General features: G+C 45.7%; 1 protein-coding gene across 1 annotated transcript; it reads left to right on the top strand.

Annotated features, from left to right (window-relative positions):
• The first annotated feature begins 39,646 nt into the window (after positions 1-39,646).
• Positions 39,647-117,929, top strand: COL6A1 (collagen type VI alpha 1 chain). The gene is made up of 35 exons (XM_075317427.1): positions 39,647-39,925; positions 50,849-50,978; positions 51,099-51,299; positions 52,906-53,065; positions 53,147-53,269; positions 55,830-55,850; positions 55,947-55,967; positions 56,062-56,106; positions 56,185-56,238; positions 62,994-63,038; positions 63,143-63,169; positions 63,857-63,883; positions 64,838-64,882; positions 66,525-66,578; positions 68,674-68,736; positions 68,823-68,885; positions 70,797-70,850; positions 70,940-70,975; positions 76,806-76,868; positions 84,036-84,098; positions 98,193-98,255; positions 101,689-101,751; positions 104,393-104,443; positions 104,661-104,696; positions 104,799-104,861; positions 105,878-105,943; positions 106,094-106,129; positions 106,486-106,522; positions 108,687-108,695; positions 109,064-109,197; positions 111,458-111,567; positions 111,778-111,961; positions 114,142-114,316; positions 114,412-114,441; positions 114,628-117,929. The coding sequence occupies exons 1-35, from the start codon at positions 39,748-39,750 to the stop codon at positions 115,236-115,238; spliced, it is 3,141 nt and encodes a 1,046-aa protein (XP_075173542.1). The 5' UTR covers positions 39,647-39,747; the 3' UTR covers positions 115,239-117,929.
• Positions 117,930-144,179: the final 26,250 nt, after the last annotated feature.

The raw sequence follows: 144,179 nt of genomic DNA on the forward strand, positions 1-144,179 counted from the left end.
TATATTGGCTACAATTAATTAGATAGTGATGCTGTTTGTAAGAAATGTGCACATGAGGATTAAATTATTCACTCTTTGGGAGCATGTTTATACTCTTTGGCTGTTTGAGAGGTTTATTTATACATTGCTGCATTTTTAGTCAGGATATTACACTCACTGGTTTATGCCATTGGATATGTACTAACCAAAATGGATTAGACAAAAGCAGTGCTGTTTATAAGAGATGTTTGTACACTGATTAATGAAGATGAGATGATTGATTGTATACACATGTAGACTATAAATACCTCTCACAGATATACTGCTGGTAACTGGTTTGCTTGAAAAAGGCTGTTTCTAGCTGAAACATTGCATGTGTGAATCAAGAATGTTTTCCTTAGAAGTGCTGCCTCTACTTCCGATTTTAATACTCAAGGAACCCAAGATTTAGTTCTTGAGCTTTCACCATTTACTCCTATATTACCCAGCGGTGCTGCTTTCTGTTACTGTATGGTTTCAATGTAGGATGTTTTGATATTTCAATGTCCATATATATGATATTTTAGTGTTCCCTTTATTTGTTTGAGAAGTATATTTAAAGGGGTTCTCTGAGAAACGTGATAAAATAAAATACTTTTAAATATTAAACATTCTTCTAAATACCTTTATTTAGAAAAAAGGTATGCTTTATCTAGTGCAGTCTGTCAGAATTTTAAGCCCTTAATGACATAGGACGTATATTTAGGTCATAAGTGATATCCCTGCCTTTGATGCGGGTTCAGATGCTGAGTCCGATTCTTTCCTTGCACATGATGGTTGATTTAATCAGCCCATTTTGTGCGTCTAACAGCCGCACGTAGATTGGAGAACCGCCCGTGACTGTTAACCAGTTAAATTTCACTGTCAATCTCTGGCAGCGGGATTTAATATGCGCTGGCGGGAAGTATGACATTCATTGCTCCCATAGGCGCGCATGTGACATGATGGTGGGACGCCGATAACTTGTCATGATAGTCAGGGAACAGCTGATGACCCCTGTGTCTGTCATTACATTCCTCCTGTGAATACCGGCTGTGAGCTGGCATTGATAGGAGATCATGATTTCTGATTACATGCCACTCTCCGCAAGGAGATCCCAGTCTTAGCCTCTCGTCTAGTGTAGTGCATGCGTCACTGCACTCCTTACTCCCCTCCCTGCAAGGACACGCTCTCATTCACTGTCGCGGCTCTCATTACACTGCCCGGCTTCCCCACGGCCCTCCATGTGGATGCTCCTCTTGGTTCCTGGGTCCTGTGCACACATGCCGCTACCCTCCTCTTAAAGGGCCAGTGTGTCATTCCCAGGAAGCCTATCGCTCAGAGACACTGGGCACTTCAGTCACTCTCCTACAAGGGAAGTTGCCTGATCAACGAGATTAGTTATTTAGTGGTTCCGTGCCCTAGACAGTTGGTTGTCGGGTCCCCTTGTCTGCTGTGCTTTCCATGCCAGTGTACAGTTTCCTTGCCAGCTCCCTGTACCCTTGTGTCCTTTCATCCCAGGCCATGCTATCTCTCTCATGTGACCCAGAGAACTTTGTCATTCTAGTGACTGTGCCTGTCCACCCAGACCATGTCATCTGCCTCTTCTGTGCCTGTGGACTCTGCCATATTAGTGACTTGCTCCGTTCTCCCCGGCTGTGCCGTGTGCCTCAGCTGTCCAAGTCCTTGCAACAGAAGTGCTACATCCACCTCATAATTGGCGCTTAATCAAGCCCCTCCCACTAAAGGGCAAGCCCTGGCCCCCCATGTGGTCCAGTCCACTTTTCCTCACCAAAGTACCATCTCTATCGGTAAGAATTGTCATGTCCCACGATTTGGGAATTATTCAGTGTTGTCATTGCTGTGTATTGTTATTCTGTTGCTAGGTAGAAGCTTTGCCTTTCCTTGTATTTTTCTCTACTTTCTCCCTGTAGCTCTGTGATGTCAGTGTCGCGGGCGACGGGGCGCTGTGCTCACCACGCTCGGGTCCAGCGCTGCTGCTGCTGCTCAGTGGCTTGAGCGGTGGGCCGGATCCGGGGACTCGAGCGGCGGTCCTCGCCCGTGAGTGAAAGGGGGGTAGTTCGGTTTGGGGATTTGGTCCGTGACGCCACCCAGGGGTTGTGGTGAGGTTGGGCACCACCGCTGCTATTGACGGGGATCCTGGGAGCGATGGTAGGGAGCAGCTGGGATGTTTCTCTCCCCTACATGGGTAGGGGGTTGGTGGTCCCGGGGCCCGGTGAGGTGTCGGGGAGGCAGGGTTGGCAAGGTGCAGGGTCGCTTGCACTGCGCAGCGCGGTGCCGGATGGCACGGTAGTACTCACTCAGCCACAAATGGATGCAAAGTCTCTAGTAAACCAAACGGCTGGATGGACGGGTCCCGCAGCTGGCTGCTGTGGTTTCTCCCGGACGGTTGGTGGTGGCTGCCTTTCCCTGCACCTTTGTGTATGTTCGGTCCCGATGGCTTCCCACCGGTAACCCGCTCCGCAGCGTGTATATGTGCCGGAGGAGCCCTTTTGCCCGCAGGCTCTGGCTCTTGGAACTCAGGCTGTGGCGGTAGCTGTATTTCCTTTTGCTGGTTGGACGGTTGCCTTCAATCGGGTCTTGGCTGTTAGGAAACCCCTGGGGTTCTGGTCACTGACGGATTTGACCTATTTAACGGCGACTCCAAGCCTGGTCGGGGTCCGCAGGCCCTGCCGGTTTGTGCTGGCTTCACTTCACTGCCCGGTTCGGTACCGGCGGGCCACCGCCCGTCCCCGGTCCTACGGTTCCACGTTGATCTGCCTCTCCTGCAGACGGCCACCACCGTCTGCCAACCTTGCTCTCAGTGCCCGGGCCACGTACCCGGACACAGTCAGTTTGCTCCTCTACTACCACTTTACTCCACACTCTTCCACTTCCCTAACTGATCTGCTTTCCTTTTCCCACCTCCAGGACTGTGAACTCCTCAGTGGGTGGGGCCAACCGCCTGGCTCCACCCCACCTGGTGTGGACATCAGCCCCTGGAGGGAGGCAACAAGGATTTTGTGTCTGGCTGATGTGCCTATCTCGGGGTGGGGGTGCATGTTGTAGTACCTGTGACGACCTGGCTAGTCCAGGGCGCCACATCAGCATTCCCCGCCCTTCTTCTCCATATAGTATTTCGTACCAGCCATCTTATGTACATGTTGTATGCTCTCCGGAGAAGAATTACTAATTTTACCAGCCCTATTATCATCAATACAAGATTTTCAGTTCAAAACATTCATCTTTTCCTGCAGTCTTCTTGCAATGAGATTGTGGCCGAGTTAAACTATCTGAGGAACCGATATGAACGTGAGTACATATCAATACGAATAGCCCAGAAAGAAACAGCTAGTTCATACACCATCACGTACTACATATCCGTGACTCAGAATAAGCGTTACGCCAAATAAGATCTCATACATTGCACTGACGAGGGGCAATACCCTGAAACATGGTGTCTGCAAATTGAGATTCTGGTTTAGCTTATAACTTAAGTCATATGGCAAAGGGTTGATATTGACTTTTAGGATTGCTACTTCCAATAGGTGGCACTAGAGTTTAGGTTCTCTTCCTCTCTGAAGAGACAATTGTCACACTTTTGATCAAAGTTGTTAATGAAGTATCTAACATAGTAATACTGGAATTCATATACTCATTAATCGTAGATTGCAGAGGCATAGAGTTCATATAAAGGTTTGTATATCGGCTATGTCAGACATGTATCTGCACATGAAATTAATGCTACGGGAGAGCTTGTCTTGTCTCATGTTTCCTAGCGTATTATAATCCCCTGCCATCCTAAACATATGATCTAGTATTTTTACTTAATTGATCATTTGTCAATTGCCTTACCCTCCAACAGAAATATCATGATGACATTAACCCTATGTAAATGCATATATCCTGCAGTAACCCTTAAATCTCCTGTTACAAAGGGAGGAGGCAAAGTGGCACTTACCCAATGGGCAATAAAATAGAGATGCAAAATGACAAATGGGTGAAGGAATTGTCCTCTGGAAATTGTGCCCTGCTTTGCAAAAGCAACAATATTCATTAGAAATGAGCAGATCGATTCATGGGACTCCAGTCCAGTGTCCAGTTTAGTGGTACCCAGTGGCTAAATGGGAGGTGCGCAAAAATCTCTAACTAGCAGATGTCCTTGGCTCGGCATTTGATCAGTCAGGGCTGTTGCAACATCATCTATGCATGTCATGCCAGCCCTGGCTAATCAAAAGCCGCTATGGGGATGCAGGAAGGTAAGAGATTTGCATGCCTCCCATCTAGTCGCTGGGTACTACGGAACTGGACACTGGACTGGAGTCCCGTGAACTGATCCTCTCATCTCTACTACTCACCTATTCTTTTCCCTGATAATTCAGTGATGCTCCCATTTTTGTATACATGCAACAGGCAAATCACGGATGCAGTAGGTACTATACTTGTGGCAACATGAATCCCATCACTGAGCATTGATCCCAGTAGTATTTCATGTGACCTTGCTCATTTTGACCCGATTGTAAAGTAAGTACTGAACACGTCCCCAATTTTCTAAGTAAAGAAATCAAACCATAGATGTCCATAAATTTAGTGATATGTAATAATGAGAAAGTACATAGGCAAAAAGTATTGAACACGCTTACTGAAATGTATTTATTATGTTGTACAAAAGCCTTTATAGTGATGACAGCTTCAAGAAGCCTCCTGTAAGGAGAAACTAGTTGCCTGCATTGCTCATGTGTGATTTTGGCCCATTCTTCCACACAAACTCTTCAAATCCTGAAAGTCCCATGGGCTCCTTCTATGAACTCTGAGCTTTAGCTCTTTCCATAACTTTTCTATTGGGTTCAGCTCTGGTGATTGGCTGGGCCATTCTAGTAGCTTTATTTTCTTTCTCTGAAACCAATTGAGAGTTTCCTTGGCTTTGTGTTTGGGATCATTGTCTTGCTGAAGTGTTCACCCTTGTATCATTTTCATCATTCTCGTAAATGGCAGCAGATTTTTAGCAGGAATGTCTCAGTACATTTGGCTATTCATCCTTCCTTCAATTATTTGAAGTTTGCTAGTGCTGTATACTGAAAAACAGCCCCACACCATGATGTTCCCACCTCCAGAGAAGGAAGACACAGTGGTGACTCAACTATATTTATTATTACACAAACTGGGATGGGGATAATACAGGGAATTATTATCACAAGAAAAATTGATCACAGTCTCTCCAGATTACACATGCAATTGACCGGACAGTTGTTTATACAGATTCAGTTTAGCTGGCTCCAGAAAGAACACTACACTACTAAGCAATTATTAACCCACATCGACTACTATGAAGAGAGTATGTATGTCAGGGCCACAATCTATAGTGCCAACAATATTATACTCTAAAGGCCGCTTTACACGCTACGATTCATCTGAAGATATGTCGCTGGGGTCGAGGAATTTGTGACGCACATCCGGGCTCGTTAGTGACGTCGTTGCGTGTGACACCTACGAGCGAGCACTAACGATCCAAAAAGCGGCACAAATCGTTGATTGTTGACACGTCGTTCATTTTCAAAATATCGTTGCTCATTTTGGACGCAGGTTGTTCGTCATTCCTGAGGCAGCACACATCGCTACGTGTGACACCCTGGGAACGACAAACACAACATTCCTGCATCCTCCGGCAGCGAGGTGGGAGTGACGTTAATGCGGCTGGTCTCTGCCCCTCCGCTTCTATTGGAGGCCTGCTGTGTAACGTCGCTGTGACGCCGCACGAACCTCCCCCTTAAACAAGAGATTGTTCGCTGGTCGTTAGGAAGGTATGTTGGTGTGACGTGTACCAGCGATATTGTTCGCGACGGGCAGCGATTTGCCCGTGACGCACGCACGATGGGGGCGGGTGCGATCGCTAACGACATCGCTAGCGATGTCGCAGCGTGTAAAGCGGCCTTAAGTCTCTCTGGACAAAAGTCACTAATTTGTATAACAGATCAAATCTGAGACACTATCATATAAGTCCCTGCATTAAGTACCACACCGCCGAGCAGAAAGCAACAGCCCAGCGCACTTGGGTCACCAGATGGCTATCTTGAAAGGCGACGTCTGCAGCTTGACCATGTAGTCCGGACTGGGGTTCTTGACAGGCGTTGTTTGTGGCTTGACCTCGCGGGCTGGACTCAGGGTCTTGACAGGCGATGTCGGAGGCTTGACCTCGTGGAATGGGCTCAGGAAAATATTCTGGCACACTACCTGACATGGATTGCTTAGGAGTAGTGACCGGGCCACTTGACTCTTCAGCGATCCCGATCAAACACACAGAATCCCGCACACAGCACCCCGGTACCTTTGAAACCGATTCAGACTTTTACATTCCAGGTCCGACATCACTACTAATGGTCCATAATTAAGTAGCAATTATACACGGAAACATGAGTCCTACAAATAATGATATTTGTAACGATTTGTAAGGGAAACCTGTTATCTTAATGTTATGTAATGTTTGATTATGGTAATATCATCTTTTTTATAGCTTTACTTATGAGTTTACTCCAGACCTTGAGGGAATGAGTGCAAAAAGAAGGTTAAAAAAAGGAGGGAAAAGAAAACCGTCTCCTCAATATTCAAAGCCAAGATATACAATCACACACTTACTTTCCATAGACACCTCCCAACCAAACTGCAAAAGTCATTAAAGACTAAACTTCTGTGCAGAGTTATTTTTGTAACTGTGGCTAAAGAAAGATCAACCTGTGACGGTGATGGTATAACGGTTCTTACCAGCAGAATATCTCACCAACTTGTGGAAGGAAAAGAAAGATGCTGTCATTTTGTGCAGTAATCACATAAAGGGGCACAAACAAGACCCTATAGAAGTGAATGATGATAGCCCATTTGTGAAAAATGTTTTCCGCCTACCTAACATCACTATAATTCATGTACCAAGTCTGTTCTGAGCATATATGCATTTTATTGAACTGTGCCCTTCTAACTTAAAAAGTAACGTCCTCACAGCTAATAATTCCTCAGCAGAAAGATAACCCCCCCTCTATCATTAGACAGGAGGACATCTTTATTGCTTCATCATGTATACAGCATTCTGAATGCTCAGCATTTAATTAGCTTTATCTTTCTAATTTATGGGGTTTCCTAATGGTCGGCGCCTGTGATTTCTTGGAAACAAGAAGTAAAAAATCATGCATAAAATATGCAGAAAACAAAAACACTAGTGTAGGAAGAAATATGTCTAGTAGTAAGAATGCTGGCAACATATTGTCATAAGAGGGCGATAAGATTTTAGCGAAAATTTCGACTACAAACTAAAACTCGAATTCACATGTCACGGGGTGTCACGGGGTATTTAATGATGGGACAGGGTCCCTAAGCTGGCCCTCAGACTACAGTCCCTGCACTGTCCCTTATCTCAGAGGTAGGTTTGATGGTAGCCAGGCCAAAGCCCCCAGCGTGACCCTAACTCCTGTCCAAGCCCTTATATTACTCCCCCTCTCCCACACCCTCGGGGCGAGCCGGTAAACACAAAGACAGAAGCCCACAAAGTGACAAAGACAAGGGAGAACCGAAACTCATACACACAGCACTCAAAACACACAGGGAGACAATATGTCTACTGGGAAACAATGGAAAAGGGTGGAAGTAACGCACAACAGAGGAACGCTCACGCCACTCAGAAGCACAACACAGATCACCATAAATAAGAAAATCACCAAGACTGAGATCACTGGAGTGAAAGCGGAAGCTGTCATTGGCACATAAAGGAAGGAGGCCAGACTTTAAATAGGGAGGAGACAGCTGCACGAGGCAATTAGCAACCTGAGCTCTTGGACCTGATCATTAGTCTGCAGGAATTAACTCCTGCAGAGCTGAAGACCAGTGAACCTGAAGCAGCCGACGCCCGGCTCAGGCTGAGCAATACAGAAGCCTCAGGTTGCTTGTCAGACTCTGTGGTGTGAACAGAGTCTGACAATGATGTGCCAACAGGTGTGTGCAAAGCCGAACATTGCATGATATCACGTCACCGTATTATGACTCTATACTACCTCCAAGTTCTAAAAACCTGTAATACGGTACCCATAAAAATCTATAGGACTCTATTTTATTTTTCAAGCTCAAAATAGAAAATACAATATTTTTTCTGTTGCATTTCATATGACTCTTACAGATAAAATGTTGCTAGTAAAGCAAAGTTTGTGGTTAGGAAAGACTGTGTCATTGATTGGTGTTTGAGGGTACTGGGACCTGCTGCAATCGGCAGCTGGGAAGTGGTTATGAAGAAAGAACAAGTCCTGGCTGCCGGCCTGCAAGTAAGTGCCCCACACCACAAGTCCCAGCAACCCTTCCCCTGTGTTGGCGAGGCACTGTCAGTGCAAAGAAGTGACCCAGGGCTGCGCTGCAGCCAGACGGCAGTATCTGCCACAGCTGCTGCCGCACCCCACCGCCCATCTGACCGCCAAGGTTGGAACCGAAATGTGCGCAGAACAACCCATCCTTTACAGAATATATAAAGAGGGAGTATGCCACAGTACATGTGGACAGTTTTACCAGATGTAACGAATTTTATAATACCAGGATAAAACAATAAGAAAGCCCATTCTTTATAGACTAGGAACAGCTTGTGTTCTAGGCATCCTGCATGAAAAATCATCCTGTATAGAACACCAAAAAGTAGAAAGATTCAGAATGACTGTTTTTTGATGGCATAGTCATAAACTGGCAGAAAAAAAAATAAATCTAGGCCATTTCAGCAAATTCCCCTCACAATATTCATTTAGTGGTAAATGGTATAGTGAGCAGTAACTTTTTCCTTTTTTTTTTTGTATTCCAGTTTATATGTCGCGGGCGGGGAGGAGGGTGTCGGCACACTACACTCACCCCTTCTGCTCGGGTCCAGCAGCTGCTCAGTGGTGGCTCGAGCTGTGGGCCGGATCCCGGGGTTTCTCGAGCGACACTCCTCGCCCGTGAGTGAAAGGGGATTGTGGTTGGGTGTGGGGGATTGTTATAGTTCGTGACGCCACCCACGGTTGTGGTGATTTCACCACCGCTGCTCAATTCGGGGGTCCCGGGGATGGTGATGCGGAGCAGCCAGGTGTTGTGTTGTCCCTCCGTGGGTAGGGGTTGGTGATCCCGGGGCCCGGTGGTGGAGAAGGAGGTGCGGGGCCTGGTGGGCGCAGGGACGCGGGGGCAGCGCTGTGCCTTGCGGCACTGTGGTACTCACTCAGCCTGAGACATGGACACAGTTTGTACGGTAAACCAAACGGCTGGTAGGACGGTCCCACAGACGGCTGCACCTCCACTCCCGGTAGGTGACGGTGATGTCCCTCTTCCTTGCACCTATGTTTGACTGGTGGTAGCGGTGGATTCCCTCCGGTTACCCGCTCCCCGACTGCAATCTGGGCCGGAGGAGCTCTACACTTTGCCCGCAGGCGCTGGCCCTGAGAAACTGGTGCCGTGGCGGTGGCGGTGTCTCTCTGCTTCAGGTTGGGCTGTTGCCTTCAATCGGGACTTGGTTGTTGGGGGATCTACGTCCCCTTCACTGACGGATTCGGCAAATTTGGCGACTCCTAGCCTTGCCGGGGTCCGAGAGGCCCCTGCCCTGGTGCTGACTGTCCTTCGGAACACTGCTCCAGACCACCGGGCACACAGCCAACGGGGTCCTTCCAGGAACTTCCAAACGGTCCCCCTCCAGACAGTCACCGCCGTCGCTGACCTTGCTGATCTGGCCCTACACAAAGCTGGACCCTTCAGGCTTGCCTTCCTTCTTGTCACCTCACTTACTTTTCTCCTCTTTTCACTTTTCTACTTTCACTGCTTGTTGACTCTCACTTTAGCGCCTCACACTTGCCCTGCCTGGGCTTTCTGCCTGGTTTCTCCCGCCTCCAGAGCTGTGACCTCCTTGGTGGGCGGAGCCAACCGCCTGGCCCACCCCCTGGTGTGAATCATCAGCCTCTGGAGGAAGGCAACAAGGATTTCTGGTTAGCATTGATGTGCCTACCTGGAGTGTGGGGTGTGGTGGTGTTGTGACCTGTGACCCCTGGCTTGCCCAGGGCGACACATTCCCCCTTAGCAAAATGCAGACCGTCCGCGGGCTGCCGTCCTACACCGGTTTTATTTTTCTGAAAAAGGGGGTAACAAGGTTAAGCAAACATGAATAACATTTTTAATAACTCTTCCCAAAACGGGAGGCACATTTACTTTTAACGTTGCAACGGTTTACGGCTACGGTTTCCGCTCTCTCCCACCCAAGCAACCTGGCCCTGATGCTGCCCCTAAAGCCCAGGCAGCACCCCTTGACCCACAGTCCAGCACAAGTTACCCGAGCGGGATCTGTCCTTCCCTTCAGAGAGTAGCCACCGGTTCCTTTGGTGGCTGGGCCCCAGCCTGCTCTACTCAGGGCCCTCCCTCCAACCTGCCTCTCCGGAGGCGGCATTGCGGAAAACGGTAACGGTAAACAACATATTTACAATCCACTTAACGTTTGTGGTTGCCCTGCAAGTTCACGGGCTTGTCCATCGATAGTCCTCCATGCAAAACTTTAAACGGTCCCCACGGGGACAACGGTGCCGGCTCCTGCCGGTTCAATCACAAGCAAATCAGGTGAAACTTCGGTAATTTTCATTTTCCTTATCATTCTTTCCAAAACTTTTAAACAAACAACAACTAACAACCACTCCTGCACTTTACGGACCCCTTTTACTCATAGAACGGTCTCCCTGTACCTAAGCGGGGGTCTACCTAGGTTGGAACGGGTGGACCTTCGGGGCCCAGTGTCAGTGTTGCTAGACAGTGGAGTAGAGGGAACAATCGGTTCCTCCTCCCTGCTATAGTGTGGAGCAGGCGGAGGTGTAGGGGGACTGGGTACAGGTTCGTCCCTGGGCACTGGCACTGGTTCTGGTTCACGATTAACCGCTTCCACTACTTCTTCATCCACGGGTTGTGGGATCAGTATCACTGGAAGTATCACCGCGCCGTTCTGTGTAGGCCAGTTTGCTGGGAAGTCACCCATCACAGTGTGGATTACCTCTGCCACCTTTTCCACTGGTGGAAGAACCGGTACTTCAGCCTCTGCTTTCAACGCTGGGGGGGCATTTTTTTAGATGGTCCCGAGAAACGGTGGCCAGGGTGCCCCCTTGGTCACGACTGATCTGGTAGGTCTTCCCATCGTCCCACTCTGTGGGTTGTACGACGTAAGGGACTTGCTCCCACTGGTCATCCAGTTTGTGGGCTTTTCTCTTCCGTTTCAGCACCACATCTCCTGGCTGGAAAGGACCTGCGGGCGCCTTCTGATTGAACCGGTGCTCTTGCTGTTCTCGACTCCGACTGAGGTTTTTCTCCACATACTCCTGGATTTGCCGGTACTGGGCCCTCCTCCGACTTTCCCACTCTGCCGTTGAAGGGAGTGCTTCCGGGGCCTCCAACCCCATCTCCAGATCCACCGGCAGGCGGCCAGGACGAGCCCTCATCAGATACGCTGGGGTGCACTTCGTTGAGCTGGACGGGATATTATTGTACATGTCGACCAAGTCGGTTAACTTTTCTGGCCACATGTTCCGTTCTTCCAGCGGTAGTGTCTTGAGGAGCCCCAGGACCAAGTGGTTCATTTTCTCGCACATGCCGTTGGTTTGGGCGTGGTACGGAGTGGTCCGGATCTTCTTGCAGCCGTACAACTGGCAGAATTCGTGAAACACTTCTGCTTCAAAAGCCGGGCCTTGGTCAGTCAGCACCTTCTCGGGGTACCCATGGGGTCGGCAAAAATAGGCCTGGAACGCTCGAGCAGCGGTTCGACCAGTCAGGTCCTTAACGGGGACTACCACCATAAATCTTGAGTAGTGGTCTACCATGGTCAATGCGTAGGTGTACCCACTTCGGCTAGGGGTGAGTTTGACATGGTCTAGGGCGACCAGCTCCAGCGGCTGATGGGTGACTATGGGGTGTAACGGTGCCCTCTGGCTATTCTCGTCCTTTCTTCTCAGCGTACAAGGACCGCACTCTCGGCACCAGGCTTCCACCGATTCACGCATCCCACTCCAATAGAACCGCTCCCTCAACAGCATCTCCAGTTTCTTCCACCAGAAGTGGCCAGCACCATCATGGTATGCCTGTATGACAGTAGCGACATCAGCTTGAGGAACGATTAACTGGCATATTTTCTCATGGGTCTTCGGGTTGATCAGCTCACGGTACAGCCTCCCTTGGTGTAGGTAAAGCCGTTTCCGTTCTTTCCACAAGCGTTGGGCTTCGGCTGGAGCGGCAGGGTCTATTCCCATAGCACCTTGTTCCACCAGGGTCTTGACAAGGCGGACAGCCGGCGCTTGGTCCTGGGCGTCTTGCCACTCTTGACTGGGCCGCGGGTCCAGATCCACCCTTTGCTGACATACTTGTACCCTCTCAGTAGGCGGCTGGTGAAACGCAGGCAACTCAATCTCCTCGAGGTCGTCATCCTCGCACCCCTCCTCTGACAAATGGGGCATCCGGGAGAGTGCATCTGCATTGATGTTGACACGACCAGCTCGGTACTTTATGGTGAAATCATAGTTGGCTAACCGGGCTACCCACCGCTGCTCCAGCGCGCCCAACTTGGCCGTGTTCAGGTGAGTCAGCGGATTGTTGTCCGTGAATGCGGTGAATTTTGCTGCCGCCAAATAGTGACGGAACCGCTCCGTGATAGCCCACACCAACGCCAGTAGCTCGAGCTTGAAGGAGCTATAGTTCTCAGGGTTCCTTTCGGTCGGCCGGAGTTTTCGGCTGGCGTAGGCAATCACCTTCTCCTTTCCCTCCTGGACCTGGGATAGGACCGCTCCTAGCCCCACGTTACTGGCGTCCGTGTGGAGGATGAATGGGCGCCCATAGTCAGGGTACGCCAGGACCTCTTCTCCGGTCAGGGCCGCCTTCAACTGGCAAAAGGACTCCTCATGCTTGTCCTCCCACGACAGTGGGGCTCCGATGGGTCTACCACCTTTGGTCTGTCCCACGAGGAGATCTTGCATGGGGGCAGCCATCTTCGTGTACCCCTTTATAAAGCGCCGATAGTACCCCACCAGACCCAGAAACTGCCTTACCTCCCTCACTGTAGTTGGTCTCGGCCAGCTTTGGATGGCAGTGATCTTCTCAGGGTCGGGGGCGACACCATCCGCACTCACCACATGCCCTAAATACTGCACCCTGGGTTTCAGCAGGTGGCATTTTGAGGGCTTCAACTTCATCCCGTACTTGGCAAGGGACGCGAACACCTCGGCCAGGTGCTCCAGATGGGCTTCATACGTCTGGGAATAAACAATCACATCATCCAAATACAGCAGGACGGTCTCGAAGTTTAAATGTCCCAGACAGCACTCCATCAACCGTTGGAAGGTCCCAGGGGCATTGCACAGCCCAAACGGCATGCTATTGAATTCGCAGAGCCCCATCGGGGTGGTGAAGGCGGTCTTCTCCCGGTCCTCTGGAGCCACGGCCACTTGCCAGTACCCGCTGGTGAGGTCAAGGGTCGAGAAGTAGTTTGCAGTCCTCAGTGCGGCCAAAGACTCTTCAATACGCGGTAATGGATAGGCATCTTTATGGGTTATCTGGTTGATCTTCCGGTAGTCCACACACATCCGCATGGTACCATCCTTCTTCTTGACCAGTACCAACGGAGCGGCCCAGGGACTACAGCTGTCCCGAATAACCCCCGCCTCCTTCATATTCCTCAACATATCCTTGGCACACTGGTAATGTGCAGGGGGAATAGGTCTGTACCTCTCTTTGACAGGGGGATGTTCACCTGTGGGAATGTGGTGTTGGACCCCCTTGATCTGCCCGAAGTCTAGGGGGTGCTTACTGAAAACCTGTTCGTACTCCTGCACCACCCTGTGTACCCCTGCCCTGTGATGTGTAGGGGTATCATCAGTGCCTACATGTAGCTGTTGGTGCCACTCTCTTATGTCCCCCTGGGGTGGGGGAGTGTTGGTGGCAGGTTGGAGTGTGGATGGACTGGCTTCATGGATAGTGTGAGGGTCCAGGGTAAGCAGCTTGGCAATGGTGGCATACCGGGGAAGCCTGACTTCTTCCTCCCCACAGTTCAACACTCTCACAGGCACTCTCCCTTTCTTCACATCCACCACCCCTCGGGCGGCCATTACAGTGGGCCAGTGCTCAGAAGGCATGGGCTCCATCATCGCGGGGTAGTCACGCCCCTGAGGCCCTACTGCTGCCCTACACCAGATCATCATCTCACTCCTAGGGGGCACAGTCAATGGAGCAACATCCATCACTCTCACTCCACCAATCTCCCCTCCTGTTGAGCTTACATGCTGGCGGTACATCAGGGCACGGATTTCACGCTGCACAGCCCTCTGCCGGCTCCCCGCCGCTGTGGCGGCCAGCTGTTGCAATAGGGTCAACACATCAGCCATGCAGTGTTCCATCACATTGGTTCCCAGCACTATCTTCGGGTTATGATCACTGGGTTCATTCATGATCACAATCATACCCTGGTGTTGTAGTTCAGCTTGCCCCACTGTCATAGCCACTTGTTTATACCCCACCTGGGTCAATGGAAGTCCATTAGCGGCTATCAACGTTATGCTATTGTCTGGGGGCGCCAGCTCGTCTACGGCCCAATACCGCTGGTACAACTTGTACGGTATAGTAGTTACCTGTGATCCAGTGTCCAAGAGAGCCATCACTGGTATGCCGTCCACAGCCACGGGGATGATAAGGCGGGCCCCGATATATCGGTCTCGCCAGTCCGGGGGGCCACGATGTTCTACTCCTGAGGATTGGCCCGGGGCCCCAGGGGTTGCTCGTTTAACGGGCACTGTCGGTAGTAATGGCCCGGCTTACGGCACTTGTAGCAGATTGGAGGTCTGCTCCGCGGGTTGTTAGCACTTCTCTGCTGCATCCAGGGAACATCTTTGGGACTGTCAGCAAGCTGTATCTGCGCTGGAGGCTGAGATCTGGTCAAAGGTTGCAGTGCAGCAAGGATTTTGGCAAGGTCTCCGTCCATGCGACGGACCTGGGCTGCCAACTCTTCGACTGTGCTGCTTGGGGCTGCAGGCATTACAGAGGTTGGTTTGGCTGAGGCTGCCACAACAGGAGCTGTCTCGACGGGCCACGGGACGGGTTCCAGAACTTCAGCAGCTGGGGGCTGGAGTGCTTTGATAGCCCGCTCTTTTAACACAGCAAAGTCCACATCAGGGTGTTCCAGGGCCCACAGCCGGAGTTGTTTACGATCCTCAGGGGACCTCATCCCCTGCGCAAATTGCTCCACCAACATCTTGTTGCTATCCGCCTCATTAATAGAGTTCACCCGCTTCAGCGTGCGGAGGGCGGTCTGCAGACGTAGAGCATAGTCCCGAATGCTATCCCCGGCTCGTTGCCGGCACTGGTAAAACTGCATCCTCAGCTCAGCTTCAGTCCGGGTCTCGAAGGCAGTCTGTAGCTTCTCAAAGATGGTGGCTACAGAGAGCCGGTCCCCCTCGGCCCAGGTCTCCGCTTCCTGCTCCGCCGCACCGGTTAGCTGGCCTAGCACTATCGCCGCTCGTTGCTTATCAGTCAGGGGGTACAGCTCCAGCAACGGGTTAAGCTTTTTTCGGAAGGCCTATAGGGCATCCGGTTTCCCATCATACTGCGGTAGCCAGGCAGCTCCGGGCGCATAGGGCAAGGAGAACGGCATGACCTGAGCGAGCGCGGGGGCCGCGGCACCTCCCGCCGGTACAACCGGGACTTGGGCAGGCCCATTCCCATCCGCGGGTGCCGCTGCGGCTGCGACCACCGCTCCTCCAGCGGCTCCGTCGGGCGCAGACATCTTGTTTTCGTCCCCCTTAGCTCTTTCCGGCCCCTCCTCTCTCGGGGCGGGGTTTTGGCCTTCGCGCCTCTACTGCTCGAGAAGACGCTCGAGCGGGAACTCTTCCCGCCAAAGATGGCGGCTTCTGAAATTTTTCTGCCGGATACCTCCGGCAGTAACAAGGCGCACCTCTACCAGACGGCAGAGCGGTAAGATCCTGTTCGTGACGCCAAGTTGTCGCGGGCGGGGAGGAGGGTGTCGGCACACTACGCTCACCCCTTCTGCTCGGGTCCGGCAGCTGCTCAGTGGTGGCTCGAGCTGTGGGCCGGATCCCAGGGTTTCTCGAGCGACACTCCTCGCCCGTGAGTGAAAGGGGATTGTGGTTGGGTGTGGGGGATTGTTATAGTTCGTGACGCCACCCACGGTTGTGGTGATTTCACCACCGCTGCTCAATTCGGGGGTCCCGGGGATGGTGATGCGGAGCAGCCAGGTGTTGTGTTGTCCCTCCGTGGGTAGGGGTTGGTGATCCCGGGGCCCGGTGGTGGAGAAGGAGGTGCGGGGCCTGGTGGGCGCAGGGACGCGGGGGCAGCGCTGTGCCTTGCGGCACTGTGGTACTCACTCAGCCTGAGACATGGACACAGTTTGTACGGTAAACCAAACGGCTGGTAGGACGGTCCCACAGACTGCTGCACCTGCACTCCCGGTAGGTGACGGTGATGTCCCTCTTCCTTGCACCTATGTTTGACTGATGGTAGTGGTGGATTCCCTCCGGTTACCCGCTCCCCGACTGCAATCTGGGCCGGAGGAGCTCTACACTTTGCCCGCAGGCGCTGGCCCTGAGAAACTGGTGCCGTGGCGGTGGCGGTGTCTCTGCTTCAGGTTGGGCTGTTGCCTTCAATCGGGACTTGGTTGTTGGGGGATCTACGTCCCCTTCACTGACGGATTCGGCAAATTTGGCGACTCCTAGCCTTGCCGGGGTCCGAGAGGCCCCTGCCCTGGTGCTGACTGTCCTTCGGAACACTGCTCCAGACCACCGGGCACACAGCCAACGGGGTCCTTCCAGGAACTTCCAAACGGTCCCCATCCAGACAGTCACCGCCGTCGCTGACCTTGCTGATCTGGCCCTACACAAAGCTGGACCCTTCAGGCTTGCCTTCCTTCTTGTCACCTCACTTACTTTTCTCCTCTTTTCACTTTTCTACTTTCACTGCTTGTTGACTCTCACTTTAGCTCCTCACACTTGCCCTGCCTGGGCTTTCTGCCTGGTTTCTCCCGCCTCCAGAGCTGTGACCTCCTTGGTGGGCGGAGCCAACCGCCTGGCCCACCCCCTGGTGTGAATCATCAGCCTCTGGAGGAAGGCAACAAGGATTTCTGGTTAGCATTGATGTGCCTACCTGGAGTGTGGGGTGTGGTGGTGTTGTGACCTGTGACCCCTGGCTTGCCCAGGGCGACACATTCCCCCTTAGCAAAATGCAGACCGTCCGCGGGCTGCCGTCCTACACCGGTTTTATTTTTCTGAAAAAGGGGGTAACAAGGTTAAGCAAACATGAATAACATTTTTAATAACTCTTCCCAAAACGGGAGGCACATTTACTTTTAACGTTGCAACGGTTTACGGCTACGGTTTCCGCTCTCTCCCACCCAAGCAACCTGGCCCTGATGCTGCCCCTAAAGCCCAGGCAGCACCCCTTGACCCACAGTCCAGCACAAGTTACCCGAGCGGGATCTGTCCTTCCCTCCAGAGAGTAGCCACCGGTTCCTTTGGTGGCTGGGCCCCAGCCTGCTCTACTCAGGGCCCTCCCTCCAACCTGCCTCTCCGGAGGCGGCATTGCGGAAAACGGTAACGGTAAACAACATATTTACAATCCACTTAACGTTTGTGGTTGCCCTGCAGGTTCACGGGCTTGTCCATCGATAGTCCTCCATGCAAAACTTTAAACGGTCCCCACGGGGACAACGGTGCCGGCTCCTGCCGGTTCAATCACAAGCAAATCAGGTGAAACTTCGGTAATTTTCATTTTCCTTATCATTCTTTCCAAAACTTTTAAACAAACAACAACTAACAACCACTCCTGCACTTTACGGACCCCTTTTACTCATAGAACGGTCTCCCTGTACCTAAGCGGGGGTCTACCTAGGTTGGAACGGGTGGACCTTCGGGGCCCAGTGTCAGTGTTGCTAGACAGTGGGGTAGAGGGAACAATCGGTTCCTCCTCCCTGCTATAGTGTGGAGCAGGCGGAGGTGTAGGGGGACTGGGTACAGGTTCGTCCCTGGGCACTGGCACTGGTTCTGGTTCACGATTAACCGCTTCCACTACTTCTTCATCCACGGGTTGTGGGATCAGTATCACTGGAAGTATCACCGCGCCGTTCTGTGTAGGCCAGTTTGCTGGGAAGTCACCCATCACAGTGTGGATTACCTCTGCCGCCTTTTCCACTGGTGGAAGAACCGGTACTTCAGCCTCTGCTTTCAACGCTGGGGGGCATTTTTTTAGATGGTCCCGAGAAACGGTGGCCAGGGTGCCCCCTTGGTCACGACTGATCTGGTAGGTCTTCCCATCGTCCCACTCTGTGGGTTGTACGACGTAAGGGACTTGCTCCCACTGGTCATCAAGTTTGTGGGCTTTTCTCTTCCGTTTCAGCACCACATCTCCTGGCTGGAAAGGACCTGCGGGCGCCTTCTGATTGAACCGGTGCTCTTGCTGTTCTCGACTCCGACTGAGGTTTTTCTCCACATACTCCTGGATTTGCCGGTACTGGGCCCTCCTCCGACTTTCCCACTCTGCCGTTGAAGGGAGTACTTCCAGGGCCTCCAACCCCATCTCCAGATCCACCGGCAGGCGGCCAGGACGAGCCCTCATCAGATACGCTGGGGTGCACTTCGTTGAGCTGGACGGGATATTATTGTACATGTCGACCAAGTCGGTTAACTTTTCTGGCCACATGTTCCGTTCTTCCAGCGGTAGTGTCTTGAGGAGCCCCAGGACCAAGTGGTTCATTTTCTCGCACATGCCGTTGGTTTGGGCGTGGTACGGAGTGGTCCGGATCTTCTTGCAGCCGTACAACTGGCAGAATTCGTGAAACACTTCTGCTTCAAAAGCCGGGCCTTGGTCAGTCAGCACCTTCTCGGGGTACCCATGGGGTCGGCAAAAATAGGCCTGGAACGCTCGAGCAGCGGTTCGACCAGTCAGGTCCTTAACGGGGACTACCACCATAAATCTTGAGTAGTGGTCTACCATGGTCAATGCGTAGGTGTATCCACTTCGGCTAGGGGTGAGTTTGACATGGTCTAGGGCGACCAGCTCCAGCGGCTGATGGGTGACTATGGGGTGTAACGGTGCCCTCTGGCTATTCTCGTCCTTTCTTCTCAGCGTACAAGGACCGCACTCTCGGCACCAGGCTTCCACCGATTCACGCATCCCACTCCAATAGAACCGCTCCCTCAACAGCATCTCCAGTTTCTTCCACCCGAAGTGGCCAGCACCATCATGGTATGCCTGTAGGACAGTAGCGACATCAGCTTGAGGAACGATTAACTGGCATATTTTCTCATGGGTCTTCGGGTTGATCAGCTCACGGTACAGCCTCCCTTGGTGTAGGTAAAGCCGTTTCCGTTCTTTCCACAAGCGTTGGGCTTGGGCTGGAGCGGCAGGGTCTATTCCCATAGCACCTTGTTCCACCAGGGTCTTGACAAGGCGGACAGCCGGCGCTTGGTCCTGGGCGTCTTGCCACTCTTGACTGGGCCGCGGGTCCAGATCCACCCTTTGCTGACATACTTGTACCCTCTCAGTAGGCGGCTGGTGAAACGCAGGCAACTCAATCTCCTCGAGGTCGTCATCCTCGCACCCCTCCTCTGACAAATGGGGCATCCGGGAGAGTGCATCTGCATTGATGTTGACACGACCAGCTCGGTACTTTATGGTGAAATCATAGTTGGCTAACCGGGCTACCCACCGCTGCTCCAGCGCGCCCAACTTGGCCGTGTTCAGGTGAGTCAGCGGATTGTTGTCCGTGAATGCGGTGAATTTTGCTGCCGCCAAATAGTGACGGAACCGCTCCGTGATAGCCCACACCAACGCCAGTAGCTCGAGCTTGAAGGAGCTATAGTTCTCAGGGTTCCTTTCGGTCGGCCGGAGTTTTCGGCTGGCGTAGGCAATCACCTTCTCCTTTCCCTCCTGGACCTGGGATAGGACCGCTCCTAGCCCCACGTTACTGGCGTCCGTGTGGAGGATGAATGGGCGCCCATAGTCAGGGTACGCCAGGACCTCTTCTCCGGTCAGGGCCGCCTTCAACTGGCAAAAGGACTCCTCATGCTTGTCCTCCCACGACAGTGGGGCTCCGATGGGTCTACCACCTTTGGTCTGTCCCACGAGGAGATCTTGCATGGGGGCAGCCATCTTCGTGTACCCCTTTATAAAGCGCCGATAGTACCCCACCAGACCCAGAAACTGCCTTACCTCCCTCACTGTAGTTAGTCTCGGCCAGCTTTGGATGGCAGTGATCTTCTCAGGGTCGGGGGCGACACCATCCGCACTCACCACATGCCCTAAATACTGCACCCTGGGTTTCAGCAGGTGGCATTTTGAGGGCTTCAACTTCATCCCGTACTTGGCAAGGGACGCGAACACCTCGGCCAGGTGCTCCAGATGGGCTTCATACGTCTGGGAATAAACAATCACATCATCCAAATACAGCAGGACGGTCTCGAAGTTTAAATGTCCCAGACAGCACTCCATCAACCGTTGGAAGGTCCCAGGGGCATTGCACAGCCCAAACGGCATGCTATTGAATTCGCAGAGCCCCATCGGGGTGGTGAAGGCGGTCTTCTCCCGGTCCTCTGGAGCCACGGCCACTTGCCAGTACCCGCTGGTGAGGTCAAGGGTCGAGAAGTAGTTTGCAGTCCTCAGTGCGGCCAAAGACTCTTCAATACGCGGTAATGGATAGGCATCTTTATGGGTTATCTGGTTGATCTTCCGGTAGTCCACACACATCCGCATGGTACCATCCTTCTTCTTGACCAGTACCAATGGAGCGGCCCAGGGACTACAGCTGTCCTGAATAACCCCCGCCTCCTTCATATTCCTCAACATATCCTTGGCACACTGGTAATGTGCAGGGGGAATAGGTCTGTACCTCTCTTTGACAGGGGGATGTTCACCTGTGGGAATGTGGTGTTGGACCCCCTTGATCTGCCCGAAGTCTAGGGGGTGCTTATTGAAAACCTGTTCGTACTCCTGCACCACCCTGTGTACCCCTGCCCTGTGATGTGTAGGGGTATCATCAGTGCCTACATGTAGCTGTTGGTGCCACTCTCTTATGTCCCCCTGGGGTGGGGGAGTGTTGGTGGCAGGTTGGAGTGTGGATGGACTGGCTTCATGGATAGTGTGAGGGTCCAGGGTAAGCAGCTTGGCAATGGTGGCATACCGGGGAAGCCTGACTTCTTCCTCCCCACAGTTCAACACTCTCACAGGCACTCTCCCTTTCTTCACATCCACCACCCCTCGGGCGGCCATTACAGTGGGCCAGTGCTCGGAAGGCATGGGCTCCATCATCGCGGGGTAGTCACGCCCCTGAGGCCCTACTGCTGCCCTACACCAGATCATCATCTCACTCCTAGGGGGCACAGTCAATGGAGCAACATCCATCACTCTCACTCCACCAATCTCCCCTCCTGTTGAGCTTACATGCTGGCGGTACATCAGGGCACGGATTTCACGCTGCACAGCCCTCTGCCGGCTCCCCGCCGCTGTGGCGGCCAGCTGTTGCAATAGGGTCAACACATCAGCCATGCAGTGTTCCATCACATTGGTTCCCAGCACTATCTTCGGGTTATGATCACTGGGTTCATTCATGATCACAATCATACCCTGGTGTTGTAGTTCAGCTTGCCCCACTGTCATAGCCACTTGTTTATACCCCACCTGGGTCAATGGAAGTCCATTAGCGGCTATCAACGTTATGCTATTGTCTGGGGGCGCCAGCTCGTCTACGGCCCAATACCGCTGGTACAACTTGTACGGTATAGTAGTTACCTGTGATCCAGTGTCCAAGAGAGCCATCACTGGTATGCCGTCCACAGCCACGGGGATGATAGGGCGGGCCCCGATATATCGGTCTCGCCAGTCCGGGGGGCCACGATGTTCTACTCCTGAGGATTGGCCCGGGGCCCCAGGGGTTGCTCGTTTAACGGGCACTGTCGGTAGTAATGGCCCGGCTTACGGCACTTGTAGCAGATTGGAGGTCTGCTCCGCGGGTTGTTAGCACTTCTCTGCTGCATCCAGGGAACATCTTCGGGACTGTCAGCAAGCTGTATCTGCGCTGGAGGCTGAGATCTGGTCAAAGGTTGCAGTGCAGCAAGGATTTTGGCAAGGTCTCCGTCCATGCGACGGACCTGGGCTGCCAACTCTTCGACTGTGCTGCTTGGGGCTGCAGGCATTACAGAGGTTGGTTTGGGTGAGGCTGCCACAACAGGAGCTGTCTCGAAGGGCCACGGGACGGGTTCCAGAACTTCAGCAGCTGGGGGCTGGAGTGCTTTGATAGCCCGCTCTTTTAACACAGCAAAGTCCACATCAGGGTGTTCCAGGGCCCACAGCCGGAGTTGTTTACGATCCTCAGGGGACCTCATCCCCTGCGCAAATTGCTCCACCAACATCTTGTTGCTATTCGCCTCATTAATAGAGTTCACCCGCTTCAGCGTGCGGAGGGCGGTCTGCAGACGTAGAGCATAGTCCCGAATGCTATCCCCGTCTCGTTGCCGGCACTGGTAAAACTGCATCCTCAGCTCAGCTTCAGTCCGGGTCTCGAAGGCAGTCTGTAGCTTCTCAAAGATGGTGGCTACAGAGAGCCGGTCCCCCTCGGCCCAGGTCTCCGCTTCCTGCTCCGCCGCACCGGTTAGCTGGCCTAGCACTATCGCCGCTCGTTGCTTATCAGTCAGGGGGTACAGCTCCAGCAACGGGTTAAGCTTTTTTCGGAAGGCCTGTAGGGCATCCGGTTTCCCATCATACTGCGGTAGCCAGGCAGCTCCGGGCGCATAGGGCAAGGAGAACGGCATGACCTGAGCGAGCGCGGGGGCCGCGGCACCTCCCGCCGGTACAACCGGGACTTGGGCAGGCCCATTCCCATCCGCGGGTGCCGCTGCGGCTGCGACCACCGCTCCTCCAGCAGCTCCGTCGGGCGCAGACATCTTGTTTTCGTCCCCCTTAGCTCTTTCCGGCCCCTCCTCTCTCGGGGCGGGGTTTTGGCCTTCGCGCCTCTACTGCTCGAGAAGACGCTCGAGCGGGAACTCTTCGCGCCAAAGATGGCGGCTTCTGAAATTTTTCTGCCGGATACCTCCGGCGGTAACAAGGCGCACCTCTACCAGACGGCAGAGCGGTAAGATCCTGTTCGTGACGCCAAGTTGTCGCGGGCGGGGAGGAGGGTGTCGGCACACTACGCTCACCCCTTCTGCTCGGGTCCAGCAGCTGCTCAGTGGTGGCTCGAGCTGTGGGCCGGATCCCAGGGTTTCTCGAGCGACACTCCTCGCCCGTGAGTGAAAGGGGATTGTGGTTGGGTGTGGGGGATTGTTATAGTTCGTGACGCCACCCACGGTTGTGGTGATTTCACCACCGCTGCTCAATTCGGGGGTCCCGGGGATGGTGATGCGGAGCAGCCAGGTGTTGTGTTGTCCCTCCGTGGGTAGGGGTTGGTGATCCCGGGGCCCGGTGGTGGAGAAGGAGGTGCGGGGCCTGGTGGGCGCAGGGACGCGGGGGCAGCGCTGTGCCTTGCGGCACTGTGGTACTCACTCAGCCTGAGACATGGACACAGTTTGTACGGTAAACCAAACGGCTGGTAGGACGGTCCCACAGATGGCTGCACCTGCACTCCCGGTAGGTGACGGTGATGTCCCTCTTCCTTGCACCTATGTTTGACTGGTGGTAGTGGTGGATTCCCTCCGGTTACCCGCTCCCCGACTGCAATCTGGGCCGGAGGAGCTCTACACTTTGCCCGCAGGCGCTGGCCCTGAGAAACTGGTGCCGTGGCGGTGGCGGTGTCTCTGCTTCAGGTTGGGCTGTTGCCTTCAATCGGGACTTGGTTGTTGGGGGATCTACGTCCCCTTCACTGACGGATTCGGCAAATTTGGCGACTCCTAGCCTTGCCGGGGTCCGAGAGGCCCCTGCCCTGGTGCTGACTGTCCTTCGGAACACTGCTCCAGACCACCGGGCACACAGCCAACGGGGTCCTTACAGGAACTTCCAAACGGTCCCCCTCCAGACAGTCACCGCCGTCGCTGACCTTGCTGATCTGGCCCTACACAAAGCTGGACCCTTCAGGCTTGCCTTCCTTCTTGTCACCTCACTTGCTTTTCTCCTCTTTTCACTTTTCTACTTTCACTGCTTGTTGACTCTCACTTTAGCGCCTCACACTTGCCCTGCCTGGGCTTTCTGCCTGGTTTCTCCCGCCTCCAGAGCTGTGACCTCCTTGGTGGGCGGAGCCAACCGCCTGGCCCACCCCCTGGTGTGAATCATCAGCCTCTGGAGGAAGGCAACAAGGATTTCTGGTTAGCATTGATGTGCCTACCTGGAGTGTGGGGTGTGGTGGTGTAGTGACCTGTGACCCCTGGCTTGCCCAGGGCGACACATATACGTTGGCACTGAAGAAATAAAAAGTGAATAAAGAGACAATGGCAGAAGGTGACATGGGGAAAAACAAAAATTGAGTCCAGTTATTCTATCGATGTGTTGTAGTGACGGAAAGATTCCCTAATGCAGAGGCCGGGTGTGTCAGGTCATGTATCACACTGGTAAATGGTTTCCCTCCTAACTCCATCTTTGCAACACACTCTGCAGATCTTTTGGGGGTCGGCCATTTTTGGTTGTAGGTGGACGACTTCGGATCATGTGCAGTGGGCCTCTGAAGCTGGGACACATAGATCCGGTGTTATAAAAGCTCAGTACAGATGGATACAAAGATACAGGGACTGTTAAGGCCACTTTAAACGCAGCGACATCGCTATCTATGTCACTGCCGATCGCACCCGCCCCCGTCGTTTGTGCGTCACGAGCAATTCGCTGCCCGTGGCGTACAAAATCGCTTACACCCGTCACCCATACTTACCTTCCTAGCGACGTCTATGTGGCCGGCAAACTGCCTCTTTTCTAAGAAGGCGGTTCGTGCGGTGTCACACGGCAGGGGGACAATAGAAACGGAGGGGCGGAGACCAGCTATAGGAAAGTTACGCCCACCTCGTTGCCGGAGGACGCAGGTATGGTGTTGTTTGTCGTTCCTGGGGTGTGACACGTAGCGATGTGTGCTGCCTTAGGAACGACTAACAACCTGCGTCCAAAATCAGTAACGATATTTAGGAAAGGAACGACGTGTCAACAATCAACGATTAGGTGAGCAGGGGCGTAAAAACTGCGGTAGCAGAGGTCGCCACTGCGACCGGGCCCACAGGGTTATAGGGGCCCGGCAGCCACTCTACAGAGCCGGCTGCCGTGTTTAGTGCCGCTGTGTAGTGGCCGACAATGCGACCGTCAGGGGGCCGGCCTGTGAGTCAGGGGAGCCCAGTGTCAGTAGAGGGGCCCCTGACCTGGAGAGGTCCACCCGCCGTTTCTCAGCTGCAGCAGAGCCGGAGTGCTCCAGTCCTGACCTGCACAGCAGACGGAATAATCCATCCTGCAGGACCTGCAAAGATGTCACGCCCATGTGACTGTGTGGGAGGAGACACAGGATGGCAGCAGAAAGCAAGAGATACTGAATCCTGAAAGAGATTTGGACACATGATGACTGGTAATAAGAAAAGAGGGGATATGAGGGGGAGAGGGGCTGCAGGGTGAGTGGCATATGAGGGCTGCAGACTGTGACAGAAGGATGTGAAGTGGTGCAGAGTGTTTGAGAGGGGTAAGTTGGGGTACAGGCAGGGTGAGATATGTGGGCAGGGTGTGTGAGATATGGAGGTGCAGTGTGTGTGATATGGGGGTGCAGGCTGTATAGGGAGCAGGGTATGTTACATATGGGGGTGTAGTGTGCGATATGGGGGTGCAGGCTATATGGGGAGCAGGGTGTGTGTGTGACATATTGGGGTGTAGTGTGTGTGATCTGGGGGGTGCAGGCTGTATGGCTGTATGGGAAGCAGGGTGTGTGAGATATGGGGGGTGCAGGTTGTATGGGGAGCAGGGTGTGTGAGATATGGGGGTGTAGTGTGTGTGATATGGGGGTGCAGGTGTACCGCCCAGAGAGGGGCCCGGTGCTTCTCCGCTGCTCGGGCCGAGCCGCTTGAGGTCCGGGCTCGGGTTGTCGGTGGCACGAGCGCCTCCGGACCGGGGGCCACGTCGCTCTGTTAAGGGGAGAAGGCGGTAGGGTAGTGGTGGTGTGGGACGAGGCATGGAGTGACGCGTTGTCGTCTAACGGGTCGTGACGCCACCCATGGGTCGTGGTGACGGGATGCACCACCGCTGCGGCTGGAGTGAAGGTGGGCTCATCCGGGATCGGTGTTGCGGCTGCAGCTTAGATGTTAGCCCCTCCGTGGGTAGGGGCAGTGTGCCCCGGGGCCCGGTGGTGGGGGACCGATGGCAACGGTGTTGTTGTCGGGGTGCAGGGTGCCATGCTGCGGTGCAGTGTCGTGCCCGGATGGCACTGGTGTACTCACGATTAATTCACACTCAGAGTCACTGGTAAACCAAAGTTCGGGTATGGTCGGGTCCCGCAGCCGGCTGCTTGTGTCCCCTGTGAGGTTGATGGTGGCCCCTTTCCCTTGCACCTCTTGTTGTGGTTTTTCGACTCCTCTGCCTGGACAGTGGTAGCCCGCTCCCCGGCGTTGAGCTGCCGGAGGAGCCCTCAGTTGCCCGCAGGCACTGGCCCGTCGGGTGTTTGGCCCTTTGTGGTGGCACTCACCCGGTATCGGTGGGCTTTTGCCTTCTTTGGGTGTGGATGAACCCGTGAGGTCCAGCCAGCAATCAGTCAATTTGCCTATACTCAGTGGCTTCTAAGCTAGGACGGGGTCTGAGTACCGGGTTTCTGGTGCCCCGGTACACGGTTGACTCCCCGGTTCAGGGCCGGCGGGATCCAACCCTGGCCTGGTCCCTATGGTTCCGCCGGTTGCTGTACCGGTAGTCCTGCAGACGGCCACCACCGTCTGCCTGCCTGACGTTTCAAGGGTCCCAAACTCCTACCCGGGTCCCTGACAGCTCTGCAACTCCACTCCTCTCACTGTCACATTCTACAACTCAACTTAAACTGTTTGTATTTCCTGCCTCAGGCCAGTAGTCTCCTCGGTGGACGTGTCTTTCTGCCTGACTCCGCCCACCTGGTGTGCCCTACTGGCCCTGAGGGAAGCATCAGGTCTCCCATTCGGGTGACTGGTGTGTCCTCACAGGGGGTGGGTGTGTGTGTGTAATGTGGTAGGTGTTATTACCTGTGACCCCTGAGGTCTTGGGCGTCACACAGGCTGTATGGGGAGCAGGGTGTGTGACATATGGGGGGTGTAGTGTGTGTGATCTCGGGGGTGCAGGCTGTATGGGGAGCAGGGTGTGTGAGATATGGGGGTGTAGTGTGTGTGATATGGGGGTGCAGGCTGTATGGGGAGCAGGGTATGTGATATATGGGGGTGTAGTGTGTGTGATATGGGGGTGCAGGCTATATGGGGAGCAGGTTGTGTGACATATGGGGGTGTAGTGTGTGTGATCTGGGGGTGCAGGTTGTATGGGGAGCAGGGTGTGTGACATATGGGGGTGTAGTGTGTGTGATATGGGGGTGCAGGCTGTATGGGGAGCAGGGTGTGTGACATATGGGGGTGTAGTGTGTGTGATATGGGGATGCAGGCTGTATGGGGAGCAGGGTATGTGACATATGGGGGTGTAGTGTGTGTGATATGGGGGTGCAGGCTATATGGGGAGCAGCGTGTGTGACATATGGGGGTGTAGTGTGTGTGATCTGGGGGGTGCAGGTTGTATGGGGAGCAGGGTGTGTGAGTTATGGGGGTGTAGTGTGTGTGATATGGGGGTGCAGGCTGTATGGGGAGCAGGGTGTGTGACATATGGGGGTGTAGTGTGTGTGATCTGGGGGGTGCAGGCTGTATGGGAGCAGGGTGTGTGACATATGGGGGCAGGGGCGTAACTACCGCGGTCGCAGCGGTCGGAAGGAGAAGAGAGGTACTTGTTTTTTTATTTTGCTGGTTGCATGAGACATGGAGGCCTGGAAGGGCCTGGCTGCATGATACATGGAGGCCTGGGGGTGCTGACTCCATGATACATGGAGGTCTATGGGACTGTATAATAAACATGAAGGACACCTTATACATGGACTAGGGGTGCATTATACATGGAGGAGTATGGCGCTGCATAATACAAAATGAAGGACACCTTATACATGGAATATAGGGGTGCATTATACATGGAGGAGTATGGGGCTGCATAATACAATATGATGATTTATGGCTCTGCATTATAATACATATAGGACTATGGGGGCTACATTATAATATATGGAGGAATATGAAGGCTACCTTATACATGGACTATGGGTGTGCATTATAAAAAATGGAGGACTATGTGGTGCAGTATAATATATGGAGAACTATGGGGTGAATAATAATACATGGAGAACTTTGGGGAAATGCATTGTAATACATGGAGAACTATGGGGGTGCATTATAATATATGACGGGTTATGTGGGACCCTTTATATTATACGGAAGGCTATGTGGAGGCCATTATAGTATTTGGAGATCTATATACAAGGGGGGACAAAGATACAAGTATGGGATGGTAATGTTTTGTGCCGAGGGAAAAAGGCTCTTTCCCTCAGCACCCAGCTTTCCCATGCTCTGCTGTACATCTCTCAGCACCCAGCTTTCCCATGCTCTGATATGGGAAAGCTGGGTGCTGAGGGAAAGATGTATAGCAGAGCATGGGGAAGCTGATTGCTGATAGAGGGATTTCAGATCATGGGAAACCTGGGTGCAGAGGGTAAAAGCCAAGTGTCAGCATCATAATCCCATACCCAGAGTGTCAGTGTCATTATCCCACACCCTAAGGGCGGCTTTGCACACTACGACATCGCAGGTGCGATGTCGGTGGGATCAAATCGAAAGTGGCGCACATCCGGCATCACTTGCGATGTCGTAGTGTGTAAATCCTAGATGATACGATAAACGAGCGCAAAAGCGTCGTTATCGTATCATCGTTGCAAGCTCTGACTTTTCCATAATTTTGCTGCAGCGATGGTACGATGCTTTTCCTCGTTCCTGTGGCAGCACACATCACTGTGTGTTACGCCGCAGGAGCGAGGAACTTCACCTTACCTGCCGCCGGCGGCTCTAGGGAAGGAAGGAAATGGGCGGGATGTTTACATCCTGCTCATCTCCGCCCCTCCGTCGCTATTGGCCGCCTGCCGTGTGACGTCGCTATGACGCCGCACGACCCATCCCCTTAGGAAGGAGGCAGGTCGCCGGCCAGAGCGACGGTCGCAGGGCAGGTGAGTGCATGTGAAGCTGGAGTAGCGATAATTTTCGCTACGCCAGCTATCACACGATATCGTACCTGCGACGGGGGCGGGGACTATCGCGTGCGACATCGCAACATCGGCTTGCGATGTCGCAACGTGCAAAGCCCGCCTAACTGTCGGTGTACGTAGAGGGGGGCCCCGGACCAAATTTGGCACCAGGGCCCATCAAACTCTAGTTATGCCAGTGTAGGTAAGTATTTTGCATCGTTAGAATTTTTTAGATTTTTTCTTCAATCCTTTTGGATGGCAGATTCTGTTTCCATATTAAGAGAACACCACTGAGAATTAAAGTTGTTATGCTGGGAAAAGGGATTGGAACACACATTAGTATTGACAAAGGAAACCTGAGCATAATCTATGTTGGAAGGAAAATTTGGTTCTGGATAGTACGAAGTTTAAAAACGTATTTGTCCTCTGTGCAGTGGTTAAGATAAAGCGGTCTTCTTCAATATGAACAAAGTTCCAAAGGAAATGGATAAAGGGGCAACATATCGGGAATATCTCCACCCTGTGAGCTGAAAGCACTGATGGATTTCAATTTCAAATGTCATCAAAACATTATAAAAAGGTGCCCGAACCTTCAACCCCATTTACATTTTATATTTCTATTATCAGACCAATTAGGATCTTTTTGAGTTACTCATGGAATTTACAGATTTACATTATGGCTAATAGCAAACAGAATCCCGTAGAAAGAGACTGAGGTCTATGCAATAACTTGAAACTTGGGGACCCTGATGCAACATATGTAACAGGGCACCCAACTATAAAAGGTCTTTTATAGTATTAGACTTCTCATACAGACCTCTTTTGGGCCCTCTTGGGTTTCATGATCCAACTGCAACCCCTGATCCTACTAAAGTTATGCCCCTGGCTATACCCCTACCCATTGGTGAACACAGACAGAAGAGGGCCCCTGTGGAAGGACAGTATATGGGCCCTTTGCAGCCCAAGAGCTCATGAAAATGCACAGTTCCACCTGATTTGGAGGTAGCAATAGGCCCCCTTACCACTTGGGCCCCTGTGTGGCCACATAGGTTGCACCAATGATATGTCCGCCTCTGGCCCTACCAATGCCATGTATTTGATTTATACTGTGTGATGCTAGTCCCTACTTACGGGTAGTAAAAACGTTAGACTAGTCAGGAAAGCCGGGGTCTGGTAACAGGAGGACACATATGGACACAGGGAGTACACAGAGGCGTAGTTAGTTCACGATCCAAGGGTTAGAATTCCGGGAAAGCATGTAATATATTCAGGGAGAAAACAGAGACGTGGTCAGGTAACGGTCTGAGGTCAAAAGACAGGACGTCACGACAGGAACAGGGAGCGGGCAGAGAGGAGTCAAACAACAGTCCGGGGTCAGGAAACAAAGATCAGAGCACAGGCAGGAACAGAGGCCAACAGCACAACAACAGAACCAGAAAGTACGACTAGCAAAGTTCTGGGGGAGCATGCTGACTAAAGAAGCAGAGCAATTACCAGGAAGATGGAACAGCTGAACAATCAGCACCTCCCAGAACCAGCATGGAAGCCTACACTGTCAATCAGCCTGCCAGCTCAGTAGCTTCGGAAAACACAGCAGAGCATCTCTTAATGTGCAAGATGCTCTGCACATAAGAATCGTGACATACAGTCAATTTGGGCAGGCAAGTTCCCTTTAAACTAAGAGTCTCTTCTTATCTTTTTCTAATTATGAATATGACATCACTCCAGATCTAGTGAGACTGTACAGAGAACATATTGTCTATGCTAAGATCCTTGACCTGATCCGATGTGTCTGTGGGTTGACAAGATGAAACTGTTAGTACTCAAGGTTCTTTCCTTAGACTTGCAGACAACCCCGCATTTATGAAACTGGGCCAGCAAAAAAAGGAGAGCATCCCCTATTTCCGGAATTAACAGATGTGAAAATAAATCATCCTATTTCTCGTAAATCATTATCTACATATCGTGCACTCGGTGATCTGTTATGTCAGTGACCGAGTGCGCTGTAATCAATTAATGTAAGAACATAACGAGCCTTGGAGAGCATCAAAGTGGAATGGCAAATTCATTCATCTCTGGATAAAATCTCTTGTAATCAGACACACAATTAGTGAGCATCATTGCATTCGAAGATTTCCCTAAATCGGTGGGATAATCCGCTTCACATGGACCTGATCGGACTTGTTGGCAGGGCAGCAAAGCAGATTGATCCCATGTCTGATCTCCATCTACTGCGTCATTTTCTTTTCAGGACATCAGTATAATATTTCTCTTTTTTTTGTATATTTCGTGCAGATGTTTTGTGGTCGATGCTTCTGGGATCCAGATGCTGGCGCCCAACATCCCCTCCCTATCAGTGTATCACCAGAGTCCTTTACCCCAGTGTCCAGCACCAGAATTCCTGCTCTCGCTCATCTCTCCCATCCCATTCTCCTGTATTCTGTCATCTGCCCCTTTCACCCCCTCCTCTTTTTATGAGCGGTGGCCAAACGTATCCCACGGCCTCACTTATTAAAGAAATATTGTAAGCAGATGTGCACAGTAACAGTAAGAAAGGAGTATGCACCCTTTAAATGCCACGTTAAGTTCTAAATTCCGCTATTTCTTGGTAAAGTTCCGTTTCACAAAAAAGTTGTATGCCTGAGAAATTTGAGCAGTATATATGTTTATTCCTTTGTGATTTGCAAACAGCTGCTACAGTTTAACAGTGGATGGGGAGAGGAAAGATATACATGGCATGGGTGTGTAAACTATGTCCTGCCAAATACTGGAAAGAGTAGGCTGTACAGTAAAGGGGGGAGGAAGGATTGTAAAGTGTGGAGGAGGGTGGTATTATACAGTATATAAAGGATAATGGAGGTTTATTGTCTTATATAGTGGAGAGAGAACTTTTGAAAGTGATGTAATATTAGACTTGAACACCAGGTGGCGCTGTGGTTCTGTCTCATTCTAGGACCCATTAGGTAAATGTGCAGATTTGGCCCAGATGTGTTTGGCAGCTATAAAGCATGTGTCTCTGATCATTCCCAGATGCGGTATTACAGCCTTATATGGCGAGGGATTGACTGCAGACATTGCCTGTGTCAGTTGCTCGTTCTTGGAGTTATTGCAGCAGTTGAGTCTTCAAAGAAAAAATGCAGAGGATTCTGTTCATAAGTTCCATAAGAACAAAGGAAAACGTGTCCCTCGGGGCACAATGCAAATTATATATATACACACACATGATATAGTTTGCTAGGTGTCTGAACAAAACCAAATCTGTGGCGATTGTGGATTCTGTGCTGCATATGTGAACTGACGGAGCTTATGAAGATGGATATAAAACACAATATTATTACAATGGGGGCTTTTACCACCATTCACGTCACTTGTGTAAGCTGTGCCTTGCATGGTCCTCCTCTAACTGCATGATTCAATGGTCACAGTTGTTTCAACAAACTCTGCATAAATCAATAGCAAAAAGGAATATAAATAACGTTGTAATATATGTTATCAGAGTGGGCGGCATGGTGGATCAGTGGTTAGCAGTGTATGGTGGCTCAGTGGTTAGTACTGCAGTTTTGCAGCGCTGGGGTCCTGGGTTCGAATCCCACCAAGGACACCATCTGCAAGGAGTTTGTATGTTCTCCCCATGTTGGCGTGGGTTTCCTCCGGGTTCTCCGGTTTCCTCCCAAACTCCAAAGAGATCTTGTAGACTGTGAGCACTCGCGGGCAGGGACCTCTCTCCTCCTGTACCTGTCTGTGCCTTGTATGGTTTATGAATATTGTACTTGTCCCTATTATGTATACCCCTTTCACATGTAAAGCGCCATCGAATTGATGGCGCTATAATAATACAGATAGGGAATTTAGATTGTGAGTCCCAATAGGGACAGTGTTCCTGATGTATGTAAAGCGCTGCGGGATATGTTAGCGCTATACAAAAATAAAGATTTTTTTTTAATTTTAAATCTGCTGTTTTCTCCACTTATGAGCCACGTCTTCCCCTCTCCCCCCTGCCTCCTGAGCTCCCTATACAATCTAAAAAGTAGCTCATATACGTCTTGGGAAAAGTAAAACAGACTGGAAGCTCACCGACGTATCAAATAAATGAAAACCTATAGAGAAAAAAGGAGGGATAAGAACAGAGGGACAGGGAGAGGCACTGACAAAGGGAAAGAAACACAGATCTGTGCTGCAGCTTCTATTAGAGAATTTGTCTTATTCCAGAGCTGGATTCACATCTACACTGCTCAGGATTGTGATATATTTCCTCCATGTGGCTGTATGTGCGCTACACAGAAAAGATCAAGAGTAGAGATGAGCAAACCTGAAAAGTGAAGTACAGTGTTCGTACCAAACAGGGACTTTATAAAAAAAAACTGAATTTGGAGTTCACATGCGAACCACTCGGTTCAGCACCGTTATACTCGGGTACACTTGGTGCTAAGCTCAATGTGAGCCGCCTGCAGTGTTTGAACGCCCCGCACTGGGGGTAAAAAGAACATTATCAGATATAGTGTGTTAAAAAAAAGGGTAGAAACCTGACCACCCTTCCCTGGAAGTGATCAATTTATGGTATGTGGACGGAGACTCAAACGGTCCAATCAGTGGCTTCCATTGGTGTTGAGGTCAAGTCCGGGCCCAGAACCAAACTTTACCTAAGTCCGGCTGAACCAACCAAACTGAATTTCAACACATCTCTAATCAAGTATCCCTCATGCCTGACAGTATATGGGAGACACCAGTCTCCATCCACTAGCTCAGAGACAAGTGGAAATTAGAACTAGAGTCTGCAATGTGGGAAATAATGGAAAATGCAGGCTACCAGTCATATATTTCTGGAAATGGTATAATTCCTCATAAACACACATATGACAACCGATTCCGAAAAGCTAACCGAAATGACCGGACTCTGAAGTAGGACAGCGGACAGTTTTCAGCTACATTTGATTTCTCAGAGTATACACAATACCTTCTGAACTCCAAATGGCATTGATCTGAGTTATAGCTTTAGGCCGGTGTCACACTTGCAAGTGCCTCGTGTGTATCTCGCGCGAGTCTTGTGGTGCATCACCCGTCATGGACTCACACTCTCCGGACAGGAGCGTCTCAGCTGGCTATAGATGCATGCAACCGACCCGCTCCTGTGAGGAGAGTGTGAGTCCGTGACGGGTGATGCAACTCGAGACTCGCGCGAGATACACGCGAGGCACTCGCAAGTGTGACACCGGCCTTAGTGCGAAATTTCCAGCAGGGTCCCTCTCCTACCATGTGCTTTTTATAATACTTATGTTTAGTTATGTGTCAAAGGGGCCATTGGTTCGCGTTAGGCTCCACGACAGTGGTGCATCGTTGCTCCAAAGAAATGACCTCCATAGCTTTATAACACCTCTGTAGTATTATAGATCTCTTACCAAGCTACTGCCAGATACTTTCCTATTATAACTCAGGGTAAAGGCCATCATATTGCCCTTCAATTGACAATGTGAGAAAGTGAATTTCCTATAATATAAATATTTTGGAGGGGTTAAGGAAATAGTTATGAGGTCTACACCTGTCCCTAAACAAGGCGAAGCTTTAATGACATAATTAGAATATTCTGTAACCAGAATAAGGAGTAATGTGCTTGTGCTTATACGTGTAGGTCTTATATAAGCTGTGGAGATTACCTATCAATGAATAAAATTGGAAATAATCAGATTTATTACACTTATCACTCAGGACATATGTGTACAGGTTTACCCACCTATGGTACGTGCCCTTGATCAGTGTTTGTAGCGTTTTGGTTGTAGCGTGTTTTCGCTTTATCTAAAACGCGTTGTACAATACAAGCACAATGGATGAGATTTCTAGAAATCCCGTGCCCACTGGTCATGTATGGCCCACAAAACTGACCTGTGGTGTGGCTTTCCAAGCCGCAAGCACGTCAATTCTTTGCTGTGGAGTCACAAGAATTATCTGTAGGGAGAACAGAAGTGAAAGACCACAGCGCACCGAACCCTGATCGTGGGTACGGGCCGCTGCGGTCTCATGCATTCTCCTGCGGCGGAGACTCGCAGGTCCGGACCTGCCGTGTCCAGGTCCTGATCGTGTGTACGTACCCTAAGGATGTTGTCACACAATCTTCTCTTGTGTATTTCCCACCCCAGTTGCATCTTTGTATTTTAATACATATATTGATCCTCACGTTCAATTTGGAAGGAAAACCATTCTTATTATGGAAAACACCAATTGGTGAAACCTCATCCAGAAAAGACCATATTTCCTATAAGTCTTACCAGTCAGTCCCTTTTTGGGATACAAGAATAGAAATGCATAATATTAAACACTTGCGTAATATATTTATTCAATATTCATCTATGTATGTATCTATTTATTTACTAATAAACGACTTTATGTGTCTCCATGTGTATGTGCTCAGTGGTAAAATGTATTCAGCTTATATTCAGGCAGTGTACAGGTATAAGCATCAGCTACCAGTGTACTAACCAGAGGCACATGCTTAGAATTTGGGATCCATAAACAGCATTTCGTTGCTGATTTTTAATTTAGCTGGCATCATCATCAAGCTGGCATCGGAGGTTCTATTATTTGTATTCAGCTTCTATATTTAGGGAATACATTAATACCAATTACAATTTTCAGGAATAAAATGTTGTTTATTTGAGCTGTAAACAATATAAAAATATACAAGTCATAAAAATAATGAAAATAAAAATAACAAGGTCCATCTGCACGAGCCACAAATATCATAAAAGTAAGAAACTGGAAAGATGTGAAGAGAAGTTTCTTTATATTCTTTATTTCTGTAAAATTCATGTTTCAGATTTGGACTGAATCCTTCTTCGATTAATCATCAAATAATTGTGCTTATAAATATTGAAGGAATCCGTCCAAATATTCTAATCCAAACTGCATAAATGAAGAATATACAGAGGCTCCATCCCGCTGACGTCCACAGATTACACCTCTTATCCCACATTTTATTTTTAAGCTTATAAAAAAGCAACTTTATTCCCTAGTTTAGTGATTAAATTAAGGTACTTTACACGCTGCGATATCGATATCGCCAGCGAGCGTACCCGCACCCGTCGGTTGTGCGTCACGGGCAAATCGCTGCCCGTGGCGCACAACATCGCTAACACCCGTCACACATACTTACCTGCCTAGCAAAGTCGCTGTGACCGGTAAACCGCCTCCTTTCTAAGGGGGCGGTTCGTTCGGCGTCACAGCGGCATCACTAAGCGGCTGCCCAATAGCAGAGGAGGGGCGGAGATGAGCGGCCGGAACATGCCACCCACCTCCTTCCTTCCTCATTGCCGGTAGACGCAGGTAAGGAGATGTAAGTTGTTCCTGCGATGTCACACATAGCGATGTGTGACGCCACAGGAACGACGAACAACCAGCGGCATGCACCACCAAGGATATTATGAAAAGGAGCGGCGTGTCAACGATTTTTGGCGTTTTTGCGATCGTTGATCGTCGCTCCTTGGTGTCACACGCTGTGATGTCACTAACAGCGCTGGATGTGCGTCCCTAACGACGTGACCCCGACGATATATCGTTAGCGATGTCACAGCGTGTAAAGCACCCTTTAGTCTCAACATCAATAGTGGTAACATTTGCAAAGTGCTTGTGAAAACAAACAACTTTGCAATTTGTCAGTTCCCTCCTAGAATACTGTGTACAGTTCTGGGCCCGCCAATTCAAGAAATACATTGATATATTGGAGCAAGTCCAGAGAAGAACAACCAAGATGGTAGAAGGTCTGCAAACCATGTCCTATGAAGAACGGCTAAAAGAACTAGGGATGTTTAGTTTGAAAAAGAGAAGGCTGAGAGGAGACTTAATAGCGGTCTACAAATATCTGAAAGGTAGTGACAGTGCAGAGGGAACTACCCTATTCTCATTAGCACAAGGAAGTACAAGAAGCAATGGGATGAAACTTAAAGGAAGGAGTTTCAGATTAGACATTAGGAAAACTTTCTGATAGTGAGGGCAGTCAGGGAGTGGAACAGGTGATCATGGGAGGAGGTGAGCTCTCCATCAATGGAAATCTTCAAGCGGAAACTGGATAAACATATAGCTGGGATGATTTAGGAAAGCCTGCACTCGCAGGGGGTTGGACCCGATGGCCCTTGAGGTCCCTTCCAACTCTACCATTCTATGATTCTATGAAAAACTCCTTTCTGTTCTCAGTTTTTAATTTTGTTTAATCTTTATTGCCTGGGTTACCAGTCACCCCTGCAGTAGTGTCCAAGCATGTGCAGTGTTTACAAGCCCTTTTTAAATGAAGCTTGTAAGCGCTGAGCTAACATTTTCCAGATCTCTGAAGCGAATTTTCCGCCAGCTTTAGTACCCCTGCGCTGCCCCTGTGGTGCAAGGCAAATTTGCCTCTGTCTGCTTGCATCATTAGAAAGCGCACAGTTTGTCCCAGTGCTGTAATTATGCCGCTGGGCTGAAATGCCATTCATCAAATATGCTCAACCCCATGACAAATAAAAGTCTATGAGGCAGAGGACGGTGTACACCTGAAGCTAAAATGAGAAGCTTTTACTGATGAGTGAGCACTAACATGCTCGAGTGCTTGGGCCTCGTAAGAGCAGGTCGGATACACGGACAGACTAGACTTGATTACCCAACCTAATGGAAATCAATGAGAAACTCGAGCATTTTTCCTGAAGACTCCTTCTGGAGAAATGGTCAAATTTACCATTGACTTAAATTATTACTCGATAATTGATTTGAGCCCGTCCGAGCATCCGACCTGCTCATTATGATGACCGAGCACTCAAGCATCTTAGTGCTCACTCATTACTAGTAATCATTGTCTTAGGAGAACTTGCAGCAGAATGTCTGTGTCTGCCTCTAGTTTCTCCCTCCTCCTCCTCCACTCTCTATAGAACTTTATAAGAACCAACTGTCATCTCCTACCTCAGTAATAGAAAAGTCAGTATTTTATGGAAGACCAATTTTGCCTGTAAATTGAGATTATCGAGAATTGAAAATCAGTTCAGGAGGTGAAAGAAGACTTCTCTAGAAAGATACATACAGAAGTTTCTTATTTTTATAGAAAACAAGGGAGGTTACAATTAAAACTCACTGCTCTTGGGGACTTTACAAAATTACAGGTAGAATTTTTATGATTGTGATGAAGTGTTTTGTATTGATGTCACATTTTTGTAATAAAATTGTATTCTTAGTATTATAGGAGTTTTGAGTCTGTGGACAGACTTTACAAAATTGCTATTGGGCAGTGTATGGTCCACTAAATGGGAGGAGAATGCAACCTAACGCAGGACCTGTGACAAAGCTCGGACTGGCCCACAGGTCGGCCGGTGAATTTCCCGGTGGGCCCTTGTGCAGCAGTTGGTCACCCACTACTTTATACGAGTAGTAGTTGGCACAATACACTGTGTACCAACAATGGCAGCATCTCATGATTTATTTATACAAATATACAATTTGTTATATGGTAAATTTGTGAATGCAGATAATGTAAAGCCCGCTTTACACGCTGCAATATATCTTACGATGTGATGGCGGGGTCACGTCGTAAGTGACGCACATCCGGCATCGTAAGGTACATTGTAGTGTGTAACAGCTACGTGCGATTGAAAGGTAAAACGTTCATCGCACGCACGTCGTTCATTCCTCATGGATTGAACGTCAGGTTGTTCATCGTACCCGGGGTAGCATACATCGCAGCGTGTGACACCCCGGGAACGATGAACAGATCTTACCTGCGTCCTGCGGCTCCCGGCCGGTAATGTGGAAGGAAGGAGATGGGCGGGATGTTTACGTCCCGCTCAGCTCAGCCCCTCCGCTTCTATTGGCCGGCTGCTGCGTGACGTCGATGTGACGCCAAACGTCCCTCCCACTCCAGGAAGTGGACGTTCGCCGCCCACATCGAGGTCGTATGGACGGGTAAGTATGTGTGATGGGGGTTAATCGTTTGTGTGGCACATTCAACAAAATTGAACGTGCCGCACATACGATGGGGGCGTTGCAAATCGCATACGATATCGTATGCGAAATTGCAACGTGTAAAGCAGGCTTAACACAATTTCTATATTGTTATAATACACTTTAGTGTTTTAGCGCACAATGTTTATAATACTCATACTAAAGATAATGCAGCATTCATCATTTTGTTACACTGTGTCATTTCATGATTATTATTTTGCTGCTTACAAAACAAATCAAACAAGGTAATAGTCTCCTAATATCTTCCTCTGCTAGATACTGTGTTCCCCATAATTTCCCCTAAAATGCTCTACTCCTCTCGGCACGAGCAGCCCCATCTGTGCGCAGAGATGTACTGTACATTCCCCAATGTCACAATGAAATCTTGCCAGACTGACCCTCCTTTCCACAAGGACCATCCTTTCTCAATGTTCCTCCCTCCCTGTGAAAGCCTGCACTGCCCCTCTCTGAGTATTGTGTGTGAGCTCTGGTTCCCAGCAGCCAAGCACTCAGCAACTTTGTCAGGCTCCAGCTGAACTTCCAGCTCCCCTCCTGCCTGGGATCCAGGGGGCACCATGAAGATGCTGAGGGGAGACCTCCCTCTGACCCTGCTGCACCTTTACCTTCTCCTAGGAGGTGGCACAGCTCAGCAGGGCCAGGGCCAGATCCCCATTAAGGAGCCATCCCAGCCTGGCACTGGACCTGGTACTGAGATCTTCTTCCCCCCACCAGACAGAAAATCTTCCTATCAAGGTAACATTAGATGTTTGGCTTCTGCCTATTCTTCATCATCCAGACTCCTATCATTATCATGGTGTCCCTTTCTTATCACCACCAAATGCGGAGCTGAAATTTTGCGGGAATGGGAATTGTAGGCTAGTGGTATTTGCTGGAAATGATAGTAATAGGAAAGTTTGTTATATTTACTAGTTTTATTTTTTAACTTTATTTTATCAGATATTTAGACTAAATGTTCATTTGTTTTATTTTTTGTTATAATATTATATAAATAATAATATTAATAATAATAATAATTTGTAATCACAACCTTATAAGAATCTGGAATATTTGGTGGCAACAAATTACCTACCGGAATTCCCTGCTTATAGATATCTATAGATCGTGGAGAGGTAACATATCCACCCACATCTGTACGGCTGCGTTTTTGGAGAGAAAAAAAAAAAAGATATTTTGGGCGGAGCAATTAAAACGGAGGCTTTGCCAGAAAAGTGGGAGGAGACCCCCCAAAAAAAATCACAGTGGGGCAAATAGTAGCCAATGGCTATGCAGAAATATAAACTATATCTTGTACATAGGTATCCTGGTAAAAACTAACAAAAAACAGTAGCATAATATATTAAGCAAGAGGAATACTGGAATAAGTTGGCTATTTTAGCTTTTTCTTGCACTTTCCATGGATGTGGATGTAGAGTGGAATTTACTAAATATTTTGTGAACTTTATATAATGTCATGTAGTTTTATATGTAGCTTACCTTGAATACTGATAGTATGGACTAAAGGACTAAATGAGATTTGTGGCAGAATTCATATTTAAATATATATATATATATATATATATATGTATATATATATTACATATATATATATATATATATATATATATACATATATATATATATATACACATACTCTATATATATATATATATATATATATATATATATATGTATATATATATATATATATATATATATATATATATATATATTTTGGGTCACTTTGCATTTGCATTTTCAGCCCTTTATGTTGCAACCTATTACTATAAATATTAAAAAAATAATTTAGTTATATTTACATATATAATGCTTAACAGGCATATTTTCCCCATAAGAACCAGAATATATTTAGAATCATTAGTTATAACTTTTTTTTACTTTATGTTCAACATAGCCGTATGGGATTTTTTTTTACAAAACAAGACCTTTTAATTTATGTGGATTTCTTGGGTGTCTCCTTGATTTTATACCTTGGCTATTGACCCGATGACTCAAGAAGTAGAAGATATTGCTATGCTGGTGTTAGGCTTGTGGAGCACAATCTGTAATTTACGCTTCATTAAGAACAGGTAGACTATTTTAGATCATAGCCAATCAGCTGCCGTGCTCCGATAATGTGATATGCTGCCATCTAGTGGCTGCACGTCACACATTTTTTTTCGTACCATGAGGAGAAGCTTGCTGCTGGCAAGTGATACTGCTCTCCTGCATTTCTCTGACCCCTAATTGTGTGTAGGTTAGGACCCTCTAATTATATTAATATATATTTGTGTGCAAAAAGTCCTCAATGTTGGGAGTATACAGCCCTCAATGTTGTGAGTATACAGCCCTCAATGTTGTCAGTATACAGTCCTCAATGTTGTGAGTATACAGTCCTCAATGTTGAAATTGCAACACCAGGAAAAAAAAATTGCGGCATTATGGAAATCGCAGGATGGATAGACATGGTAATTATATGCAAATTATGAAAAAAATGGAAATAGTGTTTTCAAAACATGTCAATCTATTGAGTATGTGCCACATAAAGAAATTCACACATTTACAGCCTTGGCTGCTATCACTTAGGTTGTTAATGGTTGTCTACGGAATGTTCTGCCATGCTGAAGGCACTTGGCCTCTAAACCATCAAGATCCGCTGCTGGCAGCTCCTTTTGCAATTACTGACTAATGCTAATGCCTTCCCTGATGTAGTTCATCGGAGATGCTGCAGGCCATGGTAGCATGTTTAGGCCACACGAGCAACATGTGGCCTGGAAGTGTCTTGGCGCTCAATACTGAATATATTGAGATATTTTGAAAATGTTGATTCAATTTTGTCATCATTTGCATATCATTAACATGCCTATTTGTTCCATGAGTTCCAGAATTCTACAACTTTCCTTCCTTGGTGTTGCAATTTCAATGTTGAGGAATGTATGTGATGTATGTGTACTCACATATTTACAATAGTACATATGTGCATCCATTTATGTGGTTTGTGACTTAAAGGGGTTGTCCACTACTTGGGCAACCACTTCTCTTCCCCCTTGTTTCCCCCAGAAAAATAAATAAGCCTATACTCACCTGTGTGTCCGCGGTTCTAGCAATGTCTGAAGTTTAACGAGGCCCACTTGACATTGTTATGACACTCGAACCCCGCGACCAATCAGCACCGGCTTCCTTCTCCCCACCTTCGGACCCTTGAGCAGGAAGTCTGGTGCTGATTGGTCACGGGACTCGTGTTATAACACTGTCATGTGGGCCCTGGGAATGCGATTGCTGCAACTGCGGCCGCACCAGAGGTGAGTATAGGCTTATTTATTTTTACGGGGAGCAAATAAGGGGAGTTAGTAGGGGTTGTCCAAGCAGTGGACATCCCTTTTAAACACATGTATGTAACAAGTGGGAAATGAATGCCTGTCTTATAGGTAGGGCACATGCCCTAATCCTCTAGGGCTTCGACCACCCAGGGGAACAATTGGGTTCGCCACCAAAGCTTCTTCCTTTAGACTCACGAACAAAGTTGATGTAATCAATTATGAATTTATTATAAATGATGTGTTTCATGGATGTCAATCTCACCTGAACCAATATGGTTCACCAGGATATTTTTTTATATTTGATTTATTTGGGCCTGCTCTGTCTGTAGCGGCAAAGCAGACATAGTTTAGCCACCCCCTTAAACCATGCCCCTTTAAAGAAACCACACCCCTTAAAGACCGCACCCATTTGGTTTAGAACGTTGAGTATCATCGTGTGTAGAGCTCTCCCAGTTTGACATTTCTGCTTTGTGTAGGTGCTAAGGGTCAAGTGATCTTACACTATATTAGGAAACTGTATATATAACACAGTCTTAGTACAATTTCCTGCAGTCGCACTGGAGATCTGTCCGCAGGATAGGTCCTGCTTTTACCAACAGTTTGTCCTTGAAATGAATTTGAAATTTTATAAAATCATTGGCTTGTCACCCTATACCACGGTGTCACCCTATACCACGGTGTTATTGGAATAGGCCACTGGCATAGTACAGAGAACCTAAACTAGCAGGAATGAAAACTAGGCCTTCATAGATGGTTGAGAAAATACTAGATTACTAGGAATGGCCAACGGGTGATAAGTGATGTCTATTAAGTCTTTGTATATTGCAATTGTTATTTTTCCACATTGTCTTCTATACATTTAACAGTCATGGTGATCTAACAAATATATCATTTCATTGTTTAGTTTCAGTCCATTATGATCCAGTGATAATTTTAAGACCATTAGTCAAAACATTAAGATATTTCTAACTAGTTAGTGGTATCGTATCCAAACCATCCTGTGATCCACTGACATAGTGCCCAGTTTCTAACTAAGTAGCAATACTTTGTGGAGGCGGCATTGGCCCAGTTGGTTTTGATAACATGATTATATTGATTTCTAGGATTGCTGCTTCCAATAGGTGGGGCTAGAGTTCTTGCCAGTCTGTTTTAGTAATTCAGTATGAATCCAGAATAAGGCTGAATTCACGAGTCCAGTAATCATCTGATAGAACGGATCTTGCAGAAATCCATTGGCATGTTGTTTTATAATTGATGGCTGCCGGATTCGTTTTTTTTTTAGCTTTGGAGTCTATGGAGAATGGAGAATGGATCCGTTAACGGATCGCCATTTAGTCATCCATTATTCTTGCATTTGTAATGGATCCGTTTTTTCTTATAGGATCTGTTTCAAATAGAAAATAAATAGTAATCTGTTAACGGATTTGTCCGCCATAGACTCACATGTTAAAAAACGGATCCCGCAGAAATCATTTTGCCAACAGATCTCTATAGGGTCCATTCTAACGGATGATTACACGACATATGAACTCAGCCTACGAGATCACCCATAGTGATTTAGAAGGTTATGCTTAAAAGGAACCTGTCACCAGATTTGGCGACTATAAGCTGCGGCCTCCACCAGTGATCTCTTATATACTACATTCCAGAATACTCTATATAAGAGCCTTGGCTGCTGTGTATAACATAAAAACAACTTTTATAATACTTACCTGCATGGCGGTCCAGTCGGATGGGTGTCGCTGTTCTCTGGTCCGGCGCCTCCTCTCTGCAGCGAACGCTGTCCTCCTACACAGCCTAGTGTGGATGACTTGTTCTATGGCATCCACAGAGGCCGGCATTGCGGTCTGGTGCTCTTTGATCTGCTCAGCAGATCAAGTTCTGTAATGCGCAGGTGCTAGGAACGGCTAAAGACTGCCCGGGCATGCGCATTACACTACTTTGGCAGGGTAGATCAAAGTGTGCCTGCGCAGGATCTCAATGCTGGCCTGCTTGGATGACATAAGACGCATCATCCACATGGGCCTCAGAAGAAGGACGGAGATCGCAGCAGAGAGGAGACGCCGGACCGGACAGCAGCAACACCAATCGGACCAGACCGCCCCCTAGGTGAGTATTATAAAAGTGTTTTTACATCCTACAGATTGGCCTGGGCTCTTATATACAGTATTGTGGAATGCTGCATATAGGGGCTCAATGGTGGTGGCCACAGCTTATAGGGGACAAATCTGGTGACAGGTTCACTTTAATTACAAGTGACTTTCTAGCTGGGTCAGGTTATCCAGTTGTTCAGTAGCCATCCATGATTACTTAGTAGCCATCCAGTAAGTTCCAGTTGCTTTAATCATTATATTCAGGATTTACACTTAGTATCATTGGCACAGGAGTATAACATTCAGCTCCGTGCCATGCAGTCAGCCTTTATAAACATTTGTGAAAGAATGGTTCATTTTAAAGAGATAATTGAATTAGATAATTGTACTGTAATAGGATTCCACCTTTACAAAAAGTCAGTTTGTTAAAAATTACCTGTGCATGGTATTATTAAAAAGGTCACGTAATAAAGCGCACCAATAACCAGGATTTTCCTACATAACCTAAAGCCAGTGCTATACTGGCACTATCATGCTGATTCTATACATACCTCTAGTCATGAGATCGGATGTATAGGTTTTGAAACACAAGCAAGTTAAGTTTGTAAAATTAACAGTTCTTGGATTGGCAGCAGGTGCCAAGCAGCTAATAGCTGGGGTGGATATTCATAGTGATTCTCGCCCCCTGCCTGTCCATCCTCCCACTATCTATTATTTATGCTAATTTCATTAAAGAAAGTTGTGACTATAAATCATGGTGGCTAAAAGGACCAGTGTTGATGTCATACCCATGTGACTAGAAGGGGTGAGTCCTCAGCCAACACAAAAATAATGTTGCTTCCTGGTATCAGCTATGTTGGCTGAGGCCCCGCCCTTTCTGGTCACATGGGTAGGACATCAGCACAGGTCCTTTTAGCCACCATGATTTAGCTACAACCATTAGTAAAACACTTCTATAATGAAATTACCATACATAATAGTGGGAGGTTGCACAGGCAGGGGGGTGGGAATCACTATCAAACCCCACCCCAGCTATCAGCAGCTGCAATCAAAAAGCTGTTGATTTTACAAACTTTACTTGCTTGTGTTTCAAAACCTATATATCCGAGCTGACCACTACAGGTATGTATAGAATCAGCCTGATAGTGCCAGTATAGCACTGGATTTAGGTTATATAGGAAAATCCTGGTGACTGGTGCGCTTTAAGGAACCACTGCAACTAAGTCTTCAAGTGGCTGACAATGTAAAGTTGCAGAGAGTTACTGAGTGCTGAGGTGCATAGCGTATCACCAGCTAAACATGTGGGCTCATTTGTTTCACATGAAAGAAATTGTGGATGCATATTGAATTTCTTACCCAAATATGATCAAATATTTCAAATTTTGGAAGACTCAACTGTAGAGTGACACTTCTCCATTTGTCTTCTGATGGATGAGGCGAATGCCAGAAGAACATTTCCTGCCTAGTGGCATTGTGCCAGCTGTAAACTGCGCTGTATGAGGGATAATAATATTAATTTGTTTTTGAGGGTCGGTCTATACATTTTAGTTAAGTGAAATCTTCGAGGGAATCTGTCACCCCCTTTGACCAATACATGTAATAGGATGTTGAACGTAGTCTTACCTGTATGTCTCATAGTAGATGCCTTGTACCACAAATATTACTTTAGATCGCTATATGCAAATTAGCCTACCAGGCTACTGGGCGTTGTGCTTCAGCTACTGGGCGGTTACTTCCCAGTATGAAATCCCTACCTCCCTGCTTCATTATCCTTCCTGTCACCTCCTCTCAGCGTCACAGTCACAGCTGCTAGGAAGTCGGGAGGACTTAGAACAGCGCACTGATAACTGAAGTGGATCTGACTCACCAGCGCATGCGCAGTAGATGCAATGGGGGGTGAATGGACACAGGCTGAAGAACACTCTACTGTGCACACATGTGATTTGACATCTGTGATGCTGAGAGGAGGTAACAGGAAGGATAATGCAGCACGGAGGTGGGAATTTCATACAGGGAAGCAACCGCCCAGTAGCCAAAGCTCAACGCCCAGTAGCCTGGTAGGCTAATTTGCATATAGCGGTCTAAATTATTATTTGTGGAACAAGGCATCTACTATGAGGCATACAGGTAAGACTGCTTTCAACATCCTATTACCTGTATGCCCATAGTAATAGCTTAAAACGGTCAAAGGGGGTGACAGATTCCCATTATTGCTTCAGCATACAAGATATTTTGGACAACTGTAACTTCCAACTTTTTGGGAACAATTTTGAACAGACCTTTCCTGTTCCAGTATTACTGTGCCCAGTGCTCAAAGCAGGGCCCATAAAGACATGGATAGCTGACTTTTTATGGAAGAACTTGAGTGGCTGCACAGAGCCTCGATGTCAACCCCATCAAACACTTTTGAGATGTTTTACAATCTGAAATTACGAGATGAGCCCTTTTATCCAACAACAGTGTATGATCTCACAAAATCTCTTCAGGATGAATGGGCAAAAACTGTAAACAGTCAAACTCCGAAAACATATAGCCTTCCCAGGAGAGTGGAAGCTGTTATAGCAGCAACTCCATATCCTTGCCTATGGATTTAGTTTGGGAAGTCATAAAATCTCCTGTAGGTTTAATGTGTAGAAGTCCCAAAACATTTGTCATATAAAGTGTATAGTCTGTCTACCTCCTGACCTAGTTGACCAAGTCTAAAGGCCACTTTACACACTGCGAGATCGCTAACGTACGTAATTGCCCCCATCGTTTGTGCGTCACGGGCAAATCACTGCCCGTGGCACACAAAATCGCGCGGACCCGTCACACTACTTACCTGCCTAGCGACGTCGCTGTGACCAGCGAACCACCTCCTTTCTAAGGGGGCGGTTCGTTCGGCGTCACAGCAACGTCACTAAGAGGCCACCCAATCAAAGAGGAGGGGTGGAGATGAGCGGGACGAACATCCCGCCCACCTCCTTCCTTCCTCATTGCCGGCGGCCGCAGGTAAGGAGAGGTTCCTCATTCCTGCGGTGTCACCCATAGCGATGTGTGCTGCCGCAGGAATGAGGAACAACATTGTACCTACAGTAGCAGCAACGATAACTGGGAATAGGGGGGATGTCACCGATTAGCGATTTTGCGACGATTCAAAATCGCTCATAGGAGTCACACGAAACGACATCGCTAATGCGGCCGGATGTGCGTCACAAATTCCGTGACCCCAGCGACATCTTTAGCGATGTCATAGCGTGTAAAGCGGCCTTTAGAGACATTTTTACCATTAGAGTTTTAGGATGTACATTATAAGGCCAAAGTGTAAAATCAGCTACCTGGGTTGTGGATAAAACATGAGACACAAATGACTAATTTGATAACTTTTCAAAAAATGTTATCTTGCTAAAAAAGTAAGTATAAGTTTGGTTTTAAAGAGAATCTGACACCAAGTTTTTACTAACCCATAAGAGAGAACCATTATGTAGGGGCAGTGACCCTGATTTCAGAGATGTGTCTCTTATTGGGTTGCTTGCTGCAGAATTGGTAAAATCATTGTTTTATCTGCTGCAGATGCACCAGTTGTTCTCTGAATGCTGAGCTCTGCATAGCACTCAATGTCTGTTATAGGCTAAAAAGTGAGCATTAATCACATCCCGACATAGTCCACACTCCCTCGGCTACACAACACACTGCCACCACTCATCAAACACACGGGGTGATGAGTCCCCAAAATATACTGTCTGACAGTCAAAAGGGCCTCACAATCTCTTTAAGACTATGAATTCTTTAGGGAATATAATTATCAAACTTATTATAGTTTTAAGCTTTAATATAAAAAATAAAGTGATTACAATAAAAGGTATAAAAAAAAAATAAAGTAACACACAAATATGCAAAACAGTTCTAAAATGAAAAGGGAGAAATAACAGAAATGCCTAAGCATTCAGTGTAAAGTTATCTTCTGTTTTCTTGAGGGAAGGAGAAATGAATTATATGAATCACAATCGGCACAGGACGAATCCCAGATTTGAACCCCGGCCTATTCTGTCACCCAACTATTTATACACCTAGTCCTAGGTTCATGTTTCCAGGACGGCCTAGATTATAACTTTACAACTGCTGGCATGTGACTGGCCTATGGACCAATTTAGGGGCACAAAGCTTGTCTTTTAAATATTTTTTGTCTACAAACACCCCCTTCCATATAGTACCGTAATTTGGGAATATTCATCCTGGCTACAATAACTAACTTAGTTCCTGCAATAGGAGTATACAGAGATTATGGACGTTGTGTAGTTATGTGGACGCAGATTTAAATAGTTATTTTACTGATTTTATAATTTATATTTATGCTATAATTTATAGTTATGTTATCATTTCCCTTATACCCCACTCTCACACCACTGATTGGCATCTTTTTGTGTACACTATGCATAGGCAGAAAGCTGGCAATCAAGGTGGGGCTGTGGTTTGACTACCTGGCAGCAGGTTTACTAATCCTCTAATGATCATCTCCCACTGGTTTTATAAAAATTACGCTAATCAGCCCAGTAAGTGATACATTGCTAAAATCAGGGTCACTATATTATGCTGCTCAGATTAGGTGGCAAAAACATGTTAACAGATTTTTTTTATTTTATGTTTTTTGTCATAAATTAGTGGTACAGAAGAAAATAATAACATTTTGTAATATGTCTTATTACAGAAATCTTCTTTTTCCTTGAGGATTGATCTGTCATACTCAACATTCTCATCACAAGGGACAAATATGTCTTTAGTGAATACATATTTTCTATTAATGATATAAGAGATGACAGTTGGTGCTCATAAGGTTCTATGTAGAACTGTATCTGTTATTTCAGGAGAACTTGCAGCAGAATGTCAGTGTTTGCCTCTAGCTCCCTCCTCATTCCCTCTCCAAAGAAAGCACCAGCTGTCATCTCCTATCTCCTTAATGGGAAAGGTTGAATTGAGATTGAATGATCAGTCCAGGAGGAGAAAGAAGCATATTTCTCTGATAAGATAGCGTACAAAGTTGCTTATTTTCATGTGTACTATTGATTTATGAATTAAGAATGAAAATGACGGTTACTCTTTAAGAAGTTTCAGATACTTTAACATTTTTAACCAATGTTAACCAATTGTTAAAGGGAACCTGTCACCAGATTTGGCTCCTATAAGCTGCGGCCACCACCAGTGGGCTCTTATATACAGCATTCTAGAATACTGTATATAAGAGCACAGCCTCTCTGTATAATGTAAAAAACACTTTTATAATACATAGGGGGCGGTCCGGTCCAATGGGCGTCTCTGCTCTCCGGTACAGCGCCTCCTCTCTGTGGCGATCTCCTTCTACCCAGCTCACTGTGGATGACTTGTCCTACATCATCCACACAGGCCAGCGCTGAGATCTTGCGCAGGCGCACTTTGATCTGTACAGCTGAGGGCAGATCAAAGTACTGTAATGCGTAGGCACGAGGAATGGTTAAAAACCACTGGCGCATGCGCACTACTATACATTGATCTGCCCTGAGTAGGGCAGATCAAAATGCACCTGAGAAGGACCACAATGATGGAGAGTGTAGATGATGTAGGACGCGTCATGCACACGGCCCTCAAAAGAAGGAGGACGGAGATCGTTGCAGAATAGGAGGCACCGAACTAGAGAGCAGCGGCACCCATCGGACTGGAGCGCAGCCACACTCATCAGACTGGAGCCCAGCCACACCCATCAGACATGAGAGTCACCACACCCATCGGACCGGACCGCCCCACAGGTGAGTATTATAAAGTGATTTTTATGTTCTACACAGCGGCCTGGGCTCTTATATACAGCATGCTAGAATGCTGTATATAAGAGCCCATTGGTGGTGGCCACAGCTTATAGTCGCCAAACCTGGTGACAGGTTCCCTTTAACCAATGTCAAGTTAAGTGGGATATCCCAGTGCCATGTTATCTGAGTCAATGTAAGCTTTGGTAGATCTGTATGTTGCCATTGATGTATCTGTAGTAGATTGCAGTTGAACCGAGGCTTAGAACCCAAAACCTTCATTTGATCTGTATAAGAACATCATTTTTTTTTTAAAGATCTGCAATATTTGGGGGTCCTGTTGAAGATTTGGGACCCACAAATTTCAATTTACACCACCATATTTTGTCACCATAAAATCCTTTAAAGGGCAGATCATGGTACAGTCATTGCTTAGTTGATTTTATTTCTCATGCAGTATCCTGTGTACCAAAATATGGTTGTAATGCTTGTATCCATTTATCTGATTTTCAGATTGTCCTGTGGATATTTTCTTTGTGCTGGACACATCCGAGAGTGTTGCTCTTCGCGTGAAACCATTCAAGACTCTTGTGACCCAAGTCAAAGAGTTTACCAAAACGTTTATAGATAAACTGACTACAAGGTGAATTTCTATTTATTCATATGATTATTTTCACCCTAAACTATCAAAAAAATGGACAAATTTATGAAGAAAGCTTAGGTCTGTGTTCACATTTGGCTCTAAACGTCTTTCTCATTTTAGGTATTATCGATGCGATCGCAACCTTGAATGGAACGCAGGAGCTCTGCACTACAGCGATGAAGTCATCCTGATTAGCCCTCTGCTCAGTCTAGCCAAAGATCGTGATACCTTAAAGACTAGGGTTGATAAGGTTGAGTACATCGGAAAAGGTACTCACACGGACTGTGCCATCAAAAGAGGCATTGAAGAGCTCTTGATTGGGTTTGTATAATATTCGATCATATTTTATACTAATGCCGGTGTCCCACGGTACGATCTATCGAGCGATCGCACCCGCCCCCGTCGTTTGTGCGTCACGGGCAATTAGTTGCCCATGGCGCACAAAGTCGTTAACCCCCGTCACACGTACTTACCTCCCGGACGACCTCGCTGTGGGCGGCGAACATCCTCTTCCTGAAGGGGGAGGGACGTTCGGCGTCACAGCAACGACACACAGCTGCCGGCTAATAGTAGCGGAGGGGCGGAGATGATCGGGACGTAACATCCCGCCTACCTCCTTCCTTCCGCATTGCCGGCGGGACACAGGTAAGCTGTGTAGTCGTTCCCAGGGTGTTACACGGAGCGATGTGTGCTGCCTCGGGAACGATGAACCGGAGCACAGAAGGAGGACCGACATTTTGAAAAAGAACGACGTGTCAACCAGCAACGATAAAGTGAGTATTTTTGCTCGTTCAGTCGTTCGGAGGTGTCACACGGTACGACATCTCTAACGATGCCGGATGTGCGCCACAAATTCCGTGACCCCGCTGACATATTGCACGATATATCGTACCGTGTGACGCCGGCATAACGCTAAAAGTCTATGGCACTGACTCATCATTTGGGTCTTTTATCAAGTCAATTTTCCATTCTTGTCTTGTTTTATCCTTTGTCGTTTTTTTCCCGCCAAATTCTTCCAAATTGCACAGACAGTTCACCAATTTTGTGCAAAGTATAAAATGTTTTTTATTTTTGTCTTTAACCTTTTTTGAGACTTTTACAGCACAAAAAGTCTCACCTTTTGCAAAATCTGGTAAAAGTTGGGTCCAAGTTTCTGGTGTATATGAAATTACCTAAGGGAGGGAACTGGAGTATATTTGCAACAAATTGTGCGACTTTTCAAAAAGCCACCAATCAGGAATCGGGCAATAATATCTAGAAATCCTAATCCCTGTCCAGAGTGGAAAACTAAAATAAAAAACAGTCAAACCCATAAAATAGACTTAAAAAAGACACAAGTGGAAAGACTATGATAATGGCGCAAATAAAAAAAGGCAGAAAACACAAAACAAATTGATGAAGAAAGCAGAAATGCATTAGTGAATTGGGCTGTAAATCTTCTACATTGTGTCTATCTGTATCTGGAGCATTCGCATTCTGGAGTATCTCAGCAGAGACCCCGACTTACTCACCGCCCCGGCCGCTTCGCGTCCTCTCCCGCACTTCTCCAACCATCCATATGTGCTGCTGCCTCCTTCCCCTCTCGGGCCCTGTACATGCTGCACAGGGTTCCTGAGAGAGCACGTAAGACATGTGGGCACAGCAGCCCTTCTCTTAAATGGCCGGCGGGCCATTTCCAGGAAATGCCTCTCGAGAGGCACTGTTCAGGCACCCTCCCATTAGGGAAGGTGCCTACGAAACACCTTCAGTTAGTATACCAGTCAGCTAGTTGTCAGGCCCTCTTGTCCCTGTGTCCGTCCCATCCCTGTCCGTACCGATCTGTCTATCTATCTATCTATCTGTCTAGCTATCTATCTATCTGTCTCTTCTGCATGTTTATTCTAATGTTAATCTATCTATTCCCATGCAACTTGACTTCATCATACAGAGGATCTCACCAGAGGGAGAACAAATATCTAGTTGTGGTGACCGATGGGCATCCTTTGGAAGGATACAAGGAGCCATGTGGTGGCCTGGAAGATGCCGCGAATGAAGCTAAGCACCTTGGAGTCAAGGTCTTCTCTGTTGCCATCTCACCAAACCACCTGGTAGGATGAAGACTTATACACACTTTTATATTTCCCAATGTGCCTCTCGGCTTCTAATATTTTCTCTTTTCACGTGTGCAGGAGTCACGTCTCAGTGTCATAGCCTCTGATCAAAGCTACAGGAGGAACTTCACAGCCACTAGTGCTGCGGGTCTGTCTGCCCTGGAATTAGAATACACTATTGATTCTATCATCGACACCATTGTAAGTATGTACAAAGAACTCATGCTGTATTTTGTGTAACAGAAATTAAGAGAACACACATGATAGAAAATCAGTCTCAGATCCATTTTGCATTGTTGTTGCATGTTTCCTAACTACAAAACATTCTTTTACTTATGAGCCATTCTGGCTAACAGATATGGGCAATAGCAAATCGATTGACTTTTATAGGGCTTGTTGACATTCCAATATTTGTGATGCAATTGAAAATATGAATAAGTCTGACACCATGGAGAAAATATTTCCTAGTATTGTAAGTAAAGGCCCCGTTACACGAGACGATATATCGGGCGAGCTCATGAGTGACGTGACATGCCCAGTTTGTAGTAACGATATGCCGAGATCGCACGTAGGTCGTTTATTAGCGGTCAAACATAACAATCTCACATGCGATGCTAAATCGTTCAGCGATATATCGTTTGACCAAGGCGGTCATGTGAATGTTGTTCGTTGTTGGGAGGGTGTCAAACGTATGTGTATGTTTTATGTCGGCTGAATTCCAAACGACGAACATTTTTTTAAAAATGAACGTGTCAACAATCCACGATTTTCATCCGATTTGCGATCGTTCAGAGTCGCTCATAGGTGTCACACGCAATGACGTCGCTAACGATGCCGGATGTGCATCACGGAATCCGTGACCCTGACGACATATCGCCCGATATATCGTCTTGTGTAACGGGGCCTTAATACTCATTCAATAGATAGGAGATAGTATACTGATCGCTGGTCGTCTGACCACTGAGGCCTAGAGCGATCTGGAGAACAGAACTGTTGAACTTGAGAACCCTTGAGCTGAATGGAGTGGAGGTCCGCATGCTTAACCTTGGCTCCATTCATTGCTATGGAACTAATGGAAATAGTCAGGCACAAAAATCAGCTTTCTCCAACAATAGCAAAGACAAGAAATGGAGCAAAGGTCAACTCTGTGATAGGGTCTCAATCATCAGATCTCCAGAGATCCCAAGACAAGAGCTCTACAACCCTGTCGTGATTTGAACAGAGGTGCGCATGCTCAACCTTTGGCTCCATTCATTGCTCTGGAACTGAGTGAAATAGCCCGACACATTACTCAACTTTGTCCTGCAATACCATAGACAATGAATTGAGCAGAGGTTAAGCATACAAAACTGTACTCTGTGCAAGACAAGGTTCTACATAGCCCCTTTTCTGGATTGTTAGGAGTCTCAGCTGTTGGACCCCCAGAGATCCCAAGAACAGAGCTCTACAACCCTTTCGTGATTGGAACAAAAGGTGCTCATGCTCGACCTCGGCTTTATTCATTGTTATGAAACTGATGGAAATAGCCAGGGACAAAACTACGCTTTCTCCAACGATACTATAGACAATGAATAGAGCACAAGTCAAACATGCAAAACTCTACTCTGTGCAAAACAGTGATCTACAGAGCCCCTTTTTCTGGATCGTTGGGCATCTCAGCCATCAGATCAAAGGTGCTTATTCTCAAAGTTTGACTCCATTGATTGTTTATTGGACTGATGCAAATAGCTTTCTATAACAGAGAACAATTGTAGAAAAAGGGTTTCTATACCGCGCCAATGATCACAACTCTGGAAGTCGGATTGATGTGGCTTTATTGTAGCATAGGTCTACGCGTTTCAGGAGCTCTGCTCCCTTCCTCAGGACCATAGAAACAACATCAAATCATGAACAGTGATTTGATGTTGTTTCTATGGTCCTGAGGAAGGGAGCAGAGCTCCTGAAACGCGTAGACCTATGCTACAATAAAGCCACATAAATCCGACTTCCAGAGTTGTGATCATTGGCGCGGTATAGAAACCCTTTTTCTACAATTGTTCTCTGTTATCAGCCGCTTCGGGTTGCCGCTGCCTGGATCCATTTGTAAATGCGAGTACAGTAGTTGTGACTGTCACAACTACAGTTGGTGAGTATAATTGCTCCCCTTGCCTATTGCCCTGTGCCTATAAGGGTAAGACCCTATTGCGCTTTATTCTCCACAGCTTTTCCTCTCGTAAATAGCTTTCTATGACAGTCCCATAGACAGTGAATGGAGCGGAAGTAAAGCATGTGCACCTCTGCTGATACAAGACAAGGCTCTAAAGAAGTTCTTTCTTTGGATCTCTAGGGATCTCAGTAATCGTACCTCCAGCATTCAACAAGTTACCCCTTATCCATAGGGTTGTCCCTCAATGGAAATTGATCACCTATCCACTGCATAAGATTTGGGATAAATGTCTGATTCCTTACTTTATTCATTGCATTCATGCAGAGATGAGGAACATGTGGTTCTGATCTCATGTCTACTGATCAGCAAAGGTCTCCAGCAGTCAGACATTTTCTGTATCAACTGCCTTATATTGTTTGCCGTATGGGAGACATTCTTTAGTATAATTTGTATCTTACATTTCACTTTTTTACACTGGACTTACTTTTTACTGTATATAAAAGTGTTTGTGATACTGATTCTTCAGACTGTGATACGACGTGACTGTGTGACGCTATGACCCCAGGCTTGTGATAGTGTTTCCGGATTATAACTGTTCCATTTGTTTTGTTTCAGAAAGCTAATGGCGAACATGGGGTAAGTCGTCCAAATGCATAAATGCTGTGCATGCACAATTCATTAGTATACAATGCTGTATTGTCACTAATAATCCCATTCTTCTTATTCTTGCAGTGCTGCTCCTATGAGTGTCAGGTAAGGGGTCTTTGAGGTGGGGGCTATAGACACGATCTTGCCAAAACAGTTCATTCTATGAAGTCTTAACTATTTTATTCTTCTTTCTACTTAGCCTCCCCGTGGACAACAAGGTCCCCATGGTCCCCCTGGTTTTGAGGTGAGGGCTATTGTAAGGTGAGTAAAATACTTATAAATTCATAGTAAAATCTTGCTAACATATTTCATGTAACCATAGGGAGAAACTGGTAAAACTGGACTTCCAGGAGATCGTGGACCTCCAGGAGACCCTGTAAGTTATCATTTATTCTGCTAAATTTCTTTAATAAGGGATGTATTGCCATATTACACCAGATATGTAAATGCACATATATGATCTATTAAAACATATTGAACAAAAAAGCACATACAAGTGTGACAGCATGAGAACAAACACTTACTGAACAGTAAAGAATGATGTCATCTTTTCAAATTTAAATATAAATCTGTTCACATTCCTGAGTTGATTTATTTCTGGAATATATCATATTAGTGGTTGTGACTAATTTTCTCTAATACAGCAAGCTTTATTTATCTGCAGTTATATTATTCTCTCTTCTTGCAGCCGCCTCTAGAGGGCGCTGTGGAGTTCAGTGTGTACTGATTTCAATGTAAAGCATTATGCACTTGGATGTGGCTACAGACGCAATTTTGTCATTCACTTCTATATCTACAGAGGTGATTTTAGGTTGTGTGTATGAAAGAAAAAGGATGCTCCAGCTGCTGTAACCATACAAGAAGAAATAAATCCGTGCATAATATAAGGCTTAAAGGGAACATTTACATTTTTTTTAGTTATTAATAGTTCTCCTGATATAGCCATGTCTCTTACCTCATGTGCAGGGTATTGCAGTTGCTTAGGTATCTATGGTTACGACCACAAGCAACTAACTGGTCATAACCATGGATACTTAAGGTCTTGCCACGCCTGCACATGAGGTAAGTGACAACTTACCAGGAGAACTGTACTTCATTTCTTGGTGGAAGTATTTTTTAATACTCTTATTATTACACCTACTACATATTGGGATGGGAATACCCCTTTAAAAGTGCTGGATTCTTTACTGTTATGCTTTTGAGGACCTGTCACCAAATTTTTAACGTTGAACAGGACACATGGTGTAATAGTGGCTTCTGAGCGGAATGAGATAACTTTGTTTTAAGTGCAAGTGGGTGTTATTAGATAGTTTTTCCTGGGGTGTGGACAGTGGGGTAGCAACTGCTTTTGCCGCCCAGGGCAGTTGTCAAATTTGCCGCCCCCCCTCCGTTGGCCATCGATAATCCAGAATATATATAACTTGGGTATCTTGGGTATTAGGTGAAGGATGCAGGGGGGCAGCGGCTGATGGGGAGAGCGGTGGTGGATGCTGGATGCTGGGGGGCAGCGGCTGATGGGGAGAGCGGTGGCGGATGCAGGGAGAGCAGCAAATGGGGGAGGGCGGTGACAGATCGGAGGCAGTAGCGGTGGTGGATCGGGGCGGTGACTACTGCTGCTGAGGTGGCGGCGCGGCTGAAAGAGGGCAGTGGTGGATCGGGGGCTGATCGGGGGCAGCAGTGGATCGGGGCACTTACCAAATATCACTTGCAGGGATCACTCTCCTCAGCTTTCACGGATGAAGTGAAGCTGAGGAGAGCGATCACCTACAGGTCACCGGCCCCAGATCCAAGGTGATTGGAGAGATCGGTCACAAGACCGATCTCTCCAATCAGAGCTGGGGGCTGGTGAAACAGAGTTCACCCAGCTCCAGCCAATGATTAGTGCTATAGCTGCACTAATCATGGCTGGATTTCAATGTTTCAGCCATTTTCAATGGCTGAAATATCACAGTGGCTTTGATTGGCTGAGTGGCGTTCGTCAGCCAATCACAGCCTCCGTAGGTCCGCGGGGAGACACCACTCCTCCTGAGGTCAGGCAGAGGTCCCCTCCTTCCCGAATCTAAGGTTTTTGCACACCGATCGCAGCCACCGAGTCTCCGGGACCGTGATTTCGCCATGACGTACTGGGTACGTCATGGGTCGTTAAGAAACAGGTCACCATGACGTACCCAGCATGTCATGGGTCGTTAAGAGGTTAATCAACAATTATTATTTCTTCTATGTTTTTCTATTTTTTATTTTTTACCCCCAAAATGCCGCCCCCCTGAAACGTGCCGCCTTGGGCGGACCGCCGCCTCCGCCCCCCCTTTGCTACGCCACTGGGTGTGGACCTCTTCTCGCGGTATGTGCCGCTATCTGATAACTGATACACTTAACAAAAGATAACTCATTAGGTTCCAAATACTTTCATTGCTAATATCTCCACAACAGAGAAGCGAAATTAAAAAAACAACAAAAAAATCTTTTATTTTGCTTTGCAGCCATTATTACATGTCCAGTTTAACATGAAATTTTGGTTAAAGGCCCTCTTTAAAAATATCTAAGAGTTACAAAATGCAAATTAGATAAGAAAAGACCGTGCTTATGATACAGTTTTTCTAATGAAAAAATAAAGATTGGAAGTTACAAATCCGCTGCGGATTTTTACCCTTTTTTTGAAATTTTAGCTATTTTTATTAAAACTTTAAATGTAACTTCTATTTTAATTATTATTTCATGATAATAAGAAACTTTGTAATATATCTTATGCGAGAAACCTTATTCTTTCTCCTCTGGATGGATCATTTGTTCTCAAAAGCCTCAATTCACAGATAAAATCCATATTCAGCGAATACAGATTCTTATATTACTGAGATAGGAGAGGACTGTTGGTGCTCATAAGGTTCTATGTAGAAGGGAGGAATATGTCAGACTAGGTACAGGGTAGTACCAAGTGAACGGTGAAAGAGAAGGGAAACCCTGTGTCTAGGGAAAGGGAAGATGGTGACCCCTGACAAAACCTATTGCTGGCCCCGGGGGTCCCTCACCACCTTAGATACCGCATCTATGTGCCGAACTGGATACCTGACTCTAGGTATCACTAGTGCTGGGCCTTAAATAGGGAATGGGTGGGATGAGCTCTTCATCAACCCCACTAAACACTATAGAAGACACAAGGAGGACACATGTGGGAAAAGCATGAACTACTTAATCACAAATGACTCAGGTAGACGTTCAGCAGAGTTTTCAGCACTGATACTACAGAGGAGTACAAGCCACCTGCTTGCAACCAAGGCTTGAATGAACTGAAAAATATCACCAGCACCAGTCCAAGGAAAGAAGGAAGGGGAATTTAAGCACCAAGAGAATACTGATGATCAGCAGCTGGGTGGAAGGCGAGCTCCTGCTGGGTCCAAAAGAGAGAGAAATTAATCCAGCGGGAAAGCTACCTATACCAATGAATACTGACATCAGGAACAATGGAAAGTCAAAGAGCATTCTGCACAGCCAAATGCTGTGACCTTCTATGGCCAGAAGCCCCATGACTGTCTGTCACACATGACACACCCATGACAGGATAAAGGGATAGGAAGGGCTAGAGACAGAGCTCTTCCCCCTCTGGTCCAGATATAATCTTATCAGCACTAACTGTCATCTCAGTAATGGGAAGGTTTTTACTGAATACAGATTGTACACAGGAATTGAGAATTGTGAAAATGACTGATCAGTCCTGTTGTAGAAGGAAACAGATATCCGTAATAAGATATCTTACAAAGTTGCTTATTTTCATGTGTTGTACTATTTATGTAATAAAAATTAAAATGGCGGTTACACTTTAATGGTAGCTATACACTTTCTGTTGTCCTCTGGAATGAGAGATCCATTGATTGATTGTACATAGTAATCTAAAGCATTACAGCCTGTTACTCTGGAAGGCAGTCTAATAGTCATTACTGGGATAGATGAAGAGGCAAAGTGGCAGGAAGATTTTGGATCTAGAAACAAACACAAAAATTCTGCTGCAAGTTCACTTGCTGCAAGTTTACCTGAAAGAACAGTTACACTTTAAATCGATAGCAAATAAAAGTTAAAATGTAACTGTCATTTCAGGAGAACTTGCAGTAGAGTGTCTGCTTCTAGTTCCTTCCCTCTGTAGAATCTTATAAGCACTAACTGTCATCTCCTATCTTCACTGAATAAAGATTTTTCAGATTTAACTATGAATTGAGAGTGAAAGATTTGTCCAGGAGGAGAAAGAAGCAAAATTATATGATGAGATATAGTAATGTACATTAGATATTACTGGGATAGATGAAGAGGAAAAGGGGTAGGAAGGTTAGGAGCTAAAAACAGACACAAAAATTCTGCTGCAAGTTCCCTTACTGCAAGTTCACCTGAAACAACAGTTACACTTTAAATCGATAGCAAAAAAAAGTTAAAATGTAACTGTCATTTCAGGAGAACTTGCAGTCGAGTGTCTGTTTCTAGTTCCTCTCCTCTGTAGAATCTTATAAGCAAAAACTCTCATCTCTTATCTTTACTGAACAAAGATTTTTCAGATTTAACTATGTATTTAGAGTGAAAGATCAGTTCAAGAGGAGAAAGAAGCAAAATTATATGATGAGATATAATACTGTACATTAGACAATGTAGCATGATTTGAAGTTTGTTCCAGCCACTATATTTTTTGCATTTAATTTTGTTTTTACCTATATTTGCTTTGTTAGCTATTAACTTGCATTGATAGATTTGTGATATAGTTTAGAGCAATTTACGTTGTAAAGTTAAAAAGACTCGTAAAGGAATCCCTCTTTGCCTGTATATTCAGTGCAATGGAACATACTATTAGGGGGAACTATGGCATTAGATTATTTATTCCTTGAGCTTTTTATCTTGGCCGTCTGCCAATGGTTTATAAGAAAGTGCTCTCCGCTTCTTGTAAACGTTCCATCTTGTAAACCGTCCACTATACTTCGGTTTTTGTTTGTGTAAGTTGCTTCTACAAGCATTAATACATATTTCACCGCTTTTACAAACACAGAACACTCCCGCAATAAATTCAAGATACCGTATGCTCTTACTACTTCTCCAATAGTTCCTCGTTTTTATAAGCATATGGTTATATTCACACATCCATTTTTTTCTTTACTGTAAAGTGTAATGGAATCCATTTCTTTAATGGTTTCAAATTTCCATACTATCAAACTCAGTGCATAACTTAAGCCTGCTTTACACGTTGCAATTTCGCATACGATATCGTATGCGATTTGCAACGCCCCCATCGTATGTGTGGCACGTTCAATTTGTTGAACGTGCCGCACACACGATTAACCCCCGTCACACGTACTTTCCTTCCATATGACCTCGATGTGGGCGGCGAACATCCACTTCCTGGAGTGGGAGGGACATTCGGCGTCACAGCGACGTCACGAAGCAGCCAGCCAATAGAAGCGGAGGGGCAGAGATGAGCGGGACGTAAACATCCCGCCCACCTCTTTCCTTCCGCATAGCTGGCCGGGAGCCGCAGGACATAGGTAAGATCTGTTCATCGTTCCCGGGGTGTCACACACTTCGATGTGCGCTACCCCGGGTACGATGAACAATCTGACATGCAATTCGTCAGGATTCAACGACGTGTATGCGATGAACGTTTTAACGTTCAATCGCAATCGCACGTACCTGTCACACACTGCAATGTACCTTACAATGCCGGATGTGCGTCACTTACGACGTGACCCCGCCGACACATTGTAAGATATATTGCAGCGTGTAAAGCAGGCTTTAGTCTCATCTTTTTTTTAAGGATCAAACTCAGCCATTCAAATGTATAGGGAGCCAATAAAGATGGATAAAAAAAGGAAGACCCTTTTTCCATCTGTTTTTAACTGATTAAGTGGAAGTGGAATAAAGTTCCTGCAGTCTACATGCTTCAGTTTTTAGAAATGGATGAGAAAAGAACAAATAAAAAGAAAGATTAGATCCCGTGATCCCAACGTATTGTTACCCCTCTCTAAATCACTTGTAAGGCCACATCTGGAATATGGGATCCAGTTTTGGGCTCCACATTTTACAAAGGACATTCAGAAGTTAGAGTCAGTTCAAAGGGGGGCAACTAGACTACTACAAGGAATGGAAGGCCTCCCATATGATGACAGGTTGAAAAAGTTAGATGTGTTTAGCTTAGAAAAAAAGACGTCTCAGAGGAGATCTCATTTCTATGTATAAATACATGTGTGGCCAATATAAAGGACTGGCACATGACTTATTTCTTCCAAAGACAATAACTAAGGACCAGGGGGCACTCACTGTGAGTGGAAGAAAAGCGATTCCGACAGCTAAATAGGAAAGGGTTCTTTACAGTTAGAGCAGTCAGACTGTGGAATGCCCTACCACAAGAGGTAGTAATGGCAGATACTATAACAGCTTTTAAAAAAAGGGCTGGATGATTTCCTCAGTACACACAACATTGTTGGTTATAAATGACTTAAGGACAACTGTATAATTGGTGGAGGAAGGTTGAACTAGATGGACCTAGGTCTTTTCTCAACCTATGTAGCTCAGTTATAAAAAAAAATAAAAAAAGGAAGCAACGTGAGAAAAACAGTCCATTTTTTGACAAATGTAAAATTGGAAATGGATTTGTCAATGCAGAATTACATGATCACAAAAGTTCAGGGACCCTGGAGAATTTGCCCACATGTGGATATTTTATTGGTAACCTTTAAAATTGATGGGTTACTTCAATTTTAATATATGTACAATTATCAATTAAATGATATTTTTACTTAGTATATGCATTACTTATTTGAGGTCATTTTCTCTACATACTTGACGTCTAAATTCATAGTTTTCAGGTTGAAAGAAGAGACAAGTCTATCAAGTACAAGCTATGTAGATTCAGAGAAGGCAAAAAGCCCACTGGGCAGATGCTAATTGCCCCATATTAGGGGGGGGAATTCCCTAACGATTTCACATACGGCCTTCAGACCCTTGCCTCAACATCCCAACACAGAATCTAGTACCCAATACCCAGACTTATGCTCCACTTATGGAAATTTACTTACCAGTCACTCAGTTTTCAATCTAATATACATTTTGGCACTGTGACCTTCAGTTTTCCATTTGTACATTCCTAATGTCTTACTTTTGCAGGGCCGTCCTGGTGACATTGGACCTGTAGGATACCAGGGAATGAAGGTAAGGTTGATGACATTTATCGTAAATGGATGTTACCCAATATCACTTTTTTTTTATCATACTGAGCTTTATCTTCTATTGTCTTCTCTTCTTTTCTACAATAGGGAGACCAAGGCACTAAGGGAGAAAAGGTAAGTAGGCATGCTAAAAATCGGGCCCCTTCAGATGTGAACAAAGGAAAAAAACATATCAGCTCACCCCGAGAAGCTATACGAAGTTGCCTTCATGGATCAAATGAGGGCAGGTGCGCGGATCCATGTGTCTGGCATCCACAGTGTGAAGGTATAGGAAGGCACCGAAACGCGTCAGTGGTCATCTCATTTTAACCACACAATAAGGACAAGAGTTTTATTCAAGCCTGGTGCTGGACTTCGCCTTCCTATACCCTTTCAGATGCCTCTTGACACCACCACACTCTTGCCCATATACCATTTTCATAAATGTGGTATCTTTTTTTGTCTTATTTGCAAACACTCTAGAACCCGTGGCAATAAAATCTCTTAGTAGGGTCTTAACACCTCGTTAATATATGATGAGACCAGCCTAAAATCTGTCCCAAGACCCTGGCGCCTAGGGAACCCAAACAGTTCCATATTAAAAGAACAATACTATTACAGACCCATGATAGTGCGGGCACGGTTGGAAAATCTGCATTGGGGCCCACGACCTTCAAGTTACGCCACTATGTGCATCCTTGTTGTATTGAGAACCATTGCACAATGGTGACGGCCAGCTTAGGGGCTTAATAATTCCCTTCCCTTCTGTATTCAATTATATTACAAGCTGTTTTGCTACAAGTCTTTGATTTTCTGTTGCAGGGCGGAAGAGGATCAAAGGGGGCAAAAGTAAGTATTTTGCAGTTTTAAAGCAATCTGGTAAAGAAAATTCTTATTAGTCTATTATTTATATCACATTTTTCATTATCGTCCATAACTGGATATCTGTATTCTTAATCAACATAAACCATAATTATTGCCTTATCTATAATCACAAATGACATCAGACTCCTATTTTTGCTGTTTACTGGGAACGATGAAGCTGTTTCCTTTATGGAAACTCATGAAACATCTTCCTGAAGATTACAGCCCAGCATATGGCTATGTCTAAGACAGAGAATCTGCCCGATAACTGCAAATAGTTTGTGTTATTGAGCCTTGGCTAAGCCTATCTATGTATGATCCGTGCTAGAACTACCATATATTTACTCTCTACAATAGCAATTGCCCTTGTTGTATTTTAGCTGTGACATAATAACGTACACATATTACATTTGTACTAACTCTATTTTACTTAGACTCCCTTTTTATATAAATGTCTGCAGTTATTCTTTGTTACTGCAGATTGATGAATTTTGGCAGTGTGCAATGTCCACACTGTCAGGATTCTGCTCTGCTGAATACTCGAGTTTTTGTCATGTCACTGTAAGATTGCGATTCCTTTGGTCACTCCCTTGAAATTATTAGATTGTGCATTTAGTGTACGGATAGCCCACTTTTATGTATATGGGGTTGATTATATTAATAGTGATAGTCTATTGGGGACACACTATATATACCCCTGATTGGCGTAAATCAGTTTAAAGTGTACGGATAGGCTCTAGCTTTTGTTTTTTTGCTTTTTTCTATATATGTGACGGAGATCCTGAATGACTTAAGTCCCTATTGGTGTATTTCTGAAATATTTTTTTCTAAATCAAACAGTCCCTTAAACTAAAGTTTTTTAGTTCCATCTGTATGTCTTGCTCGTTTACATGTTCTCACATATGTTCATGCTTAAAAATTGTTTCTTTTATTTTACAGGGGGAAAAAGGCAAAAGAGGAATTGATGGAAAGGATGGACAAAAGGTGCGTAAAAGTTACCATATTTTTGGACATCAGACCATGAGGGGAATCGATAATTAAAGGCCGACGAGTCTTTTCTTATAGATTGGACAGACAACTCCTTTACATGGAGAGAATAGTTTAAATAAATGTTGCATGAATTAGTAGTACAAGCAAATATAAGAAACATTGTAGCACATCTTATTAGAAAAATATGATCCTTTCTCCACTTATGAGCCACTTCCTCTTCGTCCCGTGCCTCCAGAACTCATCATCCACTCTGATGAAGAGCTCAGATCTATCTTAGTATAAATAATATGGACTGTCCGCACAGTGAGGTATCAGGTTACAGCTCTCATTAAACTCTAAAGAGGGAGGAGGAGGAGGATGAGTGAAGACCAGGCTCATGGTGGTACAGATATTAGCAAATATATTTTAGTTCCATACTGAATTCACATCCACACAGCTCAACACTTCTGTACAATATAATCAATGTTTCTACTTCTAAATGTGTGCTACAGAGAAAGAGAAGTAATAATCGCTCATGTCTGGGTGTACTGTGTATAGATAGGAGACATCATGGCAGCTAGTCTCCACCTTTTAGGACAGAGGCAATCAGAAACTTAGACCGAGACAAGCCTTTTCCCTCACGTGAAGGCTGGATTCACATCTTCACAGCTTAGTATTGTTATATCATTTTCTCCATACTTGTGTTGCTTCTGAAAAATGAAGAGTAGAAATCACTCTGTGTGCTGTGAAAGGGAGACATCTTAGCATCTGGTCTCCATCCAATAGCTTAGGATCAACTGCAAATTAAGAGATAAAGTCTACAGAGGGAAACTGGGGAAAATGCAGAATACAAGGCACATAATGGAAAGAAATTGTGTTATTCCTTATATACAAACACAATACAGCTTATTCTGAAAATGTGATTTTTTTTTTTGTTTTTACTATCCTTAGTGTTACAAATTGTTAGAACAGCCATACAAGTTATAGTCTAATTTCTTCTTCCATCTACAATTTTACAATGGATACATAATGCTTGAGTAGCCGGAACTACAGGATTAATAACCGCAATCTTGGAAAAACAAATATTTCGCTATGTGCCCACGGGAGAATAAACCTGCGGATTTATCTGAGGAAAATCCGTGGATTTTCTGGATTTTCCAGATAAATCCGCAGGTTTCAGCATGCACAGACACTCCCCATGTTATCCTATGGGACATGGGGAGTGGTGTGTCCATGCTGCCGATATGTGCGGCTGCGGAATATGCCGCGGATGTCCCGCAGCCGCACGTAAATTGCATGTCAATTATTCCTGCGGAATTACCTGCGGAAATCCTGGCTCTCCACTATGGAGATAGAGGCCGGGACTTCCACAGGTAATCCGCAGGAATGTCCGCAGGTTTACCGCAGCTATTTCGCTGTACTACTGCAGCTACAAATAGCTGCGGATTCTGGCGAGCAGCTGCGGGAAACCTGCGACCGTACCTGCGGACATATCCACAGGTACAAACTCCCGTGGGCACATAGCCTTTATATTTAATGTTCTTGCACACTAAATTATCCTGGGTAATAAGTAGTACATTATTTGTATATATTAATTATCTCTTGGTTCTACAATTCCTCTACAAATAATTTGACTAATGTTTTATTTTTCGATTAGGGAGGTGATGGAGAATCTGGATTCCCTGGTTGCAAAGGATCGCCTGGTTTTGAGGTAAAAAGTAAATTGTGGAAAATTGTTTTCTATAACTCCATGATTAATATACACATTAGACTAATGTCGGCCGAGAGTCGATAATGTCGGGATCGGCCTACCGTCTAATGTGTATCGGAGCCGCTGTACTTTCCTTCAAAAGATGATGTAGGGGGAGAGAAAGAGATCCAGCTGTGGGAATTTCGCCGGACAATCCTTTTTTCTTTCTAGAGATAATAATAATAGGGAGTAGAAGTAGTTCAATTTTTGAAAAGTTGAGTTTCAGATAAAGAGCAGACATGATGTTGGAAACTGAAGACAGTCACTGGTGTTCTGTAGTACAGAGGGGGTGAGGTCAGGGGATGAGGTGTATAGTTGGGTGTCATCAGCATAAAGATGGTACTGGAAACCAAATCTGCTGATGGTCTTTTCAATTGAGGCAGTGTAGAGGGAGAAAAGAAGAGGGCCAAGGACTGATGTGGGACCCCAACAGTGAGAGGAAGAGGAGAAGATGTGGAGCCTTCAAATAATATGCTGAAGGAGCAACCAGAAAGATAGGAAGAGAACCAGGAGAGAACGGTGTCCTTTAGCCCCATTGAGTGGAGCATAGCGAGAAGGAGAAGGTGGTCAACACTAACAGTGTCGAAAGCTGCAGAGAGGTCAAGAAGAATAGGCAGAGTACTCACCATTACGTTTTGCTGTCAAAAGGTCATTGGTCACTTTGATCAGGGCAGTTTCTGTAGAATGTAAGGGACGGAAGTCAGTTTGTAGAGGATCTAGATAAGAGTGAAAAGAGAGGTAGCGGGTGAGACGGGAATAGACCAGGTGCTCCAAGGGTTTAGAGATAAGACACCTCTGGCAGCGTCTCTCCCATAGAGTATATAGGAATGCTCGGTCTTAAAACTATCCTCCAGGCTCCTCCTTGCTGAGTCTCATTCCCCATATCAATATTTCAACTCTCTGATAATCTATTTTTCTCACTAGTTTTTTTTCCCTTCAGTATTTTATATTAATTCTCCCCTTACTACAACAGAAATCAGCTCTCCAAGTGATGACTTCCTGCTCAGCCCATATTAGATAGTTTATCCCAACTGCCAATCAGAGGCGACAGAGCTACAGGGGGAGGGAGATGGCAGGAGTATAAGCCAATGAAAAGGCAAGAGGTGTGTCTAAGACTACCTCAGACACCCTGTAGCTCCTGTAATTAAGTTGTAGTCATAGGTCTCAGATCCGCTTGTTAGACAGAACAAAAAAAAAGCTTTGAAAGTACATAACAAGTAGTCATCTCATGTAGGTTTTGATTTACATATCATTTTTTAGCAAATACTGGGCACTGGCAGTCTTATAAAATATTGAATTTAACTAAAAAAACTTCCTGTGGGAAAACCACCCAGAAGAAAATCATGACTTCAGGAGAATTTATTTCTTATAGAAGAATAATTTTTTTTGTTAAAATTTGTTATATTTTTTATTAACACTTCAGTTAAAAAATTACAATTATTAAAATAATGGCGCCTCCAATGCAAAATGCACACACTAGGAGGCTGCTGGGAGGGTATGGAGAGAAAATGTATCCAAAAACAATCCAATGCGCGACACCAGCACAGTTACATAGGTTAGCTGACAGTGATCCCTGGTGTTGTATGGGTAGCCATGGTGTAAATACACCCCAGGTATAATAAGGGGATAAGTCCACAAAATTTAACCCACCAGATCCACTGCCTGCCGGTGACCCATTAGCACTAAACTACCTGCCGTGCTAAAATACAGGTGCCCCAATAAATAAATGGATCCAAATCTGCATACCTGGACGTAACCACATGGATGAATAGCTCCCAGCTCGCCTCACAAGCCGACGCACGTTTCGTTCACGTGACTTCCTCAGGGGGTGTGTTATATTATAAATTGAGGAGTCTCTTCACATTTATACTTAGCATTTCCATTGTCTAAATAAAGTAGAAGTGCAGAAGTTTGACCCTTTATTTTTTAATTTCATGGAGGTTAACAAATAAGGGATAGATGCTAACAGTAATTACTGTGGACACTTAAGAACCTGAACATAGTTAAATCCAAGAAGTCCAGAGTGTAAATTAAGATGTGTGACTTGTCATTATAGGGAGAATCTGGACCTCCTGGGCCCAAAGGAGATCCCGGTTCATATGGTGCAAAAGGCGATAAGGTAAGACTGTTTGTCATACTGTATGTCGCTCACATGCACCATCACACAGTACAAAGGTGCTATTGGTATATTATTACTCTTTCTAGGGTGATCCTGGACAGGCTGGTTCTTCAGGGAAACCTGGCAATGCGGGTAACATAGGAGACAAGGTAAGATCTTCAAATACCGTTTTAGTATTGATTTGGAATATTTTAAAAATGACATACGGCTGCTCTGGTAGAATATGGTAAAATATTTTGACTTTGTGGTTCATTGTGATAGGGAGACAAGAATGGCACAGAGACCCCTAAGCTGGCCCTAAGACTTAGGACCCTGTGCTGTCCCTTATCCCGACGGTAGACTTGAAGGTAGTCAAAGTCGAGCCTCCAACGTAGCCCTGTCTCCTAAACTGGCCCTGATAACTTTGTCCCCACCACCCAGGGCACTGACTGAGATGGAGATCCCAAAAAACCACCATCATAGAACAACATACAGGGGTAAACAAAAACTCATACACACCAAAACCTGCATTAGGGAAACCAAAGGTGCACAGGTACAAACAAAAGGGGGTAATAGGAACGACTTACTACAAACACAGCCAATAGCAACAGACACGAATAACAGCAGAAAGCAACAGACACATCCTCACTGCTCCTGGGCTAGCTCCAACTGAGTTGAATATACAGGAACCTAAACAGAAAGCAGAGGGATTATATACAGGCCGAAAATAAGCAACTGTCAGCAGCTGAGTAAGTCTGGTGCAGCACCAGAGAAGAAGTTAACCCTAAAATACCCAAAGGAAAACAACACTGTTTAAATGTGCATGGTCTAGGTAGTAATAGAGAACTCTGATCCTGATCCTGTATACACGAGAAACTCATTAATGAGAAGAAATGAACTAGAAAAGTGGTGTAATAAGAACCAGGAGCTTACCACATGCCAGGCTTCCTGTCTAATTAACATTGGGCACTAGTGGTATCATGGCACTAAAGGTGCGCGATACGCCCTGATCCAGAGAAACATTTACAAGTTCTGTAGAAAAGATCTTGTAAGCACTGTGCATGTGTGGCCACTGCTGCTAAACTTCGGCAGTGCCTGGATTGCTAGCTAATAAATAGTGAATAATAAACTTAATATACCTGTTGTTTTTTAAATTGAAATGGTACTTGATTTTCAAAGCAATTTTAACCATTAGCGGATATGATAATAGTGATTAGATTTAATGGTGTGGGCTAAATTTGTAAGAGTAGTGCACAAAATTAATATGGCAATAAAAACTACACCAGAATTGTATGGGGGGCAAACTTAGGATTCATGCACATTTGACACAAGTTTCAAAATATTATTGCATTTAAATGATAAAAACTAATGAAAAATATCAACGGCAGTTCCAAATGTTGGACACATCCACGTTGTCCTCTACTGATGTATTACTCGTTTCCTATGGTTATTCTATGGTGCTTTAAATTCATGACTGCCATAAACTAAAGTCCAAAGTGAAATTAAGATATTGTACATGTAGGAAACCAAAAAGTGCCCGATTAATCTAAGGGCGGCTTTGCACACTACGACATCGCAGGTGCGATGTCGGTGGGGTCAAATTGAAAGTGATGCGACATCGTAGTGTGTACAGCCTAGATGATACGATTTACGAGCGCAACATCGTCGTAATCGTATCATCGCTGCAGCGTCGGCGTAATCCATAATTACGCTGACGCGACGGTCCGATGTGGTTCCTCATTCCTGCGGCAGCACACATCGCTGTGTGTGAAGCCGCAGGAGCGAGGAACATCTCCTACCGGCGTCACCGCAGCTTCCGTAGGATATGCGGAAGGAAGGAGGTGGGCGGGATGTTTACATCCTGCTCATCTCCGCCCCTCCGCCGCCGCAGCATCGGCTTGCGATGTCGCAACGTGCAAAGCCCGCCTAAAGGCAATCACATAATTGTACCTTAGACACGTCAAAGAAACTGTCTTAGGTTTATATCCACAATTTATTGTCTGGATTGCTTATTTTTAGCAATCTTATTACCTATTGGGTTTTTTTCTTGTAAAAGCTTATGTTAGTTACCTATCTTATAGGGAGATCCGGGATCAAATGGACCACCTGGTGAGAAAGGTGAATCAGGGGATGAGGTAAGTAGCCAAAAAAAACCTTGTGCACATATGTAAAAAAAAATCCTTATAAGATCAACAGATTGTTACATTTACTTTGGTTTTTACAGGGTAATGCTGGATCTGATGGACCCACAGGTGAACGGGTGAGAGCACAATTCTACATTGACATTTGCATATGTTCATGTGTTAGATGCAGATTTCGCTGTGTATTTAATTCTCTGTATTGCTAAGGCTAGTTTCACACTTACGTTGGACGGCTTCCGTAGCATTGCGTTGTGTTACGGATGCAACGTATGTGTTGCATATAGTGGCACAACGGATGCTACGGATCGTACAAAACAACGGAAAGCTTTTTTTTTTTTTTTTTTTTTTTTTTTCTTCTTTACAGTTTTACCGGCAGCAGACTATTGTGAACGATCAGCTGATCGCTCTCAATAGCCGGCGGCCAGTCACTCAGCTGAGCACTCTCACTTGCCGGCGGCCAGGCATGCCGGCGGGCGGGCGCTCAGCTGAACGTTCGGCCACCGCAAGACAAAATAAAGTTTGTGATTTAAAAAAAAAAAAAAAAAAGCATGGGCAGTGAAATCCTGAGGATTCCGCTGCTCAAAACAACGTTACATGCTGCGTTCCTCCCGCTGGGCGGAAGGAACGCAGCGTCGGCCAGCGGAAGCAACGCAGGTCCTTTTGGCACAATCCGTCATCCATACAAGTCTATGGGAAACAGCGGAATCCGTTAACGGATTCCACTGTTTTCCAAAAGGGCGGATTGTGACGGAAGGAAAACAACGCAAGTGTGAAAGTACCCTAAGAGTGAACTTTGAGATACAAATCAGAAAGAATTCTCCAACATTTGGAGCATACTGTAGATTTCCCCCAAAACACATTAATTTGACCATGGCTATATTTACATCATGTAGCAAAATTGCAGTAAATGTACAAAGAGAATTGCTGACTTTTATTTAAGTAAGGCAATAACGAGCAATCTGCCACAATTAGTGGAGTAATTGATATGAGAACGCATGGTTCTTAAAGGGAATCTGTCACCAGATTTTCGCTACACCATCTGAAAGCAGCAGAATGTAGGGCGTAGCCCACATTGAGGGGGTGCCAAATTTACTACTTAGGGTGATGGTGCCAATTTCTGCCACTTAAGGCAGGGCCTTTCTAGCTGTAGGGTCCTCCAGGGATATTCTAGGTGATAGCCTTTCTTCCCGTTTTTGTTTCAGGATTATCTTCTTCACCATATATATATATATATATATATATATATATATATATATATAAAACTATGAAAAACACCCTTGAAACAAATATGAAATATTAATTCCACAGCGCTTTATATATATATATATATATATATATATGTATATATATATATATACAGTACAGACCAAAAGTTTGGACACACCTTCTCATTCCAAGAGTTTTCTTTATTTTCGTGACTCTGAAAATTATAAATTCACATTGAAGGCATCAAAACTATGAATTAAAACATGTGGAATAAACTGAAGAGACCTGAGTAGTCTCGAAAGCTTGCTATTATTACCATCTTTTCAGTTAGCCATTAAAGGATATCAACTACTGAGAACTTTAGTTCTTTTAAACAAATTTTTATCTCTATTGGCTAACATGGTACAAAGATATATTTTACCTGTATCACATGTGGAATGAAATACTTAACAAAAAAGTGTGAAACAACTGAAAATATGTCTTATATTCTAGGTTCTTCAAAGTAGCCACCTTTTGCTTTGATTACTGCTTCGCACACTCTTGGCATTCTCTCGATGAGCTTCAAGAGGTAGTCACCGGAAATGGTTTTCCAACAGTCTTGAAGGAGTTCCCAGAGATGCTTAGCACTTGTTGCCCCTTTTGCCTTCACTCTGCAGTCCGACTCACCCCAAACCATCTCGATTGGGTTCAGGTCTGGTGACTGTGGAGGCCAGGTCATCTGGCGTAGCACTCCATCACTCTCCTTATTAGTCGAATAGCCCGTACACATCCTGGAGGTGTGTTTGGGGTCATTGTCCTGTTGAAAAATAAATGATGGTCCAACTAAACGCAAACTGGATGGAATAGCATGCCGCTGCAAGATGCTGTGGTAGCCATGCTGATCTGTATGCCTTCAATTTTGAATAAATCCCCAACAGTGTCACCAGCAAAGCACCCCCACACCATCACACCTCCTCCTCCATGCTTCACGGTTGGAACCAGGCATGTAGAGTCCATCCTTTCACCTTTTCTGCATCGCACAAAGACACGGTTGTTGAATTCAAAGATCTAAAATGTGGACTCCTCAGACCAAAGTACAGATTTCCACTGGTCTAATGTCCATTCCTTGTGTTCTTTAGCCCAAACAAGTCTCTTCTGCTTGTTGCCTGTCCTTAGCAGTGGTTTCCTAGCAGCTATTTTACCATGAAGGCCTGTTGCACAAAGTCTCCTCTTAATAGTTGGTCTAGAGATGTGTCTGCTGCTAGAACTCTGTGTGGCATTGACCTGGTCTCTAATCTGAGCTGCTGTTAACCTGTGATTTCTGAGGCTGGTGACTTGGATAAACTTATCCTCCGCAGCAGAGGTGACTCTTGGTCTTCCTTTCCTGGGGCGGTCCTCATGTGAGCCAGTTTCTTTGTAGCGTTTGATGGTTTTTGCCACTGCACTTGGGGACACTTTCAAAGTTTTCCCAATTTTTGCGGACTGACTGACCTTCATTTCTTAAAGTAATGATGGCCACTCGTTTTTCTTTACTTAGAATTTGTATTATGGCAAGAAAAAAAGCAGCTAACAGTCTATTCAGTAGGACTATCAGCTGTGTATCCACCAGACTTCTGCACAACACAACTGATGGTCCCAACGCCATTTATAAGGCAAGAATTCCCACTTATTAAACCTGACAGGGCACACCTGTGAAGTGAAAACCATTTCCGGTGACTACCTCTTGAAGCTCATCAAGAGAATGCCAAGAGTGTGCAAAGCAGTAATCAAAGCAAAAGGTGGCTACTTTGAAGAACCTAGAATATTAGATATATTTTCTGTTGTTTCACACTTTTTTGTTAAGTATTTCATTCCACTTGTGCTAAGTTAATGTGAATCTACAATGTTCAGAGTCATGAAAATAAAGAAAACTCTTTGAATGAGAAGGTGTGTCCAACCTTTGGTCTGTACTCTGTACTGTATGTGAATATATATACAGTGCCTACAAGTAGTATTCAACCCCCTGCAGATTTAGCAGGGGTGATAAGATGCAAATAAGTTAGAGCCTGCAAACTTCAAACAAGAGCAGGATTTATTAACAGATGCATAAATCTTACAAACCAACAAGTTATGTTGCTCAGTTAAATTTTAATAAATTTTCAACATAAAAGTATGGGTCAATTATTATTCAACCCCTAGGTTTAATATTTTGTGGAATAACCCTTGTTTGCAATTACAGCTAATAATCGTCTTTTATAAGACCTGATCAGGCCGGCACAGGTCTCTGGAGTTATCTTGGCCCGCTCCTCCATGCAGATCTTCTCCAAGTTATCTAGGTTCTTTGGGTGTCTCATGTGGACTTTAATCTTGAGCTCCTTCCACAAGTTTTCAATTGGGTTAAGGTCAGGAGACTGACTAGGCCACTGCAACACCTTGATTTTTTCCCTCTTGAACCAGGCCTTGGTTTTCTTGGCTGTGTGCTTTGGGTCGTTGTCTTGTTGGAAGATGAAATGACAACCCATCTTAAGATCCTTGATGGAGGAGCGGAGGTTGTTGGCCAAAATCTCCAGGTAGGCCGTGCTATCCATCTTCCCAAGGATGCAGACCAGATGGCCAGGCCCCTTGGCTGAGAAACAGTCCCACAGCATGATGCTGCCACCACCATGCTTGACTGTAGGGATGGTATTCTTGGGGTTGTATGCAGTGCCATCCAGTCTCCAAACGTCACGTGTGTGGTTGGCACCAAAGATCTTGATCTTGGTCTCATCAGACTAGAGAACCTTGAACCAGTCTGTCTCAGAGTCCTCCAAGTGATCATGAGCAAACTGTAGACGAGCCTTGACATGACGCTTTGAAAGTAAAGGTACCTTACGGGCTCGTCTAGAACGGAGACCATTGCGGTGGAGTACGTTACTTATGGTATTGACTGAAACCAGTGTCCCCACTGCCATGAGATCTTCCCGGAGCTCCTTCCTTGTTGTCCTTGGGTTAGCCTTGACTCTTCGGACAAGCCTGGCCTCGGCACGGGTGGAAACTTTCAAAGGCTGTCCAGGCCGTGGAAGGCTAACAGTAGTTCCATAAGCCTTCCACTTCCGGATGATGCTCCCAACAGTGGAGACAGGTGGGCCCAACTCCTTGGAAAGGGTTTTGTACCCCTTGCCAGCCTTGTGACCCTCCACGATCTTGTCTCTGATGGCCTTGGAATGCTCCTTTTGTATTTCCCATGTTGACCAAGTATGAGTGCTGTTCACAAGTTTGGGGAGGGTCTTAATTAGTCAGAAAAGGCTGGAAAAAGAGATAATTAATCCAAACATGTGAAGCTCATTGTTCTTTGTGCCTGAAATACTTCTTAATACTTTAGGGGAACCAAACAGAATTCTTGTGGATTGAGGGGTTGAATAATAAATGACCCTCTGAATAAACTTTTCACAATTTATAAAAAAAAAAAAAAAAAGAAATAACATTCTTTTTTGCTGCAGTGCATTTCACACTTCCAGGCTGATCTACAGTCCAAATGTCACAATGCCAAGTTAATTCCGAATGTGTAAACCTGCTAAATCTGCAGGGGGTTGAATACTACTTGTAGGAACTGTATATATATATATATATATATATATATATATATATATATATATATATTTCATATTTGTATCAAGGGTGTTTTTAATAATTTTTTCCTTAAAAGTTGTATTTTAACATATAAGAAGATCTCTTTTTTTCTATTGCTGTGTTTAGTTTAAAGCCTCTGATAGCCTCCTCATATCTCCTCTACCTTTTTTGTGATATGTAGTTGTAGAGATCCTGATTCCATAGTTGTATCACTTACTGGGCTTCTTACTGCACTTTTAATAAAATCACAGTTTTATCTACTGTAGATCTACCAGTTCTCTGAATGCTGAGCTCTGTGTAACCCTGCCCACACCCCTGATTTGCAGCCTTCTGTTTACTTTGTGCATAGGCAGAAAGCTGCCAATCAGTGGTGAGGGAGGGGTTATACAGAGCTCATGAATATGAAGGACTACATGGCAGCAGGTTTACTAGTCTTCTAGTTATAATCTCCTACTGATAAAATAGTGATTTTTACAAAATTACAGAAAGCAACCCAATAAGTGATACATCACTGGAATCAGGGTCTCATTAGAAGCTGGATGTGTAGTAACTGAACTGCTTCTATAACAAGCCATGTTACATCACACGATCAGAACAGATTTTCATCTGCCGGAAGTTATTAGTGATCTCGAAAACTACAATATGATGCAAAAGTTTGTTTAACAAATTCTGTAACAACTTTTTGAAAGAATAACATATTTTCTGCAGCCGGAATACCCGTATAATATCATGATAGCCATACCCTTTGGCCAGGAGTTATGTGAGATAGTCTTCTTCTCTACCATGAAACTCATTAGAAGGGCTGTGCTTCTTAATGAATTTAGCGCTTAATTTAGTTTTAGATGGAAAGCACTGCTGGTAGGGATCGGAGTACTTTTCTGTGAAAATTAATGCCAATTTTTTAACATATATTATAATAAATTTCCTATCTGCACTCAGCCACGCCCCCTTGGCTAATTTAAATAAATAAAGTTTATGGAACTGGATTAAAACCACCCAAAGTGCCAAATTTTTGTGCATCTACAAGTTTTGCAAACCTTTTGCAACAGTTTTCTGCCACAATTTTGGTGAAAACTCTTTGATGAATCAGGTTCTCAGTGTTTTCTAATGAATGTTATATTATAACTGTCTTATATACTTAGTAATTTACATATATTTTACTGTCTTTATTTGCAGGGAGGTCCAGGAGAGCGCGGTCCTCCTGGGGTATCTGGTGTACGAGGATCCAGAGGAGATAAGGTACATTTTCGGGAATATTTTCTAAACCACTTGCAAAGGAATTCTGTCACAAATTGGGTAAAACCGATGGAGAACACAACATGTCGGTCGAAAATGTATGCAGATGAGTCCAGTGGGCGGTGCTACTTAATGATTAACAATCTTCACTGTATCAATGAAGGAAGGCACCCGCTCCAGGCCGCTCGGGCACCGCACTCCTTCACTAAGGAGACCCTGAGTGATCATGGGACCTTGGGTGAGGTGCACGACAATTACTGGTTTCTTCAGGCCGGTGTCCGTCACCCCACTGGCAATCCTCATCGTAGACAGTCAGAAACGCATGCGACACCAGAGCTCACGTAGCCAACCAGAAAGTTCACTTTATTCTTTACATTTGTATGACAGACATGGCCTTTCTTTGCTTCCTTCTTCTTAGTGTGGGGTACTACCTCTCGATCTGTCCCCCTCACTATGTTGGATCTAGTCCTCAAGCTCCGGTGTCTGTGTCACGTTCTCCCTGACTTTGTTCACCTTTATTCGATTCTAGGCTCTGTAGCTGGACAACTCTCTAAGCTAGCCGGGGTGAGCCGTAGGCTCCGGACCTCTCGAGATTATCTCAAGGTTTCCTCACTGGTCCTAGCACCGAGGCCACATCTTCTCACACTTGAATCCTATTCTAGACTGGCTCTTATCAAGACCTCCTAACCAACCTCTTACACACATCTGTCACTGCCCCTTTAACCCTATTTCGTTCTTCCTACTGCTATTGTCGCGGGCGGGGAGGGCGCTGCGCTCACCCACTGCTCGGGTCCGGCTGCTGCTGCTGCTCGCTCGGTCGGTGGCTCGAGCGGTGGGCCGGATCCCGGGGACTCAAGCGGCGATCCTCGCCCATGAGTGAAAGGGATGGTTTGGGTGTAGGGATATTGTCCGTGATGCCACCCACGGTTCGTGGTGAGGTTGGGACACCACCGCTGCTCTGTACGGGGATCCTGGGAGCGTTGGCAGGGAGCAGCTGAGATGTTTTCTCCCCTCCGTGGGTAGGGGGTTTTTGGTGGTCCCGGGGCCCGGTGGTGGAGGTCGGAAGGTGGGTTGCGGGGCCTGGCCGGGTGCAGGGTCGCGGGGAAGCACAGTGCCAGACGGCACGGTGGTACTTACTCAGCCAGTAACGCACATGGAGTCTCTGGTAAAACAAACGGCTGGATGGACGAGTCCCACAGAGGGCTGCGGCGGTCACTCCCGGTAGGTTGGCGGTAACTGTCTCTCCCTGCACCGGTGTTCTGTTCTCGGCCCTAATGGCTTCCCACTGATAGCCCGCTCCCCAGTGGTATGTTGGCTAAGGGAGCCCTTCCGTTGCCGGCAGGCTCTGGCCCTAGAAGCTCTAGCTCTGGCAGTAGCTTTATCTCCCTCACGGTTTGGACGGTTGCTTTCAGTCGGGTCTTTACTGCTGGGAAACCCCGGAGGTTCCCGTCGCTGACGAATTTGACCGGTTTTACGGCGACTCCTAGCCTGGTCGGGGTCCGTAGGCCCTGCCGGATGGTGATGGCTTCTCTTCGCTCCCCAGTTCGGTACCGGTGGGCCACCGCCCGTCCCTGGTCCTCACGGTTGTGCGTCAATCGGCCTCTCCTGCAGACGATCACCACCGTCTGCCAACCTTGCTGTCAGGTGCCCGGGCCACGTACCCAGACACGGCCAGTCAGTTCCTCCACTACTACTTCCTCACTCTACAACTCCTCAACTGTTCTGTCTTCCTTTTCCCGCCTCCAGGACTGTGAACTCCTCGGTGGGTGGAGCCAACCGCCTGGCTCCGCCCCATCTGGTGTGGACATCAGCCCCTGGAGGAAGGCAACAAGGATTTGTGTCTGACCTTGATGTTCCTAACCGGGGTGTAGGGTGTGTTGTTGCAGTACCTGTGACATCCTGGCTTGTCCAGGGCGCCACATTCCCCCTTGGTTAAATGCAGACCGTCCGCGGGCTGCTCGTTCATCACCGGTTTTATTTTCACAACTAGAAAAATAGAAAATGGTAAAACACAAGCATTCTTTATAAACTTCCCTTTACGGGAGGCACTTTCTTTTAACGTTACTAAACGATAGTCAATTCTTATTAAACGGTAACGGCTTCCGCTCTCCCCTCGCCCAAACAACCTGGCCCTGATGCTGCTTCTAAGAAGTGGGCAGCACCCCTTGCCCCAGTCCAGAACCAAATTGCCCGAGCGGGTACGGTCTTTTTCAGGGGACCCATGTCCATGGGGGACCCCTGAACCCCCAGAGGATTGCCACCGGTTACGGTAGTGTAGGGCCTGGGCCATCCATTTCCTCAATGCCCATCCTCCCAAATCAGCCTGTCCGGAGGCGGTTACGGTATCAAGCCAACAGATACATTTACACTCCACTAAGTTTGTGGTTTCCCTGCAAGGTTTTGGGCTTGTCCGTAAGAAGTTCCTTATGCAACGGTTGCAGAAAGTCCCTACGGGGACTAGTTGCCGGCAACGGCCGGTTCAATCACGGTGTCAATCTGATAACTTCTTCAGTTGATTCACTCTTATCATTCAACAACATTTAACAACGGTACTGGGGGTCCCGACGGGGACAACTGTGCAACAGAGGGACCGCCGCCTTACTTCGAATCCTCAAATCCACCACAGCGGCCGGAGAAGGGGGCTGGACTGATGCTTGGGCTTCCTGGCTACCCCTCAGCTTGGCGTCCAGGGCAAACCAGCCCCTCTCCCCGCAGTGTCGTGTGTACTGCACCAGATCTCCTGGGAACAGGTTACGGCCCGGGTGGTCCTCCGGCAGATGGGCATTGACGTCCCGACGTGCTACAAAGACCTTGGCCTCCAGGCCCGGTTCGTATATAAATCCGTATCCCCGACGGACATCAAATTTCCGGACTTGCCCTTCGTAGATCGGGCCCCGTACATGGAAGGTGGCTCTGCGGAGGCTCTCCTTTTCTCTAATCGTGCGGGCGACCAGCTCCGCCTTCCTCCTCTCTCTGTCCGCAATTTCCTGGCCCAGCGGGGTCTGTTCCCTGTCCCAATAGGGGGCTACTGCGGGTCCCGGCGCACGGGTCGGGCCCCGCGAGACCTCCTTCACGCTGCCCACTACTGGTAATCTGGGTGGAAGGTCCCGCGGTGTCATGGCCTGGGGTGCTGCCTCACAGCGGCGACCCGGTGCGGCCTCAGCTGAGGCATGGGGGATGGGCACAGGGATCGTCTGCCGCTTAACCTCCGCTTCCTCCTGCACGGAACAGCCTGCCGGAATCGGTACGGCATCGGGCGTGGTCTTCGGCAGCTTCCAAGGAAGCGGCTCAGGACGGGGTCGGGCCTCTGCTGCAGGTCGGTCCGCTTGAGCGGACGGGCAGGGTACCGCTACCGGTTGGACGGGTAGCGGGCCTAGTGGCGGGGCGGTAGCGACTAATGCGGGTAGTGGGGGAGGCAGTAGGGTGAGCGGGTGCAGGCCGGGCCCCTCAGCCGCAACGGCCGATCCCTCGGGAATACAGGGGCGTGGGTCTCTTACCCGCTTCTCCAAATCTTCCTCCACCTCGCATCTCCTTATAGCCGCCACCACGTCCGCCATGTTGGCCTCCCACTCCTCCAGGAGGAGCTGCATGCGGACCTGCAGACGGCTGCTTAGCTGGACGGTCTGGACTTCCACCCACGCTGCGGTGCCGGGCGCGAGGACTACGGTGTTGTCGGTCGGACTCAGCATCTTGAGCAGCGGCCTCTTCCAGGAACCGGAAAAATGGCCGCAGGGTCCTGGCGTCCCTGCTTTTATAGCCGCGGGCTACATGCAGACAGACGCCATCCGTGCCCCCTTAGTGTCTTTCCGGCACCTCCTCTTCAGGGGCGGAGCTTTGGCTTTCGCGCCTCCACTGCTCGGGAAGACGCTCGAGCGGGGACTTTTCGCGCCCAATATGGCGGCTTCCGAAAATTTTCGGCCGGACACCTCCGGTGGGACACAAGGCGCACCTCTACCAGACGGCAGAGCGGTAAGATCCTGTTCGTGACGCCAAGTTGTCACGGGCGGGGAGGGGACGCTGCGCTCAACCACTGCTCGGATCCGGCTGCTGCTGCTGCTCGCTCGGTGGTTCGAGCGGTGGGCCGGATCCCGGGGAGTTGAGCGGCGCTCCTCGCCCGTGAGTGAAAGGGATGGTTTGGGTATAGGAATATTGTCCGTGACGCCACCCACGGTTCGTGGTGAGGTTGGGACACCACCGCTGCTCAGTACGGGGATCCCGGGAGCGTTGGCAGGGAGCAGCTGAGATGTTTTCTCCCCTCCGTGGGTAGGGGGTTTTTGGTGGTCCCGGGGCCTGGTGGTGGAGGTCGGAAGGTGGGTCGCGGGGCCTGGCCGGGTGCAAGGTCGCGGGGCAGCGCAGTGCCAGACGGCACGGTGGTACTTACTCAGCCAGTAACGCACATGGAGTCTCTGGTAAAACAAACGGCTGGATGGACGAGTCCCACAGACGGCTGCGGCGGTCACTCCCAGTAGTTTGGCAGTAACTGTCTCTCCCTGCACCGGTGTTCTGTTCTCGGCCCCAATGGCTTCCCACTGATAGCCTGCTCCCCAGCAGTATGTTGGCTAAGGGAGCCCTTCCGTTGCCCGCAGGCTCTGGCCCTGGGAGCTCTAGCTCTGGCGGTAGCTTTATCTCCCTCACGGTTTGGACGGTTGCCTTCAGTCGGGTCTTTACTGCTGGGAAACCCCGGAGGTTCCCGTCGCTGAAGGATTTGACCGGTTTTACGGCGACTCCTAGCCTGGTCGGGGTCCGTAGGCTCTGACGGATGGTGCTGGCTTCTCTTCGCTCCCCGGTTCGGTACCGGCGGGCCACCGCCCGTCCCCACTCCTCACGGTTGTGCGTCAATCGGCCTCTCCTGCAGACGGTCACCACTGTCTGCCAACCTTGCTGTCAGGTGCCCGGGCCACGTACCCAGACACGGCCAGTCAGTTCCTCCACTACTACTTCCTCACTCTACAACTCCTCAACTGTTCTGTCTTCCTTTTCCCGCCTCCAGGACTGTGAACTCCTCGGTGGGTGGAGCCAACTGCTTGGCTCTGCCCCACCTGGTGTGGACATCAGCCCCTGGAGGAAGGCAACAAGGATTTGTGTCTGACCTTGATGTTCCTAACCGGGGTGTAGGGTGTGTTGTTGCAGTACCTGTGACGTCCTGGCTTGTCCAGGGCGCCACACTATCTCAGCCGGACCACCAGGTGACGCCTCTGGTAACAGTCCCACCCTACTGTATCTGGAGCCTGCACCCAGCTAGCAGCATAACATATCAACATACACATTTAGCAGCAGGCATAACACATATAATTTACATTGCAGGGCTCGACCACCTAGTACCACTGTGCATGTACAGATAGCTGTCAATCACTAGTAGAACTGCCCGCTGGATGATTCATATACATACAAACACAAGGGATTTCAATGCGTTAAACCTGACTTCCTTGACTTGCACTATATTTATGATGGATTTTAGACACTTTCTGTACCTTGTCGACATAAGGGTGTGGTCTCTCTAGAAAGGGGTATGGCTTAGTGGAAAAGGGGACTGGTTTTAAGTGCGTAACTGTGTCAGAAAATGCTTTGCTCTAGAATTATGGTGCACAATTCTCACAAAGCTAACCAATAGGGATGATCGAATACCTCAAATATTTGGCTTTGCGAATATTTTCTGAATAGGTTGCCGCTATGTGAATATTCGATGCGCAATGTAAGTCTATGGAAAGCCCAAATAGTTCCAAATAGTTGTTATTCGGGTTTCATATAGACTTACATTGCGCATCGAATATTCGCGAATAGTCGAATAGCGGCAATTAATTCGGCAATATTGAGGTATTCGATCATCCCTACTAATCAATATAGATGAGTGGATCGCTTTGCGCAACCCCTTTTAATGGTTCAGAATTTTGTTCACTGGCTGTGGACAGGAGCTCTGTGAATTTTGCTGACCTTCCGAATTAGTTTGCGTTTGCGAATTAGTCCTCTGCGTTTTATCATCGGTCTGATGTGGCGTCATCTGAGTTTTATGCAACACACAGTTGATGACACATCCGCACAGCAAATCATAAGACGAGCCCAAGATCCGAGAGGGTGAAGAGGTTCACGCAGTTCCTGTCCACGGCAAGAGAGTAATGATATGGACCAAGGACCTGGGTTGCCCGAAGCAATCCGCTTATCTCTATTAACCAACTAGTGATGTAAAATTAGACAAGACAGTCTTAAAATACACCAGATTTATCAATCAGCATGAACACCTATTATAAATTTGGCACATTTTAAGACTGCATAGTCTACATTTTCACGGTTTAGAAATTTCGCCTGGTCTAATGTGTCCCGTCTTTGCTCTAATGTTATTCCCGTTGCTCCTCTGAGTCATCTATTTTTGTTGTTTTTTATTGGTTTTTTTTTTTAAATGCGTCATACATTTTCTGAGGTATAGAACTTTTATTTACTGCTACTTTTTATAGTCTTTACAAAGGGGGTGGAGCTCCTGGTAATAACGTAGAGTAGTCTAAAGACACGCCTCCAGAGAAGATTTGACCCACGCCCCCTTGGTAGAGATGATAAAATTGAGCACTAGATAAAAAGGTCCATATCTCTGGAACCGTATTGTGAATTTTTAAAAAGAAAGAAATTGAACACGCAGGAGGAGCAGTGGGATTAAAAAGGCTGAAATACTGGCCAATTTTGACCTGAAAAAAGGTCCTCTTGAAATACTTCTAGTGTTGCTGTTTTGTCTAGTTAGGCCCCCAACAGTCATTTACCACTCACTCCTCTGCCCTGTAATAATATGAGATGACTTTTGAATTTGTCCCAGTCTACACAGCAAAGCAGAAAACATCTTTTTAAAAAGCTGTAAGCCATTTGAGTGTGTCAAGAAGCTAGTAAGAAAACTCATGTTTTTTCACGATTTTCTGTAGTCAAAGAAATTATCTAAAAAAAAGTAGTTTTCCAATCATCCACCCCATTTTATTTATTCTGCCCGCAAGATATATACCACATTTGAAAGGTTTCAGCATTTGTCATGCATTTCACATCTGTTTGAAGCCACGGTTTAATTATTTTATTGTGTATCTGCTGTAAATTATTAAATTCTCAGTATTACAGCAATGAGTCATTAAACATGAACATTTTATATTTGTTGTATGTTTGTTTCTTACTGTTTTCTTTCTTCAATTCTGCTTCTAGGGAGATCCAGGCCAAGCTGGAGACCAAGGCCGAGATGGCCCTGTGGGCCCTTCTGGTGATCCAGTAAGAATCAATATTTTATATCATTACTTTGACTTGTTTATATTTGTTATATGTTGGATTATTTCCAGTGTGGAATCCTATCTGTCTATCTATCTATCTATCTATCTATCTATCATATATATTTGTATATATATTTGTTACTGTTTTGTTATAGCTGGATGGTTGACCCATGAAAGCAGAGAATGTTACGCAAAAATTAATTGAACTTTTAGTGTTGTTAGTAGAGTTTAGGGATGATCGAATACTTCGATTATTCGGCTTCACGAATATTTTCCGAATACCTCGCTGCTATTTGACTATTCGTGAATATTTGATGTGCAGTGTAAGTCTATGGTAAACTCGAATAACAACTATTCGGAACTATTCGGGCTTCCCATAGACTTACTTTACGCATCGAATAGTCGAATAGCGGCGAGGTATTCGGAAAATATTCGCAAAGCCGGATAATCGAAGTATTCGATCATCCCTAGTAGAGTTACAACTGTTGTGGATGAATGCTGAATACATCAATTGATGTTGCGTTTATCCAATCTTTCATTGCATGACAATATGACGTAGGAGACTAATATGGATTGATTATGTACATTGTTCTGGCCAACACCACAAACATTGAATGATGCAAGTTCAGTTTACCTTTTTCTGATGAGAGACCGTTTTATTTTCTTTTTTATTTTAATATATTTCTTATTGAGCAGCACCTTATTTTTTCTGAAAAAGAACTCCAATCGATCACTTACACATATAGTAAAAAATATAAAATTCTGACTGCTTGTAGCCATGCACTTGCCGGGACTTACTGTAAAATGTTCATACCTTGAATTCCATGATAAGCCATAGGCATAGCTAGGTTTTCCTACTCTCGAGGCAAAGATCTGACCATCCCTAACCTTAATTTGAAGCATAAAGGGGTTGTCCACACCTTGGAAAACCCCTTCTCATTCCCCATGTTTGCTCCTTTAAAATTAAAAAGGTTATACTCACCTCCCGTTCCGGCGGCGTTCCTTCAATGTCGGCACTAGTTCTACTGGGACTCATGTGACATCACACAAGTCCTGTGTCTAATCACCACCGGCTTCACTATCTCCTCCTTCAAACAAATAAGTAATCAAGAGAAAATGAGAGCTGCAGCTGCTTTCACTTTATTTCAATGTATGGTATGTTCTAAGGCGAGGATAGTGAAGGCCAGGACTCGTGTGACGTAGCAATGTCACATGAGCCGTGCTAGAGTGAATGCTGGCACCGATAGAAGGCTGTCGGCACAGGAGATGAGTATACACTTTTTTATTTTAACGAGGCAAGCATAGAGAATGAGAAAGGCGTTGTCCAAATGTTTTTGACAGATTTTTATGGATGGGGATGGCCATCACTTGGACAACCCCTTTCACAAGAACCTGTGAGACACCTTTACCCCACCCAACAATATTATGACTGTATAGCCCTTTAAAAATTAAGCCAGTTGACTTCTTTATGACTTCGAAGTGCTGCTCCGGCAGCGAGAAATCTTGTTTGGAAGTTTGTGTCTGGAAGTGAATTTGGACATGACGATTCACTTCTAGGTTCTCAGCCACCGCTGTATTCCTGGCCTAGCAGCACCTACCCCTGGCTGATTGACAGGTCGCTTACTCTTATTTATAGTCCATGAACTGTCAGTCAGCCAGGGGTGAGTGTTGCCAAGTAAGAAATACAAAGTGAGGCCAACTATCCAATGAGCAGCATGTTTCATCCACAGGCCTGGTTCTAGTTAATGGGTCCCACACATGATACTCATTGGACATTGAATAGTGCCTCAGTAAGGCTATGTGCACACGCTGTTTTTGTGTGCCCACAAAGATGCAGCATTTTTGTGCGCTTTTGGCCTCTAAAAAATGCACAAAAACGCACCCGCGGTAAAAAAAAAACAATAAAAAAAGGCACGCGCTTTTGGTGCGTTTTTGTTGCTGCGTTCCTTCCAATGCATTACATGGGTGAAAAACGCTGGCAAAAACGCAGAAATAATTGACATGTTGTATCGTTGTGGTCACCACAAAAACGCACCTAAAACAAAACTGCACTGTGCGGACAGCAAAAAGGAAAACTCATAGACTTTGCTGGGGAAGGAAAGTCAAGCAGTTTTTAAACCAAAAACGCACCTTAAAAACGCACAAAAACGCTACGAAAAATGCACCGTGCGCACATAGCCTAACTGTTTTGACCATTGTGCAGGTTTTGCTCTCCACGACCAATGTCAGATCGTACAGGAGAGTATGCTTGCACATTTCCTTTAATTTTTCTTTACTCTTTCAAGTAAAAGGTATAGGTGGGGAGGTTACCTTTATCAATTGCTTAGGCCTCCGACATACATCCGTGAAAAACACGCACGTGTGTTACGTTCCGTTTTTCGGGTCCGTTTTCCATTGTTAAGTCCGTTTTTATGGTACGTGTGGCATCCGTGTGAATTGATTATGCTAGCCGTGTGCGCGTGAGATACGTAAGTGACATGTCCGTATGTTGCCCGTGTGAAATGTTCCGTGTGTGATGCACAATGTCATTGAGATACATACCCGCTGACAGCAGACAGCGACGCGCGATGAGAATGAACTCGAGGAAGCTAGTGGTGTAATGCGTCCAAAACCTCTGGAATAGTTTACAAGCATTTTACATGTAGATTCTGCACCATTACTGTTTTTAAAACTACAGCGATTTTTAAATCTGTCAATTCTTTGAGGCATTTTTGCTGAGTTTTCAGTGAATAAAACTGATTTTATAAAAGACGTACTGTAAACAAATGACACATAATCCGCACAAAAAAAAAACATACCAAAACCTGCTTTTTGTAAGCAGCTTTTCAATGCCAAGACAGCTTTTGACAGAAGACAATAATTATTTACATGGATGAGGGAAGTGGTTTGATTTTATGGGCGCCGCACCAGCTGTACAAACTCTGAAAAACGATGTGATCTATTGAGATTTTTGGTATATAACTGATCATTGTTTAGTTCTCTGCGGACCCTTAAGGGGGCTTTACACGCTGCGGCATCGCTAATGCGGAGTCGTTGGGGTCACGGAATTTGTGACGCACATCCGGCCGCATTAGCGATGTTGCTGCGTGTGACACCGATGAGCGATTTTGCATCGTTGCAAAAACGTGCAAAATCGCTCATCGGTGACATGGGGGTCCATTCTCGATTATCGTTACTGCAGCAGTAACGATGTAGTTCGTCGCTCCTGCGGCAGCACACATCGCTATGTGTGACGCGGCAGGAACGAGGAACCTCTCCTTACCTGCCTCCCGGCCGCTATGAGGAAGGAAGGAGGTGGGCGGGATGTTCCGGCCACTCATCTCCGCCCCTCCGCTTCTATTGGGCGGCCGGTCAGTGACGTCGCTGTGACGCCGCACAGACCGCCCCCTTAGAAAGGAGGCGGTTCGCCGGTCACAGCGACGTCGCCGGGCAGGTAAGTATGTGTGATGGGTCTGGGCGATGTTGTGCGGCATGGGCAGCGATTTGTCCGTGTCGCACAACAGATGGGGGCGGGTACCCACGCTAGCGATATCGGGACCGATATCGCAGCGTGTAAAGTAGCCTTTACTCTGCCTGAACATGAACAATAAAAAAAGCTTCCAGATTTATGTTTTATATGTGAAAATGAATAATTAAATTGTGATGAGCCAGTTGAATGGAAGCAGAGGATAAATAGCCATTTTTGAACTTGAAGCAGAGACTTTTTGAGCTGTGCAGTAGGGACGAGTAAAGCTGCCATGAGATAAGCTAGTGATCTAAAAGGCAACGACTGAGAGACTTGTGGAGCTATCGTCTGGTAAGAATGGGCTGCGTGCCAACCAAGAGTTAAGGGTGCTTTACACGCTGCGGCATCGCTAACAATATATCGTCGGGGTCACGTTGTTAGTGACGCACATCCGGCGCCGTTAGCAACATCGCAGCGTGTGACTCCAAGGAGCGACGCTCAACGTCAATAGTTGATCGTTGACACGTCGCTCATTTTCATAATGTCGTTGGCGGTGCATGCCACTGGTTGTTCGTCGTTCCTGCGGCATCACACATCGCTGTGTGTGACACCGCAGGAATGACAAACATCTCTTTACCTGCGTCCACCGGCAATGAGGAAGGAAGGAGGTGGGTGGCATGTTCCGGCCGCTCATCTCCGCCCCTCCTTTGCTATTGGGCGGCCGCTTAGTGACGCCGCTGTGACGCCGAACGCACCTCCCCCTTGAAGGAGGGATTATTCGGCGGTCATAGCGACAACGCTGAAAAGGTATGTGCGTGTGACGCTGCCGTAGCAATAATGTTCGCCACGGCAGCGATCACCAAATGTTGCACGAACGACGGGGGCGGGTGCTATCACGCACGACAACGCTAGCTATCGCTAGCAATGTCGCAGTGTGTAAAGCACCCTTTAGAGTGTTCAGTGCACAGATTGGCGTCCCCAGGGACTATTAATAGTCTGTTCCTTTCGAATACTTTCAAGGGTTTGGACTGATGGGTAAGAGAGACAGATTATGTTTAGAGAGTAATTAATCAAAATGTGCCTTTATTAATATTTGACATGTTTAAAGAAGTTCTCCAAGAACGTAATAAAATCGGCTGTCTCAAATACAGTGACAAGCAAAAGGGTAACAATGTTTTGAACTTTTCACTTTCAGGCTCCAAATCTCACCATCCACTACAGCTTGGGCGTGAGACTACCTTAATTTTATAGATAATCATCTTGACTATCTTATACATAAATTTGATTTGCAACAATGGAGCATATGATTAGTTATGCAGATTTTTGTCATGTTACTGTTTTGCTCCTGGAGTTCGAAAACTAGCTTTTCTTCCTGTATATTACAAATTACAACCTGTTCACATATTCCCTAATAGCTCAATGTGTAACTAGGTTAGTTCCAAAGCAACATCACTGGTTCGAATTGAGGAGCAGCCATGAAGACGATTTCTCAAAAAAAGAGAAACAGCATTATCCAGCTCATCGGTAGTGATCTCTTAGCCAAGAAATATGCCAAACGGCATCCTGTGAGGCCTTGACAGGTGGAAGAATACGAAATGAAGTCCACTTATCCATTCAAAAGCCAAGACGGGACGTTCAGGCAAAATATCGGAGTCAACAAGTCTGCTCATCACAAGATCTATCACTTCTAGTTCAACAAACACGACAGTGGAGGCATCTCGTATGCTTCATAATAGTGAGATCACAGATGTTCATGAAGCACCGTGTGACGCACATTACACAAGTCTGGAATGGTGGCCCGAAAAAGGTGAAGAAGCCTCAACTTCAATATCATCATAAGAAGTCTTGGCTTGAATTTAAAAATAAATATGGAAAGTGGACAGTAGAAGATAGGAAATGAGTGATTTGGAACAATGCAATGAAAATTAAAAGACTAAGCTCTGATGGGTGCAAATGGGTCATGAAGAAACAAGGGAAAAAAAGGCTAACAGATGGAGAAATTGAAGGAACTGTCAAGTTCAGTGGAGGAAGCCTGATGACATATTTCACAGCCAAAAGCATTGGATACTTGACCAGGATCGATGGTGGTCAAGACAAGTTACTTAATACACTCGAGAACTATGGGTTTGAAAATGATGACATAAGTGTTCCAGCAGGGCAATAACCAGAAGCATACTTCGACATTGGGGAAGAAATAGTTCAATGACAATGTAGTAAAGGTGCTGGATTGGCGCCCACAGTCCCTGGACCTCCACCCAATCAAACACTTGTGGTTTTAGTTGAACAAAAAGCTGTATACATACCCAAGTGAGTCGACCAGTATGAACTATCAATGGGAACGTGTAGAAGAGATTTGGAATCAGATTTCATTTGTGACATGCTTTAATCTGATCAAGAGTATGCCCAGAAGGATTCAGGCAGTATTGAAAACCAAAATTGGATTTACAAAATGCTAACAAAAAAAAATACAATTTAGCTTTTTAGGAGCAAAACAGTAACAATGCAGTGACATTACAAGAATCTGCATAACTAATCATATGTTAAATAGTTGAAAGTCAAATTTATGTATGATATAGCCAAGATGATTGTCTATAAAATAATTGTAATGTCACGCTCAAAGCTGTAGTAGATGGTGAGGTATGGAGCCTGAAAGCCAAAAATACAAAACATTGTTATCCTTTTTCTTGTCACTATAATACAAACGGTAGCCTGTCCTAGTCATGTGTCAGAACAGGCTACAGTGTGGAGAAGCTTATTTCCCGAGACTAGTGTCACAACTGACAGGATGTATATCGTAAGCACATATACCAGAGCTGTATGAGAAGTATGTGGCAGAAAACAAATAAATCTCCGCCATCTGAGCACAAAGATTTTTTTTCTCTAGCCTCAGTCATCTGTTCTCAGTCATTTGAAGAGATTTACTTATTCTCCTGTCTATTAGTGCTCCAGCGCCAGCACCATTAGCGATGCTATCGCTTCTCCACAGTGCTCCTTCCTCCTGCACCCAACGTGGCACATGGACTGCATCTCTCCCATGTTCTGGGTCCCTCCGATGGACCTGCAATACAAATACAATATACAATTGGTGTAGGAAAGAGGGTTTTGGGTTCCTGGAGAATTGGGCCGACTTTTCAGTTGGCTACAGATTCTATGCTAGGGATGGGCTGCATCTTAATGGGGAAGGTGCAGCTCTGCTGGGGCAGAAAATGGCTAGAAGGTTGGAGGAGTGTTTAAACTAGGAATGGGGGGCGAGGGTATTCACTTTATAGAAGGGGAATGTAGTGCAGATAGTGACCAGGGCACAAGTAATGAAATTGGGGGTGGTACGGGGGGAAGGGTTAGGACAGTTAATACAGTAAGCAGGAATACAGGTACAGAGTCATACGTAACGTGCATGTACACTAATGCCCGAAGCCTCACAAATAAGGTGGAGGAATTAGAATTAATATTGTTGGAAGAAAATTATGATATAGTGGGGATATCAGAGACATGGCTGGATGAGAGCTATGACTGGGCTGTTAATTTACAGGGTTATAGCCTATTCAGGAATGACCGTACAAATAAGCGAGGGGGAGGTGTGTGTCTATATGTAAAATCATCCTTAAAACCCATCCTGCGTGACAACATATGTGAGGGTACTGAGAATGTAGAGTCCCTATGGGTGGAGATAAGGGGGGGGAGAATGAATAATAAAATACTGATAGGGGTGTGTTATAAGACGCCGAATATTATGGAAGAGGTAGAGAATCTCCTCATAAAGCAAATTGATAAAGCAGCGAGTCTCGGAGAGGTAATTATTATGGGGGACTTTAACTATCCTGATATAAATTGGGGAACAGAAACTTGCAGTTCCAGCAAAGGAAATAGATTTTTGATAACAATGAAAGATAATTACCTTTCACAAATGGTACAGGACCCCACAAGAGGGGGAGCACTACTAGACCTTGTACTAACCAATAGGCCAGACCGCATATCAAATATACAAGTTGGGGGTTACTTGGGGAATAGTGATCACAAAATAATAAGTTTTCATGTATTCTTTAGTAAGATGTCTAGTAGAGGGGCTACAAGGACACTAAACTTCAGGAAAGCAAATTTTAAACGGTTGAGAGATGATCTTAGTGCAATAAACTGGGATGATGTACTAAGTAATAAAAGTACACAAAGCAAATGGGAGACTTTTATGAGCATCCTGAATAGGGCTTGTGCAGAAAATATACCCCATGGGAACAAACATGCTAGAAATAGGAGGAAACCCCTATGGCTAAATAGAGCTGTAAGGGAAGCAATAAAAGAAAAACAGAAAGCCTTAAAAGAATTAAAGAGGGTAGGTAGTGATGAGGCATTATATAATTATAGAAAATTAAATAAAATATGTAAAAAGCAAATTAAGTTAGCTAAGTTTGAGACAGAGAGACTCATTGCGAGAGAAAGTAAAAATAATCCTAAAATATTCTTTAACTACATAAACAGTAAAAAACTGAAAAGCGATAGTGTTGGCCCCCTTAAAAATAGTCTTGGTGAAATGGTGGAAGGGGATGAGGGTAAAGCCAACCTGCTGAATGACTTTTTTTCTACGGTTTTTATACAAGAAAATGCCATGGCAGATGACATGACCAGTGATACCATAAATTCACCCTTGAATATGACCTGCTTAACCCAGCAGGAAGTACGCCACCGCCTCGAAATCACTAAGGTTGACAAATCTCCGGGCCCGGATGGCATACACCCCAGAGTACTACAGGAATTGAGTTCTGTGATAGATAGACCATTATTTTTAATCTTCTCAGATTCCTTAATAACAGGGTCGGTACCGCAGGACTGGCGCATAGCAAATGTGGTGCCAATATTCAAAAAGGGGACAAAAACTGAGCCGGGAAATTATAGGCCGGTAAGTTTAACCTCTACGGTTGGTAAAATCCTTGAGGGTTTCTTGAGAGATGCTATACTGGAGTATCTCAAGAAAAATAACCTTATGACAGAGTATCAACATGGGTTTATGAGGGATCGATCCTGTCAAACTAATTTGATCAGCTTCTATGAAGAGGTAAGTTCAAGTCTGGACCAGGGAAATGCAGTGGATGTTGTGTATATGGACTTTTCAAAAGCTTTTGATACGGTGCCACACAAAAGGTTGGTACATAAAATGAGAATAATGGGGATAGGGGAAAATATGTGTAACTGGGTTAAAAACTGGCTCAGTGATAGGAAACAAAGGGTGGTTATTAATGGTACGTACTCGGACTGGGTCTCAGTTCATAGTGGGGTACCACAGGGGTCAGTATTGGGCTCGCTTCTTTTCAACATATTTATAAATGACCTTGTTGGGGGCATGCGGAGTAGAATTTCAATATTTGCAGATGATACTAAACTCTGCAGGGTAATCAATACAGAGGAGGATAATTTTATATTACAGGGAGATTTATGTAAATTGGAGGATTGGGCTGAGAAGTGGCAATTGAAGTTTAATGTAGATAAATGTAAGGTCATGCACTTGGGTAGAGGAAATAACATTTATGATTATGTACTTAATTGTAGAACACTGGGTAAAACAGACACAGAAAAAGACTTGGGTGTATGGGTGGATGGTAAACTTCACTTTAGTGGACAGTGTCAGGCAGCTGCTGCCAGGGCTAATAAAATAATGGGATGTATTAAAAGAGGTATAAGTGTTCATGAAAAAAATATAGTTCTACCTCTGTACAAGTCACTAGTGCGACCGCACTTAGAATACTGTGTACAATTCTGGTCCCCGATATATAAGAAGGACATAGCTGAACTGGAGAGGGTGCAGAGAAGAGCGACCAAGATTATTAGAGGAATGGGTGGGCTGCAATACCAAGACAGGTTATTAAACTTGGGGTTATTTAGTTTGGAAAAACGAAGGCTTAGGGGGGATCTAATCACAATGTATAAATATATGAGGGGACAGTACAGAGACCTTTCCAAAGATCTTTTTACACCTAGGCCTGCGACTGGAACACGGGGGCATCCGCTACGTCTTGAGGAAAGAAGGTTTAATCATAATCACAGACGAGGATTCTTTACTGTACGAGCAGTGAGACTATGGAACTCTCTGCCGCATGATGTTGTAATGAGTGATTCACTACTAACATTTAAGCAGAGCCTGGATGCCTTTCTTGAAAAATTTAATATTACCAGTTATGTATATTAGATTTTATGACAGGGTATTGATCCAGGGAACTAGTCTGATTGCCGGATGTGGAGTCAGGAAGGAAATTTTTTCCCCATTGGAACTTGTTTGCCACATTGGGGTTTTTTTTTGCCTTCCCCTGGATCAACATGTTAGGCTACGGGTTGAACTAGATGGACTTAGAGTCTCCCTTCAACCTTAAAAACTATGATACTATGATACTATGATACAAACCCCTCTGCCATATGATATTCCTGACAGTGTATATTTGAAGAAGGTTGCTAGATACTGAAATGTCACATATTCGTACACTTTTTTCCACGCTATAAAAAAATATTAACTGCTGCAACTTTGAGTGCCAGACTCCTTGATTGGTTGAAGTATGAAGTTGGATCCTATCCGGGCACCTCTACCCACCAGGAGTGCCGTAATCACTTTAAACAGAATGTGCAAACCCAGTCATGCAGTAATGATGGAATACAAGAAACCCAAACGAATAAAATAATACGTGGTCACCCACCCAAACCTAAATGACACAAAATAGGAGATAACTGGTAAGAGATACAAACAAACTGCGGGGAATAGCAATGTCTCAGTAAGAAAACTGCAACCAAGAAGCAGGGACCCCAGACAACCATCCATCCAGAAATATAGACAGCACTGAGACATGTGAGTAATAAGTATAAAGTAATCCATACCAAAATGTGACTGGGCAAACCAATTGAGAAAGTGCATACAGCTCAATAGAACTGAAACAGGAAGGCAGAGAATAATAATGAAAGACAACAGATCCTTCAGTTGGACCAACATGAAACTGGCTGTGGTCCAACCAGTAGGGAAACCGACCAACAACCAGACCTCCGGTTGGAACTCTGGAGTGGAGCCATGACATTACACAGCCCATTACTCTGGGTATTTTTTTCCATACTTCTGTTGCTCTTGTACATGGGCTAAGTAAGCAATGAAGAGCCAGAATTTTGTTTTGTGCATGGGATACATCATAGAAGCTAGTCTTCCACCAGCTCAGAGTCAATGGCAACTTATGAGAGAGAGGCTGTAGAGGATATAACTGGTGAAAATACAGAAGACAACTCGTATAATGGCCAAAGATAGAGCCATTCCTCATATAAAGACAACTTTGTCTGAAAAGTTTCTTTAGAGTGCAAATACCCTTTAACACAGCAAAAGCTGTTAAACATGATAAGAATTAAGGCCGCTTTATATGCTACGATTTATCTGACGATATGTCGTCGGCGTCACGGTTTTTGGGACGCACGTCCGTCGTCGTTAGCGACGTCGTTGCATGTGACACCTACGAGCGACTCCGAATGATCGTAAAAATAGCGAAAATCATTGATCGTTGACACGTCGTTCATTTTCAAAATATTGTTTATCGTTCGAACGCAGCAGACATATTGCTACGTTTGACACCCTGCCAACGACGAACAACATCGTTAGTGCGTCCGTCATCAGCGACGCAGGCGTGTCATTACGAGCAATGCTCCACGCCTCCTCCGCTCTGATTGGTGGTCTCAACTGCGTTCTGATTTGGCAGCCATGGTTGATAATTATATGCCTCTGTCGTTGCCGGAATCGTTGGCAGGAATGCTGTGTGACGGCGTCCACACGACCGCCTTGGTTAAACAATATATCGCTGAACGATGTAGCGTCGTTTGTGAGATGGGTACGTGTGACCGCTACAAAACGACCTATGAGCGATCTCGGCAAATTGTAGCAACGATCTGGGCGTGTCACATCGCTAACGAGATCGCTAGCGATATCGTTGTGTGATAGCGGCCTTTATACTATAATATCTTGCAGCATCATGATGTATGTGTTGGGTTAAAAAATGCAACATTTAGAGATCAATTACGGATTCTTCGATGTTTCTAGTAATCTAAAATAAAGCACTGAACAAAAAATAAGTCATTTTTCTAGAATCAGGAGTGTGTGATGAAATTACTTTTTACTGCAAACATCATAAACTAGGCGAAGTAAATGGTGTAGACATTAAAATTACTGTAAAACAACATTTGAAATTGGTGACCAGAGCCCCGATGACAGCTACTAAGTATACGCTGCGCTGCCGCATATCGGGTATGCAACTGACATGGAAAAACAAATGTAAGCATTACATACTAAACAGGAAAACATTACTAACATGGAAAAGGACTCATTATAGAAGTGGATAGTAAACGATAGCAACCAGTGTCAGACAGCTGCCGCCAAGGCAAATACGATCATAGTATGGATCATCAAGGTGATGAGAAAATCAAGCCACACATGAAGTATTGTGAGCAGTTTTGGAACTAATACATAGGATACTTGGAACGGGTTGAGCCACATCAAAGCAAATTGATTGGGGCTACTTCTTTTGAAATAAAAAACCCAAAACCCCAAAAACAATAATCAAAATGTATCTATATAGCATAGGTAAAAACAGGTCTCTCAAATGAACTAGGAGTTCTGGATGTATTTCTTAAAAGATCTATTAGAAGTTATCAGTGCTAGATTTTTTGGAAATGAGTCATTAACCAGAAATCTATTATTATTTGCCATATTTGGAATCAGGAAAGATTTCAATCTGTGAGAAGGTTTTTGCTATGTAAGCTGAAGCCAGCATGTTGCAAGGGTTAAACCAGAAAGTTCGGGCATGCCTGTGTTGTCTCTGTCCAATCTTTTCTTTAATCACTATGTTTGTTTAAAGGGAATCTATCAGGTCCTGTATGCACCCAGGACCACAAGCAGTTCTGGGTGCATGTTGCTAATCCCTGCCTAGCAGTCCCTGTATCTAGAAGCATAGATAAAGAGATCTTTAGAAAAAGGATTTCTAAAGATCCTTTATGATATGCTAATGAGGCCAGCGACTAGTCACAAGAGCATTAGTTCCCTTGCCTAGTCGGCCCTCTTAGCATGTAAGCACTCCCCTATGGGAGTCCCATCCCCTGAAGAAGATTTAACCCCTTCATCGAAACGTACGTCGGGCAGCCTTGGGGCCCTCGCCTCTGGACCAACCTTGCACTTTGGCACATGCCATTTGATGTTCGTGCCGGCATTAAGGGTTTGACTTGTGCTCTAATAGGATCCTTCATGCTATGGCCTTAAAAATCTTGGACTTGCCGCGATTTGCGGCTCCATAGTATTATATATCATATTATGATTTGAGTGCATAACCTGCATTAAAGCAGACCAGCTCTGATACTTGTCATTTACTCTAGTCAATCACTGTCCTCTCTGTTGCATTGAATTAGTATATGCTCCACCGTGTGTAAATGCTATTATTGCTATTGTATACATGATAGAGATGCCTCATAAGAGAGATTCATTGATTGTGTACATATTGAAATGAGTACTTTTCTTGTTTTCTGGGCCTAATGTCTTATGTGCTCGTATGTCCTCCTTTCCCTGATATGATCAGGAGTTTGTGCTACCCGTGTGGTTCCTGGATACACAGGAACACCGGGTTTACTTTGAGTATGGTTTTCTGGAAATTTGCCCTAATGCTCTCAGATAAGGTAGCAAAAACCTGCTGACAGATTCCCTTTAAGACTGGGAACATTTTCCATTTGCTCACTATCTTTTCTGGAATCGATTGCTCAGCTAACGTGTCTAAAGGGGGCTTTACACGCTGCGACCCGCCCCCGTCGTTTGTGCATCACGGGCAAATCACTGCCTGTGATGGACAAAATCACTAGTACCCGTCAGGCATACTTACCTTCCTAGCGACGTCGCTGTGGCCAGCGAACAACCTCTTTTCTAAGGGGGCGGTTCATGCGGCGTCACAGCAACGTCACACGGCAGGCGTCCAATAGAAGCAGAGGGGCGGAGAGCAGCCGCGTGAAAGTCATGCCCACCTCGTTGCTGGAGGACGCAGGTACGATGTTGTTCATTGTTCGTGGGGTGTCACACATAGCGATGTGTGCTGCCTCAGGAACGACGAACAACCTGCGTCCTGAATGAGCAACAATATTTCAAAATGGATGATGTGTCAACAATCTACGATTTGGTGAGTATTTTGCATCGTTAGCGGTCGCTCGTACGTGTCACACGCAATGACATCGCTAACGAGGCCGGATCTGCGTCACGAATTCCGTGACCCCCAATGACATCTCGTTAGCGATGTCGTTGCGTGTAAAGCCCCCTTTAGTCTCAATCTCGAGCAATGCCGGTAAAACATCATGAAGAGCCATGATGTCTTTCAATGACTTTCTTTTTCTGGATAATTCTGTATAGAGGTTTTGTTTTAACTATACTTTTCTGTAACTTTTCCCTTTACATCATCTTTTCACCTCTTAGCTATTATGTGCTGAACTTGGAGTGCGCTGTCAGACTTTAGATAAACTGGGAAGCAAAAGAATTTGACAATCCTAATCTTATCAGTCTGATTTGTGGTTTCCCTTTTTTTTTAGATAAAACTTTTAAGCTTTCTTTAGTTGTGGTTTTAAGTTTGTGAATAGTTTGCTGTCTATTAACATTTGCGAATTATTGTTTTGTAGGGTGAAGCGGGGCCACAAGGACCAAAAGGATACAGAGGAGATGAAGGGCCAAGCGGTCCTGAGGTGTGTATATAATTAAGTGGTCTTATGGAACAAAAATAGCTTAAGTCTTAAAAACAAAGCCTTCCATATACCGTACTTTATATAACTATTTGGATGATTGTTCCGGAGAACGGTATCTTCCCCAGAGCCTAGAGTAACATTTCCAATGTAAGAAACACTGCCACATTGCTGAAGTTGATGGGCACCGGTATCCATGCCCCATCCCGCCCCGGCCCCTCCCCAACTCTGCCCATTTTGGTGGAGGTGTCTGAAATTGGCAAAGTCACAACTACGGTATATGTTCCCCAAAAATGTGCACTTGATTTGCCTAGATGGATAAAAAATATGGAAAAACCATAGCCTTAAAAAATTCGATTTGATCGAACCTTTTAGTCATGTCGTAACTTTACATTGTCCAAGTTCTCCCGATTTATCTATTCATAGTTAAATGGAAAAGTCCTAGTCATTGGCTCTGAGTAAATTAAGCAAATTATTGAACAGTTACTTAAGTACATGCAATGAATGGTAAAGGACATTTTATTCCAAAGATCAGTCTTTTACTTAAAGGGGTTGTCCAGTACTATAAATTTAGTTTTAAACAATATACATGGAAGTGAAATGGAAATGGTAGCACCATGTGTATGATGCCTTATTCTGCAATCTGTATGATGCCTTATACCACCATGTCTATAATGCCTTATTTTCCATTGTTTATTATACCTTATACCTCCATGTGTATGATGACTTATACCGCAATCTGTACGATGCATTTTACCGCCATGTGTATGTTGCCATATACCACAATTTGTATGATGCCTTATACCGCATTGTGTATGATGCCTTATACCGCAATGTGTATGATGCCTTATACTGCAATGTATATATCTTATACCACCATGTGTATGATGCCTTATACCGCATTGTGTATGATGCCTTATACCGCAATGTGTATGATGCCTTATACTGCAATGTATATATCTTATACCACCATGTGTATGATGCCTTATACCGCATTGTGTATGATGCCTTATACTGCAATGTGTATGATATCTTATACCACAATGTGTATAATGCCTTACACCACAATGTATATGATGCCTTATTCCGGCATGTGTGATGCCTTATACCGCCATGTGTATGATGCCTTACACCACAATGTGTATGATGCCTTATACCACAATGTATATGAAGCCTTATACCACAATGTATATGAAGCCTTATACCAAAATATATATGATGCCTCATACTGCAATGTGTATGATGTTTTATACCACCATGTGTATGATGCCTTATACCGCAATCTGTACGATGCATTATACCACCATGTGTATGATGCCTTATACCGCAATGTGTATGATGCCTTACACTACAATGCGTATTATATCTTATACTGAAATGTGTATGATGCCTTATACTGCAATGTGTAAGATGTCTTATACTGCAATTTGTATGATATCTTATACCACAATGTGTATCATGCCTTATACCACAATGTGTATGATGCCTTATACTGCCATGTGTATGATGCCTTATACCGCATTGTGTATGATGCCTTATAACGCAATGTGTATGATGCCTTATACTGCAATGTATATATCTTATACCACCATGTGTTTGATGCCTTATACCGCATTGTGTATGATGCCTTATACTGCAATGTGTATGATATCTTATACCACAATGTATATGAAGCCTTATACCACAATGTATATGAAGCCTTATACCAAAATATATATGATGCCTCATACTGCAATGTGTATGATGTTTTATACCACCATGTGTATGATACCTTATACCGCAATGTGTATGATACCTTATACCGCAATGTGTATGATGCCTTACACTACAATGCGTATTATATCTTATACTGAAATGTGTATGATGCCTTATACTGCAATGTGTAAGATGTCTTATACTGCAATTTGTATGATATCTTATACCACAATGTGTATCATGCCTTATACCACAATGTGTATGATGCCTTATACTGCCATGTGTATGATGACTTACACCATAATATGTATGATGCCTTATACCGCAATGTGTATGATGCCTTATACCACTATGATGCCTTATACCACAATGTGTATGGTGCCTTATACTGCAATGTGTATGATGACTTATACTGCAATGTGTATGATGCCTTAAAGTGAACCTGTCAGGTGCAATATGCAAATGTATATTTCTAAGCCCTGCCTAACCATCCCTGTATCTAGCAGCATAGATAAAGAGATCTTTAAAAAAAGTATTTCTAAATATCCTTTATGATATGCTAATGAACGCAGGGTCTAGTCGCAAGGGTGTTAGTTCCTGCACTCATTCCGCCCTTTTAACATGTTAGCACACCCACAGGGGCATGCTAACACGGTATTCAATGCTCATTGCTCAGTGTCATCAGCGATGACGTGCGTACGTGTGTCTGTTGTCACCGGATCAGACGCTGGGCAGTGCACATGATCAGAATGCCCCGAACTTCTGGTCATGCGCACTATGAGGCCGGGTGTATGCGTCCCGACTTTATAGAGGTCTAGTGCACATGACAGGAAGTGCGGTGACTTCTGATTATACACACTGCCCAGCACCTAATAAGGTGACAATCGACACTGGTACGCGTGTTACCGCCGGTAATGCTGAGCAATGGGCATTGAATAGTATGTTATCACGTTTCTGTGGGCATGCTAACATGCTAAGAAGGCGGAATGAGGGCAGGAACTAACGCCCTTGTGACTAGTCCCTGCGCTTATTAGCATCTCATAAAGGATCTTTGGTAATACTTTTTCCAAAAACCTCTTTATGTATGTTAGTAAATACAGGGACAGTTAGGCAGTGATTAGCAATATACACCCAGAACTGCTCGTAGTCCTGGATGCATATTGCACCTGACAGGTTCCCTTAAAAGTACAGTGACCTTCACCTTTTAGACATTGATGACATAGCCTTCTAATATGCCATCAATGTCTATTTTCCATAAAACCTCTTTAACACTAATGATGTCAGCAAAATTATGTTGTGACCAGTCCCTTGTGACTACATTTCGAATACTTTCTTGACATACAAAATGTCTGCCATGTGCAGAAGAGGCTTACGCTTTGAAGAAATGATTGGAAACGTCTGTTTTTTGCATTGTTTTGTGTTGGGAAAAGGCACTAGTTTCTTTGGTGTATTAAAAAATGGCTCTTGATGCCATATGTAGCTGTATGTCGCATGTCCCATGCTGGGTCTCCTCCATGTTGTACTGAGCTGTGTGTTCTGATCCGAGCCAGAATTCTGGGGACAAATGTCCAGAATGAGACTTGAGGAGCTGCTTTTGATTCCCGCTGGACTCTCCAGCATATGTATTAAACTGCAATCATTTGCAGCTGTTTCCTGTGTCTCCTCTGTTTCCCATTAGTTATAAATCCTGTTTTTCCTTTCATTTCTTCTTATTTTTGGCTTTATAATTTTATTGCTTTAGGGGCCTAAAGGACCAAGAGGAGCTAAAGGATTACCTGGAGAGCAAGGAGTGGCGGGCGAGAGGGTAAGAGCGTGATAATGAGGAGGAAAAGGTTAATTCTTCAAGCGAGAGCAGAATGGGAGTGTTACTAAGTTGCTATTAAGCATCTTATCTGGACAAGGGAAGTGAAAAGTATCATCTAATGTCTAAAACATTCTATCTAGGAGTCTAATTTTCATGGAAATGTGGCGCTGTTTATATAGCGTAAAGGATATATTGTCAGGTTCCTACGCCTGACATAATGCAGATGGTGTTTTTACTATCACACTTGTCTCTATGGCTTTGGAAGTTTATATACTGTACATGAACCCAGCTGTGACTTATGGAACAGAAAAAAAGTGAATGAAGAACATAACATTTCTAAAATGAATGTTTGAAATAAAACAGGAATGTGTTACATACATCATTATTATCAATACTGACAGTCTAAAAATATTAAAACATACAGCCGTGTTCACGGGACTGAGGAATTTTGAGATCAAATTATAATACTTCCCAAGAGAGGAGAACGACTGATAGAGATATTATTTTCCATTAGTTATCATGGCTTTTTAGATCTTGTTACTAGGGTAGTAGACACGACGGAAATAGTCATATTAATTTATAAATTAATATTTATATTTATTAATTTATATCCAGCTGCTACACTCATGTCTTCACGCTGTGCCAGTCATTGCACTGGTTGCCCATCCATAACAAAATAAAACACCAAACTTATCAATCTCACCTACAAAGCTCACAGCAAAAAAGAAATGGCTCTACACTAAAGATATTAGAAACACAGGTGGGCACTTCTTCTCTCTTTTAGTGCAAGAATCCTAGGATGGACTCCACAGTAAATAAATGATAGAAGATCGGCACTCACATACATTTCTTATACCTTTCTGTTTGATTTAATTTCCAAAAAGATATAGCAGTGACGCGTTTTGGTCTTTACATCTCAGACCTTTCTCAAACATTGCAGCATCAATGGTAAAAAAAAAAGCTTGCACACATGTATAACACATGCTATTCAACACGCTAAGGACGCATATCCAATTTAAGGGATCCATTTGAAACAAACATACCATATCCAAAATGTTGGCAGCGTCCCACTGGGTGAAAGTATCAGTCCATATTTAATCCATGAAGACTCTGTGTTGTCTTTCTAATCACGGAAAAAAAAATATACCTTTAAACATTACTTTTTATTATTGTTATTATTATTATTATTATTATTATCATCATTATTATCTATTTAAAAAGGACTAAAAAGATGAGTCCATTTAAATACAAATACAAAAAAAGACCTATAAGTGACTAAGATTGTGAGAGTGATTTTTTTTTTTTTCAGTGATTAGGGGATTGTTAAATATACAAAAGACCATTCATAAGAGCGGTGATTTATTTGTTGTCTTTCTTAAACAATGTGACACATTGTTTGAGAAACGTATGTGATGTAAAGACCGAAAGGCGTCACTGCTGTATGTATTTGGAACGGAAATAAAACAGAAAAGGGAATAAGAAATTTATGTGAGTGCCGATCTTCTATCATTCATGCACTAAAGATATACTGACTTTAAAATGTTCGCATCACCAAGAGCTCAAATCCCCATCCAACAGCAATGAAATGTGGTGCTCAACTTCCATATATGTCCATGCAATCCTCCATAAGTAGAAGAAAAAAATCAAGTGGCGCTCACCAATTGCTAAAAACTCTTCTTTATTCTTCAATACATGAAAACGTGCAAGGCGAAAGGGAGAGATGCGGAGAACGTCTGGACGACAGCTGTTTCGTACTTGGATGCACTTCTTTAGGTCCTGCAGACGTCCATCGCATCTCTCCCCTTTGCCTTGCACGTTTTTATGTATTAAAAAATAAAGAAGAGTTTTTAGCAATTGGTGAGTGCCATTTGATTTTTACTCTTCTACTTATGAAGGATCACCTACAAAGCTCTCCACAGTTCTGCACTACAGTACATCTCCTCCTTCATCTTCCTACTACCCTAGTTGTGCTTTCCATTCTGGTAATGATCTAAGATATACATCTTTAATCTTTTTAAACTTTTCTTGTGCTGCACCAGTTTTCTGGAATGCATTACGCCAGACAAACCAAATAATTTCTAATGTACAGTTTTAAAGCATGCCTTAAAACGCATCTTTTTAGGTAGACTTATCAAATCCCTTGACTAATCTAACGTGTCCAAGTTCTCCCTTTCTAAAATGTCCTAGATGGTCCTTTCTACTATCTGTTTCTACATACTTCATGCACTTTATAGCACTTTGTATTTGTACTTATACACATATTGGGTAATGTAGCTTAATTTGAATACCTGTATTTATTATAATGAAGGTTGGACTGTACAATACAACCTTTTCTGCCTTCCCTATGTCCTTACAGGCTGTAAACGTGCAAGCAGGACCCTCAGTCCTCATTGAATTGTTAATTTATGTGTTACTTTGTAATGTCTGATACTGTTTATACATGTTTCTCTGAATTTTTTAAACTTTTGCATAATATGTTGGCGCTATATGAATGATTAATTGTTCATATCGGTAAAGATTTTTTTGCCTTTAATATATAATGTGTTATTATTACTACCTCAGTTGAGGCCATCATTAGGTTACTAGTATGTTTTAGAGTTAAATTACATCAGTTTTGTACACTAATAGCTTGTGTCTTTAGGGTGAGGATGGCCTCCCAGGAAATGGCACAGATGGTTTTCCAGGTTTTCAGGTAAGATTATGTCTCATATGTAAAGAATTATGAAACCTATCTAGGTCACCAACAAGAGTACGCTGGTGGTTGTGAAGAATTTGGGCCAAATTTGGACAAGGGGTAGATTGATTTTCAACTTGAAACAGATTTTAATTTTTACATAAACGACTTAGAAATGCTTGAAAGTATAAAAAAAGCCAAAGATTTGTTAATGATATTTTCATATTTTTTCTAGGGATACCCTGGAGGTCGAGGTGACCGTGGCGGAAATGTAAGCTTATGTGGATAGCAGTCACTCTAAGATAATGTAATATTTTTGAAAGTTGAGAATCAAACATTATTATACCCAATCTACTAATTATATCATCTGTAGGGAACAAAAGGGTATCCTGGACCTAAAGGAGATGAGGGAGATCCTGGAGATCCTGGTATAGATGTGAGTATGGTAACTGAATGTAAAACTGAATTGGTATCTGTTTTGGATTGTAATCTTAATGTTTATACAGTATGTATGAACCTTAATTCCTCTATTACAATGTCGATGGATGAATTATACTGTAGAAATTACTATTCTGCCTGTTAAAGGGAATCTGTCAGCAGGTTTTTGCTATGTGCTCTTCTGAAGATAGAATGGGTTAACACAGAAATTACAGGCCTGCCTGTCTTGTCACAGTCCGATCTGTTGTTTATATGCTATGTTTGTTTAAGTCCTATTGCTTATCATTGCTTGGACTACAATGTCAATGGCAGTCTGGCACGAACCCCTCCTGTGATTGAAACCTCACTGTCAATGTACAATCTCTACTGAGAGCCTGGTGTGGGTGGGGGCAGCTCTCAAAGCTCTGCTACATGGCTAAATCTAAAAATTCTGATTTTTTTTTTAGAATGGCTACACATAGTAATCTAAGTCAGTGTTCCTCAACTCCAGCCTTCAAGGCCGACCAGCAGATCAGGTTTTCAGGATTTCCTTAATATTGCATAGGTGATGGAATTATTCCCTGCGCAATATTGAAGAAATCCTAAAAACCTGATCTGTTTTTGGGCCTTGAGGACTGGAGTTGACGAACACTGATCTAAGTGATACATCATTGGATTCAAGGTCTCTTTGCCTACATCATGTTACTCCCAGATGAGGTAGCAAAAACCTGCTGACAGATTCCCTTTAAGTGTGTAAGCATGTCTCCTACTTATAAACAATAGTATCTAGTTGTCACTGTCACCTCACATACTGGCATCATGGTGTTACAATTTGGTTTCACAGTTTCGACTCTCTTTCCCTTACAATCCTTATTCCTCCTCTTTTCCTTCACTTCCGCTGTTCCTTGTCCTTTCTATCCACAGTATGCCTCTCAGTTGGAAAAATGTTGCCAGTCTGTGACATATATGATAGACAATTATCTTGACTTTTGAAATGTAAATAATAATAATACCATGAAATTGTTCTTATTTCAGAACATTGTGCCAGGAACAGTTGGGCCCAAAGGAGGAAAAGGCTACCGAGGGCCAGAAGGACCACCGGTAAGTTACAAATAAGTGTGCAAATATTTTCCTTGATGTCACATTAGCAATTTCTTTTCCATTGTTTTTTTTTTAGCGTTGTTTAACTCTGAGTGGCATCTACTAACTTAAATAGTTTTTAAAAAGTTGACTTTTGTTCTTTACTTGTAGGGACCTCCTGGACCTCCAGGACCACCAGGCCCTGATGTGAGTTATGGTCTGCTTTTTTAGTCTTTCTGCTTTACCTATTATCTACCTTTTTCTGTTCAATGATTTAACCAACACAAACAGATTTTGTGCACTCTGGCCGTGGTAACCAAACTTCCAGTAAATTGCAACAACCACTTGGACTTGGCATGTGCACTTTTGCTGTGCCAGTTCCTGGCATTAGGAGATTCCATACAAAAATGGTAAGGCATATGAAACATATATTCCAAGTGACTCATGCCGAATCCAAATGAGAAGATTGGAAAAAATCCAAAGTTAGAGCTTTGTACTGGACGACTGCTTTATACATTTACTGTACTTACAGTATAAACTCCATTTCATTCTTATTTCTACAGGAGTGTGAAATTCTGGACATTATCATGAAAATGTGTTGTAAGTATTTATATTCTTCACGTACAAGTCTCTATTTTAATCACAAATAAAGAATATATAAATTGTTATTTTCTACAAAAAATATTACTCTTTAAGTCATGAATTTGTGATCCACAATCCATGACCATTATGCCGCCCAAAGCAATGGTGTGAACTCATTGTCGGTGGTCTACTATTTAAGAATTGATAAGTACGTGAGTGGAAATAGCTTTATTCTTGAAAAGGAATAAAAAAGTTGTAGAAAAATACTGAAAAATAAAAGTTATTCACGCTGAGTGCTATTTTCTGAGGAAGTCTTGTAATATCGAATATAGAAGCTATTCGGTATAATCTAGTTGAAATGTCTAGTACAGATGAGTGAACCCAAAACTCGGTGTTCGGACTCCTCCGGTACAGTCGGTGCTCAGCCTAATATGAGCCACTTGCAGTGTCTGTTCGGCACACACTGGGGTTAACAACAGCGTGATCGGATGTTCTGTGTATGGAAAAACCCCGCTCACCCGCCCCAGGAAGTGATCTGTTTATGTCTGGCTGCATGTGGGCGGAGACCAGAACTACCCAATCAGTGACTTCCATTGGAGTCCAGGTCAAGTCAGGGTCACAAACCAAACTTTATCCAAAGTCCGGCGGAACCAGCCAAACCGAACTTCAACAGGTTTACTCATCTCTAATGTCTAGTCTTCTAAGCAATATTCTAATATATTGCTTAATGCCAATAGTAATTAGGTGCACAGGAGCCTCAGGTTGAGGCCACACGGGGTTATGTGCAAGTCCTCGCATGACACTCGGCTCACGCTTGCAGCACTACAGAAGCCGAGTGTCATGCAAGGGTTATGCGACTAGTCCAATCGTGCAATCAGACCACAGCTGCGGAGGGGAGGGCCGACTCTGCTGAGGGGAGGGCCGACTCTGCGGATGGGAGGGCCGGCGCTGCGGAGTGGAGGGAGGGATTTATTTCCCCATCTCCTCTGTTGCCGGCTATTGCGATTCTCGCACTGCACTCACATTACACCGGTATAACGCGAGAGCAGTGCAATGTTTCTCACGCCCCATAGACTTGAATGAGTGCAAGTGAAACAGGATTGCATTCCACTCGCAGCATGCTGTGACTGTTTTCTCGGTCCGATTAGGGCGGAGAAAATAATCGCTCATCGGAGCTCCCCCATTGGTCCAAGTGGAATGCGATTATTTTATCGCATTCCACTAACATTGTTTTTCTCGCCGTGTGTCCTAGGCCTCAACATTAAATTATTCCTGGCTCTACTTGGCATGTGTTGATATTTAGTCTTGAATTGCTACAAAAACTGAGAGTGTCCTCTAAACGAAGCTCCCCTTTCTGGTTCGGACTCTTAATTTGTGTCATGGAAGATATCTGAGCACTGCCATAGACCAAGAAAATTGGAGACGTCTTTCTTAGTTTTCCAAGTCTGAATTAGTTAAATTAGACTTGTAGCATTTAGCTTTGGCAAATTATAATATATGATGTGTATTAGACCTACATAGTTCACATTTCCATTGCTTTATGTATTAAGCGTATGGATCCAGTTAGATCTGGGGTTTACTGGTTATTGTATTGTAGGAAACGGCCTTAATTATTTAAGTCCATTTTCTCCAGTCAAGTTGAAGTGAAACTTTGGTTTCCAGACATTTAATGAGGATCAGTGATCTGGAAGCCTTTCTGCCAGAAAAAAGGCCACCAGGACTCATTAAAGTGCTGTCTCTCTTTAGATTTTCTTTTTGTTTCTAAAACAAGTGATAAATTTAAGGTTTATGTGGACAATCCAATCTGTCAATATTCCAAGCAATAAAAGACACCCGTCATTAAGAGACCTCCACAAAACATATCGCTAACCTTTAATACTGTTGGTAAATTATAGCATGAAGTCATCATCCAAATTAATTTGGACATGTTTAGTTGAGAAAGACATGTATAATGTTCTTTGACTTTACATAATGTTCCTCAGATGTCCATTTTCCCTCTGATGTTGATCGTTCTCCGTAAGAACTGTCATCCAAAAGTGCAAAGAGTCAAGCTCCTTATGTAGTTTTGCTTACTTCGTGTCTACTTGAAAGTCGGCCTGTTTATTATCATCTGGATCTTTGATGTTGAATTTATGAGTACTTTATTCTCATTGCCTTTTAACTTTCTGTCTTTCTTTTTCAGCTTGCTGTAGTAAGTATGCATTGATTTCTGTGATTCTACATCTACATTTCATTGATTTCCTCCACCCTTGCTTTTCTCATATTCCTGAATGTGGACATTGTACACGCTGAATCCTAACATTCAAAAATACTTAACAAGTACATGATCTATCCTTCAGACTAACTAGATGTGCTATTTTGCTCTTTTTCTCATTGTCATTGTACATAATAATTGTATCCTATTTCTCATGAAGAACCAGCCCCTTCCCCTACAGAATTTGCTCTTGATTTCCATTATCTGGTAGATAGTAGCTAAAGCTACTTTTCATCATCCATTGATTCCTATCACAGTTTAGAGTCATGGTAATGTTAATTTTGCTGTCTGTATGTCTCCTACAGAATGTAGCTGTGGTCCTATTGATGTCCTCTTCGTGGTTGACAGTTCTGAGAGTATCGGAAGAAATAATTTTAATGACGCCAAGAGACTTATCATAAAAATCATTGATCGATTGAGTAGGGATGAACACGTCAAGGTTAGATGACTAGCTACAGTACCTGGCACATATTGTGGACCACATCAAATTTGTCTAAAATCCTTTTGCGGAATTTTATAAGTCCTTCAAATTGGAATCACTGTTAAATGGTTGATTTCTTTCAAAAGCGTTTATGTTCCTGAAGGCCCCTTTACACACTGAGACTTTCTAGCGATCCCACCAGCGATCCTAACCTGGCCGGGATCGCTACAAAGTCTCTGGTGAGTCGCTGGTGAGCTTTCAAACAGGCATACCTGGAAAACGATGCAACAGCGATACGGACCTGCAGAACGACCTAGCTAGTCATTGGGGACGTTGTAAAGCAGCTTTTTGAAAGGGAAGTCGCTAACGAAGTCACTGTAAAGTCCCCTTTACACACTGAGACTTTCTAGCGATCATGCTGCACAGCTGGAAACAAAGGACCAAAGAATGGTCCTGAACGATTTGTAGCGATCAGCAACTTCACAGCAGGGGCCAGGTCACTGATGTGTTTCACACACTGCAATGTCGCTGGGGAGGTCGCTATTATGTCACAAAACCGGTGACGTTACAGCGATCTCGTTTTCAATGTTGCAGTGTGTAAAGCCACCTTGAGACATTCACTCTATCTACCTGTGTAATTAACAGGATTAGGGGGTTGCATGTTCCCATGATTCTGGAAAGTCTGATGAAACAGCCTTACCAACCATCACCCCCACCCACTTCCCGAGTTCTTACCTAAAATAAATACACAGACTGAGTGATGTTGGATATAAAAGGCCACAGCAGCCCCATTTATTAAACAACAACAAAACATCAAACAATAAATAACATTCCAAATACCCGATGAAAGCACCCGAAAGGAGGAGCAGTAAATGAAGGTTCCAAACCGTTCGGTTGCAACATCAACTCCACCACCTGCCTTCAGCCACACCACACAAGCTCGAGGGCACCTAGCTGAATGTTGCCCAACCAATGTCCCGCTGAGACTCAACCCAGCAAGGACCCATGTTACACCAATCAATTGCACCACCAGGGGTAACCTGTTCCTGCACTGGGTTTCCCCCTCGCTCTTTTGTGCAATCCCCCACCTGCAAATACTCTCCTTCATTCCCGTGTTGCTGTGATGAAAGTCATTTGCATCCTGCATCCTCTTCTCCACATTGGTTGACCGAAATTGCAACAGGGTGAGTGGGCAGGAACGATTCTGGTCACTCGCCAGGTAAAAATGACCAACTCCATAGGTACCTGACCTATATATACTGCCCCCCAAACACCACCCCTTAACCAATTAAAGTGCCCCAAATCCCAAATGACCCTACAACTCCACCTACACTTTCCCCGTGCAAAAGTAACCCCAAAAATGAACCCCTTAACTGAGACTAAGGCCTAGGCATTCCTCCTCAGTCATGCTGCCCTCCCTTGAGCCCCTTCGGAGCAGCAGTACAGGCTGTTCCTGTATAATAAACAACAGTAGCAAAGTTTCCATTGTGTCACTTTTAGTCTCATGGGGTAAGAAATGACAGAACAGGGGCTTCTAGGCTGGCCTTCAGACTTGAGACCCTGTGCTGTCTCTTATCGCAGAGGTACGCTCAATGGTAGCGAGGTCTGAGTCCCCAGCGCGACCCTAACTAATGTCTCAGCCTTGATCTTGCTCCCCCTCTCCCCCACCCTTGGGGCGATTCGGAAAAACAATAACAAAATCCCACAGAAACGATGTGAACAAGAACAAAAACTCGTACACAGTGCACTCAAACACAAAGTAGAGACTATAGGTGTACAAGGGAATAAAGAAAAAAGGAAGGAAACACACAACAGTGAAACTTTCACACCACTCAAAATAAAAAATACAGATCACCAAAGATTGGATCACCACCAAACCAGAATCACTGGAGCTATTCGGAAGCTATTATAGGCCCAGAAACACAGGCTCCCATACCTTAAATACTAAAGAGACAGCTGTGGGTGGTAATTAGCAACATGCTCTTAGGAGATGCACACAAATCCACAAGAATTAGCTCTTGCAGGTATGGGGGGGGGGCAATAGAAATGAATCAGCTGACGCCCGGATCAGGCTGAGCAACTGGTAGACCTCAGGTTGTCTGTCAGACGCTACAATGTGAATGTGAACACAGTCCGACATAGTAGCGGCACCCCGTGAGTGTGGAACCGAACACTGCATAACAATTACCTAATTTTACTTCATACTGTAAACTTCATGTGTTTTTGTTGTATACTGTTTCCACAGCTGAAAACATTCTCTATTTTTCTCTGATTACAGTTTGACTCTGGGGAATCTCGAGTTGGAGTAGTACAGTACAGTTTTAAAAATCAGCAAGAATCTGTAGCCATGGGAGACCCCAACATCAAATCCATTGAAGATCTGAAGGCGTGAGTGACGTTTAGCATAAACAGTATACAATAAATAGTATGAAGCCATAAAACTACAAATAGATATTTAAGTGCAACTTACTTTACTAAATATTGTAGTTGTATAGGATGAGACAGTACCGTATCCACCCCCACAGTGAGTCTCAATTATTTGCAATGTGTAAGTACTATTTTCAGTTTGTTACATTTTAACTTTTTTTTTTTCTGTAGTGCTATAAGAAATTTGAGATGGATGGCAAACGGCACCTGGACAGGAGATGCACTTGCTTTTACAAAAGATAACCTACTGAAGCGATTTACATCTGATAAGAGAGTGGCCATAGTGTTGACGGATGGTCACTCTGATGTCCTGAGAGACCAAACATCACTCAATGTCTTGTGTAAGGTTGCTCCGGTAAGGAACATCTGTGTTTTTTTATAGTATTTGTATCTTGACATCTAACATATCTTGCACATATAATTTCAAGTAATAATTACTAACAAATAGTGATGGGCATATAGTAACTATTCGTGTTCAGATTATTCATAACAAATTCCAAACTACTATTCCGTTATTCATCACGAATAATGAACCTAATGCAAGTCATTGGGGGACCTGGGCATTTATTTGCCGTGGTGAATACTGGAATAGTACTCAGTATAGAGAGGGGGGAGCCAGCACTGCCTATGAATGGCATACAACAAAAAAAAAGTGAAAAATTCACAAATTCATTCCTACTGTACTAGAAAGCAAAATTAGATTTTTAGCAAACAATTGATCAATAATTTGAGCCACCCCTGCCACGTCACGGAATATCTCAATAGGGGGTCCTACTCTATATGATATAATTTACCATTGTGTCATACGGCCTCCTAAATATTTTAATAAGCAGAACCATACCAATTCATATTAAATAGAGAGTAGGACCCCCCCCCCTATTGAGATTTGCCGTGACGTGGCAGGGGTGGCTCAAAATGTTGATCATTTTTTTGCTAAAAACCTCATTTTGCATTGTAGTACAGTTGGAATTTTTTGTGTATTTACACTTTTTTAATTTTTCGCACTCCATTTTTCAAGCAGTGCTGGCTCCCCCCCTTCTGGAATAGTACTCAGTATTCTTTAAGCATTATCAGAACAGGAATAGTTACCATTCACCCAGCTCGACTAACAAACCTTTTGTAAAGCACAATAGTGACTTAAAATTATCATCAGAACATGGTTATATTCTGCCCTCGCATGCACAGTTGATTGACAGGTCCGCAGCTTTGCAAGTCACAACTTAGAGGTTTTTTAGGGATTTTGTAAATGTAGTATTTTTTAGGTTTAGATTGTCACTATGTTGTAAGCTGTTTATGGTTATAGAACAAAGTGATATTCCTTCTCAGACATGCAAATTGGCTGCACACCGATTCCAGTGCACGTGCAGTTAATGGATAGGATTTCACCAGTGCAAGTAACAAATCTGAGGTTATTCAGAATATCACTATGTTCTTAAGTTTTTTTTATAGTGTTCGTGTGAGTTTGATAAGCTTTTATCTTAGTGATTTTTTTGTAGTTCTATAGAAATGAGCACTTTAGACTATGACTAGTGGATCACCCTTTAAAGGGAACCTGTCAGGTGCAATATGCTCCCAGAACTACGAGCATTTCTGGGTGTATATTGCTAATCCCTGCCTAACTGTCCCTGTATACACTAGCATAGATAAAGAGATCTTTAGAAAAAGTATTTCTAAAGATCTTTTATCATGTCCTAATGAGCGAGGGCAGTAGCCCCAAGGGCGTTGCTTCCCTTGCTAGTTGCCCCATTAGCTTGTTAGTACGTCCCTGTGGGTGTGCTAAGATGCTAATGAATATGCAGCGTCACAGAATGATCTCACTCACCTCTCCGCCGCCATCGCGTCCGATGGGGAATTTTGGCTCAGTGCGCATGACCCCGGAGTTTGGGTCATGAACACTACTTCAGTTTGAAGTCAGGACGCGTACACCCGGCTTCATTGGGCACATGACCCAACTTCGGGGTCATACGCACTGAGCTGAAATCCAGCATCAAGCGTCGATGGTGGCGGAGAGGTACTGTAAGTGAGATCTCCTCTGACGCTGCGCATTCATTAGCATGTTAGTATGCCCACAGGGGCATACTAACATGATAATGGGCGACTAGCAAGGGAAGCAATGCCCTTGGGGCTAGTGCCTGCACTCATTGGCATACGATACAAGATCTTTAGAAATACTTTTTCTAAAGATCTCTTGATCTATGCTAGTGTATGCAGGGACAGTTAGGCAGGGATTAGCAACATGCACCCAGAACTGCTCGTGGTTCTGGCTGTATATTGCACCTGACAGGTTCCCTTTAAATACAACACTGTGTATCTTATGTTTGCCATTGATAAAGGCCTTTGTGGCCAATAAGTGGTGACATAAAAGGATCTTAATAAAACAACATACTCTGTTTTTTCTACTGGATGCTGACATACTCCTTTGTTTACTCTGGAAGGGGCATCTGGACTTCTATTTGTGCATAAATACACAAGTTGGCAGTGTTCTTGGGGTTCTGAATACTTTTTTTTATAGCTTATATCTTGTATTTTTAACAGGTGGTTTCTCTTGGAGTAAGAGACATCTTTGATTCTTCTTCCAACCCTGACCAACTGGGCGACATTGCTTGTGGCGGACCAACAGCCACAGATCCGCTAGCTATACAGGCACGAAGCTATTCAGAGTTACTAGAAGGCGACTTCATACAGAATGTTACTACTCATATCTGCAAAGGTGAGACAGGCACAACCAAAACACCATGAGATTTCACAGGAACCACTCATAGAAGATGTATCAATTCACTAACATTCTATGTATTCCTCTTACAGATAAGAAGTGCCCAGATTACACTTGTGCCAGTAAGTTTATTCTTGAATGTCCTGTCTTCTGATTTTTAATTCCAGAATTCATAATTTCTATATTCAGTCTACATTAATATTTTAATAGCATCTACCAACTGTGCTACCACAAAGACTAATTTGCCAATTTTACCCTGTAATGATCAAGACCTGATAAATATTTTGTTTTCTTTTTTTTTTCTATAGTCAAATTTGAGGTTCCTACTGACATCACTTTACTTGTGGATAGTTCTACCAGTGTTGGAAGCCGAAACTTTGAGATGAGCAAAGGTTTTGTGCGACGTGTTGCGCAACGTTTCCTAACTGCGGAGAGTCCAGCACTTGACTCTGTGCGCCTTTCCGTGGTGCAGTACAGTGGTCAGAAAGAACAAAAACAAGAAGTAAAGTTTCTGTCCAATTACACAGAGGTTGTAAGTGCAATAGATAAGATGAAGTTCATCAACGGAGGCACAGACGTAGGAGCAGCGCTGCGTAATGTGATAGATATGTATCGTAAAGAGGCAACATCCAGAGCGACCAAGAAGCTGCTGTTATTCTCAGATGGCAATACCCAAGCAGAGGACGGTCTTCTAAAGGCTGTGCAAGACGCCCGGTCTGCAGGAATTGAAATCACTGTTTTGTCGGTAGGAAGTCGCCCCAATGAAGATAATCTACGAGTACTTCTAACTGGCGCCCCGGCAGATTCTAAAGCTATCTTCAGTGAAAGGAGCTTGTTCCGAATCTCTGATTATTCCTCTCTACTTCGAGGTGTTTTCTACAAGACCGTCAGCCGCAGGGTATCTCTGAAACGCCAGTAATTTTACAGCCCAACTCTTCTTGGCATTATGGGCCTGAATTGTCCCTTGGCCATGTGTACTGTGATCTAAGATAATAATGATTGGGTACAACTTTCCATTCTAGGTTGTAATTTCATCCTTTTTTTTTTTATCACAGACTCTCATACCTTTTATTGAAAATTTAAATCCTCAGAGCAAATACGTTTTTTTAAGGCAAATTTCGCATTGATCTTAATATTTGACATCTTGCACCATAGATATGGAATAAAATACCCACGTATGTTGAAACCTCCATGTAGAAATGGAATCTGAGGTGCTTCCAGGGAAAAATTGTATTAAAATTTTATGAATGATATTTCAAATGTGTTCATTTCCATTGTAATCTTCTAAAAGGTATGAGAGTTGTGCAACAAGTGCTATGCGTGCAAAGCGTCTGCAAAATTCAGATGCCCGTACGTGATCAATATGGCTGCATTTTATCATCTGAATTACAATGCAATGCTACCACTTGGATCTCCCAAAATTTAGAAGGGTTCGATGGTGAGCTAAACTTGTCACAGCATAATTAAGACTGTTCTGCGTCTCACAGGCGTTAAAGGAAGGTAAAATGCAGCCATACAGACTCAAACTGACCATAAATTAAGTTTCTGCAGGTTTGGCAAAATTTGCAACCAATCCAGAAATATCACGATACGGTTATTTTTTTTAGAAATACATTATTTTGATGTGTTAACAGTTTTGTTTGAAATCTTTTCTGTAAAAGAAATATTATATTACCTAGATTACAATCTCTCCATGACATAATTAAGATGTTCGGAACACTGCAAATTTGGATACTACTTTAAAATAGATAGGACCACTATAATCTTTAATTTTATGATGTGCCACCAAAATGTAAAGATGCAATGCTGTCAAAATGTAAATGCATACAGTCATTTTGTGAGCTACTCCAACAATGGGATTTTAGGTAAAATCTTTGACTTTATGATTTTTGCTATGTGGCTAATCTTTACTCAATCACGCTGGTTTCCTATTAATCATGATGTGTAAACAGGCTGTTGATCACCCGACAAACAAGCTAAATACTCGTAGGTCTGATGAAATGAAATGATCTTTTGGTTTGCTTAGATGATTGTTGTTCTCGGCAGCACATTATCCTTTGTAAACAGAAGCTTTGCTGCCGAGAACAATGGCAGTATTGAAAGGACTAATAATGATCATTCTGTGCACATATTGAATAAAGTTTGCCTGTCCAAATAGACTATTAAGCTCTGCTGATGAGTAAATAAGTAGCTGATCACCAGTCGTTTAGTACTTTCTGTCGGACATTGTAAATTCAGATTAAAGGGTATATTTGGGACTTAAAGAAAGAAAAAAAGTACCTAAGCTCTTCCAGGCAGGTAGTTGCAACCTACCTGCCAGTTGTGCCCGGCGCCGTTCTGCATCGGCATGGAAAGGTCATAGACCAGTCTTGTCGGTGATACAGTAGCTTCATCAACAGAATGAGGCTTCTCATCTGCTCTACCCTGTAGACTGGGAGGGACAGCCAATGTCATTCTGACTGACAGGCAGCTCTATGTTGCGTAACTGGAGGAGCCGATTGTCAATCACCCTGATGTCGGCTGTCCCAACCAGTCTACAGGGTAGAGCAGATAGAAATCTGACACTGTTGACGCAACATCAGCAGAAGCAGTTGAATCGCTAACAGGAATGCTCTGTGATGATTCTGTGCCGGCAAAGAACAGCGCCGGGCACAACAGGCCAGTAGGTAGCAACTATCTGCCGGTAGTGCTTAGGCACATTTAAATAAAAGTCCCAGATTTCTCCTTTAAGTGATTTATTCTCTGTGAATAGATGATCATAATTAATTTTAAAAGAAAGATCATGTAGGTGATAAGTTTGTTCAGTATGGCTATATTGACACTAGATAGAAGCTTATGAAAATGGTAGCCCTTTATTTGATATTAAAAAATAGATAAAAAGACAATTTAAAAAAATAAAATAAAAATGACTGACAGATTGTTAAGAACACAATTGCTTAATATTTTGGCAATCAGTAAAAAATGATTTCATTACTCAAAATCCGAATCATCTAGAAGTACCACGTTATGCTCCTTGATCCCAATGCAAAATGAAATCCAAAATGTGGCCCTTCAAACATCATATCCCATTTATAGCTCAGACAACATCTGAAAGGTGCCATTGGACCCCCTTAGGCATCACGACTCTGGTATGACAGTAAGTTAAGCCCCCTACATTCCTTACTATGATATCTATAGGTTTGGAGAAACTTGGAAGCCATACGAAAATATCATATTGAGAGGATTGAATGCAGAGGTGAAATGTGAGTTAAGTTTTGCGCCAATAACTCGGTATGTCCTAATATTTTCTAAATTTTAATTTTGCAAAAACAAGCAGGAGTAAACAAGTGTCACAGAGACCATCATGTCTTATCTTCTACCTAACAGGGAATTACAGAATCTCAGTGCAGTCTTAAATGTATTCCTGACCTCTGATACAATTACCCGGAAAGTGAAGGGTTAAAATATTTTCTTCATATTGGTGCTATATTCATGAGAATGAAGAACATGACATCTCATGACCAGTATTCTGACGGTTGTGACACTTGCTGTGGGGATATTGAGCTTTACTCTTGTATGTCTCGGTCTCTGCTCATTTTGGTCTCGGAATAAAGAATTTTACAACCATCGTGTCTCAGCTCTGACTTATTTCACCATATTGATCTGTACAAATACTGTATATGCAGCTAATAAATACATATTAGTGTGGCACCCCTGAGGCGTCAGGTGCAACAGGGTATTGCATCTAGTAACAGGTGCGGTGCTAACCCCGGGATTCCTGGAAGACCAGTGCCAGTAAATACCATTCAAACACACACATCCATGCCCTTTTTGCCCAGACTGGGTAACAGGCTTGAGACGGATCTGATGAATGGCCACCTATTGGTCGGGACTTATCCAATCCGCTAGTCAAAAACCTTGGAGGAGGAAGGGATAGTCAGTGCAGTGGACAGAGACAGACATCTTATCAGATAGTCAAAAAGACAGACGGTCAGTCAGAAGTCGACGCTCAGACAGGGAGTGTAAAGTGACTTATTGGGCTAAAGGAGTACAGTCGCCAGGGAGAGTACGATGTGAGTACTCACGGGACTGAGCACCGGTGGGGTGCAGAGCCCTAGTTCAGGAAGACGCTTCAAGCTCACCTGATAAATCTGCCCGGTGAGGGAATCATCAGGGTTCCTCACCAACGTTAGTGTCCTGGGCACAGCAGCATAGAGAGAACCCGGGAACTGGGACAGAGGTCCAACCCAAAAGAGGTTCAAGCTGCCTGCCATACGGGCCAGGACTGTGACAACAGGAGGTAACCCCAGAACGCTTCAGGCCACGGGGACCCACCAACTGTAGACAGGTGCATGGAAGTAAACCTCAAGACCTCACCAGGTCACCACACCGGCACTGGGATCAAGAACATATCAGATTACCTGAGGTCCAGATTGGTAGAGACCAGCACCAGCTGGGTTACAGCTACTCAGAACCAGTGAGTAAAGTGTCGCGGGCGGAGGAGGGGACGCTGCGCTCTCCCACTGCTCGGGTCCGGCCGCTGCTGCGGCTGCCGCTGCTCGGTGGTGGCTCGAGCGGTGGGCCGGATCCCGGGGACTCGAGCGGCGTTCCTCGCCCGTGAGTGAAAAGGGGATTTGATTGTGGGGAATTTGGTTATTGTCCATGACGCCACCCACGGTTGTGGTGATATTGGTTACACCACCGCTGCTCTAGACGGGGATCCCGGGAGCGGTGACAGGGAGCAGCTTTGATGTTAGTTCTCCCCTCCGTGAGTAGGGGGTTGGTTGTCCCGGGGCCCGGTGATGGGGTAGGGATGGATGACAGGCGGGTTACAGGGCCTGGTGAGGTGCAGGGTCGCGGGGGCAGCGCTGTGCCACACGGCACGGTGGTACTCACTCAGCCAATGATGAGGACACAGTTCTCGGTAAAACACATGGCTGGATGGATGGGTCCCACAGACGGCTGCGGTGTTGTTTCTCACGGCAGGTTGGTGGTGACTGCCTTTCCCTGCACCTATGTACTGTAAACGGTTCCAATGGGTTCCCACCGGTAACCCGCTCCCCAGCTTGGATATGGGCTGGAGGAGCCCCTTTTGCCCGCAGGCTCTGGCCCTGGGAACTTTAGCCTTGGTGGTGACTGTGTTTCCCTCTCTCGGTTGGACGGTTGCCTTCTGTCGGGACTTGGCTGCTGGGAAACCCAGGAGGTTCCCTTCGCTAACGGATTTGGCAAATTCACGGCGACTCCTAGCCTTGACGGGGTCCGTAAGCCCCTGCCAGATGGTGCTGGCTTCTCTTTGTGTACCGGTCTGGTACCGCCGGGCCACCGCCCGTCCACGGTCTTTACGGTAAACTCCGATAGGCCACTCCTGCAGACAGTCACCACCGTCTGCCAACCTTGCTGATCCGTCCGGGCCACACACCTGGACCAACTTCAGTCTGCTCACTTGCCACTTTCCTTCCTCTCACTTTCACTTCCCTCACTCAACTCCTCAACCCATCTCCTCAACTCAACTCCTCAACTCCAAACTAAACTGCCTGGCTTTCCCGCCTCCAGGACTGTGAACTCCTCGGTGGGTGGGGCCAACCGCCTGGCCCACCCCCTGGTGTGGACATCAGCCCCTGGAGGAAGGCAACAAGGGTTTTTTATCTGACTTCAGTGTGCCTGACCGGGAGTGTGGGGTGTGGTGGTGTTGTTCTCTGTGGCCCCTGGCTTGTCCAGGGCGCCACATTCCCCCTTAGTAAAATGCAGATCGTCCGCGGGCTGCCCGTCCATCACCGGTTTTATTTTCACAACTGACAAGATAACGGTAAAACAGTGATTACAAGTAAAATAACATCTTCCCACATCAGGAGGTACCCTTACTTAAAACGTTGCGTAACGGTTACGGCTTCCGCTCTCTCCCACCCAAGCAACCTGGCCCTGATGCTGCCCCTAAGCAAACAGGCAGCACCCCTTGACCCCAGTCCAGCACAAGTTGCCCGAGCGGGTTCTGTCCTTTTCAGGGGACCCACGTCCATGGGAAACCCCTGAAACCCCCAGAGGATTGTCACCGGTTGCGGTAGTGGCGGGCCTGGACCATCACTTCCCTCCAGGCCCATCCTCCAAATCAGCCTCTCCGGAGGCGGTAACGGTGAAAGCCATAAAACATTATTATTTACATGCCACAAGTTTGTGGTTGCCTTGCTAGTTCTCGAGCCTGTTCGTAGTAGTTTCTACGCATAATTTGAAAAGGGGGTCCCAACGGGGACCAGTTGCCGGCAATGACCGGTTCTAATCAGGTTGCAATCAGGTGAACAACAGTGCTTCGTAGCCAACGGGCTACTACAAACAAAACTGTAGGATCCCAACGGAGACTTGCCGTAGGGTCCCGACGGGGACCGTCAGCTGGGTCCCAGGGGCCATCCTCAGCATCTGGCTCCGGTACAACTTCCTTCGCAGATTTCCCACAGTCCACCACCGAACAGCACGAGCCCCCAACGCCACCCACACACAGGGGTGACACTGTCCCACAGGACTCCATTTTCAGCTGCCGATGATGCGGGTACGACTGCCCCTCCAACCGGACTCCTTAGCCTTGAGGGCCATCTGGAACGTCAGCAGGGTCCCAATGGGGGCCGACAGCAAGGTAACCGGGAACCGCTACCATGCTTGAACTTTTCTTACTTCAAGGCCGGCCATTTGCAGAGCACTGACCTGCAAAATGCTCCCACTGCCGACAGTACCTGCAGCGCGCCATCCATGTGTCTCCAAAGGCACGGATGACAAGCGGGGCCTCATCTCCCGACAGGGACTCCGTATCTTCCCCTGAGCTAGTTCCATCTGTCGTCTCCTATCCCGAGCTTGCTCCACCTGGGTCTTCTGCGCCGCCCGCCATTCCGGTCACGGTCGGGCGGGTTGCTGGGGCAGACACCCTCCCCGCGACAGGCGGGCCGCTGTCAGCTGCCGCGCGGGGAATTACTGCCGCATTCTCGGGGCCCGCGGCTCCTGCGACCGGAGCAGGGGCTGCAGCCGTCTCACCATCCTTTGCCCCCGCGGGCGCCGCCGCTCCATCAGGCGGTTCGGGGCTAGCCTCAGACCCGGGAGCTGACATCTTCCATCCCGTTCCCCCTTAGTCTCTTTCCGGCTCCTCCTCTACAGGGGCGGGGTTTTGGCCTTCGCGCCTCCACTACTCGAGGAGACGCTCGAGCAGGAATTCTTCGCGCCCAAGATGGCGGCTTCACAAATTTTTCGGCCGGACACCTCCGGCGGTCACACAAGGCGCACTTCCACCAGTTGGTAGAACGGTAGGATCCTGTTCGTGACACCAAGTTGTCGCGGGCAGAGGAGGGGACGCTACGCTCTCCCATTGCTCGGGTCCGGCCGCTGCTGCGGCTGCCGCTGCTCGGTGGTGGCTCGAGCGGTGGGCCGGATCCCAGGGACTCGAGCGGCGTTCCTCGCCCGTGAGTGAAAAGGGGATTTGATTGTGGGGATTTGGTTATTGTCCGTGACGCCACCCACGGTTGTGGTGATATTGGGGACACCAGAGCTGCTCTAGACGGGGATCCCGGGAGCGGTGACAGGGAGCAGCTTTGTTGTTAGTTTTCCCCTCCGTGGGTAGGGGGTTGGTTGTCCCGGGGCCCGGTGATGGGGTAGGGATGGATGACAGGTGGGTTACAGGGCCTGGTGAGGTGCAGGGTCGCGGGGGCAGCGCTGTGCCGCATGGCACGGTGGTACTCACTCAGCCAATGATGAGGACACAGTTCTCGGTAAAACACACGGCTGGATGGACGGGTCCCACAGACGGCTGCGGTGTTGTTTCTCCCGGCAGGTTGGTGGTGACTGCCTTTCCCTGCACCTATGTATTGTAAACGGTTCCAAAGGGTTCCCACCGGTAACCCGCTGCCCAGCTTGGATATGGGCTGAAGGAGCCCCTTTTGCCCGCAGGCTCTGGCCCTGGGAACTTTAGCCTTGGCGGTGACTGTGTTTCCCTCTTTCGGTTGGACGGTTGCCTTCTGTCGGGACTTGGCTGCTGGGAAATCCAGGAGGTTCCCTTCGCTAACGGATTTGGCAAATTCACGGCGACTCCTAGCCTTGCCGGGGTCCGTAAGCCCCTGCCAGATGGTGCTGGCATCTCTTTGTGTACCGGTCTGGTACCGCCGGGCCACCGCCCGTCCACGGTCTTTACGGTAAACTCCGATAGGCCACTCCTGCAGACGGTCACCACCGTCTGCCAACCTTGCTGATCCGTCCGGGCCACACACCTGGACCAACTTCAGTCTGCTCACTTGCCACTTTCCTTCCTCTCACTTTCACTTCCCTCACTCAACTCCTAAACCCATCTCCTCAACTCAACTCCTCAACTCCAAACTAAACTGCCTGGCTTTCCCGCCTCCAGGACTGTGAACTCCTCGGTGGGCGGGGCCAACCGCCTGGCCCACCCCCTGGTGTGGACATCAGCCCCTGGAGGAAGGCAACAAGGGTTTTTTATCTGACTTCGGTGTGCCTGACCGGGAGTGTGGGGTGTGGTGGTGTTGTTCTCTGTGGCCCCTGGCTTGTCCAGGGCGCCACAAAAGCACAAGTTAAACAGCAGCCCCTGTGTTGTCTGAATTTTTTCTACACTTCTGCATCACCACCTTTCACCATACTACAACAACCATCATTGTCCCCTGGGGCTTAGCCCTACTTGCGGAGGGCCATAACATCCAAGCTGCTCAATACCACCAGCCCTGCATTCTACACCTGTACTGCATTCTATAAAGGTGCACGTTACCCCCTGACCCGCCCCTGCAGACCCTATAATATAATATATATACCTTTATAAAATCTCCTGTAGAGCGGCTAGGGGAGGCAGTAGTAGTCGTGGACAGGGGCTGCCAGGCCGCAGCGCAGCCATTCGGTAACCCCTTGTGTCCTGGTCGCCACTCCACTGCAGGGATTCTTTTACAACAGTCCATTCTTCCACTGAGTTAATGAATGAGAAACAGATGCACTTCTTTTAAACAGCAGAACTTTACTTTCTTCCACTACATGGGTACTTTCAACTTGCAAAACATGGGCAACGCTTCTGACCCCGACGGGGTTCCCACCAGACTCCATTCCATCATTAAACTTACCAGCCGACCGCTTCTTGGCACCTGAGCTCCTTCAAATGCTACTAAGCCCCTCATTCTCCTGTCTGACGTCACACTGCACTAGCCGATTCAAAAAGTCCTTTAGCCACTCCGTCCCACCCACAGGGATTTAGCTTACACTATTGAAGGGGCTTATTTTGACAGCATTCCTGCACCCGTGCTTCTGGCCAGGACCTACTCTTCTCCTTTTAGAGCCCTCTGACCTTTGGTCTCGCAGGAAAATTTGTTCGGTTTTCAATCCAGAAAAGATGGATGCCACCCCAACCGCCCGGACTCAACCCCTCCTCTGGGGGACGCAGTTAACAACAGTCCTCCAAAGAGCAGGACGCCATGTGTCCGGAGTCAAAGGGTTGACCCTTAGGATCTTCTATATCAAATATCTTAGGCTTGTTATCACTTTCTCCTACTAGAGACTCTCCTACCCTCCCTCTACATCCTGCCCTATTTATACTCAGCCCCCTCATTTTCCTTAACCCCTTACTTCCTAGAGGTGTCAGGAAAGCAGTAGCCAGCTCAATTTGCCACCTAGTGGCCATTTACCAAGTTACACAATACAGACCAATACATTTAATAAACCTTCCTATGTGACGGCCACTTCTGCAGAGTGGTGTAGCCTTGACACCCCTTACACTCCTGTCCTGTATGTAAATTGTCTGGTCTGATGGGAGTCCTAATCTTCGCCTCCTGTCCCTTTTTTTGCCCTCCTCCTCTGCCTCGGATGTATCCTACGCCTTAGACATCATCCACGTAGGCAGGCAGGTGCACTTTGCCCTATTGCGAGCAGAGCCGACAACATAGGTGCGCCTGCACAAAGAGGCAAGTTGTCTGTGCAGGCGCGAGATTTTGCCCAGCAATGTGGATGACGTCACCTGCTTCATCCATATCGCCAGGCAAAATCTTGCACCTGCGCAGAGCTTAGCCGTCTTTTTCATATATCGGTGTATTCACTCAGCTGAGTATTCCTGTGTTCTCTGTAAGAAAATCGTCAACAAACCTGCCCAATCGACATCTCCCCGGACAATCTGTCAGAATAAATCAAGATGTTTTGAAAATTTGGCATTTGTGTTTTTTCCTGTTCTTTACATATTTCAATGTGTGATTATCATAATTCCATGACTTTTTCTTTTTGGAGTTGTAATTTTAATGTTGAGGAATGTAGTAAAAATGTCCCTCTGTGCATCCTCACAGTAATACAGCCCCCTGTAGCAATAATGCCCCTTGTGCATTTGCATATTTATATAGTAATATGGCCCCCTGTAGTAATAATGCCATCCTGTGTAACTTCATAGTAATAATGTCCCCATGTAGTACAAATGTCCCCTTTTGCTGTATACATCACATAGGAGACACTGAGAGTGAAAAAATTGGAAATTGGAAAACTTGGAATTCAGCTGCAAGAATATAAAGGTGGAAGCGGGATAGGAGCCAAGGGCTCAAACTCCATTCATAAAGGACTTCCTGACTCTGGCCAGCATTAGACTCAATCCAGCCTTGTGTGTAGCATGGTGGCATCCAGTACTGATTGGTGTGGGCATATGCCCATAATGCTTCTCTGCATAAAAATTGAAGAACCGGTGAACTACTGTGCAGTTAAGCACTGTGGCCCACTGGAAATTGACCCATTCAGGCACATGGCCAGTCTGGGCTTTGATGGAAAAATCTTTTCACTGATTTTCACTGAATGAGTACACACTGTATACCCGTGCTGCTGGGTACTGAAATGGGTACTGGGTACTGAACTGGTTAGTGGGTACTGAACTGGGTACTGGGTACTGGAGTTGGACATATCCTCTCCAGATGTGTCAAGTCAGTGAAAAGATTGAACCATCTAAAGATAGTTTTGCTCCTCAGCTGAGAGAGGAATGTGTGCTTGTCACAACAGTTCCTCTGGCAGTTGACGTACGTCTCTCGTTCTTCAGAGTGCCGCCATCCTGACACATTACTTGAATGACCTCAAGTTAAATTATATGACAGGTGCTGTCAATGACAGTGAGGGGTTAACAGGGGACCGGGACTCCTAAACTGGCCCTCAGGCTAGGCAGCTCTAGCTGTCTCTGATCCCAGAGATACTCCTAATGGTGAAGATGTCTTGGACATCTTCCTTGCCCTGCTCCTGGACAGCCCTCACCCCATGGGAGGGCCGGGACAGGAGTGGTTGAACACACATATATGGACAAACGAGCAAACCAAAGCATTATCACACATCTAGCCCACATGGATTATATTTGTTATAACCAAATAATGAGAGGATTTCCACAGCACACCAAGCAGCACACAATAAACCACCAGCAAATGGAACACAACAGCACACGGACTGGATTAGCAAAAGCTATAGTCAGCAAGGGAAGACAGATTCCTCCATCGTAAAAAGACAGCGTGTAACTGTGATACTGAACAAGATGTGATCCAAAAGGTAGCCAGCAGGCTAGCAGAGTTAACTCATGCTAGCCCGATCACTAATGAGCACAAAGCTGGTCGATGCCCGAACATGTCTCTGCAACTCATAAGCACCAGAGAAAACATAGTGTGGAGTGTCAGAGTCTGTAGTGTGAACAATGTCTGATGCCACCATGTTACTCGGCGAGTTTAGAGCCAAATATTGTGTGACAGGCACCCTGTCCATCGAATTCTCCATTCTCAGAGAGTCCCTTTAAGGTGGACACTGAGTGTCCATTTATTTCTCTTTTCTAACAAAAGTATAGAGCAGTACATTGTAATGATACGATGTATGCAAACATTTCATATATGACATTTGGACTCCTTACTGATATATAAAATATACTTTTAAAAATTAAGGTACTCCGTGCATAAATTGACCAATTTATGAGCGCTCATCAGCCACAACAAGGCTGCCTTTCTTTGATGGGACCCTAAACCTAATATTTATCAAATATGTCTCTCTGACCAATTAACTTTTATGGTAGGTTTTTCTAGACATTACCTGTGAACTGTGCAGAGAGAAAGAGGATATGAGTTAAAGGGAACCTGTCAGCAGAAATTTTGCCCAAAACCTAAAAGATTCCCCCTCTGCAGCTCCTGGGCTGCATTCTAGAAAGGTCCCTGTTATTATTGTGCCCCATGTGAGACCAAAATAAAGACTTTATAAAGTGGTACCTTTTTGTATTCAGATTCTGTAAATGTGACACGGGGGCGGGCTTTCTGGCGTCCGTTATTCTGCCCCCTAGTCCTGTATGCCGCCCCCATCGCTCCTTTCCATAGCTGATGCACCGCCCACTGCTCCAGCCATCCCCGCGCATGCCCAGTGCCAGTCTCACGGGACTGAGCAGTGTGACCGCTGGTGACGTGTGCGCAGGCAAGTGATTATGGGCGGGGCTGTGATTGTTATCAGCAAGTACCCGCCCATAATCTCGTGAGCGCGCAAACCGCAGGGTAGATGCTAGACTGTATGGGCTGCTTCCAGGGATGACGTCCCTTTTGTCACGTGATAGTATTTTGAACACGCCCCTATCACGTGACAAAAGGGACGTCATCCCTGGAAGCAGCCCATACAGTCTAGCACTACCCTGAGCTCAGTGTGACCGCTGGTGAGGTTTGCGCGCTCACGAGATTATGGGCGGGTACTTGCTTATAACAATCACAGCCCCGCCCATAATCACTTGCCTGCGCACACGTCACCAGCGGTCACACTGCTCAGTCCCGTGAGACTGGCACTGGGCATGCGCGGGGATGGCTGGAGCAGTGGGCGGTGCATCAGCTATGGAAAGGAGCGATGGGGGCGGCATACAGGACTAGGGGGCAGAATAACGGACGCCAGAGAGCCCGCCCCCGTGTCACATTTACAGTATCTGAATACAAAAAGGTACCACTTTATAAAGTCTTTATTTTGGTCTCACATGGGGCACAATAATAACAGGGACCTTTCTAGAATGCAGCCCAGGAGCTGCAGAGGGGGAATCTTTTAGGTTTTGGGCGAAATTTCTGCTGACAGGTTCCCTTTAAAACCATCACTTGCTGTAAATTAGCAGATCTTGTATTATCTATACATACTATGTATATATATCTTGTATTATCTATGCATAATATATATATATATATATATATATATATATATATATATAAAATAATCTTTATTTCTATAGCGCCAACATATTCCATAGTGCTTTACAATTCAGGAGGATCATATACAAACAAATAACAGTTATAGAAAATATAATATTTAGAGGGAAAAAAGACAACCCTGCTCATGAGAGCTTACAATCTACGATGAGATGGGGGGGACAAGGTACAAGTGCTTATTTACAATGACAATCCAGCCATCTTGAGGAAATGGGGGGATAGATAATGGCTTCCTGGATCAGTTGGCCAGAACCTTGAGATGCATTTGGGTGCCATGGAGTTTGACGTGGAGTTATGTTCTGAGAAGTTGTGGAGGGGCTATGTGATTTTAGTTCGGCTAGGGAGTGTGATAGGCCACCCTAAAAAGACGCATTTTTAGGGTGCATCTGAAGCTGAGTAAGTTGTGATTCATCCTAACTTCTTGGGGTAGAGCGCTCCAGAGGATTGGTGCAGGTCGGAAGAAGTCTTGGATCCGGGAGTGGGAGGTTCGAGTTAGTGTGGATGTCAGTCGAAAGTCATTTGCAGAGCGTAGAGAAGGGGTGGGGTGATAGACAGAGAAAAGAGTGGAGCTGTAGGAGGGTGCCACACTGTGGAGAGCTTTGTGGATGACAACAAGCAGTTTGAATTGGATCCTGTGATATATGGGCAGCCAGTGCAATAACTGGCACAGAGCAGAGGCATCCGAGTATCGGTTAGCCAGATAGGTGACCCTGGCTGCTGAATTAAGGATGGACTGTAGAGAAGAGAGTCTAGTTAGGGGGAGACCAATTAATAGAGAGTAATGCGGGCGTCACACGAGACAATCTATCATGCGATATGTCGTCGGGGGTCACGGTTTTCGTAACACACATCCGGCATCGTTTGCGATGTCGTTTCGTGTGACACCTCAGAGCGACCCTGAACGTTCGCAAATCGGTCACAAATCATGAGTCGTGTACACGTCGCTTATCTTTAAAAAATCGTTTATTTTTCATGGTGCCGGTTGTTCATCGTACCCGGGGCAGCACACATCACTCCGTGTGACACCCCGGGAACGATGAACACAGCTTACCTGCGTCCCGTGGCACCCGCCGGCTATGCGGAGGGAAGGAGGTGGGTGGGATGTTTACATCCCGCTCATCTCCGCCCCTACGCTTCTATTGTCCGGCGGCTGTGTGACGTCGCTGTGATGCCGAACGTCCCTCCCCCTTCAGGAAGAGGATGTTTGCCGCCCACAGCGAGGTTGTTCATCAGGTAAGTACGTGTCACGGCGGTTTAACGACTTTGTGCAACACGGGCAGCGATTTGCCCGTGGCGCACAAACTACGGGGCGGGTATGATCGCTCGTGCGATCGCACGATAGATCGTACCGTGTGACGCCCGCATTACAGTACTCAAGGCAAGAGTGGATCAGGGCCACGGTGAGGGTTTTTGTCGTTTCCATTGTGAGAAAGGGGCGGATTCTAGAGATGTTCTTGAGGTGCAAGCGGCAGGAGCAGGCAAGAGATTGTATATACGACGGAGGGAAAACAAGAAGTTCAGTTTTGGAAAGGTTAAGTTTCAGATAGAGAGCAGACATGATGTTGCAAACTGCAGTCAGGCAGTCACTTGTGTTCTGTAGTACAGCGGGGGTGAGCTCAGGGGATGAGGTGTATAGCTGTGTGTCATCAGCATAAAGATGGTACTGAAAGCCAAATCTGCTGATGGTCATTCCAATTGGGGCATTATAAAGGGAGAAAAGAAGAGGGTCAAGGACTGAACCTTGAGGGACCCCAACAGTAAGAGTAAGAGGAGAAAATGTGGAGCCAGCAAATTATACACTGAATGAGCGGCCAGAAAGATAGGAAGAGAACCAGGAAAGAACAGTGTCCTTTAGGCCGATAGAATGGAGCATAGAGAAAAGGAGATGGTGGTCAACAGTGTCGAAGGCGGCGGAGAGGTGAAGAAGGATAAGCAGAGAGTGGTCACCGTTACATTTTGCTGTCAATAGGTCATTGGTCACTTTGACAAGGGCAGTTTCTGTTGAGTGTAAAGGGCGGAAGCCAGACTGTAAAGGATCTAGAAGAGAGTGAGAGGGGAGGTAGCAGGTGAGGCGAGAGTAGACCAGGCGCTCCAAGAGTTTGGAGATGAAGCAGAGATTGGAGACTGGTTGGTAGTTGCTTGTGCAGGACGGATCAAGAGAAGGTTTTTTTTAATAAAAACAACTGTTTTTCCAGGATAACCTTGTATGCGGCTTGATTCATAGGTCCCAATTAAAATAGCAAAGTTTAATTTCTGCCAGAGCTGCCAGGAGGAATGCTCTATAAATGTTGGGGTTCATTTCCTCACCTCTCACTACTATGTATAAAATTTTGTTTTTTCACAATCAAGTTGAAGTAAATCCTTTAATAAAGTGTGGATAAAAAGACTCATTACACTCATAAATTCATTCTTTAGGGCATGTAGTTTACAAAATGGGATCAGTTGTGGGATTTTCTGCTGCTTTGACATGTCAAGAACTGTGCAAATGTGACATGGTGTCTGCAATCTATTTCAGCCAAATATGTATTTTAAAATTCAAATATTGCTCCATCCATTCTGAACCAGCCGTTTTTGACAACATGTGGGGAAACAGCGCACTCAAAAAAGTGGGTAACAAAATGAGGAGTCCATTTTCTCATGACATTGCTTGTAAAAGAGAACAAATTGGGGTAAAGCAACATTTTAGGGGGAAACAATAAAAAAAAAATTCTTTACATTTTGCATTAATTCCGGCGTAGCACCTGAAGGGTTAAAGAATTTAGTGACAGCAGTTTTGAAGTATTTGAGTTGTTGATTTTTAAAAATATATCACTTTTAAGTAGTTTCCAATATATAGACCCCTCAAAGGAACAGGTTTTGTAAATTTTTTGAAAAAAATTAGAAATTGCTGCTAAACTTTTTACCCTTCTAATATTCTAAGAAAATAAAATTACATTTGAAAAATGATTCAGATGTAAAGTAGACAAATGGGAATTGCTATTTATTAACTTTTTTGAGATATAAGGCATAAAAATTAAAACTTTAAAAATTTCAAAACTTTCAATTTTTTTCACATTTTCAATATTGTCTTCAATAAAAAAAAATCAAAGCAACCTAAATTCACCACAAATATGAAGTACAATGTGTCAAGAAAAAACTATGTCAAAATTACTAGGATATGTTGAAGCATGGCAGAGTTATTACAGATTTGGTAAAATGAGACTGTCATTAACATGCAAAGTGGCTCGGACCTTAAGGGATTAAACAAAGAAGAAGCTTTATGCCAATTATAGACTGAATTTGTCTAATAGTCCTGGAGATCTCACAAGTATTTTTTGTTTTCCATGATGGTATCGTCCGATTTTGCAATAAGTATTTTTCAATTTAGTAAAGTATCAATTTAATGAATTTTATAATTTAATATACAAGGCAGTAAAGGATTTAAGTTCAACGAATTCTGATACTCTCGTTTGTGCAATTTCAATTTCCCATTAAATATCTTGCAGTATAGGTTCCTCTTGATGAATGATTAACTACATTAGTTTAAGGCAGGGGTTGAGAACCTTTTTTCTGCCGGGGGCCATTTGGAAATTTTTACCAACCTTCAGGGGCCACAAAAAATTTCAACTTGAAAATGTTCCTAATAAATTTGGTGAAACAGTTAATTAACTCACCCTACTTTGGTGGCTGAATCGGCTTCTCTTTGGTGCGGCTGTGATGTTCAGTAATATTGATCATGTCGCTTCTCACAGCTGCTTTTCCAGGTTTGTCTCAGTCTGGAGCACAGTCAACTTTGTGAAATTAAGATTGGTAAACCATATACATCACATAAGAGACGCTGCACATACACACACACAGCCCTCACACACTGGCTGTATACCAAACACAGACATGACACACTGGCCGTATACCGCACACAGCTCTGACACACTGGCCGTATATCGCACATAGCTCTGACACACTGGCCATATACCGCACACAGTCCAACACACTGGCCGTATACAGCACACAGCACCGACACACTGGTCCTCCGATCGGAGGAGCTTATTTTATGCTGTTTTTATTCTTTGAATAAATGTGAAGTTTTACATTATAGTTCTGGAAATTTTTGGACGTTTTGTGCCGGGATCCACCCTCTATTGATTGTCTTCAGCCTTCCATCCAGCGAGCAAAGTCCAGATTCTCCTCTAAGGATTTTCCCCTGTTGTGGTGAGCTGAATTTCACTTTTTTCTCACACTGGTCATATTGTATACTGCACACGACACACTGGCCATATACAGTACACATGTATACTGTACACAGCACTCACACACGCTGTACACAGCACTGACACGCCATACACAGCACTCACACGCAGTACACAGCACTCACAGACGTTGTATACAGCACTCACAGACGCTGTATACAGGTGTGAAGCCCCGCCGGTGTTGTATCAGTGCATTCCTTCAGGGACTCCACGTAGCTGGTGCTGGTCACAGGTAGGGAATCTTCAGTTTTGATCGTGACGCCACTCTCAGATTTGCGGTCAGAGGGGACCGCCACTGCAGATTAGGAGGCACCTGGGGCTGATGGTGGGTGCAGTCGGGTGTAGTAGCCTCCTGAGAGTGAGGCAAGCCCCAGGGCCCTTTGTAAAGCTGTAGTACCACAAGTCGCAGAATGACCACACACAGGCAGAGTGTCTTTCAGGGTTTTTACTCACTTCAGGTGGCAGGGTGAGTAACCCGGGCGTAGCTGGGATGAACCAGGTGGGAACCAGGTATCCTTCCGGCTGACTGTATGAGGGTGACTACAAACTCGCCTTCCTTAGCCCTTGGTGGTTTGGGGTGACCCCGACTTTGAGTCCCTATGGGGGTCACCCAGGGAAGATGCTCCAAGCCTCTCTCCCCTTCTTGTTTTGCCGTGTGCTTGTTCCCCGGGCCAGGCCACTCCAGCCTCTTGCCTCCTGTGACCTATGGGCCCTACTTGCGGTTACGTGGCTGCGGCTTTTGGTTGTTGTGGTGTGGGCTGTAAGAGCCCCACACCGGCAGGTTTAGCAGGGAAAGGTGAATCTATCCTCGCTTCGGGATCTGCCGCCCGGTTGGGCCTGGTGCTCTCTAGAAGTCTCCTTACTTCCCACTCCGTGCACTCTCTAGCTGAAGCTGGCTTTCAGGCAGCACTCCTAGTTGACCGTTCTCCCCCGTCTGTAGTCACTGCGCGGGCGCTGTTAGACAGCATCAGCCCCACAGGTCTGCTCCTCACTGAGCCCTCTGGAGTTCTCCCTCTAACTGACTCACTGCTCCTCCTCTCCTGTTCTTGCCTACGCCACCTAGCAACCAGATTCTCTACCACACCCCTTGAGAGGAGATGGAGGCTTTTAACCCCCTGCCACTATTCCAGTGGAGGTATAGGCTTTGCCCCCTCCTGGGATCCCCAGGGGTCCTCTCATGGGTACATGTGTGAGACCTGATCACTATGCGCCTGTGTTCCACACCCCGGTCAGCCATCTGGATTACCTGTATTGTACTGTCCCCAGCATGGGTGCAGTACTCAGTGGTGCCTGACCAGGTCAGGGGCGCCACATTCCCCCTTAGTTATCACCAGCACGTCCTCGGGCTGCAAGACAACATTTTAAAATGCATAAAACATTAAAACATGTAAAACATTTAAAAGCACCAGGTATCAGACATCACCACCCTCCACCCACAAGTCCGTTAACCCACCCAAAACCCTCTCAGGAGGCAGGTCACCGGTCCTTTTGGTAACCAGATCTGGGCCATCTACTTCCCCAGACCTTTCCTCCAATCTTCCTCTCCCGTTGGCCGCGACTTCAGCCACTTCTGGCAGGATGTAGAGGCGGCTTTCATGGGCTGGTGGTTTCAGGGTATACCTGGCCTGGTGGATCCGCGCCGTCAGCCTCTTCTGGCAGGATGCAGAGGCGGCCTCCACAGTTGGTGCTGACCAGGTACCCTCTTTGTGGTGGTGAGCCAAGGCCCCATAAACAGGCGTGCTCTCTGGTCGCAGGTGAGCCAAGGCCCTTTTCTACGGACGGGCCCCCCTGGTTGCAGACGAGCCAAGCCCCTAAACAGGCTGGCCCTGGTGGTGGTGCCACTGGTGTAACTATTTACACTGCGAGAGTTTGTGGCTATAGCAAGTTCATAGCCTTAAGTTTGTTTCTCACAATAGTTTTTGTGGGCACATGCTTAAACGTTGCAAACAAAACCTTTCAAAACTGGTCGTAACAGTAACTTCTTACTTTACTTTACTTTTTACTCCTCCTTTTCACTAGGGCGAGGGCACGTTGGGCACTGGCACCTGTGACTTTCTTGCTCTTTGTCTCTGTCTTCATCTGTAGGATCTTTATCTTTCCGTTCTTGGTCTTCATCTGTTTCTACATCTGGTTCTTGATCTCTATCTTGTCTTTCTTGTCTTTCTTGTCTTTCTTGTCTTTCTTGTCTTTCTTGTCTTTCTTGTCTTTCTTGTCTTTCTTGTCTTTCTTGTTGCATGGGATGGCTGTAGGGTTTGTTGGGACATAGCGTTACGTCAAGTGCGTACAATCCCCTTTCACCTTGGTGCATGGTAAACTGTACCGAATCTCCCATTTTCAGATTTCTGCAAGGGTGTCCTCTTGGCAGATGAGCGTTCACATCTCTGCGGTTTACAAATATCCCTTCTTTTATTCCTGGTGCTACAATGAATCCATAGCCACTTCTCAGATTAAAGTCTTCCACTATGCCATAACACAGGGGTCCTCTGGCCTGGGCTTTGGACTCTCTTAACATACGCTTCTCCTTTAGGTCTCTGGCGGTGACTGCTCTCTGTTCAGGAGACTGTGGTGCTGGAGCAAACTGTGTTCTTCTGCGCCGTGTCTTGCGGGCTGGGTCCATGCCTGTGGGCTCCCAGGTGAAGCTCTTAGGCAGCTCTTCTTCTGCAGAGGGGGTCAGGTCCTCCTCATCCCAGCGGGAGTATGGCAGCATTTCCGGCTCTGAGTAGGAGTCTGCTGCGGCTGGCGTCGGAGTTAGCCCTTCTGCCTCCTGGCCTCCTCTCCCCCTTAGTTCTTCCTGGCACTCCTCTGATGGCAGGACTGGGGATGGACTTTCTCCTGCTGGCCCAGGCGGGGGACTCTCTGGTGTAGCTGCAGGGGTTACCTGAATCTCCTCAGGGGTGCATGGGGGGCGCAGGTACAGATCCACCAACCACTGGGGAAACTTGGCCTCCATGTCAGCCCTCATCTGCCAGTATTCTTCCTCCAGCGTGGGCTTCCTATCAGAGACCTCCGGGGACTGGGGAGCAGTGTCAGCTCTGGCCTTACAGGCCGGGGTAAATGCTGAGGTAGTCTTTCCTTGGCGGGCCGCGCCTGGCATGGCGGCGGCCTGGTCTTGGCGGGCCGCGCCTATCATGGCGGCGGCCTGGTCTTGGCGGGCCGCGCCTATCATGGCGGCGGCCTGGTCTGTGCGGGCCGGGCAGGGCATCGCTGCGGCGGCCGGGGCTTGGCGGGCCGAGCAGGGCATCGCTGCGGCGGCCTGGTCTTGGCGGGCCGCGCCTATCATGGCGGCGGCCTGGTCCTGGCGGGCCGGGCAGGGCATCGCTGCAGGGACTGGGTCTTGGTGGGCCGAGCAGGGCATCGCTGCAGCCGCTGGGGCTTGGAGGGCCGCACCTGGCGTGGCTGCGGCCTGCTTCAGCGTCGCCGCACCGGACGCCTCTTCAGGGACCGCGGACGTGGCAGCAGGGGTCGGGGCACTTGCGCGGGCCGGGGCATCATTCGACTCACCCGTTGTTGGTAGCACTGGGGTCTGCGTCGTCGCCGTCCCGCCTGACACCCGGCATGCAGCTCTCCCTTCATAGGCCCGGACCGCCGCGGTCAGCTCCTGCAGTTCCATCCGTTCCTCCCGAATCTGCTCCACGACCCGGGTCTCCAGCCGGTTGCAAAACTGGGCCAGCTCTCGGTACCACCAGGCAGCGGAGCCTGGTTCTGGGTTCCTGCGGTCAGACGCCATTTCTTCTGCGCCGTCTTCTGCACGGTCTCCCAGCAGTGGACTCTTCGCTGCCTCCTGTAACAAGCTGTCCAGTTTCTGCTCTGCCTCTTTCAGCAGCTCCTCTCCCAGCAGCAGGCTTGTGGCTCTCTTTCCTTCCCGCCGTCTCCAGACGCTTCCACTCTCATAGCTGGCAAGGTCAGAACTCTGCAGGGGATCTCTGGGTAGCCACACCTCTTCGTGGGCGGTAACTTCTTCCAGCGCGGGCTGCTGTTGTTTTTCAGCGCGCTTTTCATGGTGGCAATATGGCGGCGCTTCCAATTTTTCAAGCGGACCGCCCAGGCACATGGTCACCTGTCTGAACAGGTCTAGTCCTTATCCTGTTCGTGACGCCAGATGTGAAGCCCCGCCGGTGTTGTATCAGTGCATTCCTTCAGGGACTCCACGTAGCTGGTGCTGGTCACAGGTAGGGAATCTTCAGTTTTGATCGTGACGCCACTCTCAGATTTGCGGTCAGAGGGGACCGCCACTGCAGATTAGGAGGCACCTGGGGCTGATGGTGGGTGCAGTCGGGTGTAGTAGCCTCCTGAGAGTGAGGCAAGCCCCAGGGCCCTTTGTAAAGCTGTAGTACCACAAGTCGCAGAATGACCACACACAGGCAGAGTGTCTTTCAGGGTTTTTACTCACTTCAGGTGGCAGGGTGAGTAACCCGGGCGTAGCTGGGATGAACCAGGTGGGAACCAGGTATCCTTCCGGCTGACTGTATGAGGGTGACTACAAACTCGCCTTCCTTAGCCCTTGGTGGTTTGGGGTGACCCCGACTTTGAGTCCCTATGGGGGTCACCCAGGGAAGATGCTCCAAGCCTCTCTCCCCTTCTTGTTTTGCCGTGTGCTTGTTCCCCGGGCCAGGCCACTCCAGCCTCTTGCCTCCTGTGACCTATGGGCCCTACTTGCGGTTACGTGGCTGCGGCTTTTGGTTGTTGTGGTGTGGGCTGTAAGAGCCCCACACCGGCAGGTTTAGCAGGGAAAGGTGAATCTATCCTCGCTTCGGGATCTGCCGCCCGGTTGGGCCTGGTGCTCTCTAGAAGTCTCCTTACTTCCCACTCCGTGCACTCTCTAGCTGAAGCTGGCTTTCAGGCAGCACTCCTAGTTGACCGTTCTCCCCCGTCTGTAGTCACTGCGCGGGCGCTGTTAGACAGCATCAGCCCCACAGGTCTGCTCCTCACTGAGCCCTCTGGAGTTCTCCCTCTAACTGACTCACTGCTCCTCCTCTCCTGTTCTTGCCTACGCCACCTAGCAACCAGATTCTCTACCACACCCCTTGAGAGGAGATGGAGGCTTTTAACCCCCTGCCACTATTCCAGTGGAGGTATAGGCTTTGCCCCCTCCTGGGATCCCCAGGGGTCCTCTCATGGGTACATGTGTGAGACCTGATCACTATGCGCCTGTGTTCCACACCCCGGTCAGCCATCTGGATTACCTGTATTGTACTGTCCCCAGCATGGGTGCAGTACTCAGTGGTGCCTGACCAGGTCAGGGGCGCCACACAGGAGTCACAGACGATGTATACAGCAATCACACCCTGTATACAGCACTCACACCCCATATACAGCACTCACACACTGGACATATACAGCATACATACACTGAACAATGAAGTCACTAATATATTAGATATAACTACACTTATGTCAGATATAAATGCCTGCTGCTTAGTTTCCCCTGTAAGATCAGGTACAGCACAAGTTCCTGACTGATGCTCCCTCCTCATGCAGGATGGATGCAGCAGCTCAGCTCAAAGGCTACAGTAGAAAGCAACCGGGCACTGACTGGTTAATGTCAATCAGTGCTGGCTTCATTCTGTCTCCTGACTCCTTTGCGGTTCTAGAGCTGAGCAGCCGAGCACAGAGGCCTGAGTGCACAGGATGGGAGGGTGAGAGGCTGAGCACATGGCACTATGCAGCCCCCCTCAGTGCCATGCAGGCCCCTAGGCCCATCACTGTGCTTCCATGTGTAATCTGACAGGAGATCATGCAGGAGCCAGAGGCCGGGAGGAAATCCTCCCCATTGCAGTGTGCTGGCCCGCTCTGTGTGACTGCACAGCTCGCACATAGCTACGGGCGGCCATGCTTGCAATGCATATAGGGATATAAAGGACCGGTAGCCGACAGGAGGAGCATTTGCCCAAGCACTGCGGCCACGAGAACCGACCCAGGGGCCACAGAAAAGGCCATGGAGGTTCCTCACCCCTGGTTTAAGGGAACATTCTGAGAGGATTCTCCCCCATTGAACTACACATTTTTCAGAATATTTAACTGTATGGTTTTTTTTTCATGAGCTGGGAGATACCATCTCTGTTGCAATATGCAAATTGCCTCTTCAAAGAAGAGGACTTGAACTCCAGTGCTACCTATAGCAATTCTAAAAGTCAAGATCGACCCTTTTATGAGCCTTGCTGTATGTCTTGAGATAAAAGTCAAATCAGAATCTCAATCTGCAGACACAGTGTTTCAGGGTGTTGCCCCCTCATCAGTTCAAAGCATGAGATCTGATTTGGCTGAACAAGAAGAAATGGTATCCCTTATTCTCTTTTTCAATATCAATGTGATGCTCTAACTGTACACTAGGTGTCACTAGATGCACTAGTGGAGGAGAAGTCAGGTATTTGAACACTAGATGTGGCTATATACACTAGTGAAGGAGTAGTCAAACAAGCCAAAGGGAGGAGCTGGGAAGTCTCGACAGTTACCAAGGGAGAGAGCGGAGATGTGGTCAGAAAACAAGCCAGGGGTTTGGAAGCCAGGAGAACACATCAGATACAAAGGGAAAAAGCAGGGCTGAGGTCAGGATACAAGCCGATGGTCTGGAAGCCAGGAGAACATGTCAGGTACAAAAGGAGATAATGGAGGCAAGGTCAGAATACAAGCCGAGAGTCTGGAAGTCAGGGAGTCAAGTCAGGATTGGAGAAACAGGCTGGGGGAGGATACTAGGAACGAACTAGCGGAACAAGATCAAGGCAGTCACTTACGTAAGCTAGCAACAACTTCTGCAATACAGGAACTATCACTGACAGCGTTCTGGGTGAAGTAGCTCCAAAATAAAGCAGAGCGAGGCTCCAACGAACAGGCCCCTCTCACAGGGCCCAAGACCGGGAACAACCAGACCACCGGGATATAATACAAAACTATGCATTGGCTTTGCAGGAGAGGAGAGCACTACCAATCATGACAATCATTTTCCAATGTTGTATCCCACCAAACTTCTCTGCTGTACATTACATACAAAAAGAGTTTGATTATCATAGTCTGTTTCTGGACTTACGGTGGTACTTGAAAGTTTGTGACCTCTTCACAATTGACCATCTCTGCATAAATATGACGTAAAACTATATAGTCCTAAAAGTAGATAAAGAAATCATATCAAACAAATGAGTCACATCGACTTTTACATTTGTTTATGAGCAAAATTATACAATATCACATGTCAATGAGTGGCAAAAGTATGTTGGTTTTCAGTATCTGCAGTGACCCCCTTGTTCTATCATAAATACATCTAAATGTTTCCGGTAATTGGTGTTTTTTTTTCCTTTCAACTTTTTGGACTTGTTTAAAAATCTGATGTTGATTTAGGTCAAATTTATGCATAAAAATGGAAAATTTAAAAGGGTTCTTAAACTTTCAAGCACCGCTATATCTTGTTAATTTTCAGTTGTGGCCAATTCTAGGAGTAAGTTAGACATACAAGGATATAAATGATACCCTTTGACAACAGATGTTTTTATTGTATACAGACTTACTTGAATACAGGAAGTTTAATAATAACAATTTAGTTGAAACATTAAATATAACTGACTACTATGACCATAGTGCATTATATTCCTAGACATGTAGGCTTTCTGTGGTTTCTCATATTTGCCTTGTTTCTACCTTGCCTACTTCTCCTAGTAGCCCTAATTACAAACAACTGTACAGAAATGAAAGATGACCTTTCACTAGTTTGGGAATGTTAAACTGGCCACATCATGAATAATATGTTTTGGTTTTATCTCATCTACATTGCGACTTGTAAAGTTTAGAGTCTAATTTCTCCATCAACCATGGGGACGTTAGTAGAGATTATTTTCTAGAGGTGGTTTTCCCCTGTATGAGGTTGATCAAACAGTGTCATCTATTATGGGAACACACAGTGAGTGATGCAACACACACAGGGAGAAAACCAGGGAGGATGTAGAAGAAGGGCCTGGCAATAGAGAGAAGAATCACCACCTGACACTCACCTATGATTGATCCCTGAGCTTCCTAACATCTTGAGACAGGTCCTTCCCCTGTGTGCTGTCAGGTGCCTAGGCCCTCGCTGACCCTGAACTTACCCTGAATAGTGAGTAGGTCAGCGAGACACTAGTCCCATTATTGCAACAAAACAACACAAGGAAAATAAGGCAAACGGGGTGGGGAAAGATACAGCAAATAACACTTCTAAGTTTCTTCAGCAGTAACCTTCACAGCTGCAACTGAAATTATACCACAGCTTCTCCAAAGACAGGCTCTCTCAAAGTGGTCACTATAGAGATTATATTACTGGCATGGAGTAAAGCCAGGAGTGGGTAAATATAGCAGAAGGTCATGATGAAAAGATGCCACAGCTGTGATTAAGGTTATAAGTAATCTCAGCCAGAAAGGAAAGAGTCCTTAATACTTTCAGCATCAAATAAAAGTAAATCCGCTCCTACACAAGATGCAACCTGCCGACCTGATGCCTCGTGACAGCGTCATGTGGAGGGAAAAAAAGAATACATCCCCACAGAAAGTCAGACACAGATTTCTCTTTGTGAGACACAAAGACTTGCTCTCCTCTCATATCTCACTGAAGGCATCTTCTGTGATAATCAGTGTTAACCCCCACCCACGTAAAACATAGCTGTGTGTCATTACTAAAACCTCCTGCAGCTCTCATCTCACCGCACTGTCAGTGTGGCAAGTAGAGCAGAGCAGACAGCACTTTGAGAGAAGAACTGTAGTGTTTGTAATGACACATAGTTCTGCTTTTCTCAGCTCCTCCCACACTGACTGCAATGAAAAGAGAGCTTTGTATTCTAGTGTGTTAAGATTAACACATGAACGTCAGTGTGCACAATAGCTCCCAATCCAATGGGACTTTACTGCAGATGCATATATATCAAATATAAAAAGCTGAATGTGTGTATGTATGTGTGTGTGTGTATGTATGTATGTCCGGGATTGGCATCTGCACCGTCACAGCTACAGCCACAAAATTTTGCACACTCACACTTCTGGACCCCGAGAGCATCATAGGCTATGTTTTGAGGGGAAATTTTAAGCCCGCAATTTACAGTTATTCACCAAAAAACCTGCTTCCATTAAAGCGAATGGAGCTGGGAGCCACAGCGCACCCAGAACTTCAGAAGAATGCGCAGCCACGCCCTTAAATGCAATGTTGGCGTGTCACAATGCAGCCAAGGAAAGAGGCAGACACAGACAGGGTAAGAAACCGACATAGACAGGGTAAGAGACAGACACAAAGAGACAGACACAGACAAAGAGACAGACTGACAGGGAAAGAGACAGACAGGGATAGAGAGGGAAAGAGAGAGACAGGTTAAGAGACACACACAGACAGTTAAAGAGACAGACACAGACAAAGAGACAGAGACAGACACAGGGAAACAGACAGGGAAAGAGAGGGAAACACAGACAGGGTAAGAGACAGACAAAGACAGGTAAAGAGACAGACACAGGGAAAGAGACAGAGGGAAAGAGGGAAAGAGACAGACAGGGAAAGAGAGGGAAAGAGACAGACAGGGAAAGAGACAGAGATAGATAGACAGACAGGGAAAGTGAAAGAGATAGACAGACAGGGAAAGTGACAGAGATAGATAGACAGACAGGGAAAGAGATTGAGACAGACGGAGAAAGGGACAGAGACAGTCAGAGACAGACAGGGAAAGAGACAGACAGACAAAGAGATAGAGAGAGAGAGAGCGAGACAGAGAGATATATACAGAGGGGGAGACAGACATTATAATTACATTTATATCTATTTGTTTTGTGGTTTTTGTGTGCAGAATACATTTTTGTTAATACATTCTATTTTGTGAACAGCAGTTATTAAACCGGGCGAACAACTAGTATATATGTGTGTATATATACTGTATATATATATATATATATATATATATATATATATATATATATATTAACAATCCTCCAACTACTTTTAATGTAAGCTAAAAAAAGCACAAGTAAACACAAAATGCAGATTTTAAATGATCACTCCTTTTATTCAAAACCTATATCACCCATGTGAAAAATTAATTGCACCACCCTAAACCTAACATTAATTGTGCCACCATTGGGAGCAGCAATTTGAAATAAACGTTTGTAATAATTTGCCATGAGTCTTTTACATTGTCGTTGATAAATTCTGACCCACTATTCTAAGCAGAATAGTTTAAGGTTGTCAGAATTGGTGGGTTTTCTCGTATGCCAGAGCATCTCAATAGGACTGAAGCCAGGATTTTGACTTGGCCACTCTAAAACCTTAATTTTGTTTCTTTTGAGCCATTCAGAGGTAGATTTGCTTGTTTGCTTGATTCACTGTCCTGCTTCATAACTCAACTCTGCTCTGTTGAACTTTATGTCCCATCAATTATGACAAATCATCTATATCCTACCAATTAAAGCAGCCACTAACCATTCCAATAGCATCATCATATTTGACTTTTCTTATAATGTTCTTATAGTCTTAGAAGTCACTAGACCCATTCTATCCGTCAGTTACACTTTTGAATCATTAGTCCACAGAATAATATCCCAAAAGTATTATATAGATGTTTTGTTAGGCAAATGTGAGACAAGTCCTTTTGCTTGTTGTGTTCAGACGTTTACAGTCCCTGACAGAAGTTCTGTCGCTTATCCATGCTATGTAAATATAAGCTTATAACCTGACTTTAAATTCATCCATTGGTTTCATAAATTACTCTTTTGAAAGCTGAAACCCTCCCAAATATGGTTTAGGTTATGAAAATAAAGTTGCTGCAAAGCTGAAATATTGATCATTTAATGAACACAGAAAGGTCAGATTTTGGCAAGACACAAGTTTTGTCGCCTTGTCATATAATGCACCCAATCCTAGTTTACATCCTTACCTGTGCTCACTAAATGATTAGTTGGGTGTGTATAAAAAGAAACCCAGCACCCCAGACCTTCAGTTGAACTGCAACTAGACCTCTGACAACATGCCAAAAATCCACCCTGTGATCAAAGCCTTGATTATCAAGAGGCTGAAGACCAGATCCACTGCAGAGGTGGCTGGCACATTTAATGTGGCTCAGTGTCAAGTGCAAAGAATTAAAAAAAGATTTGAAGAGACTGGAGATGTTTTTGACAAGCCCAGGTCCGGCAGACCCCGCAAGACAACTGCTCAGGAGGAATGTTTGTTGGTTAGAAAATACAAAGCCAGCCCCTCTTTCACTGCAGCAAGCTACAACAGGCCTGGTCACCTCACGTCCCTGTGTCAACTAGAACAGTTTGTAGGATTCTGTCTCGAAATGGCCTCCATGGTCGAATCAGTGCCCAGAAGCCAGCACTAAAGAAAAGGCAAGTAAAAAAACGTGTGGCATTTGCCAAGTCCCACAGCCTGCTAAACAGATGGACGCTGGAAAAGTGGCAGAAGGTGGATTTCTCTGATGAATCTTCAGTTGAATTACACCACAGCCACTACAAATACTGCAGGAGACCTACTGGAGCCCGTATGGATCTAAAATACACCCAGAAAACAGTTACGTTTGGTAGAGGAAAGATCATGGTCTGGGGTTAAATTCAGTATGGGGATGTGCAAAACATTTGCAAGGTGGAAGGCAATATCAATAGCCTAAAATATCAAGAAGTATTTGCTACTTCTTACATTCCCAATCATAAAAGGGGTCAAATTCTGCAGCAGGATGATGCTCCAACTCATACATCCATCTCTACAACAAAGTTCCTCCTGGCAAAGAAGATCAAGGTGCTCAAGGACTGGCCAGCCCAGTCACCAGACATGAACATCATTGAGCATGTTTGGGGTAGGATGAAAGAGGAAGCTTGGAAGACAAAATCAAAGAATCTAGATGAACTCTGGGAGGCATGTAAGACTGCATTCTTTGCTATTGCTGATGACTTCATCAATAAATTGTATGAATCATTGTTGAACCGCATGGATGCAGTCCTTCAAGCTCATGGAAGTCACGCAAAATATTAAATATGGCTCTAATAGCAGCACAACTTCATTCACCAATGTTATCCAACATATCTTTGTATTACAAGTTACAAGTAAAATATATCTTTGTACCGTGTTAGCCAGTAGAGATAAAAAAATTGTTTAAAAGAACAGAGAGTCCTCAGTGGTTGATACCTTTTAATGGCTAACTGAAAAGATGGTAATAATTGCAAGCTTTCGAGACTACTCAGGTCTCTTCATCAGGCATGGTATAACACAAAATCTGAATCTGAAGAGTCACGTATTTATACACAACAGGACTTAGAATAGTGCAGTAAAAAAAAAAAAAAAAAAAAAAAAAAAAAAAAAAAAAAAAAAAAAAAGAACAAGTTATATGAAACAGAATGTATACACAACAGGACTTAGAATAGTGCTAACTTGTTCTTTTTTTTTTTTTTTTTTTTTTTTTTTTTTTTTTTTTTTTTTTTACTGCACTATTCTAAGTCCTGTTGTGTATAAATACGTGACTCTTCAGATTTTGTGTTATACCA

The sequence above is a fragment of the Anomaloglossus baeobatrachus genome, chromosome 7 (genome assembly GCF_048569485.1).
Source record: "Anomaloglossus baeobatrachus isolate aAnoBae1 chromosome 7, aAnoBae1.hap1, whole genome shotgun sequence".
Lineage (NCBI taxonomy): Eukaryota > Metazoa > Chordata > Amphibia > Anura > Aromobatidae > Anomaloglossus > Anomaloglossus baeobatrachus.

Excerpts from the sequence above, each read along its gene's own strand:
- COL6A1 (XM_075317427.1), top strand. The coding sequence starts at position 39,748 with ATGAAGATGCTGAGGGGAGACCTCCCTCTGACCCTGCTGCACCTTTAC. Across the intron at positions 101,752-104,392 it reads AAGGAGTGGCGGGCGAGAGG|GGTGAGGATGGCCTCCCAGG; the intron begins GTAAGAGCGTGA and ends TTGTGTCTTTAG. Across the intron at positions 106,130-106,485 it reads CAGGACCACCAGGCCCTGAT|GAGTGTGAAATTCTGGACAT; the intron begins GTGAGTTATGGT and ends TTATTTCTACAG.